The following is a 144179-nucleotide window of genomic DNA, read 5'->3' as shown; positions in this document are numbered from 1 at the left end:
ATTAGTACTTAAATGAGTATTGCAGATATTCGTGACTATTAAAAAAAAAAAAACAAAGCAATACTAAAATAATAGAGAAAGACAATCTTTTTTGTAGATTGTTTTTCACAACCATCATTCGCATATATAACATAAAAGAAATTGTTTTTAGAATATAAACAAAATTAAAAAATTGATTGGAAACTCTCGATATCCATTGGATCAAAATTTATCATCAATCAACCTCGCTCAAAATGTCGTTCAATAATCTCAGATCAATGCTAACACTATATGGATATATTGCTTAAACATAATTGAAAGTTGTATATGTATATATATATACGAGTCGCGCTAATAAGTAGGTGGAGCCCCCTGAAGCAAATTGAAAATCACATAGATTAAGGCCTTTGATGTATTTCACTTGAAAATACATTGCAAATTTTTTTGTACATACGAAGAACTTTGTAATATTACTTGAACATTTTCAAGTCAAAGGGATAAATACGACACTGCATACACCTAGTCAACCCCTATCTAGGTGTTGTATACATTCGTCTGCAATATCCATAATACACAAAAAATTAAACAAAACACGAGAAGATGAAAGGAGCCGTAAATTATCCCGAATTTACGGTTTGCCACATGTGACTTATCACAGCATCCCGATATATTACCATGAATTCTTTACTTTCGCGAGATCGGTCCGGTGGTACATCACGTGCGACGTATGGAACAGGTGGCATGGTTGCCACCTGAGACACATCAATCCATTTTTGCCTGTATATCTTACTTAAAGCTTTAACAAATAAAGGATCCGTTAGACCGCAATCCTTTCGAATAAAGTTGTGCACGGTACAACACGTGATCACAAAATATCGCTGATATCGCATGAAAAATGGAGGCATACACTTCAAGATTTTGAAACATTTCTTCAGAATTTCGAAGGATCTTTCAACAACTGAACGTAGGGAAGAGTGTCTGTAGTTAAAAAATTTCATAGCATTCTTAGGCGGTATCCGAGATTGACGAAAATTCTCCTGATGGTATCTTCCATTGCGATGCGGGGTAAGAAACTCCTTGTAGCAGCCATAGCCTGAGTCAACCAGGTAAAAATACTCTACAAAAAATTCATTGAAGACTAGCACATTAGACTCTGCGCCAATAGTAGATTAACGAGCACAAAACCTACGTTGCAAACTAGTACCTTCAGTTGGGATGGGGAAGCGGACTTTTGGATCGTGTATGCACTCCCAAAAACCCGAGAGTCATGTGTGCTGCCCTCCCAACCAGGATAGACGTAGGTGAAGCATAGGTCAAAATCAACTATACATAACACATTCTGCGATACGTTCGACTTGTAATCCAGATAGGGCACCTTGTTCTCCCCCGTCACGTTTGCGTCAAAGTGGGTGCCATCAATGGCCCCAATACATTTCTCGAAGAAAAAAATATATATATCGTGAAATCAATTAATGGTACCAATTAACGTAAATGCTATATATTTTAGCAACAAACTTTTTCAACTAAACACTACATTGGATTTAATATGACTTACCCCAAACCAAGTTTAATAACGGCTATCTGTCATAACATACGGGTGAGGCACCTGCATAGTGGATGGTCGTATGATAATTTTTCCAAGCCTGCAAAGCACTTTCGAAACTAGGTGACAATATCGGTTTACTGTTTCCGTAGATCGTTGTATTCTATCCGACACATCCCTATGCGTGTGACTGTGTGTGGCAATTAAGAGAAATGTCGCAACTTGCTCTATAATCTTAACATAACGACTACTCTTTAAGAAACCATTTTGTTTCAATGTGTTACACTGTTTCAAGAATGTACTCGGCCCCATTCGAAATCGCTCGTAGCATGTAATTTTGTTGTCATCGGTAAGTACCCAATGTACCCACATAGCGCCGGTTAACATTGACGTCCTTTGAGGAATTGGAATGCAGCTTATTGATGGGTGCATTAAATGGACGTAACATTCTTGCACTAATTCAATCATGCGCAGAAGAAGAATCTCCAATTCATCCCTTAGTGATGAATTCAAATTCGGCTGCTCATCGTCGTCATCCGATTCCTCAATATCGGAATCCGTAAGATCATCACAGTTTGTGAAATCACTGTTGTCAGCTTCATCCATGTCGAAAAACCTACAATTTCATGTAATGCATAATGTCGTGTAGGTTTACATCATATTTAAATATGCGTAATTAGATATTAAAGCCACAAAGATAACATACCATCATAACGAAGTATAGAGGATAACATAACACGATAACATAACATGATAATGAAGATAACATAACACGTAGATCTACATCATATTGAAATATGTGTCACTTTAAAGGTAAAGCCATACATGTTAGGAAATAGGCAGCCGTACAGTACTAAAGTTTAGTATTACACACAATCATAATAAGATAATAATGTTTTGCAAATTTCGCATAATAGAAAGATAACATAACACAATAATTGATTGTATCAATTATTGTCGGAGGTCATGAAAGTTGAGACCCAATGACGTTGTCCATCGGCATTCATGTTCAATACAAGCTTCGCCTAGTGTGGGTCCATGAGGCTGTCACACATTTTCATATATGCTGTAGGAGGCATTGACATCTCAACAGCAACAACATTAACTATCTTCATCACCCCTCCAACAAGACTTTTAGATGAAGGCCCCCGGGCAGAGGTAGCGTCCCCAACTGATGGGGAACTGTCGGATATTTTCAGATGCCGAATGACTGAATCCTTAATTTCATTAAACTCATTAGTAATCCAAGTGAAAACTTCCTCACCCTTTGTGGAACGCTTGCTAGAAGGAGGGGACTGCAAATCCACATCACATTTCCTCTTTCCCTTTGATTTGCTTGTTGGCTCCTGTACGGGACAGCTAGGGCCCTTAGTTAGGTTAACAATGGCCGGGGGGAGATTGAGATCTACGTGATTCTCACCATCACAATCGAAGTCTGAGGGGGATTGGGTGCTAGCATGTTTGTAAGTTCCAGTAGCAATGGACCCCGTAAAGACGTAGCACATTTTCTTGAAGTTTCTGGGTGGGCCAGTACGAAATTTGTAGTACTTATTAAGTTTCGCATCCTGTTAAAAGGAAAAAAAAATGCAAAAAAATAATTAAGTTAGCACAACCTCTCTAAGTGGCAAAAGATATAACAATAAATAAACTCTATCAATAAAGGTAAAGGTGTACCGTCCTGATGTGCTCCCATTGCTCTGGAGTTGCATTGATCATCCCAAGGTCATCATCCCATCTAAACCCAGTACCATTGTTGTCCCTTTTAAGTTGCAAGTAATTGGCATGTTTTGTTCTTAGGCGGCGAATTTTCTCACCAACTTGGTAATCCGTGTACTGAGTGCTATCAGCAAGTCTGTTGTTCACCCTTTGAGCAATGCGAGAAATAATGGGTTTCCCATATGGTGGTCGTGTACCTTCTTCAAGGAACTCTTTCAAAATATTGAGCAGGCAATCCTCGTGTTCGTTTTCCCATTTCATGCAAAGGTAGACCCGGCTAACGAGTTGGGAGGGTGAGTGGGAGGAAGCATGCTTGCGGGGGGACTTGCGAGGCGTGGAAAAAAACATCTATGATTTGGGAGGATCCCATGTGACAACTTAATAGTTTGCATATATGCATAAATATATGAAGCATATAGATCTCAACAATAAAATTTCGTATATGAATGCAGTTGATAGTTAATGTGGACAAAGAGACCAGATAGCAAAAGATAACAAGAACAACACATTAACAAAATTTTAAACACGAACAAATGTAATGAAATGATGAGTTTGATTTAACTAGAATAATCAACGAACCTTTTTGGGCAGGATGTCACGTGGTCTTAAGGTGTATCCGCCGTACTGAGAAATAAATGATAACCAAATTAGTCACAACACAAATAATTGTTTTATGTCTCCATGCACCGAAATTATACAAAACGAGAGCATGACTGCATTATGTTAGAAAAGATATTAATGAAACCGCAATGTCCACAATAACATGAATCCAAATAGCAGCAGTTACCCAAACAACAGCAAAATATATCTTCATCAACAATCAATTTTTAAAAAGTAATCCAAATATAATAATCCACATAGATGGTTTTAGTATTAGATATTTCATCTCTAAATATATCAATGTAAAATTGTAGTTACATACCTCATAATACTTCACTGAAAAAGAAAACATAGAGAAAACAATCGAAAGAAGGCAATTCTGAATTAACAAGTCAATAATATATATTACATTCCTTATACAAGTTCAAGTAGTTTTCTATAAATGTAACCCTTAGGCTGCAAGAAGAATTATCAAATGAATTATCAACTAAGTGTTTTCTTATCTTATTGTGTGGTCTCTAAGGGGAATGAAGATTTGAATTAGTAAGGTGAGCTTATAAAAAATTGAATCATTTATATAAATTTAGTAAAGGACCGGAAGGAAACTAAATGAATAGGGACATTTTCTTAATTTTACATGCTAGAAGAGGGGCATAAATATTATTTAGGGGACAAAATTATAAAAAAAGTATATTTTAGGAAAGATTTTAAAAAAGATTCATCCCCCCCCCCCCCCCCCCCTTTCCCCTTTCAAGCAGGTCCACCCCTTGACAACACTTTTAAGACAACTTTTGGCTAAGCAAAAAAATTAACAAACAATTCAACACTCAAATTAAACTATTTTTACATTTATGTTATGTTCTAATTAAAAAATCGAAAATACCCTATAAATCGCTTTACCAACCCAATTCTTATTGATATGTTTGGATAATAGAAATGAAACATATATAGCACTGTGGACAGAATGGGTGAACGTGCATTACGTTCATTACACTGTAGTGTAAATGAATCTAGTGATTGACTACAAAGCAATTAAATCTATACAAAGATAACTAATAGAGAATAGAGATGGAGATTAATTAATTTCTCTCTTTGAAGTTTTCCTACTAGTAGAAGAAAAGAGACCTAGGTGACAAGATGAGAAACCCAACTTTTGGTCTTTTTTCTTTTTTCCTTTCCCTTCTGTTTAATAAATTGCAGCAAAGTAATTGTTCAAATACAATATTTTTATGTGAATTATAATGATATTTTATGAATTTGTTTAAGCCACTTATTCTTTTATGTCTGCAGGAAAATTCCAAGAGATTTGACAGAGGCGTCATTATCAGGTGCAGGATTATCCCTCCCAGTAATATTACTTGATTTTGCAGAAAAATTTGTTTCCATGTTAACATTACTTGATTATGCAAATAAATTCGGACATTATTCAGTTTATGTCGACCAAGTAATAAAAAAAGTGATAGAGGCATAAATCACAAAAAATTACTTGAGTTCGGGCTCTAGTAAGTGGAGCCGTGGTGGAAGAAAATAATGCCGTCGCTGGGTCACGGACCAAGCAGCAACTGGAGCAGATTTCTTCACTGAAGAAGGAAGAAAGACTGCAACCCTCTCTGAATAATGAAGTAAAAAAAAGTGCGAAAAAAACACACATTGAATGGGTTTGCTGCAGGGGCATTTTCGGAACACAAAATGCAGGCTCGTTAAACACAGCACCAGCACTACAGAAAAGTCTTTCATGCTGCAGCTTTTGGTGTTATTTTCAAACTTGCTCTACAGTGCACATCACACGCACAGTAGCCACAAATGGTTGTCAAACGGACCCGTAGAGGTTGTGGCATCTTGCTTAGCCTGGGTATGGAGATGTAGATGTGTTTCTATGTATAATTATACCCTTCATGATAATAACATAATTTAAAGTCATGATGATCATGATCTCATCAGAACTTCGCAGTTAGCGAGGTTATACGAAAGTAGTATCAGAATGGGTGATCTTCTCAGAAGTCTGGTTCGAGGGAGCAAAAAACAGACAATATTGTGTGTCAATGAGGTGAAGTGTTACAAATGGTATCAGAGTCATTGCCTAGCTTGAGATGAGGGGAGTGTGAACAAGCCCATGAAGGTCGCTAGAGGGCACTTGTTGGGACGCCAAAAATGGGCTAATCCCATGAGGGTCGTCAACCGAGACGTTGGGTCCTAAGAAAGGGTGATTGTGGCGTCCCACATTGCGTGTGTATAGAGATGCAGATGTGCTAATATGTATACTTAGAACATTCCTAGCAGCTTCCTCGTCATTTTCTCTAAATTTAATATAAAAACTACTTTTTACTTCCATATCTAAATGTACTCCACAATAACTTTCCTTAAATTTTCCTTATAACATTCAAATATTGTTTTTACTTGTACTTTTTTTTAAAAAAAAAAATTTTCTTTCTCTCTAGCACGTCTTCTCTCTGTTTTTTTTTTTTTTTTTTGGCTCTCTCTCTCCCACATCTCTCTGGTCTTCTTCTTCGATTTCTTTCTCTCCCACGCATCTTCTCTCCTTCTCTCATCTCTTGATTTTTCACCAACTATTGTGCTTGTAAACATATATCTACATCATAAAACTCTCGATTTTTCTGATTTGCCTCTTCCAAGGTCCCTCATGGCGATCTTCGAGTTATCCTCACCAGGAGAGCATCAACGCTCTCTTCTCACTCCTGTCTTGGACCTTAAATTAAGCCTCTGGTAAAGGCCATGCGGTTTGTTGACCATGGGACCTTGGACGAAAAGAACAAATGAAAAAGAAATAAGAACTAGAGAAGGAGAAAATGTGTTGCGTCAAAAGATGTGAGAGGAGAGAGAATTGAGTTTTTTTTTTTTTTTTTTTTTTTTTTTTTTAAGTATAAGGATCACTACAGTAAGTTTCATTGTAGCGATCCTCATGTTTGTGGCAGATTTAGGAACTCTGCTGTAGATGATTTTTTGTGATTTTTTTGACATTTTTTCTAAATTTAGGAAACATAACCACTTATAGGGGAGCGGCTGCTAATACTCTTACACCTTTCATGACAACAATATGTTTTAAATTGTGATGGTTATGATCCCATCAAAACTCCACAGTTGAGTGAGCTCAGGCGAGAGTAGTATCAGGATGCGCGACCTCTTGGGAAGTCTAATTCGGGGGAGCCAAAAGTAGACGATATTGTGTGTCAATGGGGTGAGTTGTGATGTGTGCCAAGTATTACACATTTGGACCCCTTAATTTATATTAGTTAATCCTTTAATTGTATTGTAATCTAATGCTTTGTGTTAGTTTTATGTTTTTAGTGTTTTTAGGTTATTGAAGGAAACCTGTGAATTTAATGTGAAAAAAACGGAGTTTTGGAAGAAAGCCACAAAGGAGCAGTATCGCGTGAGCACAGATGCACAGCAAAGGGTTCCACATGCATTGGTGTGCTCCAGCGCACTGGCCATGTAATCGAGCGCACCTACGGCCAAGACTCGCACTAGCACGCGAGCACACATGCGCTGTTGGAGAAAACTCACGCTCGAGTGGGCTCGAGTGCACCTAGTGTTCGATTGAGCGCAATGACCTGACAGAAAACTCATTTAAGCGCCGATTTTACGGTTTTAAACCCTAGAAGCTCCTATAAATACAATGTTAAGCTTCAAGAAGAGGAGGCTAGTGACAAAGTCCGATTTTCAACAGTTTTTCTCTCTTTAGTCTAGTTTTCCTTAGGTTTAGATTTATTTTCAATAATCATGTGAAGCTAAATTCTTAACTAAGGTTGAAGATGAAACCCCACTAATGAAGAACGACAACACTTTTGTAAGTCAATATTATTATGATTTTATGGGTTTTTACAGTTTCAATTGTTTTGCTTTAATTCAATTATTGAAATTATTTTTGGATATCAATTGTGATTCCCAGATACATGTGATGTTTTATGAGAATTTCATATAATGGTTTGCTTGGATCTTGATTAAAATAAAATTGGATATCTATTTGTTTTTTGTTCGACGGATACAATTGATGATTTGATTAAATACGGATATCATATGTGATTTTATACAATGGATTGATACATTAGATCTTTTGATTGATTTGTGAAATATAATAAGATATATATAGATTTGTATTTGTAAGAACTTAAGATTTTATTGATGAACATAAATGTGTTGTTCCGACTTAATGGGTGTAAATTCTACAACTTTAGGATTTTTATCGTCTATTAGAAGATATAATATAGCATATATTCCATAGTACCATAAAGATGCAACACAATTACAAAAAAAAAAAAAAAAAGGGACCGTTGCTACAGAATTTTTTTACTTATTATTTTGTTTTAAAAAAAATATATAAATAAGAGAGAAAAATTTGACCAAAAAGTTCTCTCTTTTTTATGCGCCATTAAAAGCTGGCGCAACTGTATACCTATACTGCTTTAAAGTTTAAACAGAGCCACGAGAGAGAAAAGGAAAAGCCAGCCAGAAGGATCAGATTACCTTTGCACCTCCCCCTACCGTCGACAGAGATGGGGTCTGATGAGCATATTGTCATGCTTCCATACATGGCCCATGGCCATCTCATACCATTCTTAGCACTCGCAAGGCAGATCCAGCGAAGAACTGGATTCACCATCACCATTGCCAACACCGCCCTCAATATCCAGTACCTCCGTTCCACCATTTCTACCGATTCTAATTCCTCCATCCGCTTCGCCGAGCTCCCCTTCTGCAGCTCCGACTACGACTTACCACCAAACACGGAGAACACCGAGAACTTGCCTCTCAACAAGATTGTGAACCTCTTTCATGCTTCGTTGAGTCTCAAAGATCCTCTCCGGCGCCTTGTCGGTGATATCATTGACAAAGAAGGGCGGCCTCCGATTTGTATAATTTCCGACGTGTTCTTTGGATGGGCTGTTGATGTTGCAAAGAGTGTAGGCACTGTGAATGTTACGTTCACCACCGGTGGTGCCTACGGCACCATGGCCTACATCTCTTTGTGGCGGAACCTCCCACATCGCTCTACAGATTCCGACGAGTTCCCGATGCCGGGGTTTCCTGAAAGTTATCGTTTCCATCGCTCTCAACTGCATCAGTTTCTAAGAGATGCGGATGGCGCCGACATGTGGTCGAGATTTATGCAGCCGCAGATTTCGCATTGTTTGGAGTCTTGTGGATGGTTGTGTAACTCGGTGGAGGAAATCGAGCCTTTTGGCCTTCAACTTCTCAGAAAATATCTCAAGCTTCCTGTTTGGACTATTTACAAACACCCGTCCTCCTCTTCACGTTCAAGTATTTCCAGACAACGTGCCGGGAAAGAGCCCGGATTGGCTCCTGAAAAATGCATCGAGTGGCTTGATTTACAGAGTCCTGATTCGGTTCTCTACATTTCTTTCGGCTCTCAGAACACAATCGGTGCCTCCCAGATGATGGAATTAGCTATTGGGTTGGAGGAGAGCGGAAAAGCTTTCATTTGGGTCATAAGGCCGCCGCTTGGATTCGACCTGAACGGTGGATTCAGAGCAGAATGGTTGCCGGAAGGGTTTGAAGAACGAATGAGGGAAAGCAAACGAGGGTTGTTGGTGCGCAACTGGGCGCCCCAGCTGGACATTCTGTCGCACAAATCGACCGGAGCTTTTCTGAGCCACTGCGGCTGGAACTCGGTGCTGGAGAGCTTAAGCCAGGGCGTGCCGATTATAGGGTGGCCGATGGCGGCGGAGCAGGCGTACAATTCAAAGATGCTGGTGGAGGAGATGGGTTTGAGTGTGGAGCTGAGCAGAGGGATTCAGGGTGTTCTTGTGGGGGAGGAAGTGAAGAGGGTTATAGAATTGGTTATGGAGAGAGAGGGGAAAGGCGAGGGTATGAGGAAGAAGGCTGCTGAGGTTAAAGAGCAGATTTTGTCAGCGGTAAGAGACGAGGGAGAAGAGAGGGGCTCTTCCGTCAAAACATTGGATGACTTTGTGAGGGCTATTCTTTCCAAGAGAACAGAACAATCAACCATGCTGAATTTGGGTACAAATATTTAAGGGAAATTATAGATTAATTTTACTACATCTCCAACTTCTTTGTGGTTTGTGAATTATGGACCTCTGTTCTAAAGGTTGATTTGGTTTTCCTAAGTATAACCGTATGACCCTTTTTTTTTTTTGGAAAGATATTGTGTCTATTATCTGGATTCGACCTTTAATGGAATAACTTGATTCAAAATTGATCAAATCCATTCTTAACATTTAATTTGTTATGAAATCACTCTTTTTGTCCTACATATTCTAACTTTTAGGACGGAATGTCACCTCATACCGAGTAGTATTGCGAGACGTGTATACATTGCACAATCAATCTCACTACGACAGCCACATGTTACGGATGGATCACTACCTCAATGTCACGTCATCAAATGCATCATCATTAAAAAATGTTTCATAAGCAAATCATTAAATATGTTGTTAAAAAATGTGACATAGAGGTTGTGGCATCCCACCTCCCTTGGATATGGAGATGCAGATATGTTTATATGTATACTTACACCATTCATAACAATAACGTATTTTAAAGCCGTAATGGTCATGATTTCATCAGAACTCCGAAGTTAACAAGATTATACAAGAGTAATATCAAAATGGGTAACCTTCTCGGAAGTTTGGTTTGAGGGAGCAAAAAACAGACAATATTATGTGTTAATGGGGTGTGGTGTTATAAATGATATCAAAGCCATTGTCCAGCTTGAGATGGGAGGGAGTGTGCATAAGCCCATGAAGGTCACTAGAGAACACTACGCCAAGAATGGGCTAATCCCATGAATGTCGCCAACGGGGATGCTGGGTCCTAAGAGGTGGTGATTGTGGCGTCCTATATCGCCTATGTATGGAGATGCAGATGTGCTAATATATATACTTAGAGCATTCAAAGCAGCTTCCTTGTCATTTTCTCTAAATTTAAAGATCAAAACTACTTTTTACTTCCATATTTAAATGTACTCCATAATAGCTTTCCTTAAATTTTCCTTATAACATTAAAATATTATTTTTACTTGTATTTTTTAAAAAAATATATTTTTTTTTCTCTCACATGAACACGTCTTCTCTCTGGTTTTTTTTCTCTCTCTCTCTCTCCGACATCTCTCTGGTCTTCTTCTTCTTCGATTGCTCTCTCTCCCACACATCTTCTCTCCTTCTCTAATCTCTCGATTTTTCTCCAATTATTGTGCTTGTAAACATATATCTACATCATAAAACTCTCAATTTTTCTGATTTGCCTCTTCCAAAGTCCCCCATGGCGATCTTCGAGTTATCCTCACCAAGAGAGCATCAACACTCTCTTCTCACTTCGGTCTTGGACCTTAAATTAAGCCTCTGGTAAAGGGCACGTGGTTTGTTGACCATGGAACCTTGGACGAAGAAGAACAAATGAAGAAAAAATAAGAACAGGAGAAGGAGAAAATGAGTTGCGTCAAAAGATGTGAGGACAAAGAATTGAGTTTTATATATATATATTAAAAAGCATACGGATCACTATTGTAGGTTCCATTGTAGCAATCCTTATGTTTGTGGCAGATTTAGGGACTCTATTGTAGATGCTTTTTTGTGATTTTTTTTGACATTTTTCCTAAATTTAGGAAACAAAACCATTTATAGGGGAGCTGCTACTAATGTTCTTACACCCTTCATGACAACAACGTGTTTTAAATTATGATGGTTATAATCCCATCAGAACTCCACAGTTAAGTAAGCTCATGTATGAGTAGAATTAGGATAAGTGACCTCTTGGGAAGTCTAGTTCGAAGGAGTCAAAAGCAGACAATATTGTGTGTCAATGGGGTGAGTTGTGATGTGTGTCAAGTATTGCACATTTGGACCCCTTAATTTACATTAGTTAATCATTTAGTTGTGTCGTAATCTAATGATTTGTGTTAGTTTTATGTTTTTAGTGTTTTTAGGTTGTTGAAGGAAAACTGTGCCTTTAAAGTGAAAAATACGGAGTTTTGGAGGAAAGCCACCAAGGAGCAGCATCGCGTGAGCACAAATGCACAGTAAAGGGTTCCACATGCATTAGTGTGCTCGAGCACATTGGCCATGTGATCGAGCGCACCCACGGCCAAGACTCGCACCAGTGCGCAAGCACACATGCGTTGCAGGAGAAAACTCACGCTCGAGTGCCCTCGAGCACAACTAGTATGCGATCGAGTGCAATGAGTTGGTAGAAACTCATTTAAGCATCAATTTTAGGGTTTTAAACCCTAGAAGCCCCTATAAATACAATGTTAAGCTTCAAGAAGAGGAGATTGGTGACAAAGTCTGATTTTCTACAGCTTTTCTCTCTTTAGTTTAGTTTTCCTTAGGTTTAGTTTTACTTTCAATAATCATATGGAGCTAAATTCTTAACTAAGGTTGAGGAGATGAAGCCCTACCGATGAAGAACGACAACACTTTTGTAAGTCAATATTATTTTGATTTTATGGGTTTTTAAAGTTTCAATTGTTTTACTTTAATTCAATTATTGAAATTACTTTTGGATATTTATTGTGATTCCCGGATACATGTGATGTTTTAGGAGAATTTCATATAATTGTTTGCTTGGCTCTTGCTTAAAATAAAATTGGATATCTATTTATTTTTTGTTCAACGGATACAATTGATGATTTGGTTAAATCTAGATATCTTTTGTGATTTTGTACAATAGATTGATACATTAGATTTTTTTTGATTGATTTGTGAAGCATAGTAAGACATACATAGGTTTGTATTTATGAGAACTTATGATTTTATTGATGAACATGAATGTGTTATTCCGACTTGGTGGGTGTGGATTCCACAACTTTAGTATTTTTATCTTGTGATTATTTTTATTTTATTTAGCTTATTTTTGTTTATTTTCAAAATCAAAAACAATTTGAAACTAGGTTAAGATATGATTGATTTAGATATGAATTAAATTTCATGACACAATTCCCTATGGATTCGACATCGCTCTTGTATAAACTACATTGCAAACGACCCGTGTACTTGCGAGTACTTTAAAACTCACAACAAGTTATTTGGCACCGTTGCAAGGGAATTGTTTTTATTGTTAAATAGGATTTTTCTAATTCAGACGGTTATTAAGCCAAAATCACCTTGAAATAAAAGGACACAAATCTGGACGAATCCTATTATGATTTCAGACTTCTATTTTGGATTGGGAGACAGACCTCCGACTTATCTAGGTTTACTAAGGCTTCTAGGACTTCCCTAAGCCTATAAATAGACCTATTTGCATTCAATAAAAAATATACAATTCCAAAAAGCAAAATTCTACAGTTTTTCTCTTTAGTTTAGTTTAGATTTAGATTTTAGTTTTATTTATGTGGAGTTAAATTTCTAACTAAGGTTGAGGATGAAGCCTCACCAATGAAGAACAACGTTACCTTTATATAAGTTTTTATTATTCTGATTTTATTGAGTTTAATTTCAATTTTTTTATTTATTTCAATGTGTGGAATAATTCTTGGATATCATGTTGTGATTCAAATATACACTTGATGATTTAAGATAACTTCACATAATTGATTGTTTGGCTTTCTTTGCTTAAAAATTGGATATCCCTTGTGATTTGTTCTTCGGATATATCTGGTGTTTCAATTAAATTTGGATTTGTTTTGTGATTTGTGCAGAATGGATACATGAGATGGTTTTGATTAATTCTCTGAAGCATAGTAAAACATATATAAGATTTAAATTGTGAGAACTTCGGATGAATATTGATGAACATAGCGTATGTTGTTATGATTTGGTGAGTGTGGATTCCGCATCCTTAGTGCCTTTATCTTTTGATTTACTTAGTTTATTTGTTTTATGTTTAGTTTTTTAATTTTCAAAACTAAATTCAAAAACCCTTTTGGAACTAAGTTAGGATTTAATTAGTTTAGATTTAAATTGCTCTTTCAAAAATACAATTCTCTGTGGGATTGACCTCGCACTTACAATCCATTAACTATAATCGATTCGTACACTTGCGAGTTAAATAAATTTGCACAACACATGTGTTGACTCAAATTTTCATCTATGAATAAAGTGATTTTGAATGTCCTGATGATGTGATTGTGGTGTTCAGTTTGTTAAACTTGCTTATGAGGTAAAAACCATGTGTTTGTGTGAAAGTTCATATTTGTCAATAACATAGTGCTTAAAAAAAATGTTTGTGGGTATCATTACTGTTAAACCCTCACGAAACTTCAATCGTCTACTGGGGATGCCTAGGGATTTAAAAGGATTATTGCATATACTAAATGCAATCGTCTCTCCCACGATAGAGAATTTATGTTTCTTGCTTTCATTTTGTTTAGTTAAGGGACTAGCAAAATGTAAGTTTGGGGGTATTTGATGTGTGCCAAGTATTTCACATTTGGACCCCCTTAATTTACATTAGTTAGTCATTTACCTGTGTCGTAATCTATGCTTTGTGTTAGTTTTATATTTTTAGTGTTTTTAGGTTGTTGAAGGAAAAATGTGCATTTAAAGTGAAAAATACAAAGTTTTGGAAGAAAGCCACGAAGGAGCAGCATCGCGTGATCACAAATGCATAGCAAAGGGTTCCACATGTGTTGGTGCGCTCGAGCGCACTGGCCATGCGATCGAGCGCGCCCACGGCCAAGACTCGCACCAGCGCGCGAGCACACATGCGTTGCAGGAGAAAACTCATGCTCGAGTGCGCTCGAGCGCAATGACCTGGCAAAAACTCATTTAAGCGCCGATTTTAGGGTTTTAAAGCCTAGAAGCTAGCCTCTATAAATACAATTTTAAGCTTCAAGAAGAGGAGGCCGTTGACAAAGTCCGATTTTCTAGAGTTTTTCTCTCTTTTAGTTTAGGTTTCCTTATGTTTAGATTTATTTTCAATAATCATGTGGAGCTAAATTCTCAACTAAGGTTGAGAATGAAGCCCCACCGATGAAGAACGATAACACTTTTGTAAGTCAATGTTATTATGATTTTATGGGTTTTTAAAGTTTCAATTATTTTACTTTAATTCAATTATTGAAATTACTTTTGGATATGTGATTCCCGGATACATGTGATGTTTTAGGAAAATTTCATATAATTGTTTGCTTGGATTTTGATTAAAATAAAATTGGATATCTATTTGTTTTTTGTCTGACGGATACAATTGATGATTTGGTTAAATCGGGGATATCTTTTGTGATTTTGTATGATAGATGGATACATTAGATTTTTGGATTGAATTGTGAAGCATAGTAAAACATACTTAGGTTGGTATTTGTGAGAACTTAAGATTTTATTGATGAACATGAGTGTGTTGTTCCGACTTGGTGGGTGTGGATTCCACAACTTTAGTATTTTTATCTTGTGATTATTTTTATTTTATTTAGTTTATATTTGTTTATTTTCAAAATCAAAAACAATTTAGAATTAAGTTAAGATAGAATTGATTTAGATAGGAATTAAATTTCACGACACAATTCCCAATGGATTCGACCTCGCACTTGCATACATTATTTTGCAAACAACTCGCGCACTTGCAAGTACTTTAAAACTCACAACAAGTTGTTACAGAGGGTGGTCTCACTGCCACCTAAAAAATGTTATGTAAGTAAATCACTAAATTTGTTGTTAACAAATATAAGGTAGTGGGTAGTCGCACGACCACCATTCTGCTATATATATAAGAGGGGTTATGCGACCACCTATAAACATGTTTACATTGCACAATCAACTTCACTATGTCACCCACATTTTAGAATGGATTGCTACCTTAATGTCATGTCACAAAATGCCACATCATTAAAAATATCCCCTAAGCAAATCAATAAAAATTTGTTGTTAAAAAATGTCAGGAAGAGGGTGGTCACTCAGCCACCATTCTATTATGGAAAGGGAGGCCACCCCCATCTGTTATAGGAAGGAGTGGCCAAGCGGCCACATTATCTATTATCCATGTTTAACAACAGTATATTTATTAACTCATGTACTTACACAATTACTTTATTTCACCTATCAAACAATTTGGTGTTATGCAAATTAGCAGTGTGTAGAACGTTTAGCAGTCCTTGGCTCAACATTAGATGTGGTGTATGTTCGGTCATTACTCACTAGGTCAAAGCTAGGTCAACGAATGTTTGGCATGGTCCCCCCCCCCCCCCCCAATGAACGTGTACTGTTTACATAGTGGTTTCTTGGTTTTGCTTCTGAATGCTTAGTAGTCCTTCTGGCGAACATTTGGGCAATACTAAAAACTCTCAAAACTACCCCAAACGTGTCCCAATGACACTGAGAGCCCTTGTTCACCTCTTGACTAAGCTAATCATAGTCTAGTAATTACCCGAGGCACTACAGTAACACTCTAAGTTGATTGATTTTAACTCAGGGAACATTATGATTATGTTACCTGAGCACTATGCTCTGAGAACTGTTTGTCAAAGGGTTAATATTTTTTCATTGTAGACTCTCTTCAGAGAATGTGCAATCCATGAGTCTTGTTCCTTGTGCAATGAGGTTGGGAGGTGAAGTAGGAGTTAATTACCAGTTAACGAATGTCATGTTATACCCAATAGTATTTATATACATGTGTACATTGCTCTATCCACTTCACCACATTAGTCAAATGCCATGATGGTGGTACGTCAATAAAAATACCACGTCATTAAAACGTACTGCAAAAAAAAATAAAAAAAATTTGATGTGTCTACAGTAACACACTTTTTGCCACGTCACTAATTACTAATGTGGTAATTACTGTCACATCAAGAAAAACTTTATTGATGTGTTAAATTTGCCATGTCCATAATTATTGACGTGTGAAAATGACACGTTAATAATGATTGACGTGCCATTATTTCTCACGTCAAAAATTAATTAATTAATAATATTAATTATTTGTTTTTTTAAAAAAAAGGTATTTGTATAATAAGTCTCTGAGTCAACCCTCCAAAATTTTTAAATCCCTAAGTTTTTTTTTTTTTTTTTTTTTTTGGAAAATTTACTCCCTGGGATAATGGAAATGACAATAAAATTCCTACCATAAAAATTTTTTAACAGTCGTTAGTCAAATTCAAAACGCACCGTTTCACCTCATTAAAATATTAATTTTTTATTAATTTAATTTTAAAATAATTTAATTTAGTTTATGAGATTTATAATTTTTTGCAATGTCACTCCTAAATCTTTGCAAAAATAATCTGAATTTTTGCAATTTTTAATTTTATAAAAACAAAAAACATAGATATTTTGAGAATTTTCACGAGATTTAACAGAAAAATCTAACGAATGAATGACATTGCAAAAAATTAAAAGTTTGATACATTAAATTGAGCCTTTTTAAAACTTTAAAAGAATAGTTGTAAAAATGATAAAAAGTTTGATTGATTGAAATCTTTCCTTTTTATTTTTTTTTAAATGGTTGCTTCCGACCTTTGAGTGCGTAGTTTGATTTGAATACATGGAGCACGTGGCGTCGCTAGTGTGAAATATTTTTGAAATGATGTTAAGGGTGCATTTGGAATTGCGATTTCGCAAGAATAATCTGCGTTTTTAAAAGATATCGCAAAACATAAGACTTTTAACATTGCGATTTAAAAAGCACTTAATTTAAAATTGGAAAAAAAATCTACGATTTCAATAAGCAGGCTATGGGGTGCTTATTTGAAAAAATGCAAATTTAAACCAAAATCATTAATTCACATAACAAATATTTAATAAAAAATTATTTTTTAACATGTTTTACCAAGCGCATTTGCGATTTTAAAAAGTAACGATTTCAAAAACGCTATTTTTAAAATCCCACTTATTGAAACCGCAATCCCAAATAGATCCTAAGTTGCTAACATTCAACTAATTTTTTGCAGTGCTGGGACCGTATTGATGACCAACTTAATTCAACTTTACTCATTTCATGGTTCAAAAAAATAAAAATAAAAACTTTACTCATTTCTTTAGCTATTTTGGTGACGATGCTAAGATGGTGGTCTGACCAAATTAATTTTACTTGCCAAATTAACAAAAAAGTACATTTTTCTATTTTATCTATTCATTTTTTTAAAACATTTTTAATATTTTCATCATCTTAATTATCAGCTTTAACTATTCTATTTAAATTTTTTTTTTCCAAATATTTCGTTTTTTTTTTTTCTAACTTTTTTCAAGGAATAGGGAAAAAGAGAAAAAAGTTTTATTATTTTTTAGGGTTAAATACCTTATTCACCCATGTGATTTAATTTCTTTATTTTTTGACTTATACGGTTTACTTTTTATCATAGAGGTTTCTTTGGTTTGCCTAAAGATAGAGATAGTCCATCTGTCAAAATTACGCCCAAAATTTGACAAAATGCTACGTCAATACTAATCACGATTTGACACGTGTTCATATAATTAATTAATTAATTAATTAAAAACATTAATATTTATTTAATTAGCAACTAGAATGGAGATGATTAGTGATTGGTGTAAAAACAAGTTCACAAGTGCCGAGAGGGGTCACATGCAGGCTGCATGGGGGGCAAATGTAGAAGTTTCCAAGGTCATCGGTGTATGAACCCGATGACCCTCGGAAACTCTTTGTTTTAGGCTAATGAAATCAATACGTTTACATTAATTATTAATTAATGCAGCTTAATTAAAATATATTAAAAGGGTTGCATGCAATTTAACAGCGGAAAAAGAAAAAAGAAAAAAAAGAAAGAATAAATAATAATAATAATAAGGGAAAACTTCAGTTTGCCTCTGAACTTTCAATCGATTTGACAAAACTCTCCTCAACTTTCAAATCTCTCACTTTGAACCCATGAACTTTCAATTTCTATAATTTTAGACTACTTTGTTAGTTTTCAACATTAAACTCAAACAGTTTGACTTTTTATGCTCATTATATCCTCACCCGGAAACTACACCGTTTTGAGCCCCAAAACTACAACATCCACCCAGCCCAAAACATCGTTGTTCTGGGCATTAAAATTTTTTTTTAGAAAAAAATAAAAAGAAGGAGAAAATCGGAGCCACCCCCATGGCCGGTCTGGACAATTTCAAAATTTTAACCGGCTGATTGAGGGTATAATTGACATAAAAGGTCAAACTGTTTGAGTTTAAGATTAAAAATTAATAGAGGAATCTAAAGTGAGAGCAAATCAAAGTTTAAAAATCTAAAGTGAGAGATTTAAAAGTTAAGGAAAGTTTATTAAATCAACTAAAAATTCAAGTGACAAACTGAAGTTTCCCTTGATAATAAAGTAAGCCGAGAATTCAGAACATGGGTGATCATGGGCCATAGTGAAAAGCAGAGAACTTCTTTGATGGGTGAGAGAATATTGTTCGTTACAAGGAGTCGAGTCTTTTTTCACTTCACTTTTTACTCTACCGTTCTTCATAGGGTGCCCTTTTAATTACTTAATTTATTATTTATTTATCCCAAAACAAATTGCATTTTGTCATTTACAATGCTGGAAAAGGACAGCTCAAGAAAATGACAAGGGAGTCCGGACAAATTTTCGGCCGGACCGCCGAACGTTGCCCCCCTGAAATATGGCTACATTTACCTGTAAAAAAATTATATTCATTATTTTCCATTATCCTTTTAATCGAAAAGTGGTTTGTGCAAATTTGCTAAGCACGTTTCACTAAACAATCATAGGGTAAACCATTTAAGACCTTAAGATATTTAGTCCTACTATTATTATTATTATTATTATTTTTTTTTTCATTTGGTTTAGTGAGTATTGTTCCTTAACCAAACCAAAATTACTATTTTACTGAGGTTGCCGAAGAGTGTTTGTTATAATTTTTAGTAATTTGGCTCACCAAAATACCAAAAAAAAAAAAAAAAACTAGTTTGATGAAACTTAGGAATTAATGCTCTTAAATGTAGCACAGGTCCAAGAATTGAAAGCTCATTAATTAGCCAAAATATTTATATTTATAAATAGAGAGATGTTATTCATCTTTTTTCAAGTTTCAATCTCTTAACATTTTTTTTGTATTTACATTCACTTATTTTATTTTATTTTTTAAAAAAAGTAAGAGAATAAAAGACACAACAAAGTTTTCTTTCAAACCGAATTGAAGGAATTTCCTTAGCTTAATCTATAAAAGTGACATATGTTCTTTAAACATGTGAGATGCACATGAGTTTTTAATATCAGAAACAAAGTTGGAATAAATTTTATTAAAAACTCATGTGCATCTCACATGTTATTAAAAAGAAGAGAAAATTACACTTTAGCCCTCCAAAGTTTGGGACGATTTTCAATTCAACCACTAATGTTTCAATTTTTGCAATGCACCTTCTTAAACTTGCAAATTTTTTTTCAATTCGATCAATATCAAAATAAAAGAAATAAAAAAAATTTGGAGGTGGAAAAATGGCCAGATGGCCGAAGGGGTGGCTACGAACACCCCAAATATATATTTTTTTAATTATCAAAACTACATGAATTTTTATGATAAAAATGAAATCTTAAGAAAAAAAAAAAATAAAGTAATAAAACTACATGCACTACTTTAGTATTTAATCCTTTAAAAAAAAAATTGTCCTAAAAGAAATTGACAGTACATTTATGAGAGGAATAGGGCCGTGCAAGCTTTAGGAGTCAATGAGAGTAAAGGAAGTACTGTAAATCACGTACCGTGTTTGTCAATTATCCCCAAAATTTAATCCTAGAGAGATCCATCACTATCGTCGTACGACTCTACGAGAAAGCTCTAGAAATCACCCAACATTTATTACATACAAACTCCCATTTACTTTGGTTGATAGCCATATAATTAAGCGGCTCAAATGCAGAATTTAGTATTAATGAATCAAACTTGATTTTACATAACCATCCTTCTGTTAATGTTCCATCCAACTACTTCACCATAAGGACACTATGGTAATGTTCTCGCTAATTGATTTGAGGTCACCTTCAAGAATAAAGCAATGCATGACTGAACGGGTCCCACAAAGTTATGGTGAGGTGAAAAGCTTCGTGTGTTAATTTTATTAGATAAGATTATATGAATTAGTTACAAATTTCTATCCCTTTACGCTTAGGCTTCTTGTTCCTGCACTAGCATGTTTGTAATTGCATTAGGAGATAGTGCTTTCAATTTTTTAAAGTCAAAAATAGCTTTTTAAAAAAAATCTTCATTTTTGAGTTTTTTTTTTTTTTTTTTTTTTTTTTTTTTTAAGTATGTTTTGACAATTTTTAAAGTGAAAAAATCAAATAAGTGCTTTTGAAATTTTTCACTAAACATATTGATTATGTAACTCTCATATGTTACATATTGATTATGTAACTTTCCTAATTCTCATAGGTTATATATTGATCATGTACTTAATGTATTTTTGGCTTCATTCAACTATAAATTAATAGGCCATTTTATTGTGCAATTTCTATGAAGTGAATTAAGAAAAGATGTAGTCAAGAAAAAGTTTAGACGTGTAGACCTAGGCCATAAATCGAACCACCTTAATCTGTATCTTTTTTTTTTTTTTTTCTTTTTTTTAATACTTTAACATGTATTCGTGAGTTCATCTCTACATTGATTCTGAATATGCACAAGGAAATGAAAGGTCAGCAATCTCCTCAGTTTAGCAACCGTATGCAGGGAGCTGGTAAAGAAATCTGAAGAAGATAGGCACCTACAGGCAGCATTGAGGTAAATGGGGAGCTCATCTGTGCACAAACTCTAGAACTACAAAAGGTTGTAAAGAGCATTTCTTGTATACCCAACAAAATGGTGATTTTTGTTGAGTATCAACCACTTATTCAAAAAGTTAAATCAATACTCTTCCTCACATGCGGGAAAAACAACACATGAAAGTTTTTAATTGAAATAGGGAGTAAACTATGAGAATCAATGTTCGAATTCACGATTTCCGCTATGATATCATGTTAAATCACCTTTAGAGCATTTCCATTGGAAGAGCCAAATGTTACTTTTATCTAAAATAGCTCTTCAAATGTTTCAAAAACCTCCTACATTGGATTGGCAAAAAAAAATGTAAAATAGATATTTGATTGAAAGAACTAAAAAAAAAAGCTAAATGTAGCAGCACTTTTCAAGGAAGCTATTTTATTTTTCATTATTTCTCTCACCTGTTTTCTCTGTTTCCCAAATCTTTTCCTACTTTTTCTTTACATTTTCTCTTTTTCCCAAAAATTTTCTAATTTTTCCTCTCACATGTTCTTTTTTTCTCAAAACTTTCTTACTTTTAATAATATTTTAATAGAATAGATAGAAAAAAAGCTAATCGGATGTGAAGATATTTAAAAATGGCTTAATTAAACTAGATAAAAGTGAGTTTTAAGAAGTCATTTTACATAAAAATATGGCTCCTCCATTGGGAATAAGTGAGTGAACAATACTTGCTAAGGTTTGTGAGTACTAGTCACTAACAAAAAGAATAAAAAATAATAAAATTTCTCTCCCTTTTTTATTTTCTTTTCACACTCAAAGCAAATGTTCATTTCTCTTTAGCGACTCTTAAAGAAAAAACGAGCCATAAGAGAAAAGAAAATAAAAAAAAATAAAAAAAACATAACCAGAAATTGAATGAAAAATAAACCTTGTTGAGTTGAATGATAAATATTGGTGAGCAAATTGTCTTATTTATTTTGAAATCATGTAACCTTTTTTTGTAAAATATGACCATTAATTAAGAAAAAAAAATCTTTAAATATATGACCGTTAGAAGAAGACAAATTTTAAAAAATATGACTGTTATGTTAAAACAAATATTAAAAAATATGACCGTTAGGAAAAGAAAACATTTTAAAAATATGATCGTATAAGACAAATATTCAAAAATAAGACTGCTAGCAAAAGACAAACATTCAAATTATAAATGTTAGAGAAAGAATAAAGAAATCTTCAAAAAATAATATTTAAATGGCATAGTGAAAGTAGATAGCTAAAATATAGAAATATGATTTTTAGCTATATTTTGACTAGTAAAATCGGGTGAGGCTATTGATAATGCTCTATGTGTCTTGTCAATGTATTATTTTTCCATAATAATTTTTTGGGTTTGACTACTCCAAAAAGGTTTTATCCTTAAATTGCCAAAGGGTTTCCAATTCGTCAACAAAAATTGTTGTCGGTGAGTTGTGATATTTTGATTATGTTTGTGGTTTTGAATATTGCTATCATTGCAAACTTTTTATTTGATATTGATAACTATGCATTGTGATTGTTTGAATTGTGGGTTTGGGGTCTAAGAAGTTGTTTTTCACTAGGAATAAATTTCTCAACTTTCCATCATCACCATTTTCCTATCACCAAAAGCTCTAAATGTTATCGTTTATTTATGTCTCTCTCAGCTTACATGTTTTGGAGGCTCTAGATGACCAAATGATCGCTAGTAATAAGCCTTAAATAATCATTCTCCCGCTTTTGTAAATCTTAAAATTATCTAAATTGCACGTTGTCTGTCATCGATAGATCGATGCTAGACCAATCTATCACTAGGGTTTTCAATTTTGTCTAGCGTGGCTTCGTGGTACACCGATCGATAATTAGTTACTCTATAACGACCAATCGAAGTACTTTTCTTTGCAACCCACATTGTGCTTTCACCTAATTAATCGTTCAATAAGCTTGGCCGGCAACTAATTGATAAGTTAGTTTTGGCTGACTCAAACCCACGGTTGGCACCTTCTCACCAATAGATCGGTCCAAGACAATTTCCACTAAAAGTTCATTTTTCCTAATTTTCATTACTAGCTAGCTCGGTGCTCAATTTCCACTAAGAGTTGTTTGGGCTCATTGTTAGAAAAAATCATGAGTAGCTAGATCAGTGCTTAATTAATTACCAACCCAAAAGACAAAACAAAGAAATTAACCAAATCAGAAAGATATATAACTTATATGTGCGTGCAGTAGGGCCATATATATAATATATCTAGTAGACACGCACAATAATATATCAAAAGTCACAGCCCGTGACAGCACAGTACGAGGACTGAGGATCATCATCATCATCATGATATCAAAAATCACGGGCTCCCCTACTTTAATCCCTTATAAGAACACCAGAGCGATCCAAAGCTCCCAGAAAGAAAAAAAAAACAAGAAAGAAACAATGGAAGCCGCAGCAGTGAAGAAGCTCTTTGTTGTGACAGTTCTGCTGCTGGTTGCCATTTCAGGCAGCAATGGCCAAACCATATGCAAGGTGTCAGTTTCAGGGCTAATGGCATGCAAGCCAGCGGTGACTCCTCCAAATCCGGCGCAGCCGTCGGCCAGCTGCTGCTCTGCGCTCTCGAATGCAGACCTTCGGTGCCTTTGCTCCTACAGGAACTCCAACCTCTTGCCTTCCCTTGGAATTGACCCAAACCTTGCCATGCAGCTCCCTGAAAAGTGCAAGCTTCCTCATGCTGCCCATTGCTGATCGATTCACAAGCAAATCTGCTACCACCAAAATTAAGTTAACCTTTTAATAAAATGCTATATATATTTCTAATGCTTTTCCAGAGCATTTGAAGTAATTAGCTCCTTTAATTTGTCTCTTTTCAATAGTATTGTTGCATGTTCATCAGCTTTGTGAGTGCGTATCTATCTGTAATATAAGGAGTGTACGTAAAATGCAAATGTAATAATATTACAGTGTGTGTATTGAGTTTATATATATTGAGTACTTGTGCTGCTACAAAAACTACAAAATTTATTAAATATTTTTTTAGAGATAAATGCAAAATTGCGCAATACGGAGTATGAAAAGTGCCATAAAACTCCTATCCCATGCATCGTAATTAAGAAAATGACAAATAATTCTCCGCTCTCGACTTCGATCAATTTGAAATTTTGATGGAAATTGTCTATCCACCATCAATAATAAAAAAAATAAAAAAAAATAAAAGACAAAATATACAAATTTAATACAAATATTAAAAAAAATAAAAAATGAAAAAGAAAAAAGAGTTGGGTGGTTGGCCAACCCCCTCTTACCAATCGATGGCAGGTGATGTAGTTGTTGAAATAATGTAGTTATGTATACCTAAGGGTTATGATCCCCATTTCCATTGCCAACTTGTCTAATTGGTCGGGCATTGGGATTTATTTATTTATTTATTTTTTGGGTTTCAGTCGGGATCATTAATTCTTTTGAGATCAATAAAATTCCTCAAGTGTTTTCTTAATTTCCTGGGTTATTCCACAAGCCCCTTTTGGGTCTACATTGAGGTTATCCCCCGAGCCCTTGGGGTCATCTTTCGGTCTTCATTACAGTTAGCTGGCCCCAAGAGTTTTCAATTGGGATCCTCGATCATTCAGTCTTCATTGAGTTCATTATCCCTAAGGTTTAAGGTCATTTTTGTTTTTTTGTTAGCCTTAAAACGGATATTAACAATTTTTTAGTAGTTCGGGAGATATTGTCAATTGGGTGCTCATGCCCCTAATTGGTGGCATGAATTTTGATATCGTCACCCACCTGAGTTGGTTCACGCGTGAACATTGATTAATTATAGACGATTCCCCAATGATGTCTTCTGATGAACCAATCATCTTCTAGTGGATAATTAAAAGTTGTCGATTTCTCCAGATAAGATAGCTTCTCCGATCCAAACTTCGCTTGTATTGGAGGAGGATAGCTTCCTTTTGCTTAATTATTCCATAATTAAATTCATGTGAATTAATCCCTCGGTCCATTCCTTTTCATAGCATGTAAGCTTGTTGAAGAGAATCCCGGTGCAAGTCATCAGAGTCTACCATGGTTATTGGTTGGGAAATGGTTCTACCATGGTTCGATGGGCATGGTGAGGTTCCACAGTAGCATAATCATACCTCTCAACCACGAGTTGGAGCCATTGGAGAGTTCCTTTGCAAACAATGAAGTAATGGAACTGCTTGGTTGGGAAGAGCTGCTCGTCGGGCTGGAGCTGTTAACTCGACTGGTTGATGAAGATTGATGAAGATTGATAAAGATTAGATTAGCCTAATTTTAGGATCATTCAAATATACTCTAACATAGCTTGTATGTCGTGAGCTATATATGGCATGGGAGGTGGAGCAACACAGTAAGTTGTTCGGATCACGCATGGTCGGGTTGGGCTGCTCGAGAGCAAACAACGCGTCGGGCGGCATGTGGGTGATTCGAGTAATGCTATGTACAGGTCACTTATGTTATTTTTGTATCCTTCCAAGAATGATGTACCCTCTTAAAATTACCATTGAACTTGTGATTGATCATTATAGGATTTTGATCAAATTGTAATTTTAAAAGTCATCTCATTTTTAAAATGACACAAAAGATACTTTTAAAATTACTCGGATCATATGGTTCGACATAGTTAGGTGGTCCCCAGTAGAAATTGTAAGATTGTAATTGGTCTATGGAATGGAGGGGACCTTTTTTGTAGGGGGACTTTTTTATTAATTGGGCCCAAGACTTTCGACCTAGCCTTATTTACAGAATCATTGACAAGATTACTGTGTTCTACCATCACAAACTCATTTGAGGAATTTTATATACTGGACAAGTATTTGCATTTCATCTACTAAAGTTGATGCGGTCCGGTCCTCTCCCTCCCCCTGGCATTTAGTGAATGAAAATGAGTTTTTTGGTTTGAGAAATCACACTACATCAGCTTTCGTGGATAGAATGCTACTACTTATCTAGTATATAACATTTCTCAACTCATTTATCTCATGCTTTCAATTACTTTCACATGCTTATAAACTAGTTCTTTATCTGAAGCCTTTTTGCCTCTAATCTTTCTATTTCAAATATCCAATGACTATTATTGTTAAACCGTATACTTTGGTACTGTGCTCTACATCTTCTAGTTGTTTTTATAATTTCATCCATCAATAAAGGTGCTTTGGAATTCATGTACTCACAAAATTCCTAAAATAATTTCAGGGAACTTATTAATAATGAAAAGTAGAGAGCTCGGTTTCAAGGTGAGGACATACTTCTGGTGGGAGCCCCAAACCAAATCATTGGTGTGCGACTCAATAGACTCTTGGGCTTGGGCCCAACAATATTGGAACGAACTTTAAAATGATACACTAAACCATATCAATTTTTTCTACCAGAGTAGCTACTTTAATGGGACGTGACCATAGTAGTACATGTCCACTAGAAACCAATAATAACAAGGACTTAGAAGGTAAGAACCACATGGGCTCACTCAAACCCAATTAAGTTATAACCAGATCTAACCCTATAGGACATTAGTGAAACCCAAGGTGGTTTACACCAATCCAGCATGATGATTCCTATTGCAAAAGTCGAACTCATGGCTTAGTGTTTACTTAACCACATGAAAACAGTCTTAGAGGCCATTGAGGTTGAACAATTTCAAATTTGTTTGTTTGCTTGTATGCTTCGGAATAACTGGCGATTGCTTCCTGAATTAATTCCATTTACTTCAGTAACCATATAGAGGACAAAATGAATAGTTCTTTCCAAGTATATTATCAGTAATCAAATATACAAAAATAATGACACATTTTAGAACATTACATACAATTTTATTGAGAACTGATGCAGAGACAATAAATACAAAAAGAAAAGATGATATACATGAGAGAGATACCAGAGAGGAATTGCTTTGAAATGTGCTCCCCCACAGTGCTTTACACAGTAATCTCCACATCATACTGAGTCAAGATCCTTATTGAATGAAGAAACATGGAATTAACCTCTTTACATTGCATATTAGGGGGATCAGTGCAATTTTTGTTCATCTCATCTTGGAAGATAGTGACCGACCTAATGCTTCAAGCTTCTCCAGAAAGATCCCTAGATGATGATGATGTTGACGCTGCTGACTCCTCCTCGCCATAGTTCCACATGTGCTTCAGCTCACCTCTCACCAAACCCAGTATAACAGCAAGACCTGATAACAAAGCCAGAGAAGGATGGAAACAGTCCAGAACATGTAAATATTTTATTGACCAGGAAGAAAAAAAAGTCCAACTATAGAAGAGAGAGAATTCCATTCGATTGGCAAACCAGAAAGAATCAAGTCTACCTAAAGCCAAATAACACAATTTATTACCTAGTGTACATGGAACAAGATAGAGGAGTGCAGGTTGACCATGCCCATCCATTAGATATAAGCCCAGATATGTAAGGAAAAGGCCTGAAGCAGGAAAACCCTTCTGTCAGTATCACAGAAAAGACAACATAGAAATACTAAGGTAACTTAGTGCTCATGACTTGACCATTCACATACACAACCCATGACTTAAATGTGTCAACTCTACCTCTACCAGACTCGGCTGCTCCTGCCACTCAGTAAAATCTCTAGACGACCTTTTCTTTTCTTTGCTTTTTTTCCTTTTTTTTTTTTTCGATGAATAAATTTCTAGATGACTTCTACTCGAGTTAATAAGTCTAGATCACTTTTTTTTTTTTTTAAAGGATTTTGTGTCTCAAGCCAAAAGGGTAGCTAGCTTGTTGATCTCTTCATTGATTATGAGTTGGGGCATATCTCTGCACTTGAAAATAACATAATTGCAGTACAGATGGAGTTCAAGAATTATATGATGACGGAGAAAATCACAGAGGAAAAAGTACTTCTTTAATAGTTTTACAAAAATGATGATATAAAATGGTGAGATCATCTTTAAATTTATTGAAGTGGTCATATCCTTGTAATATAACCTCATGCAAGTTTTATATTTTTCAGATGCACATCATAAAACTCTAACTTGGGAAGGAAGATAAATCTTTGTTATGTAAATGCAAAAAAAATTAAGATGAAGATATATGTTGCAAGAGAACTCACCAAACCCATAGCCAATCATCAGCCAAAGAAAATATCCATTTGCTGCACCCTTCTTAATTGCTTTGTCATATCTAAGACAATCAATCGCCAAAAAAAAAGATATTCAAATGAAAAACTACCCATTAAAACTATTTTAAAAGTAAAACATAAAGCTAAAACCAATTCTTCGATATAATAAATATATTATGCCTGTGTTTGACACGAGATCCAGAAGAATCAAACACCTAATTCAGTTTCCAAATCTCAAATCTAAAAGTATTGGCCATTCAGCAACATATTCAGAATGGGCCATCGAATAAATCAATTGTGAAAAAGCTCATGAAACTCAAGAAAAAAGAAAACTCCATACTTCATAATATTTCTTGAACACAGTAGTTTCACATCATAGCCAAAATACACCAAAACATTACCTGAAAACAAATGAAATAAGCAAACCAGGAAATAGAATGTCCCCAAAGCCAATCATATCATAACCACCCCATGGGTCAAAGAAACGAGGGACTCTCAAAAGCATGGGAATGGCTTCTCCACCACTGTTGTCACCTCGAGCAACCTATAGACAATGATGAAAACTCATTCAGAAAACACAAAGAAATCTACTAGTTACAACATATTCACCTATCTAATATATTATCAAATCACTGAAATTTTATGATATCACAGAGACGTGGCAGGTGGAAATATCTATTGTACAAAAGCTTATTAAAGTGTGAGAAGAGGAAGCAGAGAAAAAAAAAAAAAAAGAATCCAACAAAACCGTTCCAGATGAAATGGTTTTTAGCAGTAAAAGTTGTGCGAAAACACATGCTTGCTCAAAATGCCATCCCACTGGTTCCATGTGTTATAACATTAGGGAAATATTATTTGCATGACAAAATATATAGCTAATTAGCCAAAATAAAAAACAAAAAATATTGTGTACTCACTACTAGAATTATCTGAAAGGAACAGACACAAACACAGACTATATGTGTGTGTGTGTAGAGAGAGAGAGAGAACATGTTATACCCAAGAAGAAAAGGCAAATGACCGACCACCCCACCAACCTCATCACCTAATCAACAAGTACAAGACCCCCCTCACTATCAATCTATGCCAATGGCTTACTCTAATCTTTCTTATCTAAGTCTCATTTAAAAAAAAAAAAAAATTTGACATGTGATGGAGAGATGTGGCAGAGTACCGAGTTTAAACAGTGGTTAGGGTGATAGTGATGGTGGTCAAGGAGCAAGAAAGAGGTGGGGGAGGGGGAGGAGCATGGCCTAGAGCCACCTTGGAGTTGCAATCTATATCATACAACCCTTTTCTGGTACATTCCCAGTCTTAATCGCCAAATATGGTGAGCATACTACTATAGGAAACATTCATAAGTGGTCAGTACATAGCAGGATTTAGGCTAAAAACAAAACTAGCAATTTATAGCAGAACCAAAAAAAAAAAAAATTAAGTTCTAGCCATATATGAAGTAATTTTTAAAATACTATTGACTTTTCATCTCCCATATCAGACATGCAGCTTGTTAGCATAGTACTTTATTCCCAAATGATAATTATCTTCAAATATAATATATGCGCTTCTTAGTATATTATGTCAATAGTTCATACTTAGCATATAGATGCATCTGCACACATCAATTTAAAGTGACCCAAGTGTCTAATGCCTTAAAAGTAGTAAACCACGGCCCAAAATAGCAAACTTGAGCCAAAAGCACCACATAATAAGAAACTTTAGGTGCCACATTACTACGCATCATCACAAAGCCCTCTAAGAATTTTATTTCCCTCAATGTCTCCATAATCCAATATGTGCATATATGCATATATAGGAAGAGTTTCATAACTTAATTAACAATAGAAGCAAAAGAAACATAAGAAGTGAGATCAAAACTTACCGCAATCATAACACTATCCTTGAAGATCGCTTGTGATATGAATACCCAAAAGATGTCATAAACAAACGCGCAACAAAGAAGTACAGTAGCAACCTGCAGTATGAAAATGATATCAGAACAAAGTTATGAAAATTGTGATGTCAAATACAAAAGCAAACAACTTACATACCTTGATATTGGGTAATCGGGCCATCTGCAGAACTGTTATCATCAAACAGATACCCTGTCAAGAAGAAAGTCATTTATTAAGCAATGAAGATGAAAGATGTAAGCAGGATTTAAACAATTTTACGTTTGACTTTAGAAAACATACACAGCCAGAATACAATATGAAGCATCAAACCTATAGATTCACAGAAACACAAAAAGTTAACGTCTGTAACAATATGACCAACATAAAAAGAAGACTCATTTTATCTAAACTAGTGCATACTGCTTAGAAGATATATATTGGCAAAACTCAGTGGCATAGGACTTTGGCTGCTGGAGGTTTCATTGCTAGACACAGCAGTTTAAAAACTAACATAACACTCAGGTGAACCCTCATCGAACTTGGGAATGATAAGTAAGATCACTACTCCATCCTACAAGGCGACAACAATTCCAGGTGACAATTTAACAAAGATTTAACATTAAAAAAATTGAGAAAGATACATTTACAAATATGTAACACTATGCATGCATTAGCATGAGTGCAACAACTAGAGAGGAACAATTGAACGAGTATCATATGGTTCAATAATCTTCTCGTCCAAGTTCCTCTCTGAATTACCTACTGCTACAAACAAATAAAAGATTTAGAAAACAGAAAAATACAAAAAAGGAATTTATGAGAAAAGAGAATGGTGTAACATTCCTAAGGAAATATTCGATCGGTTCTATATCACAGCAGAAATTCAAAAGGCAAATACATTAGTCTGATCCCATTGCACATCCATTTCTTATTGCAAGACAACCATATAAAAACAATTACTTCATTTTGATAGCCAGTTCCAACTTGGACAGGGGTTTGACAAAAAAAAAAAACATCAAGAGGAAAGGGGAGCGCCTTCCATATCCAAAACAAGCACCTTTATGCAAATGTCAACTCAGCATTTAGCAACTGCAGTCATTTACACTTCAGAACTCGACATAAACGTGGATCCAGCATTTCTAAGGTTCAGATTTTAGAAACTGAATTCATTTCCTTCAAACAATGCTACGGAAGAAATACCCTAAATCAAAGATACTGCATGAAACTTACAAGAACATCTTGACCAATCCATGAATATGATGCCTTCCGAGTGATAGCCCAGAAAATTGCAAATGCCAGACAGAAAAGTAGCACCACAAGTGAGAAAACTGAAACTTTCCCAAGAAGAGGAAAATTCACTGCCTTTAACTCAGTTTTGCATTTTCTGCTCAAAACATATTAAAAAATAAAGGACAGTAAGGTAAATACACTGTCATATAATTCCCAGCCAGTTGATATGTTTAGCAGAAAGAAAAAGCAAATATCAAGTGTACCTTAACATCAGGCCAACTATACAAGCATGCATTCCCTGAAAACAAAAGGCTTAACTTAATTAGGAAACAAAGTTTATAATAAAATTTGTTGGTGCAATATTTATGATAGCTGCAACAATATAAACAAATAGCAATCCAGAAAGAAAGATCTATACCCTTCAATTGAAAGAAAGATCCAACCAGCTTCAATTCTGTTTACATTTTTGCAAGGAGCAAAACTTGACAAGACTTGGACTTGCTGATGCAATTCAACTCAGCTAAGCCATAGTCCCAAATGAATTGGGATTAGCTCTATATCCACCTTGAGTAATCTACATCAACCACATGTTCTCTTTTCGGCTATGCTCTGTTTTATGGGTTTGTGCAGTTATAGCTGCTCTAACCAGTTTATGGAGAACGAATATAGAGGGTATCTTTTTTTTTTCCCATTAGTTTATTATGATGATATTGATTTTACCAAGGAAATGTGACACGAGACTGGGATTGGTGTGAAATCACAATCACACCCTTGGGCTTGAGGTTTTGGTTTAGGGGCGTAACATTGGTCATCTTTTGTCAATATCAATGTTAGAGATGATAATTCAAACAAATTTTGCAATAATAGCTATTAGAACGCGACAGGGTTGTGAGAATTGGGATGTGCTTATATAAGAGTATGCTCTCTCTAAATGGTATGAGGCCTTTCGGGGTAAACCCAATAACAAAACCCAAAGACGACAATATCATACCCGCTTGGAGCGGGCTGTTACAAAGGTATTCTTCAACTTCTAAAAACATGAATCACTAAGTAAATATAGGAAGCAAATATTCTAAAAACTGAACAGTTGAGAGAATTGGAAAAAAAGTGAGAGGTCCAAGGGTCATATGTCCAACTATAGGAACTGCAATCATTTATTTTTGATAAGTTACCATGACCTCATAAAAATATTCTTCAAAATCATTTTAAATTAAATATAAATAAATGATCTATATATAACAACAATTGTATAATTAAGAATCCGTTTGTTTTGACAAAAAAAAAAAATCATGATTAGGTCAAGACATTTGTTAGAAGCTTCTTAGGGTTAAAAAGAATATGTTGGTAACAGGAATATGTTACGGGGGTATTTTGGTCTTTGCCTTGTATGTTACAATATATATATATATTATGAGGTGAGTGGCTACATTCAACATATAGCCTCCTCTTCCTCTATTTTCTTTCCATGCAAACCCTACAACATGGTATCAGAGCCATAACTACATCTCACATTCTTTAATTGCATATGTTATTTATGTTCCTCTACTTCTTCCTTTTGTTTTTTGTTTTCTCTCAAGTGTCTTGCACTACGGATCGAGGATATGATAATTGGGCTTTATGGCCATGATTGGTGGTAGATGGCATTGATATCACAGTCATAAGTGGTGTGATATTGTCATCATCACCGCCGTCAACTTTGTCATTGTTGGTGGTTGTGGTGGAAACGGCAAAACCAATATGTTGTATAAGTTTTGCCCTAAATAGAAACAGTTGATCAAGGTGTATGGGTGTGTTGGTCAGCGTTTTCTGTGATGGTTGGTGACGCATACGGTGGCTGAAAAGGGTCGCCGTGGTCGCCAGTTAAAAAAATTTGCTTCAACACTGCACATTTGAGTCTTGATATTGAGCTGTTGTTTGTTTTACATGTTCCTGGTTTTCCTTTTAATTTGTTATCCATTAGTAAAATTACCAAAGCTATTAATTGTTCTATTAGTTTTTACCCTTCTTTGTGCATCTTTCAGGATCTCAAGAAGAGGAAGATGATTGGTATGGCCTATATGGGCATGAAGTTGGTGGTTTATATTATCTGGATCTTGCACCTTTCTCCCACTCTCACGCTCTGCGTTGTTAGTCTCTGCTTTCCAGTGACATTATCATCTTAGTCACCCTTCCCTTTCTACATTGAAGTGTCAAATCCCTAGTCTTCATCATGAGTTGTCTATGCATTGTGAAGTTTGTCAGCTTAGTAAGCATCATCATGTCTCTTTTCCATCAAGAGTTGCTCGTAGGGTGCCGAGTCCTTTTGAGTTAGTTCATTTATTGTATGACATAGTTATTTTTAATGAAAAATCGTTTTGAGTTATTTCCCATTTTCCAAGTTTTTCGAAATGCCATTAAGACTCAGTTTGCTCTTAAAATATGTATCTTGTGTTCTAATAATGCCAAAGAGTATACATCTAGTTCTTTTACATCTTATCTGCCTGATAAAGGAATTTATCCATAAGGCCTCGTGCGTTCACACTTCACAACAAAATGGTGTGGTTGAATGCAAGAATTATCATTTATTAGATGTCACACTTGCTCTCTTATTTCATATGCAGTTAATGTTGTTAGTCACTTCTTGGAGGCTCCTAGGGTTTTACATTTAGGGAGTTGTTACTCGTATTATTCGATATTTGAAAAGAACTCTTGGCCTTCGGATATTGTATAGACCAAATAGAAACCTCCATGTAAAAGCTTTTACTAATGCAGATTGGGCAAGTTCTCCCTCACATAGACCGTCTACTACATAATATTGTATATTCTTTGGCGATAATCTAGTCACTTGGAAAAGTAAGAACATACAGTAGTTGCACAGTCTAGTGCTGAAGCAGAATGCAAGACAATAGCCCATATTGCCAGTGAGTTGACATGCTTACAACATTTTTTCTAGGAGATTGGATTCTCAACTCCTGGTCCTATCCCACTATTTTACTTCGCATATTGCATCTAACCCAGTTTTCATGAAAGGACCAAGCATATTGAGGTTGATTGTCATTTTATTCGAGATAAGATACTCAACGGAAATATATCTACACCATTCGTGAAGTATGAAGACCAATTAGCTATATGTTTACAAAATCCTTGTGTTGAAAGAGGTTAAAGTAGTTTTAAGCTGGGCTTATAAGACATATATATGCTCCAGCTTATGGGAGAGTGTTATAAGAGCTTCTTAGGGTTAAAAGAATATGTTGGAGACAGGAACATGTCGCAGGGGTATTTTAATCTTTGTATCGAATGTTACAATATATGTGTATGTGTTCGTGCGCGCGTATTATGAGGTGAGAGAGGCTACATTCAAGTTATAGCCAGCTCTTCCTCTGTTTTCTTCCCATGCAAACCCTACAACAATGTTCCCATAGTTAATATTAGAAAAAATATTGAATTTCCTTCTTCTTTTTTTTTATTGAAACCCAGAAAATAATGTTGAAAAACATTTTTCAAAGCTCTATCAACGTGTCAGTTCTTTCATCTCAGTTCCTTCAAGACTTATGACTTGCTTGTAGGTGCAGATCAGATAGGTCCATGGTTGGGTATTCAAATGCCGACCAATGCAGATTTTGACCAAGTCAGGCTGTAGGAGCATGAACAGACAGAAATTTAGACAAGTCGGTGGTTCAACTGGTCCAATCTACTTGTCTGGTCCAGTAATTAAAAACTTGTATGTGGCACATGAAGAACTTTTGTATGTTCCGCATCACATGATGAGTAAACATAATACCTTGCCATTTTAACAACACATTAAGAGCCTATTGGGCTTTGTGCCTGAAAATTAATCTTCTATTCATGGACAAAAGAATATAGAAATACAGCACAAAAATCATTTGAGAAAATTTCTTCAGAGAAAAGGAGAAACTACTTTTAGAGAACATTGTAATTTTTTTGAAGATTCCTTTTTATATTTTATGTTTAAGAAAAATAAACTGTTGAAATGGAGGTCCACATTGGTTATGTATTTGGTCATGAGTTATGTACTTGCTGGGTAAATCCATTAGCTTATGCTTTTGGGTCAGATGTGCTTAACATAGGATCAAAGAATGGTTTGTTGTTCTTGGATTCCATGTGCTTGGCCTATTTGGTTCTGGTTGTTGGGCTAAATTGAGCTGTTTCATTCTGTTAGTTTTTTTCCTGTTTTGTTGGGCCAGCACATTGGAGGCGGCAGTCCTGAAGGAAAGTTCCACACTGGTTGAGTACGTGCTTGGTTATGGGTTTATATACTTGTTGAGCTTTTCAACTACTAACTTAAGCTTTTGTTATGGATGCTTTAACATCAACTACTAGTAATAGATGATTTATTAAATATTTTTCCACTTTCTAAAAATGTGTTCCTGGAAACTGTTACTAAAAGCAGACCCAAAAAGACCTTTCAATAGAATATAATATCTTTTTTTTTTTGATAAGTAAGAATATAATATCAAAACAGAGAATGATATTGTTTTGAAAATATAATATTTTGATTACCAACCGTTGACCACCTTTTCCTCCATTGTGAAATAGCTAGTGCCTAGTGGAAATCTATCTTCGGATTTTTTCTATTAGCGTGGGTCATGCCCCTTCGAGTAAAGGTCTCTTCGCTTGTTGGGGAGGGCAGTTTAATAGTCCTAAAACTGAAGCAATATGGAAGATGATTCTATCCTGTGTAATGTGGTGTATCTGAAGAGAGAAATGATCAAAGCTTTGAAGACAGGGAGAGGACAGTGGTGGAATTAAAGTTCTTCTTCTTCAATACCCTAGACCACTAGAAGGCTGCCTATAATTGTTTTCATTAAAGGTCTTCTTCTTCAATACCCTATACCACTAGAAGGCTGCCTATAATTGTTTTCATATTTCTAGTTTTCATGACTTTTCTATCTTCTATCTTCTTTCTTTCTTTTTTGCTGGGTGTTTCTTTCGTATACTTCTTGTGTAATTCAGTACGCCCTTCAGCGTTTTAATGATTTTCTTTTTATCAAAAAAAAATATTTTGAGTATCACTGGACAGAACCCAATAGCATGATTATGCAAAAATTATCTTGTTTCAGCCAGAAAAACACAATAAATAAGCAACCTTGGAGAGGTTCCCCGACATAAAAAAAAATAATAATAATAAAAATAAACAAGCTTTGAAAAGAACTACATTACCTCAACACCACCAATGCAGAAAAGTACAATCAGCACCCACATGAACCAAGACGACATAAAATAATATAGCAGCACCAGAAATGCAGATGCCATAATGACAAAAAATATAGCACCCTTTGCACTAATATCAAGGATTTCCTTCTCAAAGTCTTCTTTGTCTGTCCCAGAATTGGAAGATTCCTAGTCAATGAAAGAAAACACGATTCAATTCAGATTCTTCCCCATAACCACTACAACTATGCAATAATTCAAGAATTAAAGAAGACTTGGAGATAAGACAAAAGAGGGAAGAGAAATCGAGAAAACTAAATTTTGACAAAACATCTCAAAATAGCAAATAAATGTGAGCACAGGATTTTCTTTAGATTGACGGGTTCATCCATCTATCACACTCACTTCACTAATGAAATCATTATCCTTTATGAAGCATTGCACTCAGTTGAAGTGTTTTGAGTTGTAAAGTGTTTGGAGATGGTAGGACTACGTTCTAGTTCTATCAAGGTCAACATCACAGGGCAACGTCAAGCTATCAATTAATATCCTATCTCACAAGAGATCTAGAATACAAAATAGCAATTCACCACAGCTTGCCTAGAACAGCCAGGGACTAATTACAGCAAAAATGGGATTTGGTGTTTCTGTTTTTGGGGTCAGGGAGAAGGAAAGGCGTTGTGAAGGAAGAGAAAGAAGAAACCATTAGTTACTTATCTAAGAGAAAAGGGTTCAACATAAAAAAGAATATCTCATTACTGACTAGTGCATAAATTTCTCAACTAATTGGAGACTAAGACATTCTGCTCTATAATTCCATAAATTCTTAAAAGGTGTTAAATTTCTAATAAAAGCTTGAGCATTTGAAAGAGTATCAATGAAGAGATACTTACACATCATAACTATGCTGTATGAAAGAAAATGTTAGGAAATAAAGAAACAGGTCAATAAGATTGGTAGCTAATATCATGACATATAGAGGGAAGAGCGGACTCAAGAAGAAAGATAAAAATAAGTTGGCATAAGATGGTTCAATCAGATTCAAAGAATAATGATGCACTTAGGCAAAGGACCAACTTAATTCAAGTTAAAGGAGCAAAGAGTTTTGAGGGGTAAAGAAGCGTTGAGGAGTGGCCAAACATGAAAAAGGTAGAAGCAGGGAAGGACAAGATCACAAAAGTTAAAAGAGAAAATGGCCTTAGATAGGCTGAACCGCTAAAAAGGATCCATGTAATTGACCATTAGCTGTTATTAATGCTTAGTTAAGAATACAAAAAGTGCTAGGTCAATCTATGATAACCAATCAAGAGACTATAACAGGGCTCATCTGCTGTCTTTCTACTAGTTAAAATTAAAATCAGAGATCTTATTAGAAGGTGAAAATATAAAAGTAACAATCTTTTTTAATAAGGCGTAAACACTATCCTAATGCTGACCCACTGGACTACATTTTCAGCCAATAAACTCATATTTGTTAATCATCCACCTACTAGCATGATGCAGCCCCCAAAAGATCTATGGAGATAACGATGGTAATAGATAGAACAATGCCTAGCAACCAGTAAGGGAATGCCCATCAAGGGAGATACAAGCCAAATCTTAAAAACAACATAAAATCGGACCCGAGCTACCCATAATTTCTGTTTACAGTAGAATAAACTGATTCATATAGTGTGTCAGTGATAAGCATTAGAAAGACCATTATAAACAAGGTAACATATAAAAGTTTGTAAGAGTATAGGGAGCAAGGGCAGTAAAAACTTCTTTCTCTTTTATCTGACACCAATTTTAGCGGACTTTGAACAGCAAGAAGCATGGATTTAAACTAAACTTTATATCAAGAGCCAAAGAGTCATTTTGCATAACCACCAAGCTCCCTATAATGCAAATCAAGACAACTCTGTGAGACTGGAATTCAACTTTAAGTACACAAATATTAAGTTTAGTACAATGAATAGAGGGGGTTGAATGTCAAGACCTTTGGAGATAGTTCATTATAGCGCTCATCAGTTTGTTCAGAAGCAGTCAACTCTGACCAAAATGAAGCACATAAAATTGTTCCAACAGCCATCATCCATAAGAACACCACTGAGAAATCTACGACTGGGCGTTCTGGAGCATATAGTAGAAGTTCCACTGCAAGAGATAATTTACAATTAACCACGTATTACACCATAAGATAATAACAAACTTAATAATTGAAAATAATAATAGATAGATGAAAACATAGCTGGAAGCAAAGGTTTAATTAATAGATACACATGCACAGCACATCAACAACTCTTGCTTATACATATTGCTAGCCAAGATATAGCGAAAGATAAGCTCAAATTTAAGTGCTCTCTCAACTTCTCTAGTGCCTGTACTCACTAGAAGAAGATGTAAACTATAAATACTTCCCCTGAGGCTGTAAAACCAACACTAACCTCTAAGCAGTTTCCAAGAATACATGGACTTCACCTCGTCTATTAGGTTATGTACTACTCAATCAAAACCATCAGACAGGAATATATATATATAACACACGGGCACACATTCACCTGTGGGTAAGAGGAGAAAATAAATAAATAAATATGAAAGATTAACAAGTAATCCCTCCAATGATACTCCAACTGCCCATGAATTGTTTATTCCTAAACGAGTCATGAAGGGTTTAAAAACATACCTTCTCTCTACATTGGATAAAGAGTAGGGTCATAAATTAGTCTATTTATATAGAGTGTCTCTTTAAAAGGGAAGTCATCCTTTATTTTGAACAAGAAACCTTCATATCTTAATACATGTATGTAATTTATTTTTTTTTTATAAGTAAATGTATTATAAAGCAAAGGCGCAAAGGGGCGCAACCCATTTACACGAGCGGTATAAAAAGAGAGCGCCTAAGAGGGAGAGAAATGAAAAAGAAAATCAGAAAAGCTAATCTCTAAAGAAGCTAGCCAAGCGGCCGTCCAAGAGTAAAGAGTAAAGAGGAAAAAATGGATCAATTCCTCTATAGTCCTAGTGGAATTATCAAAACATCTAGCATTTCTTTCATTCCAAATACACCACATAAGACACAGAGGGATCATCTTCCACACAACTGCGCTACGGGATCGTCCTCCCGACCACCAACTCTCGAACAAGGCTCTCACCCTGCAAGGCATGACCCAATGCAAGCCAAACCGAATAAAAATCGAATGCCACAGAGCACTTGCGAGCTCACAGTGTAGAAGAAGATGATCGACTGTCTCTCCGGACTTCTTGCACATACAACACCACTCCATGACCACTATATTCCTCTTACGCAAAGTATCATGTGTCAAGATTTTGCCTAGAGCCGCTATCCACCCAAAAAAAACCACTCGCATAGGAGCTTTAGTGCGCCAAATGCTCTTCCAAGGAAACACCTCTTGATTGGATTGGGACAAAGCCTTGTAGAGCGACTTAACCTCAAACTTTCCTTTCTTAGACGAAATCCAGCACATACTATCTGCCACTCCTATGGAAATCTTGCAAGAATACAACCGATCAAAGAAAGGAGAAACCATATCCATCTCCCAATCTTGAACGGGCCGAACAAAAATGATATTCCATTCAACTCTCCCACTCCTCCAAGTAAAATTATCCTTCACCCAACCTTCTTTGTGTCTGGCGATATTAAATAAGGACGGAAAAGCTTGCTTCAAGGAATTCTCCCCACACCAAATATCATGCCAGAAACGAACTTTCGAACCCTCCCCCACCTCGAATCGAATCTCTTTGGCAAAAAAATTCCAACCTTGACGAATGTGCTTCCATAGGCCCACACCATGGGCACCCGGCACCTCCTTAGTGCACCACCCACCTTCCTTGGCTTCATACTTAGCTTTGATAACCTTACTCCAAAGAGCCTCGCTCTCATTCGCATATCTCCAAAGCCATTTCCCCAAAAGAGCTTGATTAAAAAGGTGCAACTTCCGAATGCCAAGGCCACCATAGCGAAGGGGACGACAAACTTGATTCCAACTTACAAGATGCATCTTAGACTCATCACCCATTCCTCCCCACAAGAAATCTCTTTGGACTTTCTCAATCCTTTTAGCTACACTTATAGGAAGCGGAAACAGAGACAAAAAGTAAGTCGGAAGATTAGTCAAAGTGCTCTTAATAAGAGTTAGGCGACCTCCTTTAGAGAGATACATCCTCTTCCAACCCGCCATCTGGCGCTCCAACTTTTCAATCACATCATTCCACATAACCGTATCCTTGTACGACGCCCCTAGAGGGAGACCCAAATACTTCATAGGCAACTCGGCAACACTACACCCAAGGATATTAGCTAAAACCCCCATGTTCTCCACCTCACCAATAGCCACAATCTTTGATTTTCCCAAATTCACTCTCAAACCCGATACAGCTTCAAAACATAAGAGGATGAGACGTACATACCGGACTTGCTCAATAGAAGCTTCACAAAATATCAAAGTATCATCCGCAAATAAAGAGTGAGAGACCATCAGCTCCGATAACACCCTATTTCCCATCGAGAACCCAGTCAAAAGGCATTGTTCTACCGTCGTATTCACCATTTTACTCAAAGCCTCCATCACAAGCACAAACAACAACGGAGAAAGAGGATCCCCTTGCCGAATTCCCCTCGAACTATTGAAGAAGCCTTCGGAGAACCATTCACAAGGATGGAGAATCTTACCGACTTAATACACCACTCTATCCAAGCCCTCCACCTCTCTCCAAAACCACACCTATGCAGCAAATATAAAACAAAATCCCAATTAACATGGTCATAGGCCATTTCCAAGTCCAATTTACAAAGAATACCCGGCAACCCTGATTTCATGCGACTATCCACGCATTCATCGGCAATGAGAATGGAATCTAGGATTTGCCGACCCCCGATAAAAGCATTTTGAGAATAGGAAATAACCTTTCCCAAAACAGTTTTCATCCTATTGGCAAGCACCTTAGAAACAATTTTATACACCCCTCCCACCAAGCTGATGGGCCTAAAGTCCTTCATCTCCACTGCTTCCGCCTTCTTCGGAATCAAGGAAATAAAAGTTGCATTCAAACTCTTCACCAAATGACGTCTTCAGTAGAATTCAGCAAAAACCGCCATAACATCTTGTTTAATAACCCCCCAACAAGCTTGAAAAAAAGCCATGGAAAAGCCATCTGGACCCGGGGCCTTCTCACCATCCATGCCCTTAACCACCTCCCACACCTCCTTTTCCTCAAAATCTCTTTCTAACCACCTATTATCCTCCTCATCAATAGACAAAAATGGTTGGTTATCCATTCTAGGACGCCAAGTGCTTTGTTCCGAGTATAAGCCTTGATAGTACTGAACTATGTGATCTTTTATTACAACTGGATCCTCGGATAATTCCCCATTTATACGAAGCACCTCTACCCGATTGCCCCTACGATGAGAATTAGCCATCTTGTGGAAGAAACGAGTATTTCGATCCCCCTCCTTGAGCCACAAAGCTCTCGATTTTTGTCTCCAATGAATTTCCTCACACAGCAAGGTGTTCTCCAATTCTTTCACCAAGTCTGCCTTCCGAATCTTCTCCTCCTGGCCTAAACCTCTCGACTCTGCCACCTCATCCAACTCTTCAATACCTCCCAACAACTCCTTCTTCTTCCTCCCAATATCCCCAAACACCTCCTCATTCCATTTTTTCAAGTCCACTTTAAGGGATTTCAATTTATTAGCAAGCACATAACTAGGTAAACCCTCAAACGAATACGACCCCCACCAAGAAGAGACCTTCTCCACAAAACCCTCTGCTTTAAGACACATATTTTCAAATTTAAAAGACTTATTACCTCCGCAAGGGGTCCCACAATCCAATAATAAAGGAAAGTGATCGGAAAGCAAGCGCTGAAGTCGCCTTTGTGACACTGCTGGGTAAGGATCTTCCCATTCCGGGGAAAGCAAGAACCGGTCAATCCTCGACCAACTCTCATTTTCTTGATTATTAGACCAAGTAAATTGAACCCCCATCATCGGAATATCCACCAAATTGTTCTCTGAGATGAAATCTGAGAAATCCATCATGCCCGAAGAGTAATAAGAAGCGCTAGATCGCTCACTTGGAAAGCGTACAATATTGAAATCCCCACCCAAACACCAAGGGACCTCCCACACACTCATCAAACCAGCCAACTCTTCCCAAAGAGCCCTTCTCTCTCCTTCCTCATTTGGCCCATACACCCCCCCAAACGCCCAAACCCAATTATCCTCCACATTTTGGAAAGAACAAGCCAAAGTGAAATGCCCCACACACTCCTCCTTACACTCCACTACCCTCCTATCCCACATCATTAACATCCCCCCCGACAAACCATTTGAACCTTTGTGCTTCCACCCTACATGTTGACCTTCCCAAAGACTATGAATCACCTCCCAGGACAAAACCTCCATCTTAGTCTCAATCAAAAACACTATATCCGCTTTCCATTCTTTCAAGAGCCCCCTAATGTGTAACCTTTTTTTGAGGGCATTCAACCCTCTCACATTCCACACTACAATGTTAAGCTTCATGATCCACCAAATCCACCCTCTCACCTTCCTCTAACTCCTCACTTCCATTGGGTTCAGGAACACAGTCCGAAATGTCTCCCAAAACAGAATCCTGCTGTAATCTAGAAGCTTCAATAGCATTAAACAAAGCCTCCAACTCCTCCTTTCTCCCCTCATCCGAGATACCAATTTTAGGACAAAATCTTATACAGTTATTAACTACCCAACTAGAAGAAATCGAATCTGACCCTAAATCCTCCAGCCCTCCTATAACTGAACAATTGTCCTCAATCCTACCTGAGCCCTGCCTCACAACCTCCAATTCCTGTAATTGATCCAGCCTGACCTGACCCACTTGACTCATCTGACCCAAGTTCTTAGCCTCCCCCCGACAGTCCTCCTGCTCATCACCCCCCACTACCGACCCTACCTTCCGGCGAGAGGAGCTTCCCCTCAGAATCTGACCAGTGGCCAATCCCGTGACTTCCCCAGCCTCGCCGATCTCCAAAGGTCTCTTCGGCGACCTCTGACCATATCCCACTGACGGCAGCGTCTCCGGCACCCTCTGCGAGACTTCCGGTGTCGGGCCCAGGATCCCTTTCGTCTGCCCAATTGCCGAAATTGCGACTTCTAGCACACCCACCTGTGCCACGTTCCATTTCCGCAGCCCCAACTTCCTCCTTCTATAGGTCATCAGGTTCTATCCATTACCAGTAGACTGGATCTTCTTCGCCGGACTTACGGCCTTTTTATCTCTGGTTCTCTCTCCGGCCAGGAAAACTCCCGCATCCCGTACAGAAGTGCCGCTAACCTCCCTGGAAGTCCCTTTTGTTGCTGACCCAGTCCCCCTTACCCCCAAAACTTCTCCTACGACCAGTGGCGCACTCGCCGGAATCATCGAATGAAAACATGGGCCTTTCATGTCTTTCTCAGTGGCCTCTGTTGAGACCAAGGTAACTGGAAAGCTGAAAGCACGCGGTCCAGCTTTGATTGGGCTAGAACTAGAAACCACGCCTGAGCCCACAATTCCTTTGGATTTAAACACCATTTTCTTTTTCACCTTTAGCCTGCTAATGGGCTTCCATATTTTATCACCCGGCCCAATTTTCTTCTTCCCTTTCATTCCTGCCTTCCCCTGTTCAACAACTTGCTTAACTTCCGGCCCAATCCCATTGAACCCCATCTGTTTAAACACCTTATCAATCCTAGTCATCCCCACATCACATTCCCTCTTCAGATGCTTCAGCAACTCCTTCACGTTGAGAAGCTCGATGCCTACCTCAGCATAGGTCTGCCCAGCATGGTGCCCCATCCCCTCACGTCCCTTCTTGCACTCAGAACCTGACAAAAGCGCCACCTGCTCCGCTGGCTTTACTGTACCCCTCGCCGGACCTGAATTCGAGGATCCCACGCAACCTCCGTCCTTCATAACATTCAGACCATGCTTTGCCGGATTTTGCACAGACTTCGTCGGCCATAGAATCTTCGTCGGCAACCCCCCAACGCCTCCCTGAGCTATCGCCAAATCTTGGGTCTACTTTGGGCATAACGAATTCTTGCCATACTTCTGATTCCTCTGTTCCAGATAACTTCGCTGATCCTGAGCATGGCCGAAGGTGCAATCATCCTGGGATTCCTTCGACTGCAATACTATCTCCGCGTAGCTTCTCTTATTCTTCTCCTCATTATTTCCCTTTCCTCCCCTAAGCTCTCTATACTCGGTGGACACTCAGTTTTCCCAGAGAGATGCATTAGCCATTTTCATTTCCTTGGTGAACCTATCCCACCCAAATCCACGGCGTCCTTCAGGAATAATGATCGAGCCACACCTGCTTCTTCCATCAAATTCCTCCACTGTCAAGAAACAGCCATGCCTATTAGAGCACTTTTGGGCTATTATTCTAGGATATCCAGCCCTGGATTGATCCCAAAATACTTCAGAGGTGTCCACTGCCACCAGATCATCCACTATACGCACCAACCAAGCTAGTTCATCTTTTTTTAAGAAAATGGACCTTTTGAATCTTTTGCTTTTCTCAAAAATCCTCACCCCTGAAGCCCCTACCTTGATCAGCACCTCAAATTCCTTAGACTCCACCGTCCATCTCCTCGGTCCAGCCATAACACAACCTCCAGCTAACACCAACCACTACACACGTGCCCCCACGCGCCAACACAGCTCTCAGCTCCCAGCTCCCAGCTCTTAGCTCTCAGCTCTGAGGCACTCTCACCCTACCTCTGTTGTATTCAGAGCTATTAAAGCAAAATCTACATTTTGAGGAATATGAGTCGAAACAATAACAAGAATATTTCTAGTAAAATGTCTTTCACATCCCTCAAGAGATAGTTCACTAATAGACTGAGAGATAAGTAATTTGACTCACTCATATCTAGATCATGAATGTTTGGAATCCACAGTATCTAATACAAATATGAAAGGGAGAGAAAGCACTAGTACAAATTACATGAGAAATTACAATTTCTACCATTCATCATGTTTACCTTTCTTCTAAAATGAGATACAAGAGGCAGAAAATATATTGAACCTTTATATTTATTTTTGAAATAAGTTTCAAATAAAACAAGATGTCCTCGCCCCTCGGACCTTGCTTCTTTTAAAGATACTAGCAGTCCATGTGAACAACTGGTACACATGCATAAATCAATATAACAAAGTTTGACAGAAATAAAAAATTCAGAGCCTCACCTTTCTGTCCATCTGCCATAGATTTGTTAAGAGCTTCTCCTCCTGACTTTGAAATCATCACAACAGGAATCGATACATTTTGAGCAGTGTCATTTTCAGAACAGACCATCTTGTAAAGATCTGAAATGATGGCAAACATGACAGGAATATTGTATTAAAGAAAATGAAAAACAAAACATGAAAGTCATTGACCAAACTGTCCAATTCTCTGTTTCAGCATATCATGGTATGAAGCAACATCTTCAGGATTAAAATAAAATAAAAAAAACAAAAGGTAAAAAAAAGAAAAAAGAAAGAAAATACAGACAGTTTTGTATAAGTTTCTTTCAGAGATGTCAAAAATGGCATTTGAAGACAAGTGAAACGTTACTAAAACCCAAGCCCAACTAATTTTCTTATTTAGCCAACATGAAAGCCTTTTTGCACACATATTAATCGAAATAACATTAAGTTTCATGAAGCCATTAAATTAAAGAAAAATAGTAGCTATAATTTGGAAAGGTTTCAATTTTGAACCAAAGTTTGTTCTAATTGCAATAATTAACAACCTAAGTCTTCCCTAAAGATTCAAGCAGACAACACAGTTTACAGAAAATTTTTTAAAAAAAAAACCATCCACTTGTTCTGAAGGTTTAATTTGTGTGACCAACTCAATAATTTATGAGGGTTCCAGCCGTGGTAAAGGCATGAGGGTGTAGGGTTCCTTCGGTGGGACTTTGGGTTTGCTTTGTCGGTTTTTGGGTTTTTCTTTGTCTTTTTGCTTTTGTTTTTCTGGTTGGTGTCCTTGTGTATACTTCCAGTGTACTTACATATAGACACTAACATATTGATTTCAAAATATATATATATAGACACACACACACACACTAACATATCAACATTTAGTAATTAGTATACTAACTATTTAATATGTTAGTATATTGACTAACTAGTTAATAGTATACTTCATATACACTAACATATTTACATATAGTGCAATATGTTATATTGTTATATCACTAACATATTAAGTATTAACAGAACGTATAGTTAGAATAGCTAATACACACTAACATATTAACATTTAGTAATTAGTATACTAACTATTTAATAGGTTAGTATATTGACCAACTATTTTATGGTAAACTTTAAATACAAATTAAACAAATTACTAAAATTATAATTCAAAATTAATTACTAGTAATTGTGAAAAAAATATATAAATTACTATAATTATACTGCAAAATTAAATAATAATAATAATAATTACTAGTAATTGGGGCTGTTGGGTACAAAAGCACAAAAGATTGGGAAATAAATTTTGAACTTCTATTTTAAGCCACTTCAGTCAGGACATGCAAGACAGCTAAAAAGTACAAGTAGCTGCTGCTAAAAGTTTCGACAAACATCAGAATACAAACGGGAAATTTTCTATATTTTAAACTTATAAAATTTGTACTTGAAAAACCACTGATGTTGTGAAATCTCTTGTGTTGGATCAAAGTTGTTAACAAATAAGATTGTGGATTACTACTGACATGTACAAGTGCATTTAAATCCCAACCTTCTTTGTCATTTATAACCACCAAGGCTGCAGCACCTTCTGACTGTGCAACTTCAGCCTTTGTCGTGAAGTCACAATCACCACGTACGGACAAGAGAATAGACCCAGATAGCTGGAAAAGCAGAAAAAGACCGTCCTCAACTTGATGCTTTAGAAAATTAATAATGGCCACAATTGATATTACCACTTTCACAAAACAATAATGCTTTACTAATTGTTCACTATAACATCATCTCAATAGTTCGGACTTTTCCTAAATTTTTGAAAGCTTGCAAGATTTTCCCAAAATTGAAAAGCTTTTAGATGGTACATATTCATCAACTAACACTCTAGAGGAATAATAAGATTCCTACGGAAAAGGCTTGAGTATTCAAATTCAAGTATTTTTCATGACTAAGAGCTGAGAAGATTATACAATTTTAACCAAGGAAAACCAATGCAATACCTTTGAAGAAGAACTGGAACAGCAGTTTAAGGGAATTGAAAACACAACAGGCAGCCTTGGAGCGTTTTCAGCAAGAGAAGGCAATAAAGCCCCAAATCTTGCATTTAACCCAACTAAAGTCTTGCCTTCAGCGCGCCCCACCCAGTTCTTGATCTTGACCTGAAATTTTAAATGCAGTAAAGAGACCAAGTCAGCTTATTTTCCATACTGAGGATTGAAAAAATAAAAAATAAAAAATAGGCTCAAAAACACTTATAACAAGATTTGAAACATTTCTGGGATTATATAGAAAACATCTAATCCAGGGATTATAACAAAAACATCCAACTAGAGAGAGGAATGCTTGGAATTTTTTTTTTTTTGTGGATAGGTAGGAATGCTCGTACTTTTGATGGCCATGAAGTACCGATGTTGGAGTTCAGGCTTCTGGTTTTGGGATCACTTTATGCTTGGATGCACACAACCAATTGCTTCTCTTTTTTAATGTGTATTGGATTCTAGGAGCTACATTTATCCAATTTGTTATATATGTCTCCATCTATCGAATTTGTTATATATGTCTCCATTTTCAAATGCCTATTATATACCTAAGCACTTGGATTGCTCCCCTTTCCTGCATTTTCTAATAACATTACCATATCAAAAAACTCTTCATCCTACATCATGGTTCTATCAATCTTTCTACAGGTAAAAGAGAAATTTTATTCGAGTCAAAATAAAATGGGTGTAGTCCAACAGCAAAAGAAATATAAAGAAATTAAGCAAGAACTAGAAGCCTAGAGCTTCAATGCAAAACCTTATTTAATCTGCTATAGTTGCATCTCACTGCCACGCATAATAATTCAGGCAATAAAAGTCTCAAGAGCATGTCTCCATGCCAGACATCATGCCAAAAGCAAATGAAGCAATCATCCTGAATCCCTGATATTAGACCCAACACATTCCTAGAACACCACCCAATTGCTGCTAATATGCTTCTGTAAACTACCTCTATAAGCAAACTTAACTACAACCCCTTACTGTTTACCCAAACAAGCGTTTCAAGACACTACAACTTGTAGCCCATCAAAACTACTTCTCATGAAGCAAACCGGATTACAATGTATCTTGATGAATGATTAAAAGTACGAAAAAATGCAAAATCAGTCCATGTGGTTTACTTAATTTACAATTAGCTCCCTGTAGTATTAAAATGAACTCAAAGGTTCCTGAGGTATAACAAAAAAACAATTTACTTAATACGGTTAAATTCCGTACACTAATTTAACAAATTTCATTAGTGTGACACTTACTTAAATAGGACACGTGTCGCAATTTTATTGGTTTTAACGTTTCACGCTATCGAAATTTGTTATGTCCATGGACGAAATTCAGCGGTAAGGACCAAATTATTTTTTTGGCATACCTCATGAACTTCTGAGTTTATTTTGATAGCATAGAGAGCTAATTGCAAATAAGGTAAACCAAATGGACTGATTTTGCATTTTTTCCCTTAAAAGTACTATCTTCTACTTTAAATGACAAATACTTTTCCGAAATTTGAAATTAGACCTACCTCAATTTTACACAAATCTTTCTTTTTTTTATAAGAAAATTTAAGAATTGACACTAACAATCAGCAAGTCCCATAAACCTAAATTTACCAGACAAAGAATGTAGAACTTCCAGAGCATATAGCGCTTCAGGAACCCACTTTCCAAATTGATTTTCAACTTCAACATCTAGCACTTCTTCAACAGCACTATTGGAAAGCATTTAACTAAATTCAAAGCAACACAAGAATGCCCTTCAGAATTCTTCAATGCAAATACTTAAACATAGCTTCTATTAGAATAAGCAGCATTTACCCACAAACTAGAAATCAGAATCTGTCTCCTCAATCTAGCTATCGACTAACCAATTGTTTCCAACATTTGGTTCATTCTATTCTCAACATCACAGAAGAAGATACTCTAGTTCGTTTCTTACAATTCTAATGAATTAATCAACATGTTATGTGTGCATCACTTTGGAGCCACTTTATGTTAGAATATTAATTAAATAATTAAGTTCACTATTTTCCATCAGTTTAAGTTTTTGAGAAGGTGGAGATTTAACACAATACTAGAGGAAAATTATTGAGTTCAAACCTTAACTCTACAGTTTACCGTCATATCAGTTAAATATTTCACGTGTTAGGTCTCATTTGAGCACACACTTAAAAGGAGAATATTAAAATACTAATTAAATGATTAAATGAGAAAAATACTAATTAAATAATTAAATTCTCATTTTCCTATGAGCTTAACCTTTTGGGGTAGGTGGGGTAGGTGGTGATTTAACACTTTAATCCCCACACGCATTTGGCAACCATATAGTATTTTTCCCTTATGATTTGAGAAAATACTAATCTCCATTATTCTTGCTGGTTTTATCTGTATCCAACCCCACAATGAGCAACCATGAGCACCAAAAGTGAAGCTCTAATCCACACGTCCAGCCAAAAAGGCATAGAAGAAATTACACAAAATAGTCTTCCAGTCATCATATCTAGCGATCACAGTACCAAATTTGTAGCCACATACTACAATAGCCCATGAGGCATGTTATAGATGAAAAGTAATTTAGGAAAACAGAGTAGAATTGAGCATGACGGCGTCAGAGAGTTCTCCACCGACATAGCCAAAATGCGTTTTGTTTGGCGTTCATATGAAGATCGTGTGATTCGATCCAACAACCTATTTATAATGCTACCCACAAACAAAATGTTAAAATTATAATCATTCATCAAATGCTAGATATAATTGCAAAATAATGCACATACAAAACCGAATAGAAACCACAATCTTTTGATTAAAACTAAGAAATGAGGGAGGGGGGGAGGAGAGGGGAATTTGATAAAATCACCAATTCGAAGGGATTGTCGCAAGACGGAGGCTGGGGTCCATCATCGTCGTCCTGTTTGACATCGCCAGCGCCCACATATGAGAGACCAACGAGAAGGAAGAGAATCAGAGCCGCCAAAATGCGGGGATTGGGCCAAGAAGAAGAAAACGCTATGGCCATGGCCACCCGAAATGAGCTTCGACTAGGATTCAGATGGGAGAGAGAAAGAGAAAGAGAAAGAGAATTATTTGATATTTTCTTCGCCTTTTTCCTCTCGTTTAGCTCTGTTGGAGGCCACGGTTCTCCCTTCCCCGCATCGACGCAAAACAAAACTCGTGTCGTAAAGAGACCAACGAGACCGGTAGACTGACAGGGTGACGTTTCAGTAAAAGGTAGGTAGATTCGTTTGTTAAAAAACACAAAAACACAAACGATAAATTCCTTTTCTTTTCTTTTTTTCTTAAAATAAAAATATCAACAGACAATTAAAAATATTATTAAAAAAAAAAAATCAAATCATTTTCACGTTTACGTAGAATTAGAACAATTTTCCAAACAGACAAAAAAATACATAAATAAACATCAAAAAACACGTTGACAAATATAGCGGTGTCTCCGGGACACGAGAGAGGTTTTTTCAAGCAAAACCCGTAGCCGTCGGTTACCTTGTATTTTTTTTTTTTTTTTTTTTTTGAGAAATTTTTAATATTTTTAATTGTCTGTTGATATTTTTATTTTAAGAAGGAGTGCGTCTTCACCATCAACCTTGTATTTGATGGTGAAGAAATGCGTCTTATTTTACTGCAAGTATAGGACTGCTCACACCCTATTTTGTCCTCCCCCGGCCAGGGCGTCAGTCAATGTTCTTTTTATTGGTTGAATTGGACCGAAATAGGAAAATGGATCAGTCAAATAACACTTATGACTTATCCATTTTCTATTTTTGGCTAAAAATAGCTTATGGAAAATCAAAACACTACCTCCATAAAAGCTTGTGTAAAACGACAATGCAAAATGCGTGTGTTTTTATCCGAATTTGGCTTTAAAAAGGCTATAAAAAGGATGTTGTAGTTTTTTTAGTTCTAAGTTGTTTATAAGAAAGAGAAGAGAAAATAAAGCTAAATCTAGACCATTGAAAAAATTATAACACATTTGTATCTATTTTGCTCTCTCTCTCTCCCTCTTTCTTTGACTTTTTTCTTTTCTTCCTCTCTCTCATTTCTCACTTTTTCTATGGAAGGAAGCGAAGGCCCAAGGCAAAGAACGGAAGAACCGAAGTTGCGATCATGGACAACTTGAAAGGGGAGATTCTGATCAAGAGGCTCAAGGGAAAGCAAGCAAACAAGTGGAAATTGAAAGGGGGCAGCTTGTGTTAGAGTATATGTAGACTTGTCCCACATTGCTCAAGTGTGGAGAGATTTTAGTAATTGGTTTATATAAATAAGCCCTTGTTTGTCCCACATTGTTAAGGAATTAAACTCATTTCTCATGTCTTCTTTATAAATATAAAGCACTCTTATTTATTCAAATCATTCAATAAAAGCAAAATATAGCTTATAAGGCTTTAATGTGTAAATAAAGGCATATTGCCAACCTTAATCTTGTGTCTATTTATCTTTTACTATTCTGCTTTATATTTCTGCATTATGAAATTTGAAATGGTAGCAAAAAGGAAGAGAGGGGAGATTGAGAAAAGAGAAAAGAGGGCTCCTTCATTTGACTTTGGGTCCCCTTGTTGCACATGCTTAATTTAAAAAAAATAATAATAATAAAAATAAAAAAAATTAAAAGATGCCAACAAAAGAGGTCAAAATTGACCACAAAATAGCCTAAAGTTGCCCATATTGTTTTGGCCGTTTAATTGGCCTAGTTTATTTTTCTTGACTCTTTGTTGGCCCATTATTTGTATTTTGGCCTTTGTGGTATTATTTCAAACCTAAGCCCATTTTAGCCTATAGTTTGCTTTTATATTTGGCTCATAGTTGCCCTCATGTATTTTAGCATTTGTGGTAATGTTTAAAACCCAGGTCCGGTCTTTGTGGTATTAATAAGTAAAACTCAGGCTCATTCAGGGGCGGAACTAGGATTTTTGGATTGGGAGGACGGACTTATATAATACATAAATATATAGATATATATAGTCTTTCTTTATAGGTGTGTATTTATGCTAAATAAAAACTAAGAACTCTTAAATTTAATTTCATATTAAATTATACGACATTACAAAAGTTGCATGTCTATAGAATCATCGTAGAAAAGATCAATAGAACTTTCTTTTGCTATAGACATGTACAAAAAAAATCCAAAAAAAAAGAACATAGTTTCTCCTTCAAATTATGCTCGACGACGATTGATAATGGAATAAAATTCATCCATTATCATCTCTGAAGTGAAATTCTTAGCAATTTCTTTCTCAATATATACTACCAAATGGTCTGCAAGAAACTCATCTTCCATTCTAGTACGCAATCTAGTCTTTATAAGTTTCATGGCAGAAAAAGCTCGCTCTGTAGTCGCAGTAGAAACAGGGAGAGTCAACACTGGGCAAATCAATCTGTCAATCAAAAGATAGATCTTTGATTTTTCTGAAATTGCCAATCCTCTGCATAACTCAGATAATGTAGACATATTTTGAAAATCTTAATGCTTTGGCACATCAAGCTTATAATACTGCAACTGAAATTTCAAACAAATTTTTTCTTGCTCGGTGAAATCTCGAGGATAAAACTTCTCAGCCAACTTACATATATCATCAATCTTAAATTATTTGTATGCATCTTTAGGGCTTAAAGCGACGCTAAGAATGAGAAGTTCCACAGCTTGCTCATTAAAACTATTTTTCAATTCTTGTAACTGGAAGTCTATTGCAGCAGTAAATATATCAACTCTAAAATGATGCTCCATTGTTGTCGAAGACCCTTCATCTTGACGACGAGATCTACCTCGAGCTCTAGTGTAATGAGCATTCATATTAGGAATATCCGTATCATTTTCTTCACAAAATGATTTAGCAGTTGCAAGCAAAGGCTCCCACCCATCATCTCTCATCTTTTGAATGAGTGATTGTGTAGTTGAAACTTGACTCATGGCATTTAAAATGTCTAGTGACTTTTGTTGCAGAGTTTGGCAAAGCATATTCATGAGTCCCATAATTTCTTTCATCAAATACAATATCAAAATCAATTCAAATGATGTTAATATCATGTAAGCCGTTTCAACATCACCACGTTGAGAATAATTAGCTCCCTCATTTGAGGTCTTGTTGATAACTGAACAAGTTGCACCAAACATTCTTATCATATTACAAATAGATTGATAATGAGATGACCATCGAGTATCTTCAGGTCGTTGCAAAGTGCCAATTTGGTTTACCCCCTTTCAGTCTCAATTGCATTAGAAGCAACCAAATTTTCAATTTCAACAGCTTGAATAGATTGCAAGTCATCATGACGTTTAGAAGAACCCCCAACAATATTAATAATTGAAGCCAACTAGATAAAGAATTGATGAATATGCTTGGCTTCTCTAGATGCTGCAACTAAAGCTAATTGTAGTTTATGAGCCATGCAATGCACATAATATGCATAGGGACAATCTCTAACAAATAAAGCTTGTAACCAATTTTATTCACCACGCATATTACTAGCTCCATCATATCCTTGGCCTCAGGGACGAAGCCAGGTTCTATGATGGGTAGGGGCCGAGGTATAATTTTTATTTTTTTTATTTTTTTTTATAACTTAAATGAAAAATATATTAAAATATAAAATTTGGTCAAATCATATACAAATGAGAAATATATTAAAATTGAAGATCAAATTAATATATAAAAACAAAATTAGCATCAACTCAGTTTTAACAAAAAAAACAAACAAGAGAAAAGATACATAAGTATTTGTTTCATAATAGATTTCAAATTTCAGCTCAAACACCTATCAAAATGGAACTTTTCATTTTTCCATATCACAAAAATCATCTATGATTGAATCTATACTAAATATCGCAGCAATTTCTCTTTCGATGTACAACATCAGAGAATCTGTCAGAAACTCATCTTCAATTTTGTTGCGAAGTCTAGTTTTGACAATATTCATAGCTGAAAATGCTCGTTCTGTAGTTGCAGTAAAAACGAAAAAAGTAAGCACAAGTACAACAACTCGAAAAACAAGTTGGTGGATAGCTAATTTTCCGATTCTAACCAACCATTGGCACAATTCAGAAATATTTGACAATCCTTGAAAACTTGAATGTTGAACTACATTATGCTCATAATGGTGAAGTTCTAATTCCAACCGTTCTTTTTCGAGATCGGTAAAGTCTTGTGGATTAAACTTGTTTACCAACTGACAAATACCATCAATTCTAAAAGATTCACGGGCAACTTGAGGATCAAAAGCTGAGGCAAGAATAAGCAACTCTACTGCATGCTCACTGAACCAGCGATTTAAATCTTGCAACTGAGAATCTATTGCAGCACAAAAAATATCCACTCGATAATGTTGCTCAATTGTAGAGTCGGCCTGTTGGTGGCGAGCACGACCTCGTTTCTCAACATAACGAATATTCGTATCTGGAACATCTATGTTGCTATGTTGCGTTTCTTGCAAAATGATTTCACAATGTCAAGTAAAACATCACATTTATCATCTCTATATTGTTGGATAAGTGTTTTAGTAGATGAAACAAGCTGCATGACACTTAAAATATCTTGAGATTTGGATTACAATGCTTGACATAGTTGATCGGTAATCTGCATAATTTCTTTTATGAGATGTAAGATGAATACAAATTCAAATGAAGTCATTACTTGATGAACCGAATCTGCTTCTGCTCATTGGGAAGAAGTAGTTCCCGTATCAATGAGTTTAACAAGAACTTCACAAGCTGGACTAAAATTTTTGATCAAGCTAGAAACTGATCTCAAGTGAGATCCAACGAGTATCTCCAGCCCGTTGTAAAGCACTAATTTGATTAAGTCCCCTTTCAGTCTCAATCTCACCAATTTAAATTAAGTAAGCAAATTTAGCAGCTTGGGCAACTCGTAAATCTTCAAATCGATTGCATGATGCACAAACAATATTGACAATAGAACTCAAATTAGTAAAAAATTGATGAACTGGAATAACTTCTTTTAATGCCGTCACTAATGTCAATTGCAAACGATGTGCGAAACAATGAATGTAGTAGGCATATGAACAATCATTTGAAATCAAAGCTTGCAACCTTTTCCACCCACCTTGCATGTTACTTGCATCGTCATATCCCTGCCCTCGAATGTTTTGAATGTCTAGCATGTTTAGCCAATACAAAATATATACCTTTTTTTAAGGGTTAATGCCACAGTATCAAAGACATGAACAAGCCCAAAAAAAGGTTCTCGCACGAAGCCATCTTTGTCAACAAATCTTAAAACTATAGTCATTTGCTCCTTCATTGACTCATCACGAGCTTCATCAACAACTATGCAAAACTTTACATCACCAATTTCATCACGAATTGCCTTTTTCACTTTGGTTGAAAAAACATGTAAAATTTCTTTATGTATCATTGATGATGTGTAAGAGGCATTTTTTGGAGCATTAGTTATCACTTCAACAATCTTTTCATTATATAAAACCGTCAAATCCAATATTTCAATAAAATTTCCATGATTCTTTGAATCCATACTTTTATCCCAACCTCTAAAAGCAATACCTTGAAATGTAAGCACTCGAACAATATCAATTGTTGCTTTCAACTGAAGTCAATTGTTTGCAATTTGTTCAGAAATGAAATTTTCAAACACATTTTCTATGTGTTGAGATTGGTTCATGAAGTCGTCATATGCCCTCTCTGCCATTCCATGAAATGAATTAGGATCTTTCCCTACATGATTGAGAAAAGCACAATGTTTTCCATCTCTAACTTTCTTCCAATTCTTAAATTCATCTATAGTGAATACACGTTACGCGTAATGCTCAGATGGCTTATTAAAGAGAAAGCATGGCAGACAAAATGCTGCATCTTTATAAGGCGAATATTCAGGCCATGTAGGAAATAGCAGGAACCATGAAGGTTGAAAGCTACGAAGGTGATTTTCTTTTCCATATTTTGGGTACTCTCGGATATTACATCGATACGGACCAGCTTTAATGTAAACTCTTCGAATTTCATCACGTTGATTAACATCATAATCTCATATCTGATGACGCAATTCCGGATCATATTCCAATGAACTAACATCAAATTCATTGATGTCAACTCTTCGAGAATTGTTAGGAGAATTTTCAGCATTGATGTCGGCTCTTCAAGATTTGTTAGGATAATTTTCAACAACTAGGATATCAGAAGTTGGCGATAACACATCATCAACATTGACATTTGAACTATGTGCATTTTGTCTTTTGAAAAAGTCAAGTATTGTATTTGGCTTTCCCATAGTCTACAAATAAATTTACATGGTTATATTAGAGTCTTACGCGTATATTAGCAATGAATAAAATCACATGAAGAACAATAAAATATAATAGCAATTCATGTGTCAAACTCTCCAATTAAATATTTAAATTCTAATAACCTTAAATTCTCCACTTAGATTAGAAATTGAACTTAAAAAACTAACCTCAAAAGTGCAACTTACATTGAGTGATTTTGCACCGCTTCTAAATGATTTTGCCGTCGACAAACTATTGTTCTGTGTTAGGAAATATAAAAACAAATTAAATTGTATACATGAATCACATGATTTTGAGCCAATTAATAACACTTATTGTCAATTACAAGAATGTAAAAAAAAAAAAACCACTTAACCTTAACAAACTTGACCACTTTTATGAAAAAAAAAAAAAAAAATCACCCATTCCACTCTTCACTCACTCCAAGTCTCCAACAAGGCAATACCTTATGTTGCCCAACAGCCCATGTGTCCACACCACCAGCTCCCAATCTCCCTAAAAAGTCTAAAAAGCCAAACTAATCTATAACGAGTAAATTGGTAATTCCCCTTTCTCTTTTCTCTTTCTTTTTTTTTTTTTTTTTTTTTTTTCACTTTCTCTTGCAGGTGCGATGCCAACAAGGCAACAACAAGCAAATCAAATTCCTAATCACTAATTAGAGCCATAGGGAGTGCAGGAGAGTAGCAAAGAAGCGGAGGTGCCACTCTTGCCTCTTTCTCTGTTTTTTTTTTTTTTTTTTTTTTTTTTTTTTTTTTTTTTTTTTAATTTCAATTTCTTTATATTGTGTGACGATTTGACTATATAGTGACATATACCTAAGTCCTAACCTTCTAATTCTTATTCTATTCTACGTTTTCTTTAAAACAAAAACAAAATTGATTATGATTCTGATTCTACAGTGGTGCCAGTATAGAAGACAAAATTGAAGATAGGGTTTAAGGAACTTACAATTCGTTATCCATACGTAGTACAAATTTTCCATCGACTGCTGTCTGCTGGAGCCTGGAAATCAAGTAAAGATTGTGAAGTTGTTTGAAACTATGAAGGTCTATAACTGCAATGTTGGCTACGCGGATGTGGGTGTTTTGGAGTTGATTTTCAAGCTTAATTTGGATGGGTCAAGGTAAAAGGCCAAAAAAATTGTTGGGTAAGGGCCAAAAACATTGGTTGGGTAACTAAGTAATTAAGGCTGAACATTTTATTGGACAGCAGCCGGTGGGTTTATAGGAATATTATTTATTTTTATTTATTTTTTTTCCCTATAAATTTTTTTTCTCAGAAAGTTGGGGGGGTCCCTAGCCCCTACCGGTCCCCCCCTCCTCCGTCTCTGCTTGGCCTCAAATATTTTCGATTTGGAGGTTTTAACGAGAAAGAACAACACATATATCTTTTTTCAAAGTTGATGCAGAAGTCTCTTTAACATGCACAATATGAAAGAATCGCTCCCTAATAAAACCATCTTTATCAACAAACCTCAAAATAATAGACGTTTGCTCCCTTTTTGACTCATCCCGAACTTCATAAACGAGATGCAAAATTTGGCATCCCCAATCTCTTTTCTAATCGCATCCCGCACTTTATTTGCAATGATATGTAGGATTTCCTTTTGAATTTTGGGTGATGTATATTTGGCATTTTTTGGAACATTTTCCAAGACAAGTCCAGCAACATCGTCATTATAGCTTGCTAGGAGCTTTACCACTTCAATGAAGTTATCTTGATTTTTCGAGCCAAAGCTTTCATCGTGACCTCTAAAGGGACATGCTTGGAATGCAAGCCATTGAACACTATCTGTAGAAGTTTTAAGCCGCAACCGATTATTCTTTGTTTCTTGTAATGTTTGCTTTTCAACTATCTTGCTAATATGCCCTGACTGATTCATTAAATCCTCACAACATTTCACCGCAATATTATGTGGTGAATTTGGATCTTTCCCCACATATCTCATTAAAGAACTATTCATCCCATCGCTTGCCTTTTTCCAATTGTTAAAACATTTCCCTGTAAATGCATCTGATCCTAGACGACCTGTTGGTTTCTTAGCAAAAACATAGCATCGAAGACAAAATATAGCATCCTTGGATTATGAGTACTCCAACCAAGTTGAGTATATCTCAAACCAAGAGGCTTGAAATCGGCGACGATTATTACCCGTTCTTGAATATCGATATTTCGAAAGCTTGGGTTGACATGGTTTGGCTCTAATATAAGCACGTCGAATGTCATCTTGTAAGTTAACAGTGAATTCCCATATTAGCGGACGTAATCCTGGATCACGTTGTAAAAAGGTAGCATTCATTTCTTCAGGTTGAATTCTTGGACATTTGGAGGGACGTTCATCAGTCACTAAAGCCTCGAGATCCGTTGTTAAAGGTCTCTCTAAATGTGTACAAGAACTAACTTCTGATTGACTCGCATCTTTTTTCTTAAAGAATGAATCAAGTGTTTTTGGCTTTCCCATATTTCTCTTAACTTTAAGAAAAATTATGGATCAAGAATTAACCTGAAAAATATATATAAGTGTAAGATTTTTGTTTAGAATTTCATTATATTTCTTATTATCACTAACAAGTGAAAGAATGCCAAATAAATTAATAAATTCAAACCTATCAAATTAACCCACAAAATCTAACACTGAAAACTAAAAAAAAAAAAAAAAAATTGTATAATTTTTCTATATCAAAGTACTCATTCGATTCGAAATCTCATGGCATCATAAATATTCAATAGTACAAACTACTAGCAAAACAAACTAATCATGATCTCTAGGGTCCAAAAAAAAAAAAACTTTTAGCGTGATACCTCGTTCTTGCCTGTGAAATCTCGGAACTGGTTGTGCCTTACCACAATGCGACCTAAATTTGTTAAAACCTATTTATCAAAAAAAAGAAGAAAAAAAATGTTAAAACTTGATCACATATCATATACTTTTGGCATCTCATTCTCATCTATGGACCATAGTCATCGGACTCAACTCCACTTTTAGCTACCAATTGAATATTATAAGATCATTACAATTTACAATTTATTATAAAACATGTAAGCTGAAAATTCCAATTGAAGGCTAAGCTCAGACAATGGAGATTTTTTAAGCTCACATCCTCACACAATAAGTCTATTTTTTTTTTCTTTTATTTTTAAGATCACATTCTCTATTGGATGTAGTAATGATTTGCATTCTCCAAGTTGACTATCTTTTGAGTTGCTACCAAAATTCACAAAAATCTAAGGGAAATAAAGGCACCACTCACCTACAACAAAATTAAAAAAACGAATAAATAAAAACAACGCAAACTCACCAAAAAAAAAAAAAAAAAGAAGACAAAACAAAGAAACTTTCTAAGATTTTGGCAGACGCACGTGATCACTCAAATACACACCAAACAACAAAGTGATATGTCACTCACCATTCACCAACAAGGCAACAATTAGCAAAAAGACAAACTTGAAAGTTGAAACTTCTTATTAAAATAAAACAATTGCACCAACCTGGTGCTGGCGAGGCAGACTTTTGAGTCATTTGCTTATGCCTTTAAGCCTTTTCAAATGTTTGAGAGAGAAAATAAGAGTCTTGCAGAGTAGTAGAGGCCAAGCTCATAGCCACGCCGGATGTCGCTTACCAGTCACTACACGCCTTTTCAAATGTTTGAGGGAGAAAATGAGAGTTTTGCAGAGCAGCAGAGGCTAGGCTCACAATCACTCCGGACGCCGCTCACCAGTCACCACACACCGACACACAGCTTTGGCCTTTGGGCTTCATGCCTTTAGTTTGATGTGATGCTATACAAAAGTTCAAAACTCCAAATCAAATTTTAGTTCTGCTAGTTAGAAACGAACTAGAGAAAGACTGTCTAGTCGTTTAGGGGCAAATAGAATGATCTAATTTTAGTTGGGGTGAAATTAAAAAAAAAAAAAAAATTAAAGAGGATAAAAATATTATTTTGGGGGGACGAATTTATAAATTTGGGGGGACAAATTTTTTAATTTAAGAGATAGATTTATAAAATATATATATTTAAAGAAGAATTTCAAAAAACGAATGTCCCCCCACTGCAACACGTCCTTACGTCCCTGGGCTCATTTTAGCCCATTGTTGGCCCATTCCGACCAAAAGTTGTCAATGATCAAATACCGGCCATAGTAGCCAACGTTTACGTTCAATAGCCGCCGATGTTTCAAATTTTGGCTCCATCACCTTTAGTCTCCTCCATTGCCGATCAAGGAACAAACTCAAGATTTCACAAGTTTTCACCTTGAGTTTGGGGGGAGGGGGGGAATGTTAGAGTATATGTGGGCTTGTCCCACATTGCTCAAGTATGGAGAGGTTTTAGTAATTGGCTTATATAAATAAGGCCTTATTTGTCCCACATTGCTAAGAAATGAAACTCATTTCTCATGTCCTCTCTATAAATTGAGAGCACTCTTATGTATTCAAATCACTCAATAAAAGCAAGATATAGCCTATAGGTCTTTAGTGTGTGCATGTAGACCTATTACCGAACCACCTTAATCTTGTGTCTCTTTATCTTCTCTTGTTTATATTTTCGCATTATGAAATCTTAACAGGTAGCCGAAAGGAAGAGAGAGGATTGGGAAAAGAGAAAAGAGGGCTCCTCCGTTTGACTTTGAGTCCCCTTGTTGCACATGCTTGATTATATATATATATATATATATATATATATCAAAAGAAGCCAAAGATACCCACAAAAGATGTCAAAATTGACCACAAACGAGGCCAAAATACGAAGGATGAAACTTTAGCATGAGATCATTTCACTATCGATGAAACTTCTTTCCAAGATGAGCCTATAGCCTATTGTAATTATTGTGGGATTGGTTACAAGTGTCACCCTAAACTTAATGGGACCTCCTCCATGCTTTACCATGTCCATACATGCCCAAAGTATAAGAGCCTTAAGGCTAGATAAGATAAGAGTCAATCTAAGTTTACCTTTGAGGCTAAGAATGTGGAAGGTAATACATTGATGATTGTGAAGTATGATGGGAAAAAAAAATAAGGGATGCGCTTACTGAAATGGTTATTGAGGATGAGATGCCTTTTATGTTTGTGGATGGAAATGGGTTTAAGAAGTTTATGAGGGTAGTCGAGCCTCGCTTCAAGCTTCCTTCTCGCTATATAGTGATGAAGGATTGTGTGAAAATGTATTTAAAGACTAAGAGTGATTTGAAGCATATGTTTATGACAACTAATCAAAGGGTTTACATGACCACTGACACATGGACTTCTATTCAAAATATGAATTATATATGTGTCACTGCACATTTTATTGACCATAAATGGACATTGCATAAAGATTATTGTCATTATGTCAAGTGTTAGATCATAAGGGCACCACAATTGGGAGGGAATTAGAGGAGTGTTTAATAGAATGGGGCATTAGTAGGATTTTGACAGTTACAGTTGACAATGCCACCGCCAATGATAAGGCAATGGATTGATTGAAACAACAAACAATGTTCGATGACGAAACTATTTATTGTAATGAGTTTCTTCATGTGAGATGCAGTACCCATATTCTTAATATAATTGTGTAAAGGGGTTTAAAGGATGCTCATGACTCAATTGGAAGGGTCCGAAATGTGGTAGGTATGTGAAGTCCTTTCCTAAAAGAGTAGAAAGGTTTAAGTCTTGTGCAGATAAACAAAAGATTGCTTGTCATTCCTCCTTGGTTCTAAATGTTCCCACTAGATGGAACTCAATCTATTCCATGTTGGAAGTAGCAAAGAAGTACAAAAGGGCGTTTGATCTTTTGAAGGAGGAAGATGAGCCTCTTATGAGTTATTTGAATCAGAATATTGGACCAAAAAAAGGGTTGGGACCTCCCATGGAGGATGATTGGGATAATGTTCGTCACTTTGTAAAAATTTTGAAAGTATTTTATGATGTCACTATTAAAATTTTTGGTTCATTGTATTCAACTGCAAACTTATATTTCCAACAACTTTGTAGTGTTCGTAAGCATGTGCTAGAATATGCTCAAAGTCCTGATCCTTTGGTAAGTGGTATGACTAATAAGATGAAAGTAAAATATGAAAAATATTGTGGGAACTTTGAGAAAATAAACTGGTTGTTATTTGTGGCAATTGTTCTTGATCCTCGATACAAGATAGTGGCTTTTGATTATTGGTGTTGGAAGAACCTTTCGCATGAGATGGCGGAAAATCTTGTAGATAAATTTAAGGAGGACATAAATCGTTTATTTGACCAATATGTTGGGGCTAGGGAAAATGTGTCAATGTCATGTGTTGATGAGGTATAGAGTCTACCGTGTCATGGTTTAACATCAGCCGAGTGCCTAGACGAAGACCCTTTCTTGAGTGAGTTTCGTTCATTCCGGGCATCGAGAAATTTGGTGGATTGTAAATCTAAGATAGACCAATATTACTTGGAGGATGTCAAATCACCAAGTGCAACCTTTGATATTTTGAATTGGTGCAAGGTTAACTCGACAATGTTTCTGATCCTCTCCAAGATAGCGTGGGATGTGTTGGTCATTCCAGTTACCACAGTTGCCTCGCAGTCGGCATTTAGCACCGGAGGTTGTGTGCTTGATCCATTTAGGAGTTCTTTGGCTCCTAAAATAGTAGAGTCACTTGTATGCACTCAAAATTGATTGAGATCTTCTCCCATTAGTTTGCGTGACACATACTTGTTGAAAATTGATGATGACGAGAGCTACAAGTTGGATGTAGGTTTTAATATTCACTACTTACTATAATATGATTTCAAATTTACTTAATTGGTTATTTGATTGAATAATTTAATTGTTTCCATTTTTCTAATTATTTGAAAATTTTCTTATGGTAGAAATTATGTCCAATACTATTATTGTTGATGAGGCCGAAGGGACTTGAGACTTGTAGGGTGTACTTTCTCAAGTGGTGGTTTTTGGTTGGTTTTATTGACTTCCTTAGTTGGTTTACCTAATTGGTTATTTACTATATGTATTGTTATTGAAGGTTAATTGGTTGCTGTCTTGCTGTCTTGTAGTTGCTGACTTGCTGGATTGGGAGTCTTCGAACTAATATATGATATTTTGATTTTTGAGAATACTAGTTTTTGAGAAGACTAGTGTTTTGAGACTACTTTGTGTCACTAGTTTATGTGTTGGTTAACTTTAGAATTTAGACTAATTGTGTTTTAATATTTATAACTTGTAGGTTGTCACTTTAGACTCTTAGACTACTTAGTTGTTTATGAGTTTATGTTCTGAACTCTTCATATTGATGTTTGTATGTTTGTATGTTTGTTTGATGTTTTCCTATTGGTAGATTTTTCTACTAGACTTGTTTGTGTTGTTCAATGAGAATGTTAATGGGTAATAATCTATTTTTGCTCGACTTGAATGGGACAGTGGGTAATAGATTGATAGTTTCGTTTTGAATGGGTAATAGTCTATTGATACTTTGCTTTGGTTTTGGATTCCAAATGAACCCCTTCTTTTATATGTCATAGTTATTAATTTATTATGTTTGATTATTATGTATGTGTTTGCTTATTATGTGACATAATTTATGTCTATGTTTGCTTGTTATACTATTGAGAATTTCTTTTGGCTTAGTATGTCTATGTTTGCTTCTTATACTATTTGAAATTTATAATCATGTAACTAGGCTTGAAAATATACTAAAATCTTTTTTGCACAGCCCTTAGCCCAACTGAAACAGATTTATAAACTTTTATAATTGAAAGTTTTTTATCAAGTGGTCAAAGTTTTGAAAAGTACTGGGCAGTAGCCCATTTAAAAGTTTATCATTTAATCTGTTTAAACCGGGCCTGAAAATATAACAAAATTAGGCCCAATTCGGACCAAAATGGATAGGACCAGTAGTCCAAAAACAAAACCGTGGCCCAGCCCAAACCAAATCATCGGCAGAAGTCAGTGAAATTACTGACTTCTTCAACTTTGGTGGAATGAAATGCGGAAGGTTCAAAACCTTAACCGCATTAACCGACTCCCATGCCTAGTTTTAGTAAATGGCTTATATAAATAAGCCATTGTTTATCCCACATTGTTAAGGAATGAAACACATTTCTCATGTCCTCTCTATAAATAGAGATCACTCTTATGTATTCAAATCACTCAATAAAAGTAAGATGTAGCATATAGGGCTTTACTGTGTGGATGTAGGCATATTGCCGAACCACCTTAATCTTTTGTTTCTTTACCTTCTATTGTTTATTATTCCGCTTTATATTTCCGCATTATGAAATCTGAATAGGTAACCGAAAGGAAGAAAGAGAGGATTGGGAAAAGAGAAAAGAGGGCTCCTCTGTTTGATTGGGGGGGTCCCCTTGTTGCACATGATTGATTAAAAAAAAATCAAAAGAAACCAAAGATGCCCACAAAAGAGGTCAAAATTGCCCACAAAAGATGTCAAAGTTACCCATATTGTTTTGGCCATTTGATTGGCCTAGTTTATTTTTCTTGGCCCTTTGTTGGCCAATTATTTGTATTTTGGCATTTGTTGTATTGTTTTAAACCCAGGCTCATTTTAGCCCATAGTTGGCTTTTATATTTGGCTCATAGTTGGCCCCATGTATTTTGGCCTTTGTGGTATATTTAAAACCCAGGCCTGGCCTTTGTGGTAATACTTAAAACTCATGCTCATTTTAGCCCATAGTTGACTTCTATGTAAGGCCCATTGTTGGCCCATTCCTGCTAAAAGTTGTCGTTGTTCAAATACCGGCCATAGTAGCTGACGTTCACGTTCAAGAGCCGCCAATGTTTCAAATTCCGATGCCATCACCTCCAGTCTTCTCCATCGCCGATCAAGGAACAAACTCAAGGTTTCACAATTTTCCACTTGAGTTCGACAGGGAATGTTAGAGTATATGTCCCACATTGCTCAAGTGTGAAGATGTTTTAGTAATTGGCTTATATAAATAAGCCATTGTTTGTCCCATATTGCTAAGGAATGAAACTCATTTCTCATGTCCTCTCTATAAATAGATAGCACTCTTATGTATTCAAATCACTCAATAAAAACAAGATGTAGCCTATAGGGGCTTTAGTGTGTGGATGTAAGCATATTGTCGAACCACCTTAATCTTGTGTCTCTTTATCTTCTCGTGTTTATTATTCCGCTTTATATTTTCGCATTATGAAATCTGAATAGATAGCTGAAAGGAAGAAAGTGGATTGGGAAAAGAGAACAAAGGGCTCCTCCGTTTGACTTTGGGTCCCATTGTTGTCCATAGTTGATTCAAAAAAATCAAAAGATGTCAAAATTACCCACAAAAGAGGCCAAAGTTGCCCATATTGTTTTGGCCATTTGATTGGCCTAGTTTATTTTCTTGGCCCTTTGTTGGCCCATTATTTGTATTTTGGCCTTTGTGATATTGTTTCAAACCTAGACCCATTTTAGCCAATAGTTGGCTGTTATATTTGGCCCCCATGTATTTTGGCATTTGTGGTATTGTTTAAAACCTAGGTTCGGCCTTTGTGGTAATACTTAAAACCCAAGCTCATTTCAGCCCATAGTTGGCTTCCATGTAAGTCCATTGTTGGTCCATTTCGGCCAAAAGTTGCCGATGTTCAAATACCGGCCATAGTAGTGAACATTCACGTTCAAGAGTTGCCGATGTTTCAAATTTCAACGCCATCACCTCTAGTCTCCACCATTGCCGATCAAGGAACAAATTCAAGATTTCACAAGTTTCTACCTTGAGTTTGAGGGGGAATGTTTGAGTATATATGAGCTTATCTCACGTTGCTCAAGTGTGGAGATGTTTTATTAATTGGCTTATATAAATAAGCTTTTATTTGTCGCACATTACTAAGAAATGAAACTCATTTCTCATGTCCTCTCGATAAATAGAGGGCACTCTTCTGTATTCAAATAACTCAATAAAAGCAAGATATAGCCTATAGGGCTTTAGTGTGTGGATGTAGACATATTGCCGAACCACCTTAATCTTGTGTCTCTTTATCTTCTTTTGTTTATTATTTCACTTTATATTTCTGCATTATAAAATCTTTCAGCTTGCTTTTGCTAGGTTAGCCAATGAGAGGTTTGTAGTTCAGTCCTCGATCATCATTCATGACCCCTACACAACCAAATAGTGTGCCACCGAAGGGGGAGGGGTAGCGGCATCACCTCCAATGCCTAAATTAATAAAAGTATGGGATGAAAATAAAAATGATAGATGGAGATTAGAAAATGAGAGCATATATGAGCCTTGCTTTTGGCAAACCATATATGAATGTGGTCTTGGCTTGATTGCATGCCTAGTTTAGGCAAGTATCGCTAATTTAATGGATGGTTGAGCCTTTGAGCCGGATCGGGATCCCCCAAATTGGGGGATTTGAGGTTCTCAAATCCTTGATCTGGACCGTTGATTTTTCATCCAACGGTCCAGAACATTCCACTAACAAAATAATAATAAACTATTATTTTGTTTTAAAAAATAAATCTAAATTATAATAATAAAAAATTAAAAAATGAAATGGGTGAGAAATGGGGTGACTGGCCACCCCTGTTGAGAGCCTGGTCTGGGGTGGCGGAAGCCACCCCTTGGCCCCAAGGGCTAACAAAAACAATAAAAAAAAAAATGATTTGGCCCTTGGGGGTGGCTTCGGCCACCCCCAAAGGCCAAAGGGTGGGTTCGGCCACCGCAGGCTCTCAAACCACCCCATTTCTCACCCCATTTCTTTTTTTAATTTTTTATTATTACAATTTAGATTTATTTTTTAAAACAAAATAATAATTTATTATTATTTTGTTAGTGGAATGTTCTAGACCGTTAGATGAAAAATTAACAGTCCAGATCAAGGATTTGAGAATCTTGGGGGATTTGAGGGGATCCCGATCCCTTTGAGCCTTGAGGGTGCTGGGTTTTCTTTAAAGATATCTTCCTTCTTGTCTTTAACGGATCCTTGCTATTGGTAGAATACTCTCCTTTTAGGTGGTTCCCTTTCTTTTTTAGGAGAGTGATTTTTTGTGTCGTAATTACAGGGATCTATTGTCTTAGGTGAGTTTTCCTACCGGCAACTTGTATCCCACATTGGATGCTCATTGGACCGTCTAGGCTCATGGGCTCTTAGGTGGCCCTAAAGTCATGCTTGCGCTACATGGACATTGGGTCAGCTGAGCTTTAGGGTACATTTGGGCCGGTTGGTTATAGGGCCAGTGGGAAAGTAAGCCTCTCCAATTCCCTTAGGGCTAATGAAAATTAAGTTGAATATAGAAAGCTTCTATTCCATACCTAAAAATAAGCAAGAAAATAGAATTTTCTTTTCAGGCTGTTGCGAATTTTGTTTCTCCAAAAGAAAAACTTTTGCCGACTATAAGCAACGAAGAGAGCGGTGGAAGAGAGAGGTGGTGGAGACTACCATGGCCATGGCTAAGACCAAGCCTCGCAATATGGAAGGCATGGTGAACCAAAACCTCAAAAAAAAAAAAAAAAAAAAAAAAAGAGAGAGAGAGAGAGAGAGAGAAGGTCAGGGGGTTTGAGTTAATGTGATCTGAGAGACATGTAAATGAAAACTTTTATACAAAGAGAGAGAGAGAGCCATCGGGGGCGGTGCAACCATCCCCACCACTAAGTAGTGGTGCAACCACCCCTTAAAGGACAAAACAGTTATCAACTCACTTCTAAGGGGGTGACCAACCACCCATTAATTTTTCTTTTTCCTTTTAGATGCTTACATAACTTAAGTCAGGCCGTTCATTTTTTTTTTTTTTAAGAAAAAATGCTTGCATGACATAATTGTGACTCTTCATTTTGAATGAATGGTCTAGATGACCTTTCAATCCATCAACACAAGGTCCTTATCCCACTGTGCCTAGTCATATCGATTTGAGTACTTGAATATTTCTAACTTTTCGATTTCATGCTAAAAATACAATTTACATATGACAAATTATTCACACTCGTTAGTCATTTCAAAAAAGGTTAATATAACGTCGGCCGCCGAGGCGGGGCGGGGGACCCAAGAAAAGGGACCCCCTTCGCTGTATTTTTGAGATATGGCTAAGCTAGAGGAATCAATATGTAGTTTTCTGCCTCATCCATTTTGTAGCCGACCACTTTTCCCCTGCAAGTACTTCACATCCTCCATGTATGCTATTTGGATCTGACTGCCCATCTAGCCCCTGAAAGAAGCGAAAACAAAAGGACAATATTAGCCCAACAATTACATACAAAGCTTACTTAAATTTGTTTCGTTCACTCTAAAAGGCACATATGCACTGAAGGCCATCGTTATGATCTCTAATAAAGCAAGTTATAATTCATTATATGGGACACTTTTTTCTTCCTTGTGTTTTTAATCACAGAACTATTGCAATATATATACATATATAAAATACCATATTTGGGCATTCTTGTATTTCTATGTTAATTTCACATCAAATATTAGCTTAGCCCCGCACCCCCCTTTTTCTCTTTTACAGCATGTTTGAGATTACGTTAAGAAATAGAACTTTTAAAATCAAAGAGTTTTTTAGAAAAAAAACTTCATTTTTAAGCTTTTCTCAAAAACGTGTTTTGACCATATTTAGAGTAAAAAAGTCAAATGAGTATTTTTAAAACTTTTTACCAAACAAATCAGCTTTCTTGTCTGGCACAATTTTTTAAGCTTAATAACGCAATCCCAAATATGCTCCTAGTCTTTTTTCAGAAGATTATCGAGAGAAAATAAGAGCGCATCTGACCAGTCTTCACAAGAATCACAAAGATGCACAAATTTAGCAAGCAACATTAAGGAAACAAACCATGCTCCAAAAGAGCACTGCATCTCCTTTATTTGGTTTTACAGACAATCCTCCGACCATCTTCCCACCGCAGCTACATTCACCCGAACCAGCCTGAGAATTAATCAGTCAAAAGTTATAAACATATTATGCAATCATGTTTTTCCCAGTAAGTAGGCAATAAAGCTTCATGAAGATATAATACTTGCACAGACAAGGATGGAAAGAAAATCAACACTCGAGATCTTATAGATAGAAGTTTTAACTTAAAAACATGAACCATTTGCAAAATAGATTGATAGATAAAACAATTGAAAAATAAACCACTCCGCCATCTTTACAAGAATATCATTGACGTTCAAGGTAATAGGAAACAAACAACCACATGATTGATATCTAACGATAGTGATGAAATAAGTGTACTGTTTGTTTTAAAAAATATGGCCTCATAGCTAATGGCAACAATTATATTGGTTACCTATAACGGCTCCTAAAGAAAACCTACAGTTAAAGGTCATTAGACACAGAATAAATTTGTCAGAATTACATTACGTCTAATCCATTGTGTTGCTTGCCTAAGACTAAAATTTCTCACATTCAAGAGTTATGCAGAATCCCTTTTCTTCTTTCAATAACTGAAAAATGAAAATTTCACTCAACTGGAAAAGATACAGCATCTTCGAGAAGATAAAACACTATATACTCAGTTGCATCTTAACTATGCACCACAAATCATTGACATTTGGAGCATGCCAATCTAAGAGAAGCACAACCGCATCTCTAAACACAAGAAATCCCTGATGCTGCAGGTCTGGAATATCTTTAACACTACAGCATTTCCCCCTTTCACAACACAAACCATTCACATTTAAATACTGAAGGGTGCAGATACCTATAATACTCTGAGTTAACCCCAGCATATTGTCATACTTCAAGTGCTAGCAGGCAGCAAGGTAAAACTTCCCAATGTAGATAGAGATAATGACAATCATGGAATCTCCTACTCAAGACTTTCTTCTTATTCTTCTTGGGAATCTTTCTCCTCCAAACGCCCCACCCCTGCATGAACTCTTGACCAAAAGAGCCTGATGAAGGCAGGATTTGATCTGAACAGAATTTACCTAGCAGGCAACTTCCTCTCCAGAACCAAATTTAGGGATCCTCAAACCAATGCAATATAAAATTCTTAGCAGGAAGCAATAGCTACCACAAGATCAAAAGATCATCATACAGGTAACATCTTCTTTGACAGCAATTAGTTTCCAATCACTATCCTGAATTTCTGAAGCACAATTTCAACTTCCACACAATTTAGATCAGTGAAAATGGCCTCATCAACTCTAATAACACAAAACATTTCCTCATGGGGGTTACCATAGAGGACTAACATTATCAGAAATGACTCATGAAGATATGCATATCTCCATTGTATCTTGTCCATACTGAACACTGTTTAGAACATTTGAAGAGTTCTAAAAAAGTTACGAATAAAATTTTCCATCTTTATCATAACCATGCTAATTCCAGCATTTACGATTCCCATCAATTGCCCACTTATGAGAGCATCTTATTGATGAACTCTTCCCGGCAAGAGCACTCCAAAATTGTTGTAGAGCAGGAAGCCATTGGTCTTCCCAAAATTTTCAACCACCAAACACTCCAAAAATAAAATCTGATTCCTAGATACTTCACCAACAATATGACATTACAATTTATGACCATCTTTGCTTTAAGGAAGAGACCATTTGGCAACTAACACGCATTTTAGTTTTGTAATGAAACAGAAGGCGAAATCATGCAGTAATCTAAGCCCTTTGCTAATAAAGTTTGCCAAATAGTAGCGAGGATGCACCAGCAGAAAATCTGATATATGTGAACTCGGCAGCAAGAAAAAACTGCTATCATGTGCAAAATCTATTTTAGAATTTAAACGTTGTTAACCAAGGGTATAATAGAAGATTTCTTTCCTTCCTTTGTTTTCCAATATTCTATTATTTGCTTCTACATATGTGCGTAAGTCTTACTATCCTCAGCAATGGCAGAACTGGTGATTCAATCCTCATATGCTGAGAGTGAGCTAAATATTCACCAGCGTCTCTTAATTCATAGTGCTTTACTTTCCTTTTAGTTTTCCTAGTTTTATTTTCATTTTTGTTCAGATGATATCGTGATGAATTGTTCATATACCTTTCTTTCAATCAGTCTAAATGCCTTGTCTAGGCATTGAACTTTTACCAAGTGGCCACAGGCATAGAATGAATCAAAGAAGATGCTATTAGTTTTGAATTTTATTTGTTTGCAAAGAGAACAAAAAACCAAAAATTTATTAATAAATAAAATAAAATAAAATAAACATTGGATTAATGCCACCAAGATGCAAAAATGTGAAAAGCATTGGACCTCGAAACTTGTATAGAAAGAAATAGAAACTCAAATCCTAAGACAAACGTAAACTTTTCACCACATTTTATGACCTGTTTGATTAATGAATGATCAAACAGCTCTGAACCGTTCTCTATCCCAATTCAATCATTCCGTCAAAGTGCACAACAAAAATCCAGCAACTCCATCTTACATACATCCTGCCCCTCCTTATCTCCCCTTCTACTGGTGACCATTTCTCCTAGATTGCTAAAATGAAACTCAAGCTTGCAGGTAGCAGGTACACTTTTTCTGGAAAAGTCATCTCCCTTCCTAGATCCATAACTCCCATATTCGGAAACCCTAACTCTACAAGGGAGCAAGCATATGTGCTCATGAATCTAGGTGAAACTTTCCTTTCAACATTATTCCAACTTTAACAAAACTCCAGTGCAATTTCCATTGTTCCTCCTATATATTCGCTATCCAAGTAAACCTCAAGAAAATGAATCATAGGATGACTTATATATCAAACACAGCCACAACCACCTTGGCACTAGAGTTATACTGGCAGTCCAACAAGTTTTTCTTGAGTGTTGTCTATTGACCAAGGGACTCCTAACAGAACTCTTTCTTTTTGCTAATACTTGCTAACAGACCTACAAAAGAGAAATATATGCATACAGTTGGATGACGAAAAAGTTCAGGACATATTTAATTATTTTAGATGTTCTTGTTTTCTAATTTACTTTTCGACAAAAACTGAAAACTCAGGCAAACAACTTGTTTGGCAGGTAGAAATGAAAATTGTTTTATAGCACAAATTAGAAAATAGCTCAAATGTGAAAAACTATTTTTTTTTTGATAAGTAAAAATGTGAAAAACTATAATAAGATGTTATCACATATAGTTCTATATTCATCTATCTGAAGAAACAAAATAAAAGTTAAGTGCTTAAAAGGTAATTACCAAAGGGAAATATGTTTCTCCTCCTTCAACATTGTCACTTAAATACATAAGCACTGTTGCTATTCGCTGACCACCTCGCTTCACATTGAACTGACAAAAAGTGTAAAAGACTTAAAGACAACTGACATGATCAATAAGTGTAAACGAAACACATCCAATATTTGGGAAGCCAGGGTTTGGTAACTTACAGTATCAGAGAAGTAGTCATGATGGGGTTTGTAATACTGACTCTTCTCATACCTGCGCTGATGCAGATGTTAGCCTTGGCACTGAAACATATCAGTCTTCCTGTTCATAAAAAATACATCACTAGTACACCAATTAGATTCCCACCTTAGTACTTGTATGAGCTCCCCATTTTCTACCGGTACTTGAGAATAGACAGAAATTCGTTTTTCAATTGCCTGATTGTGCAAGCAAAGAAGATTTCAGTACAGCACTCAATTACTAGCCAACAACATAAAGTGAGGCCTGCCTCAATCAATAGTGATTAAGAAATAAAATAGTATATACCAACTGCACTACCTACATCCTTGACAATTTTTCTCTCCCTACTCTCCCCCTCTCAATGACACACACTGGTGCACATAACAAGACTGAGGCTTGAGTGTATGCAGAAGCTTGGCTACGTGATGCATTTTGCAGAAAATAAGGTGGAAAGTGGGGTCTTAATCTTAACTTACCCATAAACTCCCTTCTAATCGCCACTGAGAGTGCAGACAAACAATTGGGGTTTTAACATTTATGAGTGATTAGTACAGACAAACAATGACAACCGTAACAGTTAAAGAAAACAAATAAGCTCCACAGCAACAGGGCCACAACCACAATGTGAATGGCACATCACACGAAACAAACCAGCATTTGATATCTTCTAGAGCAGCACAAACGTGAATGACAATTCATACTATAGTCACAGAAGTTGAAAAGTAAACTTGAGAGCAAACCAACCTGTACCATCGGATACTTCCTTTCTTCAGGATTTAAAAACATACCAGAGCTAGTCCTAACATCACTTTTAATTCCCTGAAAATAGGCACACATATTTCAGTCATTGCAAGTCTAAAAAAAAAACAGTTAAAATTTGAGGAAAGCAAGATGTACTTCAGTCATTGCAAGATATGAAACAGTGCTTATGTATTTAAGTGAAAATAGAAATATGATACAATTCTTTTAATGAAGAATGTTTTTGAATCGTTTATTTTTTTTCCTTATGCGGGAAAGGAATGTTTGGGAGTCACAAAAGAGTTATTGTTCAAACATATATTCTGCTAAAAAGACACAATCGGACTCTCAGTTTGACTAAATATCTGCTATTGGCAGTACTCCTATTTCTTCTTTTTCAACTATCTTGATTTATCAAACTTTCTATTCTGCTATTGAGAAGTACCTTTTCTACAAACCCTGCACTTGAGGTTTCTTATGTTCTAATAAATTTTTATTAATAAAAAGAAGTTACACATACTTAAAACATGGTAAACATATCATTATGAGCTGAAACAAGGAACAACCTGTAGAAATGTTCAAGTTAATCAGGTTCACGACCCTAAATCAAGTATATTCTAGAAAGAATGGGAAGTTAGTTGCTTATCAGCATTGTTTTCCATAATAAGCTAATCAGCTGACTTACCTCCCTGCACATATAGGATCAAGGTAATGACATGTACGTTCAGTGTCTTGACTTCTTTTTTCTTTTTCCTTTTTAATAAGTAAATGAAATATCAATAAAACTGCAAAAGGTGCGCAACTTAAGTACACAGAAAGTATACAAGAAGAACCCCTAGCTAAAAAGAGAGAACAAGTCTAGAAAATCATGAAAACTAAGCAAATTACGATCTAAGAGCATCTTTAGTGCCCTCACCAAATTTTATTACCCAAAATAGCCCAAAACCACTTTTTTATACTTTAGTTATCAACTTTTTTAAAGCATTCCAGCAGTCTCACCATTTTAGTTATACACTTTCACTATTCAAACTAAATCTTATTAAAAAATAATTTCTTTATTTTTTCTCTAAATAACTATATTTTTTAATAGAAAAAAGAATTATACCACTCACAAAACGCAATCACCCAGCAAAACCAAAGGGAGACTTGGAACTGTGGCTTGTTAAAATGCCATTATACAAAGCCCAATTGCTTTCACATTTCAGCAATAACATTAACACCACAACAACACTACTTTGAATTTCAACGCTTTCCGATTGCTTTCACATTTCAGCAATAACATTAACACCATAACAATACCACTTGCTAATTTATTTTGAGCAATCTAGAAATTAAATTATTGAGGCCATGGGTGCTGTCTAGTTTGATAGTCACCATGTTTGGGATATTATTCAGGCCAAACCAGAGAGGGAGAGAGAGAGAGAGAGAGAGAAGTATTGATAGATCTCGACAGTGATGGCGTGGGACTAAATGGTGACGGTGACGGTTCCAAGCTTCCGATCCAACCTTCATGCAGCTGGTGGGTGCTCTTCCGGAAGAGTTGAGAAGAGAAAAGAAAGAATGAAGATAGACTACAGAGGTGTGTGCGTGAGAAAGAAAAGAAAAAAAGAAAAGGGAGGAGTGAGAAATTATTGTTTATTGTTTTGGTGAGTGAACAGTGCTCACTAACTTCCTCACTATTTTAGCTAGGCTGCTGGGGGCACTTTTTCACATTTTCAGTAGATTGCCTCACCAAAATAGCTTCTTAGCTATTTTGGTAAGGCTACTAAAGATGCTCTAAAGCAGCTGTCCAGTGACAAAAAGTTTTGAAAAAGAAAGACTAAAGCCCTGCCACCATCCTTTTATAGTCTTCAAATTTTTATAATTTCTTTCCTTCCAAAGACACTATAAAGGCAGGACGGAAATAATGTAATAGATATAGCTTGAATTATTGTAATTGTGTCTTTATATAGATGTGTGTGTGTAATGAATGTATATACATACTATAATACAAACATACAAACTCGAATTAGATTAGTTAAGATTCGAGTTTATCTAATTAACTCAAATTAAAATCTTAACAATAATTAATTAACTAATAACTAGTATGAATTTACAAAAAAAAAAAAAATTATCACGACATTTACTTTATCTATGCAATGAATAAGCAAATGAGTAGCTCATGAACAAGCTTGAGTTTGTTCGAAAAATAAATTAACAGAGTTTAAATAGATCATCTAGCTCAGTGATAAGCTCAATCTCGGCTAGTGTTTGAAAATAATTAAACAAACCGAGCTTAAACATTCAAATACTAGGCTCAATTACAGCCCTACAGATACTCCTCCAACTTGCATTCCACATAATCATATGTTCCAAAGAAATAATTAATACTTGTCCCATACAACACAAGTTGGACACAGTCCAGACATGTCCAGAAATAGTTTGGTGAAGGTATAGATTCGTATCTATGTGCATATATATGTCAAACTATTTCCAGATAATGATATATGTCATACAACAGAACTGAGCCGAAAACGGACCAAAATTGACCAATTCAGTCCAGTTGGTTGGTTTATTTGGTTTGCACAGTTTTTTGAACACTGCTATTCACAGCCCTGGAACAGCAACTCAAATCATGAGTTTTCCTCTTGCTTCACCTCCAAATCCTACCATTTTCTCTTGCCCTATTAAAAACCCAAGATTACAACTTCTCTACCATTAAAACCCAACTCTAGCACTCCATGAACCCTACAACTAGCTGCTGTAACAAATGAATCCTGCAACCTTTACACCTATTTTCCAGCAACAACAATCCATCAAGATTACATCTTATCCAATCCAAATAATATTTTAAGCCTTTAGACTTAAACCCTCACTTCTTTCCTAACTTTTGGTAACCTAAATCTCTCAAGAAACCAGCCTAAAGTTCTTTTGTTGCTGTCATATGCCAGATTTAGTATCAAAGCTGAGAGAGAGAGAGAGAGATAGAGAGAGATGACTAAAAGACTTACCAAAAGATGGAATCATGCAACACAGAATGTACCAAATAGTTGACAGAAAGATAAAGAGTAATACTTGATGTTAGGGACCACTAAAAAATTAATTAGAAGGAAAAGAAGGGCCATTGTGTGTACCTTCCCAGTTTTTGTATCCACTACAGTGGAAATTTGAAGTCGAGGGAGGGCTATAGCTCTAAGGTAGTCGCATTCCTGTAAAAACAAACAAATTTTCACTTCAAAGAATTATTTTGTAGCTTCATCTGTAATTGTAAACGAACAATTTTAAACTGCCCATGAATCAAGCAGAGATTCTTTAACTTCCACTAAAGTTTGAAATTCAAGATGTGTTGCCAAATTACATTGGTCCACTCAGCCCTTGTTGTTGTTGGCTTGAGACCAATCATCCTAAATGCGAGCTTCTATCCATACATTGGAAGACAACTACTTTTTTATTTTTATAAGTAACATTGAAAGACAACTACCTAGTGATACCTGTTTATTGTTCAAGCTTTTAGAAGGGTAAATGATAACTGGGTTCAAACCTAAAGATGTAAACGTGAAAAGGAGGATGCTTTCTTGACATGTTATATTTAAGCTTCACATGGGGACTTCTGCAATGTTTATGTCCTCAACAATTTTGTAGGGTTATTCTAGCCATACCCGTATATGGTTATTACAAGTTTATGTCTTGCCAATGAAGTGATATTTGTCGATCATAATAATGAAGTTTAAGTGCATGTTGGGTGCCAGATTTTTGTACTGTCTAGATGTTATGTTGTTTGATAATCTTCAATGGAGATTTCTAACAACTACGTGCATATGATGAGTGGACAAAAGGAATATGTTACTTAAACTTGGTACACTTTCATAGCTCTGCTCAACAAAGTTCTGGATAAGCTACATGACTTCTTTGTTGTTCTGCTTTACATAACTTTTAAGCAATGGTTTGATGCTTTTAGGGGTCTGATTGGAAAACTCTGGCAATTTATTTTTGTTCCCCTCGTCGGCACGAGTTAGCACATGCCAGCTTTTCTATTCCCATGGGGTTATCAAGGTGGTTTTCTATTGAATCCAAATCTTTTGAGTTGGTGGCGGAGGGTAAAGCTTCAGTGTTGTGGATTATTGAAATGTATAGGGGTAAAGTTCAATTTCCAATGGATGATTGCATATGATTGTTTTCATATTTCCAGTTTTCATGACTCTCTTGGTTTCTTTTCTTTTTTCTGGCTAGGTACTTCTCTTGTATATTTCTTGTGTACTTGGATGTGCCCTTTGGTTTTTAATGAATTTCATCACTTATCAAAATAAATTATTCAAGCTTTGGAAAAGAGCTTTTCGATAAGCCTAGAGTGCGAGGCAAGGGGTAGCATATAGTACAGAAGCTATAGGTTAACCATAAAACAGAAAAGATGTGACTTATATTGTAATATGCTCTCTACAACATTCGGAACCATATGAAGTAGAGGAAGTCTTTACATGATTTATATTTTATGCTAGTTACTTTCTATAATTTAAATTTCTCTTGAAAAACATTAAATCCTAATTATAGTTTTCGTGGTTTTATGTAGTATTCAAACTGGTCAAAGACATCGGAGTAGTATTATCAACTCATCACTAAAGAAAGTCATACCACGAGTGTAAGGATCATATTGAAAATGACACAGTTCACGAACTTCAACATTTCTACTTATCATACTGTTTAATTGAATTCAGTGCTCGGATTCTGAAAGAAACCAAATTGTTTTTCAGATCTAAAGATTCGATAATTATAATCTCCAGATTTCACTCTTTGCTCAAAAGTGCCTTAGCACCCGCAAGCCTGACCTCACATTAAATATATAAAGAACCAGGGAACACCATGCCAACATCAGAAGGTATTATAAAATAGCGAATACATATACCTCCATGCTCAAAAAATTATGAAGTACAATGATTCGAGGTGACCAGCTAATTACTTCAGGTTTGACCTACATTAAAAAAAAAAAAAAAAAAACAAAGGAGATTTAGTTGTAAGTTTCACAAAAAAAAAAGGTTAAAAAGGAAATATAAGAATTGTAACAAATACAGAAATAAACAATTTCATGCATACATAGAGAATAGATTTCATATTGAAACCAAATATATGCCAGTTGAACAAAAAATGAGATAAAGGGTATCCTGCATTTAGCTTGGCAAGAGGGGGGGGAGAGAGAGTACATCTGTTATGCATTAATCATATAGCATATGCATCACAGGAATTTGAAAAAAATTCAAGGTGTTGGACCACATCCAATAATACCACCGCTATCCTCCCTCTATATTGTTCCCCTGACCCCACCCCCTCCTGTTCAGGATGAAACTACCAAAGAAGAAAGAAGTAACAAACAAACCTCAGTACAAGATGAATAACCACTAGTAAATAGCGCATCCATTAATCAGTATATACAGCTACCCCACGATAAGTAGAATCTGACCTAATTCATCTATGCAACTCCATATCATTTTGAACTTTGTGTATGCAAATCATTAAGGGTAAAAGTGCAGTTTTCTTCCTATATCCCATGTCCAACCCCCCACCCCGTGTTTTGTGCATGCGATATAGAGACCAAAAAAATTCAACATACAAAATCACGAACATACATATCCAATACGTAAAACTCTTGCTTCTTTGTCATTATCCAAATGGGGAATACCTGCAAATTGAAAAAATAAATAAATAATAAAAAGATAAATATGATAGATCAAAAAAAAAAAAAAAAAAAAGTACTCCCAAACTCCACTAATTCTTATCAATACATAAAAAAACAAATCTCAACTAATTCTTGGCAAGAAAAGAACTAAAAAAAAAAAAAAAAGGATCATTGGTTCACCAAATGATGCTACATCAAGCTTCTTCTCTTCAAAAACAGTTAAAAAATGCTACATATGGATATCCCTCTTGTAGGTGGAAATTTTCGGTGGTCTAATAACCGAGACCTTCCTTTGTGGTCCAGAATTCACAGGTTTCTTTGTCTCCTAATTGGGAAGCCCAATTCCCTGATGTTTCTCAAAAAAGGCTCCCTAAATTTTTATCAGATCACTTTCAAATAATGAAAGATTGTGGAGATGTTCATAGGAGCAGACAATGTTTCAAGTTCAAGGATCTATGGTTAAAATCAGAAGGCTTTGTGGAAAAGGTGAAATAGTGGTGGATGTCATACAGCTTTCAAAGCTCTCCTAGTTTTTTCCTTTTATCCTAGCATGTAAACTGAAAGCCTTGAAAATCGATTTGAAAAAGTTGAATAAGGAGGTGTTTGGTAGCGTTGAGAAACACAAAAAAAAAAAAAAAAGTTTCATTTGGATGAACTCTAAGGTCTTGATATTATTCCAAAAGAACAAACTTCATTTGATGTTGAGAATTTGAGAAAGACTAAGATTATTAATGACTTGGAGAGACAAGCTAAAATAGTTTTGGAGAAGGTTTTATTTCCAAGACTCATAATGCTTTCATTAGGGGGAGGCGGATTTTAGACTTAGTCCTTATTGCCAATAGAATCAAAGCAAGGGAACTAGGTGTGCTTTGTAAATTAGATCTAGAGAAGGCTTATGATCATGTTAATTGGGGTCTCCTTCGGTAAATGTTGAGGAGATGTGCTTTTTGGGGAGAAATGGTGTAAGTGGATAGCACATTGTATTTCTATGATGCAAGTCTTAGTTTTGATTAATGGAACATCCATACGCTTCTTTAATAGTTCTCGAGGCCTGAGACAAAAGGATCCTTTATCTCCTTTGCTTTATGTTGTTGTTATGCAGGTTTTGAGTAGAATGGTGTCCGCTACTGTGAATAAAGGGCTCTTACCAAGTTTCTTGGTGGGGTCTAGGAATAATGGCAGGCTCATTTTGTCTCATCTCCTATTTACGAATGACACCTTGATCTTTTGTGAGGAAAACCTAGAAGGCTTGCTTTGTATCCTTGGTTGGAGAGTTTCTTTTCTACCTATGAAATACCAAGGTCTTCCGTTGGGGGCTTTTTTCAAGGCAAAATCAATTTGGGATGGTATTATTGAGAAGATGAAATGTTGTTTGCTTGGTTAGAAGCGGCTTTATTTTTATCTAAGGGTTGTAGGATCACTTAAAAGCACTCTATCTAATTTGCCTACTTATTTTTTGTCCCTTTTCTCCATCCATGTTGGTATTACTAATCGTATTGAGAAACTTCAGCAGGATTTCTTGGGGGACAGAGTTGGTCATAGATTTTCTATCTAGTAAGTTGGTCAAAGATTTGCACTCCCAATATCTTGGTTTGGGGGTTCGAAATTTGTTCCTTTTTAACCAAGCTCTTTTGGGAAAGTGGTTATGGTGTTATACCATGGAGAGAGAGGCTCTATGGAGATTGGTTGTGGGATTTAAATGTGACAGCACGTGGGAAAAATGGTGTTCTAATCCAGTTATTCGGTCTTACCGGCTTGGGGTGTAGAGCTATATTAGAAGGGAATGGGGGAGAATTCTCTAGATTTATTAGATTTGAGGCAAATGATGGTTTTAAGATCAGATTTTGGCATGATGTGTGGTGTGAGGTTTAGACTTTGAAGGCATCTTTCCTGGAGTAACTATGATGATACTCCAGCTATTTGGTATAACGTGGGTGATGCCGAGGAGTTTGAAGGAATGTTTGGGAAGTTGGAGAGGGAAAAGGGGAAAGCGATCAGCTGTGCACATTTGGAGGATGGCTCCTTTGTGTGTAATGTGGTCCTTATGGAGAGAAAGGAATGCGCGGAGCTTTGAGGATCATGAAATGGGCAATACAGAATTGAAGCAAAGGGTGCTACAAACTCTCTTCTCTTGGAGGATATTGGGGTCTTCTTCGCAAGCTTCAACGCTTACGGAATTTATAGATTTATGTGCGTCCTTTTCAGTTTAAAGCTCGTGTAGTGGGCTCTTTTGTATACTTCCTGTGTACATGGGTTGCGCCCCTTGCGCTTTTTATACAATGACTTTTACTTATCAAAAAAAAAAATCTTTCCTGGAGTTGTTTAGCATAACTCGCTTCAAGGAGGCTTCAATGGCTGATCATTGGCAGTTTTCCAATGGAACATCACCTTTATCAGATCAGTGGATGACTGGGAGGTGTATTTGATTGAGAAATGCTACACTTTCCAAATTTTTTCTCCAAAAGTTAGTTCCTAAATGATGTGTCACCATCCCATGAGTTGGTGACACATTTCCCAAAATAATAAATCTCGTGATGGTGACACATTATTTGGGAACCAACTTTTGGTTAAAAAAAAAAATTTGGGAAGTGTAGCACTTTTTTTTTATTACCTCGCTCTTTAACCTTTTGCATTCTCTCAGATTGAGACGAGGTGGTGAGAATAAGAATTGTTGGATTCCTTCCAAAAGGGGGGTTGTTGAGGTTAGATCTTTATACAATGTGTTATTTCCCCCCCAGTAGGCTCTCCCTTTCCTTTTTTTTTTTGATAAGTAATGATGATATAAAAAGAGCGTAGAGGGGCACAACCCATATACACGGGAAGTATAACAAGAGAGCGCCTAAGAGGGAGAGAAATGAAAAAGGAATTCAGAAAAGCTAATCACTAACGGAGCTAGCCAGGCGGCCGTCCAAGAGTACAGAGTGAAAAAAAAAAAGAAATGAATAAGTTCCTCTAAAGACCTAGAGGAGTTCTCAAAACATCTCGCATTTCTTTCGCTCCAGACACACCACATAAGATAGAGAGGGATCATCTTCCACACAACTGCACTACGAGAATGCCCTCCCGTCCACCAACAATCGAACAAGTCCCTTTCCTTGGAAGAGCATTTGGAGGAATAAGGATCTTTCAAGAGTGACATTCTTTGTATAGACGGCAGCTTTAGGGGAGATTCAAACTATGGATAACTTGAGAAGGAGGCACATCATAGTGGTGGATTAGTGTTGTGTGTAAGAAGAGTGGGGAAGCTATTGATCATCTATTGCTCCATTGTGAAGTAGCCAGATTCTTCCGCCTATTATAGATAGAATGGGTCATGCCCTAATGGGTTGGAGAAGATAGTTTGGAAGACACTACAATATAGAAGTTTGGAAGATGATTCCCATGTGCTTAATGTGGGGTATTTGGAAAGAATGTAATGCTTGAAACTTCAAAGATTGTGAGAGGACGGTGGTAGAATTAAAACTCATTATGTTCAAATCTCTTTATGTTTGATGGTTGCTTACAATTGTTCTCGTTCTTCTAATTTCTTAGAATTTCTTGATATGTATTCTACTTTTTCCTAATTAGATGTTTCTCTCATATACTTCCCATGTACTTGGGTTGTGCCCTATTTGCGCTTCTTTATGAGATTAGATTACTTCTTCTTCTTTTTTAAATGCTATATATATATTTTGATAAGTAAAAAAATGCTACAATATTGAAAACATACTTGCTGTTTCAAATTCATACAACATAAACTGGCAATGTAATAAATCAAAGGTACAATTTGAAAATTAAAATAACCAGCTCATCGCATGGGTCCATTTACAGTTCGCAGATGCAGTCAAATCAGAATAAAATGAAATAAACATTTCCGACACAAAACTCAATTTTGGGAACAAACATAATGGTGGGAAGCATACCCACCTCTGGGCAGTTGAAGATAGCCATCATTCTGACTCCCCTGCAATTTCCTAGACGGTGGAAACTCTGTCCCCATAAAGAACATGGATCTTAAGTACTTCATTTGACAAAATATAATAAGACAGAATATAACTTAGGAAGCACATATCCAAGCAGAAAAATATTTTTTAACGTAAAGATCAATCAACAATCAAAATCTTGGGAATAGAAGAATATTATATAATGTTGACAAATAAGCTCCACAACATTTTTTTTGTTAGAATTAATTGAGACGATTCTAATGCTCTTATAATTGCCAAAAATGCTCTAATACTGTTATTGATATAACAACACTCGTCTTATTAATCTAAACTATGTTTCATCTGTGAAGGAAATAAAAAAAATTTACTAATGCATTGAAATCAATCAATTTCAAAACCAAAAACTTATACCTTAAAATGGCAGCTCACTTCCCTGAAGTAAAGACAACAGGAACAAAAAATAAATTAAAAATAAATCATCAAATCTCCTGTAACTTTCAGCATCCTCTGCTTCTTCCTTCCACTAAATGTCTAAGTATCTTATCTTCCAATAGTGGACAAACATAAGATAATCATTTCTCATATATACAATATTTATACAACATTATATAAGCATGATATGCACGAAAAGATAAGACATAATATGAGCTCATTATTAGTAAGAATCTATATTAGCCTATAGATGCAATGCCCAAGAACTATACCATAAGAGTCTTCCAACCTTCGTATAAATGCTAGTTGAAATGAAGCACCTGCAATTCCAAAACAACATATGAGAAAAATTACACTGATAGAATTGGGAGCCCCATCAATTTACAACATCATCATCATTTTAGGGATGGAATCAATTTTTGAATCCAAAAAACAAAAGAGAAAGAGAGAGAGAGAGAGAGAGAGAGAGAGAGAGAGAGAGAGAGAATTTTTTTAAAAAAAAATCTATTCAGCAAACGAACTAAAATTAAATGATCTACCACTCCGGAAAAGAAAATGCCGGACCCACTTTTTGGGTAAAAAAAGGAAGAAGTAATAGGAACCTAATAATAATTAAAAGAGCTGAAGCAGAGAAATTCAAAAATTCGAAATTAACGAATGATTTGATTACGAACCTATAATCATTCCCACAGTGACGAGCGTGAGCAGGCCGAAGACGATCTTCATCGGAGCGGCAGTCATTTTGACTTGGATTCCGTAGATAGTGTTTGGAGAGAGAGAGAAAATGAGACCCGTTCAGTACTGTGGGGGGAGCAACAGCCAACAGGAAAGAAAAGAAAGCACTTGGGGAGTTTTGGTTGCATGTTATTTATAGACCTACCTTTTTATGGTTTTCTTTTTGTGTTTTTTCAAAAGTCAGATACGTACCAGGAATTCCAAACCAACGGCCCCGGCACGCCGGTGTGAACCCGCTGACCTCAGCTTCTCCCTCGCTCTTTCTCTCTTCTTTGTATTTTTAGGTTTAAAAGAAAATTAAAAAATTAAAAAAATAAATAAATAAAAAGAAGGAAGGAATTGAAAGAAGAAGTAGAGATTTTTGCTGCAAACTATTTGCGTGGTAAAATAAAACTAGAGCCTAGAGGGACATGCATTTGGCATCGTCAGTTAAAACTTAAAACAACGGAAACGAAACTGATACATCCCAAAATAATCTGATTAAACAAACCATGTTTGGAAACTTAAAAATAGAAAGAAAGAAAGAAAGAAAAAAAACCACTTTAATAATTAATATTAGTTTGCAATCCAAACTATGGCCCCTTAAAGCACACAAAACACTTTGGCAACTTGGGATTTTTTTAATGAAAAATGCTACCCACTTTCACTTTTACATTTTCAAGTATACACTTCCTGGCAAGGGAAAACTAGAATTTTATCTTTTGGGGGGGACAAAATTAGAAAAATATTTGTTTGGGGGGTCAAAAATTAAATTTAGAAGGCCTACTTCATAGAATACATATAATTTTGAGGCATTTTAAAAAATTTGTGGGGGGGGGGGGGGGGGGGTGGGGGTCTAACAACAAGGTAGTTCCGCCTCCCTAGAAAATGAAAATCACTATTAAATCTAAAATTCATTGAGGGTGAGGGAATAATAGTGTGTATAACAATTATCTTTTTAAATAGCTAATTTTAAATTAGCATAGCGTGTCCCACCGACTATATAGTGGGTATTTTCTAGCATAAAATGTATGTATGTACATATTTTTAACTTATACATTCATACATGTATGCATACATACACTTTCTCCAAACAAACAATACAAAAAAAAGTTTGCATTAGGAAATCCTAGTACTAGGAGCGATTACTCTTATTCATGCAACTTCTTGATGCCACTTTACCCTTTTTTCTATAGTTGGCTAATGGTGAATCCCTTGTGGAAGGTAATTGCCCAAAAAAGTATATATCATTTTTCTCTAAAACAAAAAAAGGCATAATCAACTGACTTGGCATACGGTAAAACTATTGATTTTACTCCTACTGATTGATTAACGGGGATCTTGTAAGATTCTTGTGCAATAGAGCTGCCATACTACACGGTAATAAAGTAGACCGATATGAGAGCCTATCCAAGCCCCAAATGCTCTGGCAAATGTTCAGACAATGTAAGCAAGGTAATAGGACAACCCTATTCCATAGTATTGGAATCCCTAATTCATAATGGTTTCTTTGTTTGTCAACCGCTCTTTCATACACACCATACAAATAAATACACATGCCTGTACAAGCCAACAAAGTCAATTGGCAAAATCCTATATTCAAAGTTTAATAAGGCTACTGGACACGTATTTTCCCTCACAAACTTTCCATTATGGTTTTGAACTCTACCCAATCCATGTATAATTATACTAAACCTCATAGGGTTTCAAGCCTATAGGGTTCATAAAGAGGTAGTAGGCTTGATTAACTTCTTTTGCACCAGCTCGCTGCCTTCCCCACTGCTCACTGGACATCCCACTCAAGAAATAGAAATAAAAGAAGCAAAACAATCACATTATTAAAAACCTAAATATCTTTAATTTTCATTATTTTATCTCATTCTACAGCCCTAAAGGGTAACAAGTGTGTAACTCAAAATCAATCAATATGAGCACTACGATTGTGGCAGCATCTGATGCTACCCACAAATAATAGAAGTACAAAACTGATTCTTTCATCTGCTGACAATAGGAAAAATAAAGCAAGACGGCTCGCAACAACGAGGATAAAACAGCATCAAGTTGTGCTGATCTACTCGCCCACTGTCAGTCCAAACCCAAATTTATAGTCTTTCTTGCTGTGATCAAGCTGCAAGGGATACGAAAACTTGTCAATAAGAAGATCTATGCGGATGATCTATAACCTATGCAACTTTTCTACACTGCTCAACAATGATAAATCAAAGCTCTCCACAATTTACAAAATAGATCTCATATATGCACCCATTTAGAAGACTACTATATTATAGGACTTCACACAATCAAAGTTGCCTGACATGCAGGTAAGGAAAAAGCACGACTAACAATTGATCCTCACCTCTGCAGAAAGTATAAAATTTAGACCCATATTCAACCGTTCTTCCAGAAAAGCAGCCGCAACACCATTGGAATCAATCTTCCCTCTGAGGCGGCACTGTAAGAACCATAAAGAAATAGTCAGGCAGAATGATGAATTGAGGTTAAGGCACAGAATCCAGCTTGTCATTCACAAATGGTACAAAATGAATTTGTGACAAGAACTTCCAAATATTTGACCCATTTTTCTATGACGACTATTAGAACCAAGAGAAAGCAGATAACTGCGAGCCATTTGTACATGCATCCCATCATCTTGCAAGGAGTGAATTGTCAGATTATGTCCGAGGAAGCCTTGCTGAAGAGAGAGAAGCGAATTGAAAACTAGCTGGAGGCTGACCCACCCTAACAGTAATGGCGGGCTTAGGTTGAAGATAACAAGACATTTCGAATGAGAACACTGTTTTATTTACAACATTCTGCTTATTGCCATTTCCACTATTAGTTATAGTAAAGCACTCCAACCTCTCTTCTATAGGAAGGAATAACTATCAATGCTTACAGGCAATTAAGAATTCCAAGAGAGAGACAGATAGGGGTTTCAAACCTCTTCCTGTGTCTGAGTGATGGTTTTCCAGAGGACATTCACCTCCCCCTTACACAACAACCAGGTGGACTCATGTAAACTTCTTCCTGTAGCTCCTCATTCAGGAAAAAGTTAAATATGAAAAACAAAAAACCCTAGTAGCCTGGACTGGATCTTGCTTGCAGTAGAAACCATGGCAAGGATCTTCTTGCAGACTGCAACAGAAGTGATATCAACTAACCTAGAGGCTAGACACAGTCATCAGCAAGGCACTGATCTATACAGATTTTATGGCATTCTTACACTTTAGCGAACTTGACAAAATTTCATGAAATACCATACAAAAGTTCCATAGTGAATTATTCTAATATTATCTAGTCCAGATTAATATATCAAAAAAGTACAACTTTTCATGAATATCTAAATTTATATTCTAGTAAAACATAAAGACAAATTTCTGGCACCAATTGATTCACCAACCAAATAGCATCAATCCAGTCCTGTAACTAATTCCAGATTGTCGAATTCGATGATTCAGAAATTTTCTTAATCAGTCTATTAGTTTTCCAAAAGGAAAAACATAAAATATGAATAACTTAGAAGAAATCAAACTATGTATCGGTAGACAAACTGTCAAACTAAACTTTTACTACAAGTTCCCATCCTGATCCAAACTTATATAACGAAACAACAAATTTTACATCGACTTTTTGATATAAATAATTTACTCTTCCTTCTCTATCTATTATGAGCTTCAAATAGGAACACTTGGATATGCTCCTAAGTAGTCAACTCTTCCTTAATGTTTAACAGAAGTACTAATATACGTTAATATAAGTTAGCAAACTTTCAATTGTGGTGTTCCATGTTAAATCCACCATCAGCTCTTCGTATCCTTTGATTGGCTTTGTTACTTTAAATTGTAGTTTCATATTCCCAAAAGGGCCAAAACTCAAAATTTTCTCTTTCCACGTGGGGAGGGCACTTTCCAAGTGGGGAGGAAAAGAATGCCAACCTTGCAAAACCCTTTTTTTTTTTAATTCAATTGATAAGTAATTCATGCCCCATGAGATTTGACCCATCACCTCATCCACCACCCCATTCTAATGGGAAGTGGGCCCAAGGGCTGAATCGGCTGATCTTGCAGAGCAGGTACAAAGGATGAAAAGATTGGACTTTAGGCCCCCGTTTGCTAGAAGCTTGGAAAATATAAAACTGATGGCAACATTGGAGGAAGGAAAAGATACCCATTTTTTCTCATGGATGCAATGGAAAGGGGATGTCCATTTCCCTTATCTAATAGAAGAGAAGGATGAGAAGTAAGAAACAGTGCATATAATACTTCACATTGTTATATATATATATATATATATATATATATATATATGAGGGTGTGTGAGTGTGGGTGTGTGTGACCCTTTTCAGGAAAAATTGTACCTCAGATTACACAAACCCCACCCCACCCCTTAAAGGTTGAGCCCAGGCCCCGGGGCACATGCTTTTTCTTCATGATGGAGGTCCTGGTAGTAAACTATAGCCTTGTTTATTGAACAACCTAAAATCCAAATGAGCTCTTATCTGCCATTCTATAGTGATAATCTCGGCTCCCAGCTGACTAAATTGTGTATAGATAGAACTACTATAAAATTGATCTTGCAGCTGCAAGCCCTTCAGAATTTCTCTTGTGATCTATCTGGAGGTCAGCAGGAATATCTTCTTGGTGAAATTGGCTTTTCTAATGCGAAGTACCGAATGACAGTTTTTCTTCTTTTATTTTTTATATATATAGGTCATATCAAAAGAAAGATGTAGCTTTTTTATATAAGAAAATGAAAGATCTAGTAAACCAAATAAAGATTTAAGCTTTGCTTGGAGGATATAACAGCAAGGAGAATGTTAAGCATTCTAAGTACAATGAGCCCAGACAATTATAAAATGGTGACATAAGGGACTGCAAAGCAACATGTCTCAGAATCATTAAGATGATCAGATACTGTATTCCCAATGCTCATAAAGTAGTAAAACAAGAGACTGCTGATTAAAAATTTTCAGAAATACAAAAACCATGCACATGGAATCAAAACAGCAACTGTAGCTTCACATACAACTATAGTTCAAACAAATAAACTATATATTCTGTTGCTCAGAACACTAGATCACCGATGTTTAATCCATTTCAATTGCACCAGCTAGACATTTTACAAGTAACCAAAACAACATTTATTTATATGAAGTGCAATAATCCCATGGCCAATGAATCGGTATGCCCAGCCAACTTCTAGTCACTCTGCAAACCAATCTTACTATAATTATGTGACCTCTATATACTTATCAAAAAAAAAAAAAAAAAAAAATTATGTGACCTCTATATGCCCAGATGAGATAATGCCCATGACACATTATTTATCATGCACCACCATGTTGTACAGCCCATATTTGGGCCTTCAGCTGCGTGATAAAATAGAAGTAGACATGGGTGGCAAACGACTGAGGCATGTGTATCAAAAACGAGGCAGAGGCTTATACTACTTAGGCATGCACACATGTTAAATTACCACTTATTCCAAAAACTTAAGCTGATAGAGAAAAATAAATTAATCATTTAATTTACATTCTAAAACTCTCCTTCACATGTAGGCTCAAACTCTCCCTTAATAGGTGATCCCTAACACGTAAAATATTTAATTGAAATGAAAGGTAAAGAAGAGTCATAATTCGAACTCAAAACCTCTGCTATGAGATACTATGTTAAATTATTATTTATCCCAAAAGCTTAAACTGATAGAAATAGATAAATTTAATCATTTAATTTATATTTTAACAATACACACGAGCATGAGGTTTATCCTATATAGGCGCACGCCGCACACACGTACACAAAGACTAAATATGATTATCTAATCAAGTAGCAAAATACTTCCTGAAGTTCATATTAAGGATCAAACACGCTGGATTTACACAGCAAGATAACATTCTTTTTCCAAGTGAATTGTAACAGGTTCGGTATAGTACCTGCTGGCTGCATGGTCTAGTTATATTTGTACCCACCTGATTAAAGTAAACTGAGCAAACATATTCTACAGGGCTGTCATCTCAATAAAGTGCAGTTTGGTGAGAGCATGGGTCTAACCTAGCCTATGGGGACTATGCCTAGAGTCCGACTATCAAGAAAAAGATATCTACTTGTAATGTCGAAACTGGAGAGATCTATTATTACCTCTCACATCATAATGATAATATAGTCATATTCGAAAACTAACCACACATGTAATATAAAAAAACTAAGAAATACAATACAATGACAGGCAAATTATACCAACTCCAGGATGTCAGAGCATTTACAAGAGCAGAAGCTACCTGTCGAAGGATGTAATCATAACCAAAACTGGCAGTGACATCTCTTGACATGTAATTGTACATGAAGTCTGATGCTAGAGAAACCTAAAAAGAAGAAAACTGTGTAAGAAATAAAATTGGTAACAGTCATAACATATTCCTCTCCAGCTAGATTCACTCACCTTCTCCGATACCTTCTGAACATAGCTCAGCGCAACCAATCCTGTACTTGCAACTTGACCTGTGGCAACCTGCAGGAAAATTGGTTAATGCAACTAAGAATGACATATTAAGAAAATAAAAATTTTAATATATATATATATATATGCCTGCCCCAAAAAGAACCACATATTTTTCCCCAAACACATGAACCAAAAGAAAAACTCGTTTTACAAATTCCAAATAGTTCCAGAAAAAAAAAATATTATTATTTATTTTTTTGATAAGCAATGTTCTATATATCAAAAGCACAGAGGGGCGCAACCTCAGTGCACAAGAAGTATACAAAAAGAACACCTAAGTAGAAGAAGAGAAAAGAATAAGAAACTCAGAAAAAGTAATCACTAACGGAGGTAGCCAAGCAGCTGTCCAAGTGAAGAGGGTAAAAAGAAAAAAAGAGTATAAGCTCCTCTAAGGTCTGTTCTGAATCCTCAAAGCACCTCGCATTCCTTTCACTCCATAAGCACCACATAAGGCATAAAGGAACTGAGCAAATGAGTTCCGCTGTCCAGAAAAATTTATACTCCCACATATCATAGCTAACTAGAGCAAATGAATAAAACATATAGCATAAAAGCACTATGGAATAGGTTACAAAAAAATGAAAAACTTTTGAGCATACAGCAACTCAGTTTAGGCCAAAATGTTGGTAACATGAAGTAATCCCCACAATGTGTGTAATAGACATGGGTGTGTGTGTAGAAAATAAGCAACTAGGTTAATCGACCCCCACCATGCATATGTGAATTTTCCATACCATCGTGTGGGAATTAAAGAAGCTCAACATCCCCCCAACCCAAAAAAAAAAAAAAAAAAGAGGAAGAAAGGAAAAAAGACGAGAACAGAGAAGCTCAGCCTACTGATGTAACTCCAAACTCTTGGCAACTACTAGGGATTGGGAGGTAGAAAAACAATATGCTGAGGTACCACAGATCAGCAAGGAAAGCTTGACACAGGGTCTCAGAATCCACAACAAACAAAGATCACCATCACATTCATTGTCTTAACTATGCATAACACAGTAGGTCCAAAGTCACATATAATTTGAGGTTTTACACTAAAACTTGACCCAAAGGGTTCTCCATGCAAGGTGATAAGTACATCTCAGATACTTATCACCTTGAATAGCTCTTTATACCAGTCTGCAATTAAGAAATTGGGGAAAAAAGGTTTTTTTTTTTTTTTGGGGGGGGGTTTATTTGACAACAGAAATGAGAAAGGAGAAGCACAGTAGTGGACAAAAGTGCAACTAAGTAACCTTACACAGCAGAATAACTAAATTGCTATATATGCACCAAGAATCCATTTTTCTTTTATGATTATGTGATAAGGACAAACTGAGGCCAGCATACCATCTTCTCCGTATTGTATCGAGCAGCGTAACCAATACCAGACTTCCGATGCTGACCAGCCCAAAACACTTCACCACCAAAAGACAAATGTGGGGTCACACTCTGAAAAACATAAAGTTCTTTCAGTAAAAGATTCTTCATATATTTTTTGCTTGTTCTGTCTGAGAGAGAGAGAGAGAGAGAGAGGTTGATGATTGGCAATAAACAAAAAATTACAAAAGCATGTTAATTAATAAGAATAGCATACATCATTTCTGCCCCACCTAGCATCAGCGTTATCAATACAAAAACTGGCATGATGGAATTCCAAAAGAACCTCTTTTATTTGTCTTGAAACCACAGAAAATATAAAACTCATAATTAACATATACAAGCTGATGAAATGAAAATCACAAACATAATTTGAGAAATTATTCAATTGGCAAGATGTTTATATAACAACTTATATATAAAACAGAGCAAAATCATGTAGCATTTTCCCAGAGCATTTTTTTGTAGCATGTACAATATACGTGTTCTGTAGTTTGTGGTTCAAGGGACCACGGAGATCATCACAAGAATATATAGATCAGCCTTCCCCTGCCTTGATCTTTAAATAACAGTCCCTTCTTTCTTAAATGATGATTAAAAGAAAGTAAATTTTTTAGTGAAGATGAAAAAAGTACATCCCTTGCTTTTTTCTCAACTTCTTAGTCAACAAAACGGAAAAGACTTCAAACTGCAAAACAGCAACATGGCTGACCTGCACCAGGATTTAAGCAGGGGCCTACATCCACATCCAACCCAATTCAAACTAGGACAACTCAATTTGTCTAAATTAGACCACAAAGACTCATCATTGCATTCACATGTATATATTTCAGACATGATTCAAACAATATGAATAGTTTCCTATACGTAGCAACCAAAGTCAGTTGGTTTCACAATAAGACTACTTTATGGTTGTTTGAACCCAACTTAGACAATTAATATTTTTTATAAGTAATCAAAATTTATTCAGAGCAAAAGGGTGCTACTCAAGTACACAAGACGTATACAATAGAAACACCTAACAAGAAAAAGACACAAGATCAAGAAACCTTACTCTGCCAAATACTCCTCCACGGGAAGGGGGCAATATCATGGGAGATAAGGGCATTATAGAATGATCTGACCTCAAACAACCCTCTCTTGGAAGGGATCCAACAAAGCTTGTCTTCCACACCCCCTCTCAACCTAATGGAATACAACAAATTGAAGAACGAGGAGAGGAATTAACCTCCCAATCATGCAACAATTTGATAAACTAACATTCCACTTACGAGAGACACTAGAAAGCTGAAAGTGATTTGCCACATAAGCATCCTTAAGGCAATCTATACCAAATAACTCCAGATAAGCTACCTTAAGGGTCTAATCCCCACACCACACGTTATGCCAAAATCTAATCTTAAAACAGTCCCCCACCCCACATGCTGCCAAATTAGAGAGGGTGCTCTTAATCAATGTAATCTTACCACACTTAGACAAGTACAACCGCTTTCAGCCAGCCAAACGACCCTCAATCTTCTCAACAACGCCATCCCAAAAAGATTTAGCCTTATAAGAAGCTCCCAAAGGAAAACCAAGATACTTCATAGTCAAGGAAGACACCCTTCATACCAGGATGCGCGCCAGATCTTCTACATTATTGACATTACCAATAGGGACCAGTTCCGATTTTACCAAGTTAATCTTCAAACTTGATACTACCTTAAAACATAAGAACAAGCAACGCAAATGATGGAGGTGTTCAAGGTTTGCCCCGCAAAATATCCAAGTGTCATCCAACAACAGAAGATGGTAAATGCTAAGCCCACCACCACTCAACTTAGACAATATTATTACCATCAGATCAATGACACGAATGGTTTTGTAGTCTATCATCAACAAAGCAAACCATAAATTGCCCAACCTTAGAACAAACTGTATTATTACCACACTTGGTAATACCAAAACTCAAACCTCCTAGAGCATTCACAATGGTTCATGTATAATTTTATGTAAAATGGCTCACTAAAACTCACTTTTGTTAACTTAACCAACCACTTTTCAAAACCTCCTACATCAGCTTATCTAAATTTTTCTCTATTTTATTAAAATAATTTTTTTTTTTTTAATTTTTTATTCATTTTAATTAAAATTACATCTTCACCAAAAACAGCAAATTAAAAGACCATTTTCACGAAATGCCCCTTCTTCCTGACCTTTCTGCTTTGTTGCAGAGAGAGAGAAATGAAGAGAGACAGAAGAAAAGAAAAAATTACAGAAAGAAAGAGGAAGAAAGAGAAAATAATATTAAACAAAGAATACATGCGTGAACAGTGCCTGCAACATGTAGCGGGCACTGTGCAAAAATGGTTAGAAAATCTATTTTACATATTTTTTTGGCTAATCGGATGTAGGAGTATTTTACAAATTTGGTTATGCATTTTAGATAAAAATGGATTTTAGCTACTCCACTGTGAGTGCTCTTAGAAATGAAAGGAATATTAAAGTTTTACCTAGCTAGCACATTGGAGGGGGAAAAATAGTCTTTAATGGACTCAAGAAAAAATCCACATTGATTAGGCAAATGAGTTTTAGCTACAATAGGAATGCTGACTAAGTAGACGAGTTTCCCCCTATTCCTAATAAAATTATGATTAATTATCAAAAAAACTTGCTAGTGATATCTTTCTCTTGGAGGGGCTTTAAGAGATAGATCAACCTAGTAACAATTGCAAGTTGGTATTGCAATTTGTACGCTCCAAATCTAGGGTACAACCTGGTAAATGTGATTAGTTATATTATCTATCAATAAAAAATAAAAATAAATAAATGAATAAAAAAACAAAGTACCTGGCCTTAGCAAACTGGTTCATTGCTTTGTGCCAAAAACCTTGGACATTGTAGATTTCTAGCCCTTTTAGCACATTGCAATCCCATTATGAGCCTAGCTATCTTTGAAGTCAAAGGTCTACCTCAATTTCTTTCTCCTCTCAAACACTTAAATGTAGATTGAGTCTATCTCCACATATTAAACTTTAGGACAAAGATAAATCAATTACAATTTTGAAAAATGGAACACAACCCACTCAACTAATGGATGCCAGACACTATTAAACTTTAAGATATTTAGATAACATTCTAAGCATTTTAGACGAGGCTGTTCAAGTGTTAATTATGAGACCTGCCTCTGTATAATTGAAGAGAAAAACATTAGGTGAAGGAATCTTTTGCAAGAACCATCATCGAAAAGACAAGGAATGATCTCTCTATAAGATCATAGCTAGTGAAGTATTAACAAATTCTGTATTTCTAATTTTTTTTATTTTGGACTGGTATTTCTATAATACAAGCAGATTAAATCAACAAATTCTATTATATTTTCCAGAATGATACCACCCATTTCTCTTCCATATATCCAGCTTCAAAATACAAATTTTAACATAAATTAATTGCTCCAATACTAGAAGGGTTAATAAAAAAATGTGGCATGATTCCAGCAGATCCTATACCTGAATATAATTTGCTCCAAATAAGGCACCATTTCCTAGTTGAAACTGGGACCTGTAGTCTTTGCCCTGCATAGAATACAATGGGTTGAAGAAATTGAGAGATGCTATAATGTTAATCAAAGATTTACTAATTTAGGAGAGTTTCAAAAAAAATGTCCAACAAAGAATAAGATTTGCAAATGGAAAGTACATATTTTTTGAATTAGCAAATTAGACACACTCCATTAGGTCTTTAACCCACAACCTCACATTCGTCCTCGTAGTTATAGGAATAAGATCTTCCATTTGAGCTAAAACTCATGGTCTGTACTGTTGTTTTACTAACAAGATTTGATCCTATGACCTCGTCCAACTTCACCCACTCCATTACCACCTAAGCTAACGCCCAGGGGAAAGATTCCTAATTAATTCTTAGAAAAAAGGTTCTTCCTCAGTCATTGCTCTTTTTTGCCCCTTTTTGATCCAAAGGCTAGGCTAGCAATGGAGGAAAGCCCTCCACCTACCCATAACTTCCCAAACTTGGGTAAAATATGGGATCTGGTCGCAGGACTTTGGTACAAAGCCAAAAGACTACAACTTTAATTCTTACTCAATATTAGTAAAATAGCATCCAACTCAAAGTTGTAGAATAAAAGTTGAGAGAATGTCATTTGAACATGGAAAGTGCCACTTGACACTTCCATATAGAATTTATCAATTGTTGGCACACAAAGAATCTAATGCAATCACCAACCATCAAACATCGTCCAATATATTTTGTTGGCTTCTTGGATAAAGAAAAAACCAGTCATCTCAATGCATAATCTGAATAAATTGACAAAAACATCATATTAAAATGCATAATTTGTTAAAAAAAATAATTCAACTGTGGAACAAGAAAAATGTGCATCTTTTGCACTCTTAATAAACCTTTCCTGAAAAGTAAACAAAAGTTGATCACAAACAAATTTATAGCCATGCACGAATTTCACGAAATGAGATTGAGTAGTTCTCTTAGTACTTATTCAGGTAAAAGACTTTTTGAGTAAATAAAGTGCCACTGCAGCCTAAAACACTCCAATGGCATATCAGGAAGAAGTATATAAATTAAAAAGAAAAAAAAATTGCAATTCACTACAAGTTCATAGGTAAAAGGACAATGCTAAAATATAAACAAGTTTATAAGCAAGAGTAATAATAACCTTGTAATCAAAAGTAGCCATGCCATGTGACATATGTGGCTCACTTGAAAGCTGTAACATCAGAAGAAAAGATAATCAACTGCCTTAGACGTGATAGAGGACACTGTCAGCAAAAAACTATTGAGGAACAAAAGGCAAAAAGTCCATTAAGGGCCAATAACACATGCATTTACCTGAGCATTAGCCTTCAGTGTAAGATTTTCAGTTAAATCACACTTCAGTCTTGCATTGAGCCTCCCATCAGTCAGTATTCTCCCAAAAAGCATCAACTACGTAAAAGCCATCCATGCCAACAGTACATATTTAATTAAAGATCATCATGAAATAAACAAATTTACTCAATAAAAGGTAAGTTACCTTTGGGTCAATAAAGTTGGCACCAAACTCATAGTGAGCAGTAGGGATTTTGATGGTTTCAGAAGATTGTGAAGGAATCTCCATTGGTCCCATGAACACACTGACCGGTGGTGAACAAGGCATAGTTACCATTAAAATCAATATACAGATATGACAACATGAAAACATGCACAGAAAAAAAAAACAAAAAACAAAAAACAAAACAAAACAAAACAAAAATGAGAAAGCCAAAGCTACCTGTGACTTAGTGAGAACTTCGGACTGAGTCCCTTGTTAAAATCAAAGCGCATCCCTTCAAATAGTTCTGGCTTTAAAGACACTGTTCGAAACAAATACTCATTTTCAACAAACTCCATGCCCCTCTTTGCATCAATAAAAATAATCAAAATTTAAACAAAGATTATATATATATATTAAGCCCATTCAACGGTTTTAGCAATTCTGACTCCTGATCCTAAATTGCCATAATACAAGAGCAAATCCCCCTCAGTTCAAGCACATAAACAAATAATGAACAACTAAAATGTTATACCCAATTGGCTCAAAATTAACATGCAACCAAGTAAATCTCCAATACCAACCACAAAGGCTGATACCCACTGAAAATCAAATCACGGCAAAAGCAAAAAGGAAAAAATAAGGAGAGAGAGTAAGAGGGACAAACTGAGAGCTTCACGGTGGATCTCCTCGTAGGGAATAGGACAAGGGAGGTTCAAGTAATCCACTTTCTCTTCCTCTTTCTTCATCTGCTGCGGCGTCGTAACAGGAGCTGTTGGAGGAACGTTCAGTGCCGTCGCCATTGTGTTCAATCACAGCAAAACAACGAGCTTCAGATTTTCCTTCACTCCCAAGTCCCAACTCTCTATCGCAGCGTCTAAACCCCTCGGAGGATCTAAAAGCCCCGGCTTTCTAAAACCCTAGGGAGAGCTGCTTTTGGGTCAAACAGGATAGAGGGAGTCATTGCCCGTTCCCTACTTTTGGATACCCGTAACCCGACCCATGTACTTTTTTCGAAAACTTAACAAATTTTTTAAGTTTTAAATTAGAGTAATGGTAGAAATTATATTTAATAAAATAACTATTAAACAATGCTGACACAGTAATTATGTTAGTTCTAACCAATATTAGGATTAGTTCCTATTTAAAAAAATAGTAATGCTATAAAATATAAACTAGATTTTTATTTTACAATTATTTCACGGTATTGATATTGTTGTCTTAACCAATTCTTTGATTAGACATTCTTTAAAAAAAACACACACACAGAGGGTTTGTTGAGGCTATGACATCAGCATTGAAGGATAGTTATAAGATAAAAGTAGTATATATTATTTGTTATACCTATAAAATATTATTCAAATATCCGAGCATAGCCATCTCAAGCGGTCAAGAAAGGGTAACGATTAACGAACTCCTCCATTACTAAAATAGATAGTGCCATTTTTGGGATACACATTAATGATCGGGAGTATACGTCCCGTTTGTAACGGTCAAAAGCGCATTAATAACCGGAAACGCATATCTCGTTCGTAACAATTAAAAACACATTAATGACCGGATGCGTGAGGAGAAAATGTTTACCCCACAGCAATACATGCTTGTTTGTAATAGATATGCACAGATGTATGTTCATGCATCTCAATTGCGCTCAACAGAACTAAATCAGTGTTAGCCTACATCTTGACAATGAGATAAGTTTTCATGTTTATCTCGTTAATTTATATTTTGATCCCATGAATCTACGGATCTATACGCCATGCCATTGTTGGGATGCGTGAGGAGAAAATCTTACAATTTCTATATTTCAAGAAAGAAAGTAACGTGATTCCTCTCAACAAGGAGGTAAAAGAACACATATATCAAACCTTCGACTTTTCGAAGGAAAAGACACCTTTGTGAAAAACATATGTGCTTTACTAACTCTCTTTTTGCATAAAAAGTGATCCGCCTCACACTAGGCAAAGTCATTATTGATCATAAAACTCCTCAATTCCGGACAAGACAGTCACAAAATCCCGAGAGTCAAGACTTTGAGGAACAAAATTGCTCTAACAAAACGGCATGGAGCTACCCGAGAGACAGGGAGACAACCTTGGATAAAAACAAGGAACAAGGCAGGGAGAAAATCCTAGATAAAAACAAGACAGGGAGAAAACCCTAGATAAAAACAATTAACGGGAGACAACCTGGTAAAAAACAAGTCATCGGAAACAAGGAGACAGCCTTAAGATAAAAGCAATTAATGGGAGACAACCCGATAAAAAAACAAAGAATACCCTCGGATTCAAAAGAGTGGTCGGGTTTTCATCCTCGGATTTTCACCCTCAGATTCGAAAGGGTGGTCAGGTTTTCATCATCTGATTTTCACCCTCAAATTTTGAAAAGGGTGGTCAGGTTTTCATTATCAGATTTTCACCCTTGAATTTTGAAAAGGGTGGTCGGGTTTTCATTCTCAGATTTTCACCCTCGAATTTTGAAAAGGGTGGTCGAATTTTCACCCTCGGGACTCATCAATGGGGGGTCGATTTTCACCCCGAATTCAACTTGTCTATGGGGGGTCGGTTTTCACCCCGGATTCACCAAGTCTTGAAGAGAGTGTCTCGGATAAACCCTCAGGTCGAAGAAGGTTATTACTTGGTTTTTTTCAACCAAGTCTTGGAAGAGAGGGTCGGATTTAACCCTCGAGAATTGAAGAGAGGGTCTCAGTTTTTGCCCTCGGGTCAAAGAAGATTATTACTTAGTTTTTCAACCAAGTCTTAGAAGAGAGGGTCAGATTTAACCCTCAGGAATTTGAAACGAGAGTCTCGGGTGGAACAAGTTGTGGGATCCCCAAGACATGCTAAAATTCCCCATATCCAAGTTCCTCGAATAAGGGAATTTGGGGGGTAACTGTTATACCTATAAAATATGGGTCAAATATTCGAGCATAGCAATCTCGGGTAGGGGTGGGTATTGGGGGAATCGGTGACGGTAGGAGGTTTTTTGCCTACCGTCCCGATGTCGTCGATGAAGTCGGTAATTTCACCGACTTCATCTCGACTTTGTCTATCTCAACCGTTACCGTCACAGATTATTCAGTGACGGTAACGGTCGGTAACCGGTTAGAGAGAGAGAGAGAGCTCCGGTTAGAATGTTCTCCAATTGACGACAAAATAAGCTTCCAAGTCGCTGCTTTGTGGGGTGGAGAGGTTATGATTGGTGGTGGCAATGGGCTAGCAGATCGCATAATAGAAAGGAAAAAATTGGCTGGTTCTTGCTTGAAAATAGCAAACCTAGATGAAGGAGAGAGAGCTTTATCTTGTAGAAAGACGGAAAGAGACAGGTGTTATGCATAAGACAAGAAAGCTAGTCTTTCTGCGTTGAAAGTTTTTTCCTTGTACACAAGGAGAAGATATGGTAAAGATATGTCTTAGAAGATAGCCTTGTAATTCACATTATGAAGTAGGAAAAGCAAACTAAGTTGTGTATAAACCAATACTTAAAAAAAAAAAAAAAAAAAAAAAAAGGAAGCTCTTTGGTTCCATATTAACTAGAAAACTTGTATACAAACTAAATAATTTAAAAACAAAGAGCTTTTTGTACACACATGGTATCACTAATACACAAACTGACACACACATGCTATGATAGCTCTGGCTTGTTTTTATAAGAAAAAAAGAAAGATAAGACATTTACTTTCAGAAAAAGTGTGTAGCAGGTTAATGCACTCCAACCAAAAAATAAAATTGGTTACTATTTTAAACTCACTTGGGCAAGAGAGACTAAGAGAACATGAGTTTTGGAGCTTGAGAGAACGTCAGCAACTGCGAGAGACTAAGAGAGAATCTGGACTTTCTTACTGCATTTTCTAAACAGCAACAACAATAGCAAAAGGAAGTGGGTTTTAGCCTTTCCAGCTAAGTTAGGGTTTTTTTTTAAAAAAAAAAAATAGAAGATGTAGAATCTAGAGTCCGTTTGTTTGATATATATATTTTTAAAAAATTAATAACAATACTAGCGGTGCGATTCGGTTTGAAACCTGATTTCAAAAAATTCATTTCACCTACCGACTGACATGATGTCGGTAGGGAGATTTCTTGTCATCTACCGGCCGTCGGTTGTCGGTGGCGGCTCGGCATCAGTGCGGTGACGGATGATATGCAGCCAGTGGGCGGCAAGCGGCCAATATGCACATCCCTAATCTGGAGCGATCAAGAAAGGGTAACGAACTCTTCCGTTACTAAAATAGATAGCGCCATTTTCGGGATACACATTAATGATCGGGAGTATATGTGTGACATCCTATAAATTTTGTAAATTTAAAATAGGATTATAAAGCATATTTGTATATCTTAAATGCATTTATAAGTGCTATTAATATTATTTGTCTATTAAGTAATTATTAATTAATAAATAATTTTATATATATATATATAGCTACAACCTACGTGATTGTATATCTTTACTTAAAGATATATAAAAAGTGGGAATACAAGCCAAACAGTGATTTTTCTTTTGCACTTTAAATTTATTATTTTACCCTTATTCTTTGTTCATCATGATTTAGTTAGATAAGGTTATTTTTTGTCTTTTGACATTTCTTTAGATTGCGAAACTACTAATTTGTCCTTCCTGAATCTAATGAATTTAAAAAGTTGTCTGGATATTTTTGTCTTTTATATTTAAATTACCATTTTGCCCTTTGAGTATGTAAAGAGTAAAACTTTTTTAGAGAGATTTTTTCGTCTTTTATGAAAGAAGCTTTAGAAGGAATGGGCGATTCAGAAGGAATTAATGGGCGATTTAGAAGGAATGGGCAAGAAAGAAAAGCTTTTTTTTTTTTTTTTTTTTTTTTTTTTTTTCAGTTGCTATAGAGAAGTGTATAGAAGTCAAAAACAAAATCTACCTAAACCGATTTTGTATTCAGAGAAGGAATGCAGGATAAAGGAGTAAAATAAAAATAAAAATAAAAAATCTACCTAAACCAATTTGGATTCAAAGAAGAAATGGAGAAAAGGTGGAGCAAATTTTTATTTATTTATTTTTTTTTATTTTTTTTTATTTCTTGTCAACCTCTTCTGTTGCTATAGAGAAAGAGTACAAGAGTAGAAAAAAAATCTTCCCAGAAATCCATCAATTTTTTGGAGATACAGGATACCTACCCCATCACCCAACTGGCTAGATTTTGTTGTCAAAAATATTGTGCATTCAGTCTTAAGAGAAACCAGACAAGTTGGGTTCTCTTTTCGTGGGCTGCTCCTCGCTATCGCGCCACTGGTCATCGTTGTTTTCTGCCATACCTCAGGTAAGCATGTAACATTATCTCACTAAATACTGATGTTAGAAAATTGTTTGCAAACCAAAACTCTTACCGATGGTACGGTAATACAATAACACCCATCACAACCGAACAAAAGAAAACAAAAAAAAAAAACAAAAAAAAAACAAAACAAAAACAAAAAAAAAACAAGAAATTTCTTTACCAAAAGGCAGCACAAGGAAATAGGTTTTGCAAGAGAGACGGCGTGAAACTTGTTTAGGTTAAAAATTAGATGCATGTTATTTGTTGTAGTTAAAATTTAATTGGTTAAAATCTCAACCATTGGAGTTTTTTTTTTTTTTTTTTTTTTTTTTATGTCATCACAACTGTTGGCTGTGTTTGGTTGGAAATGTTCTTGGTTAAATCTCAACCTTTGTTTATTTTCTATTTAATCCCAACTATTGGGAGATTTAACAACAATACACAGCACACAAGATGGTTTTTAAGCAATGTACTTGCACATGAATATTAAAAATAAGCAATTTACTTGTACCTAGGATCTTTAAATTTTGTTGCATTCAAAATCCTACTACACTTTCTACATTGACCTCTTTATAATCACATTCCTCATTTGGAAAATACCCTTCAGAAGTTAGTCACCTAAGAATGTTCTACATGTATCAAAATAAAGCTAAATGTTCTAAAAAAATAAAATGCATTTATCACCATTAAAACTTTTTTTTTTTGATGAATGAATAAATTATTCTCCAAGAATTTCTTACTAAATGTTCTAAACTTCTAAACAATTGCTTCATTGCATATTGTAGTCTTGCAATATCATATTTTTTTAGTGTTCCCTAGCGTAGTGCTTGTATAGATGACAATATAACCTAACATCATTCTATTAAACTTGCACCATGTAATTAATAGCCTTACTATGTATTTATCTTTTGGGTGAAACTGCTGCTTAATGGTCATTAAAATGTTTCAATATAAACACATAAAAATTAGATATTGCTTTGACTAAAATACTTATATCTATATTTAACCAAATAAAGGTTTAACCATTATACGATTCACTAAATGAAATACTTTTATCCATATACATATAGGGCAATCGCATTCAGGGGACAATTTTTGGACGTGATATTCAACTGTATAAGAATACTTTAAACATATCCAACACATATTACATCACCAACGCTCTTGTCAAGCCAATTAAATCAGAGCATCAAATTGTTAACAATGAAATCCAGTGGACAATCAATTCCAAAACTGTAATTGAGTCTGCGTTAAAAAATGAGATACAGTTGCCTACACTTGGACTTAGCTTCGTCCCTTTTACAGAATTCCACAAATATATCGATTCTCTGTCACAAATTGGTAAGAATTATAAATTTAAATCTTTAGTCTCTTCTCCATAGTATTTTATTTACTAATAAAATTGTAACATTTAATGTTTCAGATGTAATAGCTGTTGCAATAGATGCCCAACCACCTTGAGAACTTCAAACGAAGAATGGTGCATCCATCATCCAAGAGCTTACTCTCGTCGACCAAGAGTAAAACCTGCCAATTAATTTCTTTTTCTATATTAGACTTTCCATATTAAATTCCATTTTCAAGTAGCTTTTCTTAAATGAATTTCTTAATTATATATATATATATATATATATATATATATATATATATATATATATAAAACACAAATTCTGATTTACATTTATTCTCTACAATATAAAAGACTAATAAAGTAATCTTTCATAGATACTAACTACCATAATTCTATCTACAGCCTCAAACATATATGCTTAACAATGTGGGACCATTTTGTCAATAATGACTTTGCTGCAATTTCAAATGTTATTAAAAGCAAGCCTGTTATTGTAGGAGTAAAATTGAAAGTCGTTTCGTATAATGGTATGATTTCTTATGAAATAATTAACATTTGCATTTGATGGACCTATTTAATGAAATATCTACATTTATCATAGGTATGTTTATGTCAATAAGATCATCTAGCTCCTTTATCATCAATCCCAACAACTCTGAAGCAGCTACACTACAGAATTGGTAAAATATGTTCTTTCATGATTGCACATCTTTTTACTTTTCCGCTTTATTTGTTTAGATTTTTTCTCTCTTTATAACTAATTAATCATTTTTCTCCTTCACATAGGGCCATTGCAAATCAAAAGATATTGGATGAAATAATTCAAAACAAATCCTACATTAAAGCTTCATCAAGTTCAACCGCAACATTCAACACAATTATTAAACAAATTGCTGCAATACCAGAGTTAGCTAAAATGGTAACACATTTTTGCTATGTCAATTAGTCATACCATAATGCACAATATGTTAGACATCCATTCTTACAAACTCATATATAATCAACTTTCTATATTTATATTTTTGCAAAAGACAATTACATTAAAATTATAAACTCTAACAAAAAATGAATGCAGCACTCCAGCTTCTAGGTTAAAGCAAAAATCATTGTTCACAACCTGCAACAACCTTTCTGGTACATGGCTTGCAACAAATGTAGTAAAAATACTGGTGTAGAAGTTGATGAAACATTTACTTGTCTAAATTGCAAAGAAATAGATGATGATGCACAACCACAGTATGGACAATTTAATTATACACGACTTTTTTTTTTTTTTTTTTAACTTAGAAATATTAAATAAACAAATTCTATACTTTTAACATTATATCTCTAAATTTTTTTCTTCTATGTTTCATGATTTGATTTTAGATGTCGAGTAGACGTGGAATTACATGATGCAAGTGGTTTGTTAGTCGCATCTTTATTTGGGGAAGATGCTGAAAAGTTCTTCGAATGCTCAACAACAAAATTTATGTTATAAAGCACTGAGGTATGAAAAAAAAAAATTATCATAGCTCAAAATATTTTTGTTTCTCAATAATATGAATATACGTTATCAATGTCTTATTATATTTCTACGAAAATTAATATAATAGCATAATAAGACTCAATCTAGGCTCTATCTTTTCTTATTGTCACTGTTGAACATTTCATTTCAATTAAATAAATACATTGTGTTTATGTGAATATTCATTTCGATGAAATCAAAATCTACTGTTCTTTTTGTTGTTGGTGTTTTTGGTTCATAAGAAAGTATAAGAAAGAGAAGATGACAGTTATATCTTGTGTTTTGTTTGCTTGAAAATATTTGAGGAAAATCCACTTTGCCCCCTTAAAGTTTTATGTGTTTTTCAATTTGAACCTCAAAGTTTAAAAATTGGCAATGTACCCCCCTAATGTTTCAAAAATTTTCAATTTAAGCCTACTGTTACTAATTTCCATTAAATTGGACATAAATTTTTAAAAAAAAAACAGCCTGAGGGTAATTACGTAATTCATAGATTTCCTTCCAATTTGATGGAAATTAGTAACAGAAGGTTTGAATTGAAATTTTTTGAAACATTAGGGGGTATATTGCCAATTTTTAAACTTTGAGGTTCAAATTGAAAAATTCTTAAAACTTCAAGTGTGTAAAGTGAATTTTTTTCAAAATATTTGTTCTTGTCTCTAGATCTGGGATTGTGTGCTTATTTTGGATTGTGTTTTGAGTTCTATTTAGTTCCTAACTTGCTGGTGTAGAAGAGAGAAGAATTATGTTGAATATTTTAATCTATGTTTGAATATATAATTTGGTGTGCAAATTATATTATGGGTTTTATTGAATATTGTGCTCTACATTTGAACATATTATTTAGTGTATGAGATAGGTAAAATCTTTTTATTTGAATATTGGGTTGTCCTTTTTAATGGACTCTTTGTTTGGTTTTATTTTATTTTATTTTATTTATGAAAAAAAATACATACCTTGTAAAAAAAATATCTTAGGTGACATTGGATTCAAATGTTGTAATTGAAGTCTATCTTTTTGTTTGCCTTCATGAAATTATCAATCATTATTGAAATCAAATTATCCAATAGGTCAAATGTGAAATATGGCATTTAAACATAAAGGCTTCTTCTTCCTTTTTTTTTTTTTTTTTTTTTTTTTTCTTTACTATTTTTACGACAAATACCTTCCACTTCTCATGGAACCTTTGGAACTTTACTTTGTTGTGCAAGTCAAACATTCTAAACTAATATCAGTTCTATTTTTCACACCAAGAGTATCTTTGTATCAGTTAAAATGCTAAAATTTGAAAGAGAGTAAGAGTCATGAAAACATAGCACAATTATATTAAAAGAATAATAAGGGAAATCTCAACTCTCCATGGAAATGAAATTGCATTGTAAATACATTTGTTAAGACAATTGCAGCATTGCTTTCCAAACCTCTAGAATCAGTATACTTTACACTTTTGTAGTATCTCCTTCAATATACCATGATTGTAAGCTAAATATAAGCTAAACAAAAAAAGTTAAACAATCTTATCTTTGTTTCATTTTTTTTTTCTTCTTATTTTTATGATTCATCAAACTTATCTTATTTTTATTCTGTTGTAAATAAGAGGGCATTACTAATTTACAAAGCCTTGCAAGGCTTTTTTCGGAGCAAGAATTCACTATTCGGCTAAGCGCTACATTGATTGATGGACGTGGAGGATCACGCCAAAGATTCGACATTACTACTGTTCAAGAGCCATTAAACGAAAATGAATCAATTTCCACAACTCAAGAATTGATAGCATCATCTACTACTTTCACCAACTAAATTGCAAAGTGATGTATTTTGAAACAAATTTTAGTATCAAGTAGTGTGCAAGATAAAGACAAACAAATGTATTTTAAAAAAATGAAACTCATGACAAACTAATTGTAGTAGCTAATAGTTTGGTTGGATTAAGTTAGTTGCATGCTTTGATGGTTGCATGCTTTTGGTAATATTTATCTACAATTTATTAGGATTGTTGAAAGGAAAATATAAAAGTAGATATACTATTATGGTGATAATTCATACATGCATGCTTTTAAATTTTTGCTATTTATGGCAACATGATTTATTGTAAACTTTATAGCTTTTCAAGGTCTATGATGCATTATAATAAGGAAACATTTGATCAAATTACAATTTTATGTACCTATAGGTTGGTTGAGATAAAAACCATGAACATGAATGTGCTATATATATATTTCAATACCCTTTGATTTATTTCTCAAAAAAAAAAAAAATACCCTTTGATGTGAAGTAACAACATGTGTCTACTATGTAAATTAACTCTTTTTTAATATCATATTTACTTAATTTATAATTTTACTTTATTTGTTTAGAAAATTTAATAAATATTTGTTCAATAATTTAGAAATAAAATATATTTTATAATATAATATATGCATATCAATTATAATGTTCACAATTATAGTGATACATAACACAGAGAACCAAGCACGTGCCACTTCCACTAATATATATATATATATATATATATATATATATATATATATAAGAAGACCCATTAAAGTAGAACTTTGTGGGAGATTTTCTTTAACCAATTAAAGTCTTCTAGAATCTAGGAGAAATTTATTTATTATTTTTCTTCCCAACTCAATGTAGGTTTTTCCCCAAAAGGTTTTAAAGTTTTGTTATTAATTATTTAAAGCCTCCTTAGCCTCCAAGAAAGAATCTATTAAATGTGTCCCTCAACCTTTACTCATTGGACACTTGTTCCCCATGCCCAGCAAATCAAGTTCTTCTAAAGCCACTTGTTCATTGCTTGCAATACACGTGCCTTTCTCTCTCACCCCCTTTTTGATTATTTTAGCAAAGCCAAAGCCCTTCCTCTTCCTCACGTCCTCTATCAAGCCAAGGAAAAAGGTCTCAAATTTCCTTTCAAACTTACTCTTTGCACAACAGCAATTAACCAGTCTCTCAAGGTAAGTTGCTCTCTTTCTTTGTTTATCATTCTCTCACATTAAGAATGTATTGTGTTTGAAAAGGGGCCAGGTAGAAGTAAAAAATATATTGTGTTTATGCTTTGTTCTGCTGGATTGTTACCATTTGTGTCTGTAGAAATTACAAAAAAAAAAAAGAAGAAGTAGAAATTGGTTTGGTATTTGTAATTGAAATTGTAATCAGTGTTTTGTTTTTTGTTATTTTGTTTTAATAGTAATTGTAATTGTAATTGTAATTGTGATGTTGTATTTTTTACTTTGTTATTCCTCAATGTGAATTGGTATTTTTAAACTTTCTTGTTCGTTAATGTGAATTGGTATTTTTAGTTTGTTATTCGTTAATGTTAATTAGTATTTTTTAGTTTTTTGTTCGTTAATGTGCATTGGTATTGTTTACTTTCTTGTTCTATCTATAGATAACGATATGTAGTACCCATGGTTTACGGCAAGCTATCAAACCACTGTATTTTACATTTTTGGAATTTTGGGCGACTATATATTTATTTATCTATAGATAGATAAATATATCATATTACGTTGTTTACGCCAATTGCCTTTACCGTTTAAAGACAAAATTATTTGTTGTGTGTTTCAACTATGTTCTTACCGTTTGCACCACTTATACTTGCAGGATTATATTGGAACAATTGATGACACACAAATAGATGCGCGTGTATCATGTAAGAAACATCTGCACATCCGAGGTAGGAAGTGCACTACAACTCAAAATGTCATGTGCGTTATGGATCTAGATCTTTGCTTTACTTATGTTTATGCTGGATGGGAAGTAAGCACACATGACACACGTATTTTCACAATGTGCGTTAATGATTCGAGGTTAAAATTCCTGACTCCAGTAGAAAGTATTGTACAATATTAGCTTACCAAAAAAAGGGAAAAAAAAATTGTTATCATGGTCTACAATTTAAATAAATTAACTGGGAATTAATTATATATTATACTTCATTTGTAGATGCCTACTACTTCGTAAACTTGGGTAACGGTTTATACCGAGGATTCCTAACACCATTTAGAAGAGAACGCTACCATCTTCAAGAATGGCAAGACGAGGGCTTACCAATTAATAGAATGGAGGGATTTAGTCGGAGACACGTGTCTACACGTGTCTTTGAGGTCGGTTGTGGAACGCGTATTTGGAGTGTTGAAAAACCATTTTCTTGTCCTGAGAAAAATCCCTCCATACTGACTCCGGTATCAACGATTGTTTGTAATCGTTTGATATACAATATACAACTTTATTCAAAAACATTCCAAAGTGGAAGACAAATTATTTAAATAAGCTCTTAAGGAATTGAACCCGTGGGTTGATGTTATCGTGCTGTAGCCAGGAGCAGTAGTCCTATATATATCACGTGGGTTACAGCCAAATCAATCAAACAGCAACACGGAATATATGGGAAAATTTTGAGATGCACTGGTCCGTCATATGTGAGAATATGACACTTTTGAAGAGTAGTAGGCATGGACAAGACGTTAGATCCCATTTTTGTAGTTTGTATAGAGACGTATTTTCATTTATGACGGTTATTTTGGCTATACATAACTTATTAGATTTAGTTGGTGTTTTGTAAAGTACCTTATGTGCATTTTGTTAATCCGTATTTTGGATGGCCTGTAATATGTGTGAAAGTGACACTTTTATTTATTACTTTTGAAAAGTAGTGGACACGTACACGACGTTTGATACCACGCTTATTGTTTGTATTGGAAGTAAGTTTAATTTGCAACGGTTAATGTTGGTTCGTTTGTTGTTTATTTTCAATTTTTAATATAATCGTTTGATATTTTGGAAATTACCTACTTGTGTTAAGTTGTTTTGTGGATTATAGTTTGTCGCATAACGCACATCTAACTGCAATACATATTTGGATGTATTAGGCTGACCTTAACGATGAAGCATAATAATAACAAGTACTAAACAAAAATGACCAACTGCATAATCGTTACTGTACTTAATTACAATAACGGTAATCCCACCACTAGAATACATATAGCTCTACACATTTTAAGATATTTTTACAACTAAATTCAGATGATTTACAAAATTATTAGGGCCAAACAAAGTATGAAGCATAAACCACAAGACGTTACCAAACCTAACTGTTACTGTCTAATGGTTACGTCTTTGTTACGAAGTTCAACAGTCAATATTGTGTTTTTTGTGGTAAGCTTAGACAGAAGCTTGCAACAGATTTGACACGAAGGGTCGTCATGCCACTCGAATTGTAGTATGGTTCTCCCCTGGCATATTTTGGATATCCAAAGTATCTTCTACCAGGGGATTTTTTTTTTTTTCCGACCTAGACATTTTCATATATGAGATCAAGCCACAAAAGCATTGTCTGATTTCGTTGTGATTATGTATGGAAGAAGACGATGAGTTGTCTGACACGTAGCAAATAGTGCAGAGTGTAGGTAAATAAATTATCTACATACAACTTGATATAAATGCAATTAATAGGCTCACGTAAAAACAGTATGTAAAATAGTAAATTTAGGCCACTGACCTTTGTAGCAGTTCTAGTTTGGGTAGATGGCTTGATTGGGTGTCTCGAGCTCTCGTGACTCATATTACAGAAAATAGGGTAGTTTTATTCGGTGGCAAAGTTAGAATTTTGGTTTAGATGGGTAAAAAAAAAAAAAAGATTGTTCAGTTTGGCTAAACTACTCAATTTGTTTATATATATATTGCAAATATAACTACATAAATAGATAAATATTTCAACAAAAATGATTTATCATTCAGAACATTTAAATGTAAGAGATGCGGACTAATTAACGATTTCTGCCAAACTAACGATTTCGGACTATTGAATTACCTCTAGCTCCAACTATATATAATTCATATGTAGGTTACACAACTAATATCATCAAGCAAGTTTAATTTGTTAATGTGAATCTTTTCACTTTATATCCAGAAATGAGAAACCAATCAATCAAACCATTGTTTAGCAATCTATTTACATGGCAAGAAAAAGAAACAAATTGTTGATCAGTACTTCTCAGCAACCAAACACGGATTGCAATTAACAAAAAAATAAATAAAATAAAAAACACCAATAAATAATGGGCTACTAAGCCTACAGATAAATATTAATTTATACACAAATCCACAAAGCCTACATATAAACACCAATTTATGCCACTAACCTTGTCTAAAAACAGAGTGCCAAAACAGAAAAGGTGGGTTCAAAGAAGAAGAAGACGGTGGGTTGGCTAGGCTGTATTTGGGAGTTTGGGGTGGGTTAACATGTTCGAAGAAGAAGGTACCTTGGGTCTGCGTTTTGGGGTTGGGAGTGGGTAAACTTGTTCAAGGAAGAAGAACAGAGGATGGAGGCTAGGTTCAGTGGGTCTGCGCAAGGAAGACGAACGGAGGATGAAGGCTGGGTCTATGTTGAGGGGTTGGGGGTTAACTAGTTTGAAATTGCTCTGCGTATTGGGGTTTTTTTTTTTTTTTTTTTTGAAAAAACGTATGGGTTAATATTGGTGGTTGGGTTAGTGCTCATGTGAGTTAATGCTCACGCAGGAACAAAAAATGGGAAAGACAACGCTGCTTTTGATGAGTGCAGGACTGCCTTGCAGACCTTCCTTCTTTGACGGTGCACTGTAGCTACAGTGCCGTTCCGGTCCCTTGCCAAACACTGCTAAAGGAGCGTGAAGACCAATAGAATTGAACATCAAGACGCTGTGAAGAACACGAAGAACGAGCAAATCTCACCAACCGGAGACTGTTGGACCAAAAAATGTCCTAACATTATTCATCTTAAAAAATCTAATGGTTAATTAAGATTGTTATGTCAGCATTATAAGATAGTTGTGGAATAAAAATGTAATATTTAACATTGATCATTATTTCACATATTCATTTTTTTAATTTTATTTTTTGGGTTTGGGGCAAAGAGTAAAATAGTAATTTACTTTAAGTTTGAAAGCCTTAAAACTAGTAGTGGATTGGTTGGGGCTTGCAATTTTTTTACATTGTCCGCAAATTTGATATGAAACTAACACAAAATTAGGGAGTTAGAGTTTAGTAAAATATAATTCGGGTCAAACCGGGTCCACTCGATCAAACACAATTAATACACGGGTCAATTTCTGGTTAACTCACTTAACAAACGGGTAACTCGTATAAATTAAAACATTTTTAAAATTTTACCATTAAAAAATTAAAATCCTACCATTTAACACACACACACACACACACACACACACACATATATATATATATATATATATATATATATATATATATATCATCGGCCTCATACATTATTGTAAAGATAAAACCTTAGTAGTATAATTCGTTTTCATATTCAATAATTGGAAATTAGTGGGTCAATTTCTTTTGTATAAAATGGCATTTTCATGCTTAATAATTGAGGAGTTCGTTAATTAAACGGGTTATGCAAGCCAGATTGAGTCAACCCAAACTATTAGTCTATTAAATGGGTTATGCGGGATTGGTCATCCACCTATTCAAATAATTCATGTCAACTGATAGTATTGAAGGGCCTGGCCCATTTATTTAATTGGGTAGGTTTGGGTTGACCCATATAACCTTATAGAGGATAACTTCTATAAGGAACTGGTATAAATTAGCTGTCCACCAATAAGAATCTGCCACATAGAATTATTGCACCAAATCAAATAAGTACCAAAACACTAGATTATATAGGTTTTTTCTTTTTTCTTTTATTTATTTATTTATTTTAAGATTGTGCAGGGGAGCTGGGGTGGCCGCACGGCCACCTCCGCCCATCTGGGGTAGCTCGTTGGCCACCCTAGCTGGGGATGGCCGCACCACCACCCCAAATCGTGCACAATCTTAAAAAAAAAAAAAAAAATGAAAAAAATGAAAAAACCTATATAATCTAGTGTTTTGGAGCTCATTTCATTTGGTGCAATAATCCTATGTGTCAGATTCTTATTGGTGGGCACAAAGGAGCTAGTACTTATAGAAGTTATCCTCATAAGCTAATATAAAATAATTTATTTAATTATTTAATTAATCCCCTTGCTCCACGTTAGCCCCACCATATCACCAAAATCAAAACCGCACTTGGCCCATCATCAAATTGAAGGTTTTCTTCCATGTCTAACTCAACGATGTTGCCCCTACATTGTCACTTCACTAACTAGGAATTGTCCAAAAAAAAAAAAAAAAGTTTGTTAACAAAAGTAGACAAAATGATTGATTTTATACTTTCACAAAAGCATAATGACTAATTTTATTACTTTTGAAAACCTAAGTTATGATTTGATACACCAAAAACACGAGGACCAATTTTGTATTTTACCCCTTTTTAGAAGCAAGGTGTGCACTAACATATAATTTCGGAGTGTGACTTTATTGATAATCTGATTGCCGACACGACTCCAACCTATGTGGGTCAACTTTCTAAAGCACGCAAGGGCAAATTGTATTTTAAATTTGGCTTTTGACGAAAGTCTTATAAATATAACTACTAAAACAACATCGTCGTTTTGTACTTAATGATATTTTTTTTAAAGGAAAACAGTGTTATTTTGAATCCTATAAGGCTATAAATGTTACTTCTTCCCTATAAATCCTAAATCACTTTCTCCTTGTTTTCACATTAAGAGTACTCAGCTTCCATAAAGCTTATTCTCTTCCCTAAATATATGGATAATTCTCAAAAAGTTCAAAAAGTTGACTAAACATTAGGAAAGGTATAGTGCCACCCAATGCATTGGCTAGCACTTTACCTTCCATATCCATTGTTTTAACCCAATATTTATCTCGACTATTCGTTGTGGAGATGTGGCAAGTGAAAACAGAAAACTTCACCACACCTCCACAATACCACCACCACAAAAAGCTCAACAAGAGCAAGCCCAATTCCAACTTTTCAAGCCGACTAATCGGAGGCAGAGGCTACTCGACAATTAAGCCTGTCGGAGGAGGGGTTGGAGGTTTTCTGATTTAGGCAAAGACAGAAGCTGAAAACCCCAAACCCCATTTCCGACTCCAATAGAGTTGATGCCCAACACTAAATGATATGTATCAATACTGATGGGGATTGGCAATAATGATACAAAATAAAAAAGCAGAGAGAGAGAGAGAGAGAGAGAGAGAGAGAGAGAAGGAACGAGTGAATATTTCATTTCACCAACTCTTTTTTTTTAGATAAGCTCACAAAAAAGAAACTAGCAACACAAATTGTAAGATGTTTTTTTGGCTCAAACAAAACTAAAAAGATTGGGGCGTAACATATTTGGATCAAAATTTGTACCTAATTAGTGTTATTTTTTAATCCTCAGTAGCTCCTCGTTTTCTTTTTCTTCCACTAAACTCGGAGCCACTTGGTAATGGACCATAGAGACAAAGTCGCATACCACCTTGCAGTAGGCGCTGGTGAAAATAGTTCTTGTACAAGTCCCAGAATTCATCCCTGCCCAACAAAATGCATAAGAGTGATGCTTAGGGCATGACTTTCGAAAGATTGTCCTCTCATAGTATTGAACAACAAACAAGAGTTTGATATCAGAGGTTCAGCACCATGCATATCTCTAAATTAATTACTGTCACACAGGCCTGGAATATGCCAGGAAAAAAAAAAATTTGAGCAAGACATCTATTATTGTACTAAGGTGAGATCTAGTGCATTCTAAAACAAAATATGTTTAAAACGCAAATTCCTGGGAGGTCTATTGTATCAAACAAACCTCACAAGTTTAAGGGGGAACTTGAGGGAGGTATCCAATATGAAACACTGGAAAACATTGATAAAAGAAAAAAGAACTGAAAAATATTGCAAACAATAACAAACAGTAATGCAATAAATGCATAATATCAAGGAAGATGGAAATGGATTAACAAATGAATCAAAATCAAACCTGATTTGTGGAAGCGTCAACAAGGAATAGCCCTTAACATCTGGGTGAATGTCAAGCAGAATCACTGCCAATCGCGAGAGTCCCAAAGCCTCAATGTCAATTAGCTTCTTTATCCTGGAATTGATATGAAAAGTATCCATAACAAAATTATTCAACTAGATTGGAAACAATCTCAAAGACAGTGATTAAAAAAAATGGTCATTTGGCACAGCTACAATTTGAAAGCGGTAGACAACAATCTGCCTGAGATTCACTGAGAAAACAAAGTCTTGACTAACTTAGTATGATTCAATAGCATACTATGAGGACTAACCTGCTTGGTGTACCACTTGCAATATTAACGCGATTCTTCAACATCGATACCTGCATCAATTACAAAGAAAACCAATAAACACATATATAAGGAGAAACCGGCAGATAATAGGCAGAAGGGAAAAGTGAAAACAGTGGTAAAATTGAATAAAATTGAATAAAATCGCACAACTAGAAGCTTACAAGAGTAAGAATCAGATAACCATTAAGAAACCTAGGCATTGCAAACCAAGCAAAAAATATGAGAATACCAAGGTGCTGTTACGGACCATCTCTTGCTCTATCTAAAAATGAAGAGCTTTGAGCACCAAAAACAGAAGAGCACATCACATTATAACATAGAGCATCATTAGACAATTGCAGTTGGCAAAAATCAGCTGAAAACTCATCCCAATCAGATCACACGCTACATCAAAGTTGATAAAATTCTGTTAGTAAAGGAAGACAAATGAGAGTTTTTCCAACTTTAGACCAGCTTGTCATTAAATCCTGTTGAACTTTTAATAATTTTATGGCTTTGGATTCCTCATACTATTGTCTATCAGGTCGGTAAGAGCATTGCACTGATTGGCATACAAAATGACCCAAAACTGAAGAGAATTCATGAAAGCTCATGACAATGAGCTCCCATGATAAAGATAACCTTCGCCTAATTTATGGTTATGCCTAACATAGCAAAAGCAATGATTACTACTCTTGATATGATAAGAATACTACAATCTTTTTTTCTTTTTAAGCCAAATACAAGTCATGCGCTTGAACTCTTGGTCTCACCCTACACCTGTTGCTTATGGGAAGAGGAGAAATCATTTCGCCTCAAGAACCATAAGAACACAATCTTGAGATAAGAATTTGATTCTAAATTTATAAGATTGTCTACAGTCTAAAAACATATTGGATGGTGATTGACAAAATAACCAGTATGATAGAATATTCATCTAACATTCTCATAGTTACTAAATATAAGTAATAACAAAGGATTCACTGAAGAACAGAAGTTTTGTTCTCACGTTGACAGACAAACAAAGAAAGGAAAAAACCAGGAGATGGAAAGGAAAGAAGATTATAAAAGTAGGGAAGAGTCAGCGTCAAGATGCTCAAAGATCGGAGGATATTTTAGATGGATACTGCTTGCCAAATCAAGAAGATCAGGCTTCAACATTAAAAGAATAGAAAAGATCAGAAATAACAAGAGAAAAGTTGGAAGCCAAATATATAACCAAACATTTGCTTGATATTGCATTGAACTTTTATTTTTATTTTTTTTTATTTTTTTATTTTATAAACATTGTAGTTTCATAAATTTTGTTATTTTTAATTAATAGAAAGAACTTATTAAAATGTAACTTAAGGCCTATGTAACTTTAAATCAACCACCCATTTAACACAAACAAACCAACACATCGAAGAGAGAGGCTCTTGTCATTTTTAACAAGAGGGTCAGATAATATGATTTAAACCAATTCACAGAGAATTTGGGATCAGACTGACGTGCAAAATAATATTCAACAGAGCTAATGCTTCAGTCACTCTTTTCGAATTTCGGATCATTTCCCAAACTCCAATATAAACCCTGAATCCATTCATCTCACCACAGATAGTTGGATGCCTAATAAAGATCACTGACGTAAAAAATGAAAAAGAAAATATAAAATAGACACTAAAAGGATTTGGACCAACCACAGAAATTGGGATCAGACTGACGTGCAAAATAATATTCAGCAGAGCTAATGCTTCAGTCACTCTTTTCGAATTTTGGCATCATTTCCCAAACTCCAATATAAACACTGAATCCATTCATCTCACCACAGATAGTTGGATGCCTAATAAAGATCACTAAAGTAAAAAATGAAAAAGAAAATATAAAATAGACACTAAAATGATTTGGACCAACCACAGAGAAATTGGGATCAGACTGACGTGCAAAATAATATTCAGCAGAGCTAATGCTTCAGTCACTCTTTTCGAATTTTGGCATCATTTCCCAAACTCTAATATAAACCCTAAAATTCCATTCATCTCACCACTGATAGTTGGATGCCTAATAAAGATCACTGAAGTAAAAAATGAAAAAACATATTTATAAAATACACACCAAAATGATTTGAACAAACACAGAAAATTTGGGATCAGACTGACGTGCAAAATAATAATATTCAGCAGAGCTAATGCTTCAGTCACTCTTCGAATTTTGGCATCATTTCCCAAACTCCAATATAAACCCTGAATCCATTCATCTCACCACAGATAGTTGTATGCCTAATAAAGATCACTTAAAAATGAAAAAGAAAATATCAAATAGACACCAAAATGATTTGGACCAACCACAGAGAAATTGGGATCAGACTGACGTGCAAAATAATATTCAGCATAGCTAATGCTTCAGTTACTTTTTTCGAATTTTGGCATCATTTCCCAAACTCTAATATAAACCCTAAAACTCCATTCATCTCACCACAGATAGTTGGATGCCTAATAAAGATCACTGAAGTAAAAAAATAAAATATAAAATAGACACTAAAATGATTTGAACCAACCACAGAAAATTTGGGATCAGACTGACGTGCAAAATAATATTCAGCAGAGCTAATGCTTCAGTCACTCTTTTCGAATTTTGGCATCATTTCCCAAACTCCAATGTAAACCCTGAATCCATTCATCTCACCAAAGATAGTTGGATGCCTAATAAAGATCATTGAAGTGAAAAATGAAAAAGAAAACATGAAATAGACACTAAAATGATTTGGACCAACCACAGAGAAATTGGGATCAGACTGACGTGCAAAATAATATTCAGCATAGCTAATGCTTCAGTTACTTTTTTCGAATTTTGGCATCATTTCCCAAACTCTAATATAAACCCTAAAACTCCATTCATCTCACCAAAGATAGTTGGATGCCTAATAAAGATCATTGAAGTGAAAAATGAAAAAGAAAACATGAAATAGACACTAAAATGATTTGGACCAACCACAGAGAAATTGGGATCAGACTGACGTGCAAAATAATATTCAGCAAAGCTAATGCTTCAGTCACTCTTTTCGAATTTTGGCATCATTCCCCAAACTCCAATATAAACCCTGAATCCATTCATCTCACCACAGATAGTTGGATGCCTAATAAAGACCACTGAAGTAAAAAATGAAAATGAAAATATAAAATAGACACCAATATGTAAAAAGGAAGTCATAACCAATGAGACTAGGGATCAGACTGACGTGCAAATGGATAATCTCAGCATCGCTGGTGCCTTTGCCAATCTGTTTTTATCATCATTTCCCAAATTTCACAATAAGCGACAATGTAAGAAGCTCATGACATCGACAACTGCAAATTAGTGTTGAAAGCAGATGCATCCACTTGTCATCCGACACTGAGGGAAGAACTGAGGATATAACACATAAAAAAGGTGCAAGCATCAAAATCCAAAAAGAGAATGTAGGTGATGCAAAGGGATTAATGTTTTACTATATTACAAGTTCAATGTAAGAAGAATCTTGTATGAGAAAAGTTAGAAAACTGATTGGCGTCTTATAAAATAAATTCAATAGATGACTACAATATGTCATCTACATTTTGTGGAAGACTAAAACTAATGCCATAATTTCTACTCTATACTATAGACGCACTCATAGTACTTCAAGTTAAATTAAAGAACACAGTTCAAGACTTGCATTACTCGCTCCCATTTGGTTTAAAAAGTTTATCAATCTAGCTTGGGCATGGCTCATTCTAGACATTCAAAAAGGGTTTTATACTGCCTTCGTAGTTCTTTTTGTGTTTTTTTTCAAAGCTAAATGACTGATGATCATGAATTAAACTGACTATCACTACATTTGATCAAGCAAACAAGACGCTCAATTGATGGGGCCCAAGCCTTGATCTTTATGGTCATACAACACTATCAAGAACTTGATGAGATTCACAGAGTTGAACCTTTTTTGTTATAAGTAATTGGCTCCAAGGGGAAGGGAACTTGATGAGATTCACAGAGTAAAACCATATGTAAGTCAAGTACTTCTTGTCACTTCAATCTAAATCTTACCAGGCTTCCCATTATACTTGTAGCCACTTTGAGCATGGACAATACAACGAAATCATTTCAGAGCATCATATTGCTAAATCTCTCAGCCGGTTTTCTCTCATTGTCCCCCTACTTAACATTTAACTCTACTACTCTTGCCCTCATCCATCTATTGAATAACTTCAAACCTCACCACATCATTTATCCCACCTTAATATACTATAAAAAGTTGCATTGGCAATATAAGAGTAAAAATAGAGCCGAGTAAAGTAAATCGAAGTGATAGAGAACCTACCTGTTCCTCAACTTTCATATGCTTCGAGAATAGCTTTAAGGCATGGCAATCTCTCGTCAACGACCGAAAGCCTCTACAGAAGCACAATTATTGACTAACTTCTCAGAAATATTATTTTAATTACAAAACACACACACACACACACACACACAAAAAAACGAAAAACAGAAAACAAAAAACAAAACGAAAAAGAAGAAGAAAAGAAACTGTGTGGCACATTACAGACACACTAGCAACACAAACTAAGCAATTGGTCCGACAAATTAGAAAAAAAGAAAAAAAAAAGAACATTCATTGCAAGCGAAATGCAAAGCAGTCATACTTTAGAAGTTGTATTGATCTCAAGGCAGATGAACTAATAATAAGAAGTGCGGGACTCCCAGGATCAACTTTTCCCTCTAAGAGCTGCTTTTCACAAAGCGATTCTTTCCACGATGGGCCAAACGCTGCCTTCATATGGTTCCCCAAGCTTTCAACATCTTGGCCCATATCTTGAGACAGCTCCACAATGCACGTATCTGATTGATTCAGAAAACCACAGAGCACCAATCACTCACCAAACGCCGATTTAATTTTCTTATCGGGTCTCGGAAACCAAACAGAGGGTCAATCGAAAGTTACCTTTCATTGAATCCAACTCGAGAGAAGAAAGCTGGACCTTATTGGCGGACTGAAACTGATGGACGAAGAAACTAAGCTGCTGCTCCGCCGCTGGCGCCGCTTGCACCTCTTGGTTCTTCCCATTGTCGCTTTTGCTTTCTATTAGGTTGGCTCTGTTCTTCTCGCGCTTGCTCTTGGACTTAGGTTTCGTCTCGGCTCTGTTTGGGGCAAGCGGCTTCCTCTTCTTTTTAGGGTTTTTTGAGGGCTTCTCCCCTTTCCCGCTCCCCATTTCCTTTGTTCTCTCTGCTCCTAGGGTTTAAGGTTTACGCTTATGTAGACTTTGCAGTCAAACTCGGGTTCGGGTAACGACGTGGATGGACCGGAAACCGATAACACAGGCACAGCTACCCGTTTGGTTTTTGCTAAATTCCCCTCACTTTTCTCTCCTTTTTTTTTTTTTTAATTTATTTTAATAACTTCTTTTTTTTTTTTTTTTATGTCCGCAAAAATATAGAAAATTTATTCGAACTAGTAATTTTCGCTTGATGAGATGTGGTTTCCATCAGATTGAAATATTCATTGAAGACGTTGATGTAACGCTCCAAAAATTAATTAATTGGTAATTAACTTCACGGTTCGTCTCTTCCACGAGAAACAATATTAAGGAATCTTTACTTTTCGAAAAGAGGATACTAAGGAGCAGAAACATTAAGATTATATAAATATTAATCATTACAACCCGAGCATCTACCAATGATCATCATAGTAGCTGAAATAACACTATATATATCATTATTACAAGGAATTCATGTTATACCTTAATATGCAAGTGTGCATCAAAACTCTTAAATGTACAACATAACTCAAAAGTATTAGTTACCAGATCAAGTTCTCCACAATAACCGGATGCTCCGCAGTATTCATCTTCTATTAAACTATTTATGACAACCCAAATATACGTATGGGAACAAAATGAAAATAATAAAAGGGTAAGTCCAACGACTTAGTGAGTATAAACTCACATTCTGTCCAAAATTTAACAAAAATCCAAGTGCCCCAATGGGAGGGATGACACATGACCATAGGCTCATTAAAAATTAAAAAGCTTAAAAACTACAAATATTAATCAATTAAAACTTTAAAAATAAAAAGGGTAGCTTTGCCCACCACGGCCAGCGAGGGGTCTCCGAACCACCCCAAATGGCTAAACCCTAAAGAAATTTGAGTCTAAACCCTACAACCTCTACAACAACCCTAATATGTCATCCTGTGCACTCGCTCAACCACGCCTTGTCACTTTGCCACTCACTACATTCATGTTCAACTCCAACAACCCTCTTGGTCTTGTACGACGCTACCTCTTCTCAATATGATTACCATCATTTCTTTTTATTTCTTTTGGGGAAAAATACAGTTTACCCCTCCTGAAATTTAAGGAGTTTTTTAATTTTAACCCAAAAGTTTAAAAATTGGCAATCTACCCCCCTAAAGTTTCAAAAATTGGTAATTTAAACCATCCGTTTAATTTTTTCATCTAAATGGAAGGAAATCTATGAAATTACATCATTACCCTCAAGCTTTTTTTTTTTTTTTTTTTTAATTTCCGTCCAATTTAACGGAAATTAGTAACGGAATGTTTAAATTGCCAATTTTTTAAACTTCAGGTGGGTAAATTGCCAATTTTTGAACTTTTGGGTTAAAATTGAAAAACCTTTGAAACTTCAAGGGGTAAACTGCATTTTTTCCTTTCTTTTGGGTTAAGGAGCATAGAGCAAGATCAATCAAACAACATACCCATTGGTCATATAAATTGAAACATTTACTTGTCTCTCCTCCCCATGCCCATCTGCAAACAATCCATGCCTAAGATGTGGTGCTAACCAATCAAGGCATTGAGTCATCTCTTTGATTGTTTTCTTTAGATGGAGATTTGGCCATGGGGTGGCTTGAGCCACTCCTTTTTAATTTTTTTTTAATGTTTTTAATTAATTAATATTTTTAGTATTTAAGCTTTTTAATATATATTTTTTTTAAAAAATTAATGCACATGTGGCCATGTGTCATCGTTTCCATTGACCACGCGAATTTCTGTTAAATTTCGGATAGAATGTTGGACGGAGAGACCATTTCGGTTTTTGGATACAAACGAGGTACCATCTTTGATATGAAATGAAACCGAGGGAAAAAATAATAATAATAATAAAGTCTTTAAACCACCAGGGGTGATGAGTGTTTAACCCTAATAAAAAATATAAACTAGAGTGTGAATACAATTATTTAGTGGAATCAATTTTAATTAAATAGTAACTTGTGGCAATCGTCCCCGAGAGGTAGTTCAATTGGCTGGGACCACACTTAATGAAGTGGAGGTCACTAGTTCGAATCTCCCTCCTCCCTCTTTGTGCGGACATGTCAAAAAAAAAAAAAAAAAAAAAAAAAAAAAACTTGTGGCAATCATGAGATGACAAAAGGTCATTAGCCTATTTGAGGCTAGCTTTTATTTTTCTTTTAGATCCCTTTCCAAACTGATGTAAATTAATGATTGGCAGCTTCTACTGTATTGGGCTACTTGTTTTAAGTTGTTAAAACATGGGCCTTTATCATGTGGTTTGGAATTTTGACAAATAGCTCATTAAGTTTTAAAAAATCATTAATTCCTCCCCTAAATAAGTAAAACAAAAACAAATTAGCCAATGCCATTAGAAAAGTTAACAAAATCTATTAATGAGTTGACCGCTCACATGGTCTTCGTGGTAGTTTGGCTACCCCCTCTAATAAGCATATCTAGGGTGGGATTGGTCACCCCCAAATGGCAAAAAGAAAAAAAAAAATTGAGGGGTGACCAAACTACTCCCAATGACCATAGAGTGGTTTGACCACCTTATCCTTATATATCTGGCTTGATTTGTGATGATGTGGCATATTAACAGATTCTATTAACCTTTTTAATAACATAAGAGACTACTTTGTTTTCTTACCCTAACGAGTGATTAAATCACTTTTCAATTTTTAATGAGCTATTTACCAAAACTCAAAATCACAAGAACAAAAAAATTAATTTTATCTTTTTTTTTTTTTTTTTTAAAAAAAAAAGGTTCGTCAAAGTCAAATATGAAAGTCAACTGGATACATGCTTTCTCAGTCCCCACCATCACATATGGTGGAATCACCACCCGAGCTTCTAGAAGCTGACCCGAGACCTTTAATATATATATATATAAATCCATTTTATAAAAGAAGATCACGAGCTGAATTCTATTCACTTTGGGTTATGATAATCTACATTAGGAATAATGGCAAAAAGTTCGTTAGTGTTCCTACTTGCAATCGTTATATATTGAATTCTGTGTCGCCGTCAATCCAATTAGCAAATAGATCATATTTTCATTTATTTATCTGGCAATATAGTTTAGAGAGAAATGTTATGCGTTTTTTTTAGTGTTCTCTTCATCTTACATGAATATCGTTTTATAAAAAATAAAAAATTTATCTCACAAGTTCCTCATATTTTTTTTTAGAAAATAATATTCACGTAAGATGAGAAGAACACTAAGAGAACTCTACTTTAAATTTGGACAAAAATGCATCATGTAAACTATGAAATAGATATAAGCTTAGTGATATCCGATACTCCACTTTGTTAGGGAAAAAGTAATTTAATTATCAGGATTACATGATAATATCCAAATCCAGGACGGTTGGATGGAAGCAAAGCAACAATAATGGCAACTCAGAAAATGCAATAATGGCAACTCCATCTCTTTATCTTTGGCAATAAATTATTTTTATGGGAAAGTCCACATAACCCCCTCAAACTACCACTCAATTGATAATGTCCCACTCAAACTTTCAATTGTGACAATGTCCCTCTCAAACTACCAAAAATTGTCAATGTTCCCCCAATGACGAAATTACCCTCAGTAAATTATTATTATTTTTTTTTAAAAAAAAAACTTCTAGAAAAATCCTAAAACTAACAAAAAATAATCCAAACGTTGGCCTTTCTTTTAAAAAATCAATTTTATAAGAAAAAATTTTAAAAAATTTCGTTTTTTTTTTTTAAATATAATTTTATTTAAATAAAAATTTACATTTAAAAAAATAAAATTTTCGTTTAATAAAATGAAATTTTTTGTTTTTTTTTTAAAAAACTAAATAAAAAAATAAGTTTTTTTAAATAAAAATTTCCGTTTTAAAAAAAAAAAATTTGTTTTAAAAAAATTGTTTTTAAAAAAAATATTATTTTAAATTAAAATTTTTCGTTTTTTAAAAGAATCAATCTTTTTTTGAATTTATAGGGGTATTTTTGTCTTATTGAGAAATTTATAGGAGCATTTTTGTCTTATTGCTAGTCTTAGGGGGGACATTGACAATGTTTTGGTAATTTGGAAGGGATATCGTAGGAAACATTGTCAATTGGGTGGTAGTTTGAGGGGGGTATGTGGACTTTATCCTTATTTTTATCTATTTGAAATGAAATCGGTAATATTTATTTTAATTAAGATTTAAAAATTAGAACATTAAACGGTGCACGTAATAATTAATATCATATTAGTTCATTTAAAAAACACGTGCAAACATTATTGACATCATTTACCATAACTTTTAAGTTATGCACGAGAGTGAGAATATATATATATATATATGTTGTGCAAATTTACAATGTATTGTAGTTAATGAAGGGAAAATGTAATTATATATATGAGTACTAGTTTCGAAAAATAAAAACAAAAATTAAAACAAAAAAAATAAACACATTAAAATTAAAAAACACTTATAATTTAATTTATAAAAAAGTGAATATAAAAAAATAGAAAACAAATAAAAAAGACTTAAATTAAAAAAATATAAATGAAAAATCAATCCATGTGGTTGTTCTAAATTAAAAATCCATCTGTGTGATATAAAAATAATAATAATTCAGAGATTATTGGAGATATCCCAAAATAACAATTTAGTCTTTGTAATCAAATTCCGTCAAAATACTTGACGGATTTCAATAGTGTATCACGTCATCACTAGTAGAATGATGATATATGTTAATCTTAATTAAAAATATAAAAGTCATTTAAAAAAAATAAAAAAACAAATTTTGAGGGTTGCTGCCAACCATTTGGGGAGGGGGTGGCCAGCAAGCCACCCCTAGAGGTGGGTAGGGGTGGCTCGCCGCCACCCTTAAGGTGTGGGTGGCCTTTGGGCCACCCTTGACCTAGTTGGGGGATGGCCGCGTGCCATCCTCAGCCACCTTTTGGGTGGCTGAGGATGGCGCGCGGCCACCCCCATGGCTAAACAGCCACCCTTAGGGCATGGGGTGGCATGCGAGCCACCACAGGGTGGTCGGGGGGTGGCTGTGTGCCACCCCATGAGTCAGGGGGTGGCTGGTTGTCCACCCATCTATATATTTATATTTTTTGTTTTAATTTTTTATTTGGGGGTATTTATGTATTTTAATGATATTTAACGTCTAAAAATTCATGACGAAACTTGTTCAACAAGTACAATATCACAAATAAATACATAATAATTTTTTTATTCAAACTTGCTCCAAAGATCAATGAATCTCTGTTTTCGCTAAATGATGAGTAGCATACTTGCCACTTTATGGCACTATTATGGCTCACTGCATGTCAATCAAAATTTCTAATATCATTCATATTCAATAATGTTAAACACCAATTAACTAAACATATAAATTATGCAGGAAAGTTAGGAAACTATCTCATCAAGATTGATAGTCAATTACTTACTTTTATATATTTTGATAACATTATTTTTTGGAAAATTACAATTTACCCCTCCAAAGTTGTTAGCGATTTGCAATTCGACCTCCAAAGTTTCAATTTTTTTCAATTCAGGCATTCCGTCAGTCAAAACGGCTTTGACTGACGGAACAATGATCACATATGACGCACGTGATCACTTTATGCATTTTAGTACTGAAAATACCCCCATCAACGTTACCACCCTCACGCACGCCCTAGCCTACTTAACTCATGCCTAACCCATCTGACCCACGCCCAACCCAACCCAACCCAACCAATGTTTAAGGTTTAGTTACTTTAAACAACAAATAAACTAGTCAAAGCAAAAGCACGAGTTGAAGAAGCAGCTAACTCACGATAGAAAGGGACGCGACAGAGGAGAACTCACCTCCTCGACAACCACTCGACAACCTGCGCGACAACCACTTGAGAACCATCCAAACTTTGAACTTTTGCGCATTTGTTTACGACGAGGTAAGTTTTTGCCCTTTTGGATTCGTTTATTCGCATGAAACTGTGTAGTAGAAAACTAGGGTTTTTGGTAATTTGGGGTTTTTGTGAGAGGGGTTTTTCTTTGGTTATCCCTTAGTCTGTGATGTTGATTTATTGTTAACAAAAGTTGTTTTGTATTGTATTTAGATTTATTGCGAAGAGAAAGAGAAATGATGGAGTATACCTTAAGTTCTGGAGCTTCATCTTCACCGCAGAGGCTTTGCTACTGTGAGCGGCCGATGGTTGTAACAACAGCTCAAATAGAGAACAATTTCGGGAGGAGGTTCGTGGGTTGCAAAAATTACAAGGCAAGTTTTATGTTTATGATGAGTGTTGCGAAAATTTAGGCAAGTTCTTCAGACACGTAATTTCTTGTTTAGGGTTCTAATTTTCGTTGTGGGTTCTTTAGGGTTTAGGATGAGTATTGATAATTTCTTATTTTAATTTCTTGTTTATGGTTTTAATTTTTGTTGTTGGTTATGTGTTTAGGATGAGTACTGATAATTAGGGTTTAGGGTTATGGTTGTGAGTTCTTTGTTTAGGATGTGCTATAATATCGTTTGGGAAATTTGTGGGGAAGAGTGCTTTGAATCTACGCACATGAGTGGTTTCAACATGTCATACTTCTTGCGCATGGCTTTTATTATCAATATATAAGAGCATCCAGAAGGTTTATGCATTTTAAAATTTTATGTGTAATGGTTTTCGAACCTGATGCTTGTGTAATGGTTTTTCACCATTTAGCTATCAAATTTTATGTGTAATGGTTTTTCAACTACACTATCGAATTTTATCATATTCGATAGTGTAGTTGAAAAAAAAAAAAAGATTCTGAAAAAACTTCACCTTTTAGCTATTTTAAATGTAAAATTTGTTACACATGAATTCTAACCATTATGTTATATAAATAAGACCGTAATTAAAGTTCCAACTATTATGTACTCGCGACTTTAATTTTGAGTGAAAACCCTAATTAAAAGGGAATGTCATTAACTGCTTTTGTCACTAGAAACTAATATTTTATGTGTTTAGATTGGTGATTAATATTTGTTTACTAGTTTACAAATCAACCGAGATTGTTGTTACATTGAATGGATTGATCAAGAGCTATGTGCGAAATGTAAAAGGGTTGGAACTTGGTTTTGGCGAAAGCATCAAAAATTGTTGTCAAAAGCAAAACAGTGTGAAGACATGGTTGAAGTTGAAGTCAGTAAGGTGAAGGTAGAAATGGAGAGAGAAAATCTATGTGTGAAGGTAGAAATGGATAAAGAAATTGCTCGGTATCAGAAGGAAGTAGAGATTGGGGAGATCAAACTCCATGCAGTTAAGAAGAATTACCAAACAATTCTTGTGTGTTCCTGGGTAATTTGTTTAAGTGTCACTTTCGTTTTGTTGTTTGGATACACTCCAAGTGGTCCTTATGAATGCAAGCTTGGCCGTATGAAATTGAACTGAGGTGTATGTAATTTTGAGATCACATTGTAGTTTTTGATATTTATGTGTCATTTTGGGAGCACAATGTGTTACTTTGTTCAGGGTTTAGGGAGCACAATGTGGTATTTTGTACTTATGTAATTGTGGGAGCACAATGTCGTATGTTGTAGAGCCGTGTAATTCTAGAAGCTTATTTGAAATGTAATGTAGTTTTTAATGAAGTTATTAGTTGTTATATGAATGTAATTTCCTGTTTTATGTAAACATGAATTGAGTGTATGCCATGCCTTTAACCATAAAGTCACTTGGTATATTGAGTTGGAATTTTTACCTTTAAAAAAAAAAAAATTATCATTACAGCTGATGCACCTTATTACAAAATTCTCCTATGCACTTATAATTTAAATGGGTGATATAATGACGATTTACCAGAGAATTATAATGCTCGTGCCTGATAATTCCAATACCGACTTGCAAATTATCAAAAAGGAAAACCTATACCCTAAAAAAGAAATCAAGGTATATGAAAATCTATACCCTTCTGTAACGATTTTATGAAAGACATATATGAAATACAATCTAAGTAGCTTCACATCATAAACAAAAAAAAAAAAAAAAAAAGCTGCAGCAGGTAACTAAGCCTGTAACATATTCACAAATTCCATACAAAATATATCCATATTCCCTACCTACTTCCAACCAGGTAAAAAGTTATCCATACACATTACCAACTTCCAACCACATATATTGTTATCCATACACATTACAAATGAAAATCACAAATATTGTTATCCATACACATTACCAACTTCCAGAGACACTAACAATTTAACAAAAAATGTAACATAGCAAAACAACAAAAAACACATAAGACTAATTGTCTTTAGGGCTTCAATCTTGGATTCAACCGTTTTATCTTGGCTTCCATAATTTGAATACCCTTTTCTTTTCTTTTTTTTGAGAAAATCAATACCCTTTTCTATTGTTATCACAATGTGTTTTCCTTTCAACTTTGCAATAGTATCAGACTTTTTTGCAGCACCAGTACTTACAGCTGTAGCACTAGTAGGTGCAACTATACCACTAATGCCCGCACCACCTCTACCTGCACCACTTCTGCTTCCACCACCTCTCACTACGAAACTTCTGCCTCCACCTCGAAATCTGCCCCCCCCCAGTTTTAGCCCCTCTAGGTCCACCACCCATAGTTTTCTGTCCAGTTTCATCACCTCTAGTTTTAGGCCCTGTACGTGAAGGTTGAGTTGCAGCAGGGACCTCTTCAGTGAAGTCAATATATACAGAAGCCATTGTAGGTGTACTACGAAAAATACCTCTAACCCTATCAGATGTACGAGTTTTTGATGCAGGACCTCATGTGACCATTACAAGAATTTCTATATCTTATGTACCTTCCATCCTGCCCCATGCTGGAGGTAAGATAATTCCTGCCCCAGGTTCAAATGGGGCGAGATCGCTATATTGGCCTTCAACAGGTGGAGGTCTTACTCTTCTTTCAAGTCCAAATCCAGGGGGAGGTGTGTGCTCTCTTTTATAAACAAGACTGGGGATTACAAATCCACGTGGAGCATGTGTAGGCTGAACTTTCCCCTTACCCTTCTACAAAAACAACAAATGAAACAAAATAAAATAAATAAGTAGTAGATGGTAGCAAATATGTTATCTATCATCTTAGGGTTTAGGTGAATAAATGTACAAAGTAAAGAGGGCTAGCATATAGTTAAGTACCTTGAGTATGGTGCATGCTTGTGGACCAGTGATTGATCCAGACGCTGTATTCTTGTTGTTCAAGTCTTCCTTATTCTTAATAAGACTAATATATATATATATATATATATATATATATATATATATATATATATATATATATATATATATATATATATATTATAAAGTAATAAAAATAGCAAATGCGTGGGTATGAGAAAACCTAAAATTAAAACATCCTTGCTAAGTACCTTTAATACAGTTGATGACTGGCTGGGACCACCACTGCCACTATTTTTCACCTTCTTAGCTTTCTGCTAACATCAAATGTACCAATTGTCAGTCTAAAAATTTACCTACAAACCCTAAAAAAGTGGCAATACAAGCGCCCAAAAATGTCCACCTTGCACACAACTCGTGCCTTGCTTTTACCCGTAGTTCGAGCATTGGACCCAACACTTTGTGATTGCATAAAAAATGACACAAAATATTAGTATATTCATACGAAGTCTAAAACAAGCCAGTTAAAACCAAGGTTATCTATTAAGGACGATTTAATAGGGTTCAGTAACACTTACACTTACTGTAGGGGGTATTAAGCTGACTTCCTGACAATTGATTCAGTGGACAGCTCCTTTTATTGTGACCCTAACTAGTACACTTCTCACATCTCATCCTTGCTCCATATTTACTCATTCGGTTTGGATTTTTGGGGTCTCTCAGTAGAACCCCTCTTTCTTAATCTCTTTGGTCTCCCGGGGGCCACTCTAATTCTAGGTGGTTCCAAATGATCACGTCTGGTCTTTATCCATTGCTCCTCACTAGGTATTGGGTAAATTATTATTGCATATGCCTTCTTGTACATCTCGATTGTGTAGCATTTATCAACATAGTCCTTGGGATTCCCACAATCATAGAGTACAGCAGCAAATGCATGGGGACAGGGGATTCCAGTGATTTCCCATTGCCTGCAACCACATTATCTTCTACGTAGGTCTACCACATACTATTTGTTGTTGGGAGCAGTAACCTCAAACATTCCATCACCAGCATAGATTGCAATGCAATCCATTGCGCCTAACCCAATTGCCTCCAAGTTTTGCACAATTCTAGGGTATAACCTACCAGTCAATTTCTCAATCCCATCTCTTTTAGCCTGATATCCTCTCAACAACGTTTTCCTTATCATCTCCAACAATGTCAAAATAGGCTTGTCACGAGCCTTGAGGATGTATGAGTTGAAACACTCACATATATTGTTCACCAGCAACTCACACCTTAGAGATTCATTAAACCAAGCCCGAGACCACCCACTGGGGTCAATCTTATTCAAGTACTTGTATGCATCCTTTCTAAGTTTCTTCAATTCTTCCAAGATCAGACATAAGGGTTTCCAAAAACCATGTCCAAGAGTCTTTGGTCTTAGCTTCGACAACAGCAAATGCAATTGGATACATATTGTTATTCTCATCCCTTCCAACTGCAGCTAATAGTTGTCCCTTGAATGGCCATTTCAAGAAGCATCCATTTACCCTTATAACATGCCTACAACCATTCAGAAATCGCTTCTTCATTGCAGCAAGAGAAAAATATAGTCTTCCAAATTTTGGAAGCACATTTGGGTTTGGTCTGTCAACCTTCATCATCACATAGCTTCCCTTATTAGTTTGTCTTAATGTCTCGCAATAATCCCACAGATGATTATATTGGTCTTCAAGCTTCCCATATATTTTTTGACATGCCTTGATCCTAGCCATGTACATTATACTTGGAGTTACATCCACTTTCCACTTTTCCTTCACTTCGTGTTGTATGACATTCAAGGGCATATTGGGCTGAATTCGGAACTTCTCAATCAACTTGTTGGATATCCAAGTTGAGTTCACAATGGAGATCTTGTATTGCCTACCACATACATGTTTAGACTGCATATATCTTATCTGAAATGTTTGTTCATCAGAAACCTGCCTTGCATATACTCGGTACTGACACTTGTCATCCTTACACACAACGATAGACTTTATTCTTTCATTCTTTTTGAACCTAATTTCCTTGCCTCTCAAAAGATTGTACTCTTTAACAGCTTCTCTAAATGTTTGTATGTCTGGGAAAGTCATGCTGAGATGCAGCATTGGGTTAACTAGGTTCATTCGGTGAAATTCGGGAGTTTTTGTAGATAAAACTTCAGCTTCCTCATCACTATTTAGTGGTGACTCCAGTATGTCACTGTTAGCCATTTCAGAGTTTGTATCATCATCATCTACTTCAAATTTTTTCTTATTCTTAAGCCCACTTTCGGACCTAACAGAATAATCAGTTGGATGGCCTCATCATGGTTCCCATCTTCTTCATCATCTTCATGTACATCACATGTTTCTTCCTCATCACCCTTACTCTCATTATCACCATCATCATCATCAGTGGTTCCATCTTCACTAGTTCCATCTCCAGTGGCTCTAATTCTAGTATCGCCTAAGTCAAGATCTACATCAAATAAATCATCACCATCATTGAGTTTGTCCTTCCATTGTAATCAACCCTCCCCTCCTCTTCATCATCATCCTCTTCTTCGTATTCCTCAACATCACCCTGACCTTCTCCAAAACACACAACATATAAATGTACAATAAATTGCGCTTTATGGTAGCAAATCATGAACAATACGTCGTCATCAAAGCTTATTAAATGCAAACCACCCATTAACGTCTTATCAGGTTCTCTAAAGTACATTAGATCGCCCGCCTTGTATTCGTAGTCTTTACAAATATCTTCAAGTTTAAAAAGAAAAAAAAAAAAAAGTTATCAAGATCATATCCTTCTCCATGAACAGTAACTTCTTCACCCATGTACTTACAACCAGAACTCCTGTCGAATCTACCCTCATAACTAACCTCGAACACCAGCTTCAAAGACATCCTACAAAATTAATGAATAAAATATATGACAAGCAACTTTAAATACCTTTACAAATATAATTACTGCTTAAGAATTAAGTTATGCAAATCTAAACTAAAACTAAAAATAGATGTAAATATTTTGGAAGCAAGACAACCAGGTGATAATTCAAATATTTTTTAGGGTTAGGGTTTAGCTTTCTTAATCACCCACTTGATATTCGGATCGTAGTTTGGACTTATGTGGCAGAAAAAAACTAATTACTCATGCTAGAAATATAAAAACTTTTGATTTCAACTCTATGCACCGTTAATGCCTTTTATGTTTTAAAAGGGTTATACATTTTTACCACTAAAAAATGCTACGGTACAACAAAAGCTCCACCCCTAAAAAAATGAAATTGTTTGTGTTTTAAGAAAGAGTAATATTACCCGTTAGTCCGTTTTATACATTCTACATGTGTTAATGTGACAATCACATTGAAGTGCCATATCAACCATAAAATTATTTGCATTCAAAGATAATTGGTGATCAACCACCAGATCCCACTAAACCCTAAACCCTTTTATTTGTATACATTCCATATGTTCATTTGTCACTTTATCAAAATCAAAATGAACAGAACGATTTAAACTTTTTTTTTAGAACTATTATGCCATTTACAACATATATGTTATGAAAAGGGCATCAAATTAGAAATAAGAAGTGAAACATATATGAATAATGAATTCCAGCGAACACCCCATTAATAGACACAAAATTTGATATAGAACTAAATAATAAATAGAAAAAAAATCATGTAAGATAATTTACATTAGAATTTGACTTGTTACATACAAAAATTAGGTTTATGGAGAATCGACACAATATTACTAAGATGAGAAACTTCATCTGCCTAATACAAATGCTTTCGATAGTCTTGCGCACCACAATAACAAGATAAATTTACAATGCTATTAAAAAGTGAACACTGAGTATACTCCAATTTACCGAAAACCCAAGTTTCATGGTAAGCCAGTTAAAAATCTCTATCCAACAAGATTATACACTTTGGGAACTACTTTTGTTTACATGACAACATTATACATTTTGGGAACCACTTTTGTTCCAACAAAAACAACCAATTTCACCCAGTGTCACAATAAATCCAAATACAATACAAAACAACTTTTGTTAACAATAAATCAACATCACAGACTAAGGGATAACCAAAGAAAAACCCCCTTCACGAAAACCCCAAATTACCAAAAATCCTAGTTTTTTACTACACAGTTCAGTGCGAATATACGAATCCAAAAGGGCAAAAACTTACCTCGTCGTACACAAATGCGCAAAAGTTCAAAGTTTGGGTGGTTCAAGAGTGGTTGTCGCGCAAGTTGTCGAGGAGGTGGGTTCTCCTCTGTCGCATCCCTTTCTATATGAGTCAGCAGCTTCGTCAACTCGTGCTTCTGCTTTGACTTGTTTATTTGTTGTTCAAAGTAACTAAACCCTAAACATTGGTTTGGTTTGGTTGGGTTGGGTTGGGTTGGGCATGGGTCAGATGGGTTAGGCATAAGTTAAGTCGGCTAGGGCGTACGTGACGGTGGTAATGTTGATGGGGTGCTTTGACTTGTTTATTTGTTGTTTAAAGTAACTAAACCCTAAACATTGGTTTGGTTGGGTTGGGTTGGGTTGGGTTGGGCATGGATCAGATGGGTTAGGCATAAGTTAAGTCGGCTAGGGCGTACGTGACGGTGGTAATGTTGATGGGGGTATTTTCGGTACTAAAACGCATAAAGTGACCACGTGCATCGCACGTGATCACTGTTCCGTCAGTCAAAGCCGCTTTGACTGACGGAATGCCTGAATTGAAAAAAATTGAAACTTTAGGGTGGTGGATTGCAAAAATTGAAATTTTGGAGGTCGAATTGCAAATTGCTGACAACTTTTGGGGGGGGGGGGGGGTAAACTGTAATTTTCTTATTATTTTTTGATCTATCCATTCAAATAACTAGCTAGAAATCATAAAGATCGTAATCTTTTACATTTTGTATGAATGGATAAGTTAAATTAGTGATATATTGGGTTATTGTCGTAAAAGTCAAAAAATGTTACAACGCTCTACAGAGATAATGTTTAAAATACAATTAGGAACTTCGTCAATAATGACTTGTTCCACACTACGGGATAATGTTTCATTCGCCAGTCGATGAGCTGCACCATTGAGATGTCACCTAACATGGATAACCTTCCAGTTTTGCAGACAATTAAGCAATTCTTGAGCCTTCTCAATAAGATGACGGTAGTGGCTCCAATTTCTCCCATCGTTAGCCTGCAACACTTGGAGGGCATTGCCCTTCAGAACCACCCTACACTGGAAAAAAATAGAGGTTTAGTGATGGTTTAGGGCTAAAAACCTTTACTACAAAAGTAGTGACGGTTCCAAAGGGTTGTTAAACAAGGGTAGAGAAATGGGAAAAGGTTTCGGTTTAGGCAAAACCGAAACTAATTAGTGATGGTTTTTAAAAAAACCATCATTAATATATTTTATATATATATATATATATATATATATATATAATTTTTTCCACTTATTTATCGATTTCTTTTTTCATTTTTTACATTTCATTTTTATTTTTATTTTCATTTTAATGTCGATCAGATCCAGATCTCCTTCTTCTTCTCCTCATTCTTCTTTTTCTTCTTATTTTCTCCTTCTTCTCCCTCTCTTTTCTCGATCTCTCTCTGTAGACGCTGGCATCAATCTCTCTGTTGGGCTTCTTCTTCATGTGATATTGGCTCTTGCGGCTTGCAATCCAAAAATGGCACGCACAAAATCAACCATGGATTCCAAGGAGGTAGCACAAAACTTCGCTTCTAGAATGGGCTTAGATTCACAAACATCCATTGTCCTCTTGATTGCTTTGGCTTGGGAAAAATGTTGAGGAACCACCAAATGAATGGCTGCCAATAGAAAAATGCAAGAAAAAAAAGGTGATCAGTAGATCCAGTTAGAAAAATAAAAGAAGACGAAAGAAAAAAAGAAGAAGGAAGAAACGTGAAATTGGATGATAGTATGTTAAACTTTTAAACCCAAAAAAAGATTCAAATTAGAAAGGAGAGTTGAATCTGTGTTCAAAATTCAAAATTTGAAATTGGTGTCGGTTGAACAGTCAACCGACAAACCAACACCATTTTTAATTTAGTGTCAGTTGAATAGTAAACCAGCACTATTATTAGTGTGTGTTCAACCGACACCATTTTAATTTGGTGTTGGTTCAACAGAAACCGACACGTTATAGTGTCGGTTTCTTAAACCGACATAATCCAAACTGTCACTAAAACGGTTTTTTTTTTTTTTTAAGTGCTGTGAAACCCTAACTCCTAACTCAACTTAATGGCCCTTAATGATGTAGTCTTTTGGCACTACCAAAGTCGCCAACACCTATCCCTTGCCATCTCTAACAACCACCTCAATACCCATCTTCCTTCTACTATTATCCACAGCCGCATCTCAATTTATTTTAACAAAACCGTTCTTGGGGGCTTCCCATCGGACGTCATCGGTATTAACCCTCTCAATTGGGCCATCTTTCTGAGAGTTAACTAATTGGAATGCCTCTAGAGACTCCGAGGCACACCTGATTACAATGGAATAACATTTTTCTCATAAACAAGGGCATTCCGCCGAAGCCATAACATTCTAGCCACAACCACCATGAGCTCTATATCTTCCTTCCCCAAAAGTTGAAGGAGTTCCTCCTATATAAAGGGTCCCGTGGTTTCTACCTCAACTCCACAAGTAGGGCATAATGGATCCTATGTAATCTTCCATCGAAACAAATTTGTTTTGGTGGCTAGAGCATTGCGACATACTCTCCACATAAATACCTTCATGACATTAGGTGTGTTCATCTGCCAAATTTGTTTCCACATAGAGCTCTGTTGTCCCGTGCGAGAGCATTCCCCTTTGTTCGATAAAAGTAACTCATGTTGAAGATGATATGCACTCCTCACAATGAACTCTCCATGTGTACTAGCATTCCTATTCGGCACGTCATTACTAGTGATAATGCCAATAGGAATTTGGCATATAGTCTCAACCGTATCCACTTCAAATAGTTATAGTAGCCTATTAGTTTGCCATTCATTGGAGGTCCAATCAATGATTTCCTTAACATGCGCCTCCTTATCAATCTCAGTTCTTGGATGTAGCCTACCTAGATCTTTATTCCAAGGTAGCCACTTGTTGGGCGGTCTTGGACCTTTCTCAACCCCAAAAGCTAGCTCAAGAGGTGAGGCTTTTCCTTACACTTATAAAGTGACCGCCAGCCCCTTCCACAACCGATGTAGAATAGCCTCAACAATCTCCCCCTCACACATCGGGCCTTGGGTTGGAGTAGCGACAACTCATTTCTCCCGTGGACTGTTGGGCCGAGACTTGTTGATAAACCTGGGCTCTGATACTAGTGTTGGGTGGTCTTGAGCCTCTCTCAACCCCAAAAGGTAGCTTAAGAGATGAGACTTTCCCTCACACTTATAAAGTGACCACCAGCCCTTTCCACAATCGATGTGGGATAACCCCAACAATCTCCCCCTCAAACATCGGGCCCTAGGTCGGAGCAGCGACAACCCGTTTCTTTCGTGGACTGTTGGGCCGAGACTTGTTGATAAACCTGAGCTCTGATACCAATGTTAGGTGTTCTTGGGCTTCTCTCAACCTCAAAAGCTAGCTTAAGAGGTGATGCTTTCCCTCACACTTATAAATAGACCACCAGCCCCTTCCACAACTGATGTGGGATAACCCCAACACGACTTATCTTCCTAAATACGAATCTGACTTTCGTTCCCCACTTTCCATTGTAACCCCTCCACAAGAAGCTCCCGAGCCGATCAGATGCTTCTCCAGACATAAGACAAATGCCGACCCAACTTAGCATTAAGAAACGTACCTTGATGAAAATATTTAGCTTTAAAGATCTTAGCATCTAGAGAATTGGGATTCTGAAGAATACGCCAACATTGTTTCGCTAATAAGGCTTTGTTAAAACATTCCAGGTCGCGAAATCCCATCCCTCCGTGACTTTTGGAGCCTCCCATCTTCTCCCATTTAATCCAAAGGATTTTCGAATCTTGCTCATAGTGGCTCCACCAATATTGTTGCATCATGGCATTGATCTCCCTAATTTTGTTCTTCGGTAGAAGGAAAATGCTCATGGTATATGTAGGAATGGCTTGGGCCATAGCTTTTAGTAAAATTGCTTTCCATGCCTGAGAAGGAATTTATTCTTCTAATTGTAAATACAACTCCAAACTTTCTCTTTGACAAAAGAGAACGCCATCCTACTGGACCGTCCAACAATAGCAGGCAAACCCAAATATTTCTCAAAATTATTTGTTGTCTGTACACCTTAAGCTAGCAAAATTTGATGTCTAGCTCCCGCCCTCCTGTTCTGGCTAAAAAAGATTGAGGTTTTTTCTTTATTTAGCTGTTGCCCAGACGCTTGTTCATATCTGCCGAGCACATTCTGTCGTGACCATTCATCTAAGTTTGCCTTACAGAAAAGAAGACTATCATACGCAAAGAACAAGTGATTATCCCGGACCCTTCCTTCAGCAATCAGGACACTTGTAATCTCCTTCTTTCTCTTAGCCGATTACAGTATCATACTTAGGGCCTCTGTACACATTATGAACAAATAAGGCGATAAGGAATCACCTTGGCGGATTCCGCATGAGGGATTAATAAGACCATTCAGACTCCCATTGACCAAAATTGAGTATGAAACTGAACTGATGCACTTCAAGATCAATTAAACCTATCTATTTGTAAAGCCCAACCACCTCATTACCCTTTATACAAAACTTCATTCAACCCGATCATATGCCTTGCTTATGTCAAGTTTCAGAGCCATAAAACCCTTCTTCCCTTTCATTCGAGTCTTCATAGTGTGCAAAATCTCATAAGCAGCACCACATTGTCAGTAATTTGTCTCACTGCAACAAATGCGCTCTGATTTGGAGAGATGATATATGGCAGAATACGTTTGATTCTGTTAGCTAGCACTTTCGCCACCATTTTATAAAGAGTTTTATTTATATTGAAATATAATAGGTATCACAAAAATAGCATCACAAATTTCTTCTAATTTTCTATTAATGTTTTAATAATCAGAATTCAAATGTCCTTCTTGCTATTTTTTTTCTTTATACTTCTTTGATGAGCGCTGAATGTTGCACATTTAAGCCCCTTAACTCGCATATGTTAATTTCTTAGCGTTGTTATTTGTTTGATTTTGTGTTGATTTATTGTTTTCAGGTTTTAAATAAAGATTCAATTAATTCAATTCATTTTGAGATTAAAAGCAAACTTTGAGAAGATCTAGAAAATATGATTAAACTTAACCAATCATGACCTATATAATGTGGTTAATTTTAATCAAATAAAGGAAATGATTAAATCGGAATTTCTTTAATTGGAGTCAAAATCGGATTGGATTTAAATTTGGATTCTACACATGTCTCAGTATTTTGACCATAACTTTTTTCTAAAGTATCAGATTGAGGTGATTCTAGCGGCAGTAGAAAGATAACTCAAAATAATACAAATCATTGTGAAATAGGATTTTCCTAATTTGAACTTTTGGTATGCCAGAATTGTCCCACAATAAAAGAACGTAAAGCTTGACGAATCCTATTCCGATTTGTACTAGGATTGCTTCCTAATTTGACTAGGAGATTGAATTACGATTTTTCTAGGTTTCCTAGGGCTTCTAGGACTTGTTTGCTCCCTATAAATAGGCCTTAAACTTTAAGAGAAAGGTGTGCTTAATTTTAGACATAAATTATCTCCTTGGAGGCCTGACAAGTTGAAGAGGAGATCATGGCAGGAGGCTATCACAGCACCACGATGAGCGACTAAATTCTACAATAGGGCGTTGATGTAGCCCTTTCCAAATAACAATGGTTTAATTATATTTTAATTTGAGATTTTCTATATGCATGATGGTTGTATAACTGTGAGAATGGATCTTAATATTTATATTCAATCATTATGAATTTCTTCTCTTGTCTTAGAAAGTCTTTTATATTGATTGAACTCAATCCTTCATATTTTCTATGATTATATGAATGATTGCTATACAACAGTTTTAACTGACACATGATCAATAGGATTTAATAATTCATGCCTAGGGAAGACAGATTGTACTACACCCTAGTTTAGTGTAATTTAGGTAGACAGTTTGTGCCAACCGAAGATGGGTTATGCTTATTCATTGATTGTGTGTAGCCTATTAAGGAATTAAATAATCCATACCTAGGGAAGACGTGGATGGTCCGTGCTAACCGAAGATGGGTTATACTTATTTCTTAAATTATGATATTTTCTTGATTACTCGGGTGACACGAGCCTTATATCATGCATATTATGAATTTTCCTTATTAATTTATGATTGACCATTGTTATGAGGTTAGTGGTGAATTGAACCCCCTATTCTATCTCTCTTTACTATCTTTATTCTTATGTCTTTACTTTTATGCATTTAATTTAGTTTTAAAGAACATCAAATCAAACTTCTTTTAATTAAGTTAAAGTTAGTTTTGAAAAACTTGATAACAACACCCCTGCAGTCCTTGAGGTTCGACACCCTCTCTTTGGCCTATCTACAAGGATTCGTCCTAGTGCGGGTGGTTATTTTTTTTATTGATATTTTTGGACACAAAAAGACCACATCATTCTTTTCGTTATAAGTTACACATATGAGAACAAATATTTTAACAATTTTTAATTTTTATGGATTAAAATAAAGGGAAAACCTCCTATCCGGTCGGTTTGCAAAACACTTTTCCAGCCCCCAATAGGAGATTGACACATCACCTAAAGCACAAAAAATGCACAAAACTAACCTACAACCTAAAACACTAGATTTTAAGGGTTTCTTCTTCTTCTTCCTTCTCCTTACCCATCTACCGACAACTCCCATTTCTTCTTCCTTATCCTCTATTTCTTCTTCATTTAACTGAGAAAGAGAGAGAAAAGAGAGATGCTATGAGAGAGAGAAACAAAGAACCACGACAAAAACGCTAGCCGTAGGTCACGTCAGACCCATGGCTGGCTAGACCCAGCCACCCAGGGGGCTGAGTCTGCTGAAACGCTTGTCGTGACCCACGGCTAGGTCACGGTAGGCGCCTTCCGTCTCCGGTAAATCCCTTTAGGGTGATAAAATTCCTAAAGGGTTAACCTTCTCCTCTAAGATTTAGTTTTGAATCCGAAAATAAGCTTTGAGGATTAGAATCGATTTTTGAGGCATTAGAATCTGATTTTGAGGCTGAGTTTCGCAGAAAAATGGGCCGGAGATGGTGACCTTACGGTGGGTTTGGCCAGACCCACGGCTGGGTGAGCCAAACCCACGGCTAGGTGACCCAGTTGCTGGGTCACGCCGGCGCCATTGGTTTTGCTTGCGCCATTGCTTACACATGAATTTGATGCTAAACATCTTCATAATAAAATAAACAGGAAAAGAATAAACCTGAAAAAACGCTTCCTTGAAGAGCCTCTAATTCTTCTACTTAAAACTCCGTGTGAAATTTGTGAGTCTTAGAGTTCTATTTATAGGCTTAGGAAAGACCTAGAAATCCTAGTAAACTCGTAGGGTTAAAGTCCTAGTTCAACTAGGACTTGAAAAACCTAATTTGGAAGGAAAAAAGAGGCTGGCCGCATGTCTGAATTTTCTCTAGCCCATAGGTGCGCTCAATCGCAACCCGTGTGCGCTCAATCATACTTCTACGATCGAGTCTTCTTCTTGTGCGCTTGAACGCAAGGCTGCGCTCGATCCTAGGTCCCCTGCGATCGATTGCATCTCCAGCCTTATCCCACTTTTTGCCTTTTATGCACCAATTTCTAGAATTGCTTCCTTTTCCTCAAAAACCTATAAAAAAACATAAAATACAAAAATGAAGTAAAATTGCACAAACTTACAAAAAAAAGGGATTAACAAATATAAATTAAGGGGCTAAAAATATGAATTTTTAACACTTATCATTAGCCTCTCTATAAACATGTCCACTCTGCCAATGGAGGAAAGATTGGTGTACCACTCTCGTGTCTTCCACCAGATGGCCATACCTGCTACTAGTTGAGATGTTGGCCTTCAAAGCATCAAAAACAACCTTTGCATCTCCTTCCAAATATAAGTTATAAAAACCCATTGTTTTGCATAAAGAGACCGCGTAAAAAGTTGCCATTGTCTCCACTGTTCCCATCTTCGTTAGACATTTTGCCACCTTCACTCTTCCTTCATGATCCCTCACCACAATACTAATTCCAACTCGGCTGCGTTTGTTGTCCAAAGCAGCATCACAGTTGACTTTTACCCAACCTTCGGGTGGCTTCCTCTATATTTTTTTGTTTTCTTCCTGAGGGATTGGGTGAGCCTCACTGACTTGCTGCGTTGCCTGGAGCTCCTCCAAAGCCACACTTGCCACTCGTACAATTTCATTTGGATGAGTGAAGCTGCCTTTGTGTATCAAATTGTTCCGATGAAACCAAATTTTACAAGCAATTTCCACACAAAAACGTGAACGTAGTAGTGTCACATTTCTAATAAAACCATTTGGCGAGATGAAGAAAATCATTCTCTGGACACACAAATGTCTAGAAAATTCACTTACTAGCACCCCATACATCCATAACCGAAGAACACTCCCACAGAATGTGATGGGGGGGTTTCAGCTTCTATGTTGCAAATTGGGCACCAGGGGTCCTGGGGGCGGGGTGACCTTCCGTCTGGCTAAATTATCTTTTGTTGGCAGCAAATTGTGGCAAGCCCTCCACATAAAGTTTTTCCATGTGTTTGGTATTGCATTTTCCATATTCCACTCCATAGTGTACTCTCTCCCACCCCGCAATGAGCATTCTGCATGAGAGTGGTTTTCACATTCTTTTGTCATGTGGTAGGCACTACTCACTGAAAATTCGCCTTTGATAGTGCCCCTCCATATTTGTACATCCGGTTGATCTGTTGCACTAATGGGAATGGATTGGATTGCCTTTACTTCAGTCTCACTAAAATCTCCCTTAGTTTGCTGGCCCTCCACCAATGTGTTGTACAACTTTATGTCACTATGTTTAGTAATATACATCTGGTGTATAAATTTAAAGATATGAGATATATTTTTATACGTCATTTTTAACTTATAATGAAAAGTACAATAAAGATGCGTTTAAATTTTAAAATTAAATGATAATGAAAAATCCAGCACATAACGCGAGTTATGAGCTAGTTATTAGAGTAAAATCCACATACCCTGATACCCTCTCAAACTACGACCCAATTAATAATATTTCCTCCCAAACTTTCTATTGTGATAGTGTCATATATATTTATAATTTATATATGCGGAACTAGCCCTTGGAAGAGTGGCCCTCCAAATTTTTACCCTTTAAAATTAGTTTTCTACCCTCACTAAATGGTAATTATCTTTTTTTGTTTTGGCCCCCTGCCCTACCCACCCACCCAATTACCTTAATTTTTGGTTCCATTCCTGCATATATATTATATATATACACACATATACTCAGGTAGGCCTACTTTGGCCCAATTTTATTTTATTTTTTATTTTTGTAAAGTCTATATACCTCCCCCAAACTACCACCCAATTGACAATGTTCCTCATAAACTTTTAATTGTAACAATGCCAATTTCAAACTACCAAAATATTGTCAATGTCCCCCCAAGACTAACAAAAAGATAAAAATGCCTCTAT

At 35.5% G+C, this 144179-nt stretch overlaps 8 protein-coding genes, 9 non-coding genes and 3 pseudogenes across 18 annotated transcripts; 3 read left to right on the top strand and 17 right to left on the bottom strand.

Annotated features, from left to right (window-relative positions):
- Nucleotides 1–2351: 2351 nt before the first annotated feature.
- LOC132180098 (uncharacterized) lies at nt 2352–3679 on the bottom strand. 2 transcript variants are annotated; one of them, XM_059592953.2, is made up of 3 exons: nt 3197–3679; nt 2943–3087; nt 2352–2868 (listed from the first exon to the last, which is right to left on the bottom strand). In XM_059592953.2, the coding sequence occupies exons 1-3, from the start codon at nt 3584–3586 to the stop codon at nt 2831–2833; spliced, it is 573 nt and encodes a 190-aa protein (XP_059448936.2). In that variant the 5' UTR covers nt 3587–3679; the 3' UTR covers nt 2352–2830. The 2 variants fall into 2 exon arrangements, with proteins under 2 accessions (XP_059448936.2, XP_059448935.2); XM_059592952.2 differs by having other exon boundaries at nt 2352–3087.
- A 4589-nt stretch (nt 3680–8268) lies between these two features.
- On the top strand, nt 8269–9975 carry LOC132179119 (UDP-glycosyltransferase 92A1 pseudogene; annotated as a pseudogene).
- A 13859-nt stretch (nt 9976–23834) lies between these two features.
- On the top strand, nt 23835–24408 carry LOC132179506 (putative lipid-transfer protein DIR1). The gene has a single exon (XM_059592243.2). The coding sequence runs from the start codon at nt 23870–23872 to the stop codon at nt 24173–24175; it is 306 nt and encodes a 101-aa protein (XP_059448226.1). The 5' UTR covers nt 23835–23869; the 3' UTR covers nt 24176–24408.
- Nucleotides 24409–27171: 2763 nt separating this feature from the next.
- On the bottom strand, nt 27172–51252 carry SPPL3 (SIGNAL PEPTIDE PEPTIDASE-LIKE 3). Its single transcript, XM_059589165.2, has 14 exons — nt 50892–51252; nt 48006–48164; nt 47561–47672; nt 46018–46137; nt 38784–38941; nt 36815–36994; nt 31918–31952; nt 31655–31808; nt 30581–30634; nt 30412–30504; nt 28931–29073; nt 28521–28591; nt 27789–27872; nt 27172–27626 (listed from the first exon to the last, which is right to left on the bottom strand). Exons 1-14 carry the CDS (start codon nt 51048–51050, stop codon nt 27508–27510), a joined length of 1641 nt encoding a protein of 546 aa, XP_059445148.2. The 5' UTR covers nt 51051–51252; the 3' UTR covers nt 27172–27507.
- A 2381-nt stretch (nt 51253–53633) lies between these two features.
- LOC148586441 (uncharacterized) lies at nt 53634–54161 on the bottom strand. The gene has a single exon (XM_088515639.1). The coding sequence runs from the start codon at nt 54159–54161 to the stop codon at nt 53634–53636; it is 528 nt and encodes a 175-aa protein (XP_088371765.1).
- Nucleotides 54162–54805: 644 nt separating this feature from the next.
- Nucleotides 54806–59765, bottom strand: LOC148586440 (uncharacterized; annotated as a pseudogene).
- Nucleotides 59766–68978: 9213 nt separating this feature from the next.
- On the bottom strand, nt 68979–85311 carry LOC132179177 (prolyl 4-hydroxylase 1). Its single transcript, XM_059591836.2, has 13 exons — nt 85229–85311; nt 84976–85047; nt 84574–84621; nt 83853–83915; nt 79897–79949; nt 79179–79244; nt 77413–77487; nt 74306–74380; nt 73688–73758; nt 73543–73594; nt 73355–73444; nt 70046–70138; nt 68979–69424 (listed from the first exon to the last, which is right to left on the bottom strand). The coding sequence occupies exons 2-13, from the start codon at nt 85040–85042 to the stop codon at nt 69317–69319; spliced, it is 861 nt and encodes a 286-aa protein (XP_059447819.2). The 5' UTR covers nt 85043–85047; nt 85229–85311; the 3' UTR covers nt 68979–69316.
- Nucleotides 85312–86828: 1517 nt separating this feature from the next.
- On the bottom strand, nt 86829–98828 carry LOC132178641 (mitochondrial import receptor subunit TOM40-1). The gene is made up of 11 exons (XM_059591121.2): nt 98563–98828; nt 98136–98217; nt 97899–97998; nt 97715–97810; nt 97542–97592; nt 96361–96426; nt 92843–92944; nt 91454–91522; nt 91293–91376; nt 87372–87467; nt 86829–87143 (listed from the first exon to the last, which is right to left on the bottom strand). Exons 1-11 carry the CDS (start codon nt 98696–98698, stop codon nt 87087–87089), a joined length of 939 nt encoding a protein of 312 aa, XP_059447104.1. The 5' UTR covers nt 98699–98828; the 3' UTR covers nt 86829–87086.
- Nucleotides 98829–99668: 840 nt separating this feature from the next.
- On the top strand, nt 99669–106010 carry LOC148586439 (replication protein A 70 kDa DNA-binding subunit B-like; annotated as a pseudogene).
- Nucleotides 106011–115135: 9125 nt separating this feature from the next.
- Nucleotides 115136–121446, bottom strand: LOC132179178 (U3 containing 90S pre-ribosomal complex subunit). Its single transcript, XM_059591838.2, has 6 exons — nt 121147–121446; nt 120848–121043; nt 120526–120598; nt 116208–116257; nt 115895–116008; nt 115136–115449 (listed from the first exon to the last, which is right to left on the bottom strand). Exons 1-6 carry the CDS (start codon nt 121412–121414, stop codon nt 115308–115310), a joined length of 843 nt encoding a protein of 280 aa, XP_059447821.2. The 5' UTR covers nt 121415–121446; the 3' UTR covers nt 115136–115307.
- LOC132180182 (small nucleolar RNA Z122) lies at nt 117681–117765 on the bottom strand. Its single transcript, XR_009440071.1, has one exon. It is a non-coding gene; the product is annotated as a small nucleolar RNA Z122 (small nucleolar RNA).
- LOC132180185 (small nucleolar RNA Z122) lies at nt 117894–117979 on the bottom strand. Its single transcript, XR_015912029.1, has one exon. It is a non-coding gene; the product is annotated as a small nucleolar RNA Z122 (small nucleolar RNA).
- On the bottom strand, nt 118110–118195 carry LOC132180181 (small nucleolar RNA Z122). Its single transcript, XR_009440070.1, has one exon. It is a non-coding gene; the product is annotated as a small nucleolar RNA Z122 (small nucleolar RNA).
- On the bottom strand, nt 118329–118415 carry LOC132180178 (small nucleolar RNA Z122). Its single transcript, XR_009440068.1, has one exon. It is a non-coding gene; the product is annotated as a small nucleolar RNA Z122 (small nucleolar RNA).
- Nucleotides 118541–118626, bottom strand: LOC132180176 (small nucleolar RNA Z122). Its single transcript, XR_009440066.1, has one exon. It is a non-coding gene; the product is annotated as a small nucleolar RNA Z122 (small nucleolar RNA).
- Nucleotides 118753–118838, bottom strand: LOC132180179 (small nucleolar RNA Z122). The gene has a single exon (XR_009440069.2). It is a non-coding gene; the product is annotated as a small nucleolar RNA Z122 (small nucleolar RNA).
- Nucleotides 118969–119054, bottom strand: LOC132180175 (small nucleolar RNA Z122). Its single transcript, XR_009440065.1, has one exon. It is a non-coding gene; the product is annotated as a small nucleolar RNA Z122 (small nucleolar RNA).
- Nucleotides 119187–119272, bottom strand: LOC132180183 (small nucleolar RNA Z122). Its single transcript, XR_009440072.1, has one exon. It is a non-coding gene; the product is annotated as a small nucleolar RNA Z122 (small nucleolar RNA).
- LOC132180184 (small nucleolar RNA Z122) lies at nt 119408–119490 on the bottom strand. Its single transcript, XR_009440073.1, has one exon. It is a non-coding gene; the product is annotated as a small nucleolar RNA Z122 (small nucleolar RNA).
- A 10444-nt stretch (nt 121447–131890) lies between the features above and the next one.
- On the bottom strand, nt 131891–132775 carry LOC148586438 (uncharacterized). The gene has a single exon (XM_088515638.1). The coding sequence runs from the start codon at nt 132773–132775 to the stop codon at nt 131891–131893; it is 885 nt and encodes a 294-aa protein (XP_088371764.1).
- Nucleotides 132776–144179: the final 11404 nt, after the last annotated feature.

The sequence above is a fragment of the Corylus avellana genome, chromosome 4 (assembly GCF_965113065.1).
Source record: "Corylus avellana chromosome 4, dhCorAvel1.hap1.2, whole genome shotgun sequence".
Classification (NCBI taxonomy): Eukaryota; Viridiplantae; Streptophyta; class Magnoliopsida; order Fagales; family Betulaceae; genus Corylus; species Corylus avellana.
The sequence above is the reverse complement of the archived record's forward strand: the minus strand, read 5'-3'. Positions and strand labels throughout refer to the sequence as shown.

Coding starts and splice junctions, on each gene's coding strand:
- SPPL3 (XM_059589165.2), bottom strand. CDS start 51,050: ATGGCCATAGCGTTTTCTTCTTCTTGGCCCAATCCCCGCATTTTGGCG. Junction 47,673..48,005: donor GTTCCAGTTCTTCTTCAAAG/GTATTGCATTGG, acceptor CTGCTTTTCCAG/CTATCTGGGTCTATTCTCTT. Junction 27,873..28,520: donor GATGATTGGCTATGGGTTTG/GTGAGTTCTCTT, acceptor TTCCTGCTTCAG/GCCTTTTCCTTACATATCTG.
- LOC132179506 (XM_059592243.2), top strand. CDS start 23,870: ATGGAAGCCGCAGCAGTGAAGAAGCTCTTTGTTGTGACAGTTCTGCTG.
- LOC132179178 (XM_059591838.2), bottom strand. CDS start 121,414: ATGGGGAGCGGGAAAGGGGAGAAGCCCTCAAAAAACCCTAAAAAGAAG. Junction 116,258..120,525: donor ATATGAAAGTTGAGGAACAG/GTAGGTTCTCTA, acceptor TAATTGATGCAG/GTATCGATGTTGAAGAATCG. Junction 115,450..115,894: donor TTGACGCTTCCACAAATCAG/GTTTGATTTTGA, acceptor TTTGTTGGGCAG/GGATGAATTCTGGGACTTGT.
- LOC132180098 (XM_059592952.2), bottom strand. CDS start 3,586: ATGTTTTTTTCCACGCCTCGCAAGTCCCCCCGCAAGCATGCTTCCTCC. Junction 3,088..3,196: donor AATGGGAGCACATCAGGACG/GTACACCTTTAC, acceptor TCCTTTTAACAG/GATGCGAAACTTAATAAGTA.
- LOC132178641 (XM_059591121.2), bottom strand. CDS start 98,698: ATGGCGACGGCACTGAACGTTCCTCCAACAGCTCCTGTTACGACGCCG. Junction 91,523..92,842: donor GATACAATACGGAGAAGATG/GTATGCTGGCCT, acceptor ATTTTCCTGCAG/GTTGCCACAGGTCAAGTTGC. Junction 91,377..91,453: donor TTCAGAAGGTATCGGAGAAG/GTGAGTGAATCT, acceptor TCTTCTTTTTAG/GTTTCTCTAGCATCAGACTT.
- LOC132179177 (XM_059591836.2), bottom strand. CDS start 85,042: ATGACTGCCGCTCCGATGAAGATCGTCTTCGGCCTGCTCACGCTCGTC. Junction 84,622..84,975: donor CACTGTGGGAATGATTATAG/GTTCGTAATCAA, acceptor TTGGAATTGCAG/GTGCTTCATTTCAACTAGCA. Junction 77,488..79,178: donor ATAATTTTTTGAGCATGGAG/GTATATGTATTC, acceptor TTGTTTTTACAG/GAATGCGACTACCTTAGAGC.
- LOC148586438 (XM_088515638.1), bottom strand. CDS start 132,775: ATGGCTAACAGTGACATACTGGAGTCACCACTAAATAGTGATGAGGAA.
- LOC148586441 (XM_088515639.1), bottom strand. CDS start 54,161: ATGTTTGGTGCAACTTGTTCAGTTATCAACAAGACCTCAAATGAGGGA.